The sequence below is a fragment of the Lutjanus erythropterus genome, chromosome 12 (genome assembly GCF_056507025.1).
Source record: "Lutjanus erythropterus isolate fLutEry1 chromosome 12, fLutEry1.hap2, whole genome shotgun sequence".
Lineage (NCBI taxonomy): Eukaryota > Metazoa > Chordata > Actinopteri > Lutjaniformes > Lutjanidae > Lutjanus > Lutjanus erythropterus.
In genome coordinates, this window is record NC_139328.1 from 24,674,849 (window position 1) to 24,814,398 (window position 139,550).

At 38.8% G+C, this 139,550-nt stretch overlaps 1 protein-coding gene across 1 annotated transcript; it reads right to left on the reverse strand.

Annotated features, from left to right (window-relative positions):
• Positions 1-12,794: 12,794 nt before the first annotated feature.
• On the reverse strand, positions 12,795-121,560 carry LOC146318051 (neuropilin-1a-like). Its single transcript, XM_084731449.1, has 18 exons — positions 119,725-121,560; positions 118,691-118,865; positions 87,361-87,542; positions 75,980-76,207; positions 66,327-66,497; positions 59,294-59,460; positions 44,288-44,443; positions 42,858-43,002; positions 33,506-33,681; positions 33,140-33,295; positions 29,029-29,173; positions 24,106-24,288; positions 23,375-23,419; positions 18,908-19,045; positions 16,491-16,792; positions 15,483-15,579; positions 15,312-15,356; positions 12,795-14,017 (listed from the first exon to the last, which is right to left on the reverse strand). Exons 1-18 carry the CDS (start codon positions 119,813-119,815, stop codon positions 13,743-13,745), a joined length of 2,877 nt encoding a protein of 958 aa, XP_084587575.1. The 5' UTR covers positions 119,816-121,560; the 3' UTR covers positions 12,795-13,742.
• Between the last annotated feature and the right edge of the window lie 17,990 nt (positions 121,561-139,550).

Sequence of the window (139,550 nt, forward strand, 5' to 3'; positions counted from 1 at the left end):
AATTCAATGCCACAACATAAAATGGCTCCATATGGCTCGTCTGGTGTAATTCAAGTTTCCTAAAGTCCCAACATGCCGTCTGCACCCAGTTCAGACATTGTGCATGTACACATGAATGTGGCTCCAAGGTAAGGATCTACATTGAGATTTAGGCTAAAAAAAATGATATGTAAATACATTTTTTTTAATGTCAACTTGGCATGCTGGTGCTTCAGGAGACTTGGATTACACTAGATGAGCAGTATGTAGTCATTTTGTGTTTTTATTCTGTTGTTTTACATTTGAAAATGGGTCACCATTCACAGTCAAGCAATATGCATTCAAGCCTATACAGTTTTAACTTTTTTTTTCCTGCCCTCCACATCATGATTTCATCTTTGTCTTCTATAATAACATGAAATATATCAGCTGATATTAAAAACATAAACACACATATTTTGATCCCTCAAAAGTGGTTAACATTTGTGACAAGCAATGGAGGCATTATACTTTACTCTGTTGTCCCAGATTATATCAGGGCAATTAAACCATAACCAGTGTTTTTAATGATTAAAAATAACAAAAATGCAAATAGAACAAAACACATAAACCTGAATTAAGAAATAAGGACTGACTACACACAGAATGCACATAAGGGTTTGAAAATAATGCCAGCCACAATAATTGTGATTATTTTCAGAAATGTCTCATAACACTGTGATCCACAGTATTAAAAATAGCTTACCTGTGACAGGTGCTGAAAAAGAGACGAGGCCTGAAAGATTCTGGAGTGATGAACTGAGCCAGGCCAGTCTGCAGCACAGATCACCTGAAAGAATAGAAAATGTAGGTCAGTAAACTGGAATAATATAAGAAAACATGTCTAAAAAGATGGATGTGGGTAATCACATTTCAAACTGTGGGAAAAACTGTTGAAGGAGGCCGTGTCTATAAAAAGATGTTTAGATCATGGTAGTTTGAGTAGCTGTCATTCAATACTTCCCCTTGTTCAACATGATGCACTATGATCACTATGATCACTATGATGCACTGACTGTCAGCTAAATATTTCATCATTGTTTTTATGGTGCCAGCCACAGTTCATCTGACAATTTCCCGTTTGACATTTTGAAGGTAATTTCCCCACATAGATGCATGAATACACTCTGTCATAAACACACTTTTCACAAAAATGAGCCACCAGAACAACAGCACACAAATAATCAGGCTGGCAATGCAGCGCAAGTGACTTCAGTATAAATCACTGCATTGACAGGACAATGAAGACAATGAAAAAGACTTAATCAGAGTCAAGTCATTTTCAGAAAAGCCCATAAGAAATATTCTCTGAAACTCATAAGAGTTTAACAGAAAAACACCACTTTTCAGGGCTTCAGCAATAAACAGCAAAAAGAACTCAGTTTGTTCAGTTCAGTATCTCAAAATTGGATCTGTGAGAAAGTTTTAGTGGTTCAGTTTAGTTTTAACCCCAAAGAGTAAATCACCACCCCAACAAAGTTAATTAGAGATCTCTGGACCGGTTTCAGTTGTTTGGTTCAGTTTTTTTTCCCCACACAGAGTAAAACCTAAAACATCTAAAATAAATGAATAAGACAATGTCACAGTCAACTCGAGGTGCCAGCAGTGGTGGACAAAGTACTCAACCCCAGTACTTGAGTCCAAGTATAGATACTCCTGGTCAAACATTACTCAACTACAAGTGAAAGTTGCTCAGTCAAAATTTTACTGGAGTTAAAGTGCTAGAGTACTTGGTTTTAAAAATACTTAAGTATTGAAAAGTAAATGTTTTTAAAAATTAAGTATTTAAGTAATTAAGTATTCAAAAGTACAAATTACAAAGTACATTTTCTAATATCAATACATGCTGTATTGTTTTCATGATGCATTTACAGAAGCTTGTAACTTTCTGAAACCACCTAATGATGCACTGATGCTTGTAGAACCACTCTGCTACACAAAGCCTATAGAAACACCTATAAAACATTTAGCATAGAAATACAATCAAAACCAAAAAGGACAGCTGTTGTCATTTTCTGATGTAACTGTATTAAAATCACATCATAAAATTAGATTGAAGATAACTGTAAGGAGTTATCCAAGTCTGTTAAATAACTGAGATTTCTTTCTGTCTTCAGGGGCAGTATATATACATGAATTATGTGGTATTTTTCACCCTGATAAAAACAATCCAACTTTAAAAGCTACTTAGAATAATGAATAATTATAATAACATATTGAGGTTTAATTTTGTCTTTCTCCTGCCGTCACCATTACAGCTTTTTGTTTGAATGACAGAGAGAGAACTTGCTTGTTCTTGTTACAGAGAGCGCCTGAATGATGTATTTCCACTTTTACATCAGTCCCATTTGAGAGGAGCTACTGTGATTGGTTTCCTTTTGTGAGGAACACAGCATGTGACCAATTGCATTTTAGAAAAGAAAAAACACCAACAGCTGACTTCAAAGATCAGTTGAAAAATAACAACAACCTTCCTACAAATGTAGTGGAGTCAAAAGTACAATATCTGTCTTTGAAATGTAGTGGAGTGAAAGTCAGAAGTTTCCAAAAAATAAATAAATAAATAAATAAATACTCAAGTACAGATACTCAAAAAATGTACTTAAGTACAGTACTCAAGTAAATGTACTTCACTACTGTCCACCACTGGGTACCAGGACAAAACAGCTTAATCAAAGCCAATCCCCACAAAGGACAGGCATTCAGGTTTTAATACACAATACCCCTGAGTAATTTTTCACAACAAACTATTTCATTATTATTCATCAGGCAAGAAATAAACACTCTTTAAACAAATCCACACTGTCAAATTTCAAACATTACATTTAAAAGAAAAAAAAAAAAAGATAGGTCAGTCCAGTTCCGTGTAATTCAGTTCAGTTCATTAGGTGAAAGAAAAACTCCACTTCGGGATTTCCCGCTAAGGCAAACAGAAGTCAAAACTCAAAAGTATACCCAATAAGAGAACCCTAGACCCACGAAAGCTCTCGCGAGAGTGGTCATTTTTAACCCAAACCGTGATTTTTTTTCACAGCCATAAGTGAGTGTTTTCTGTCCCTATAAGTACCATATTTATTTAACCATGGCGTTCTCACATTTAAAACAAAGTTGGGTTGTACAAGGTGCACAATGAAGAAACGGACGCCCAAATCTCGCAAGAGTTCCGTTAAATCTAGGGTTCCCTTCTAGACATGACAACAGTTCAGTTCAGATCGCTCTGAAACAGAAAATCAAACCCCGAAGGTTTGTGAAAGGAGAAAATAAATGGCAAAACAGGGAAGAATGAAGCCTGACTTTCGCCAGCTTACCGTGCCATGGAGGACTGAGTTATCTTTTTTCAGCCGCCAGCCTTCAAACACTATTACGTGATTTTTACCTCATTTTAAAGGAAGAAAAGTGAGCCGACCACTCGAAAACCGGTTAAGTGATTGGTTGCCAGGATGGACAGGTGACATGAGGCGTGCAGTTAATTCATTTAAATGAATTCATTCTTGATTTCCAGGGGACAGTGTATATTAATAAACATCACTGTAAATGTTCCAGAATTAGCCAAAGGGCTAGTTTTTATTGGCCAGATGTAAAGTTGGCAACTTAAAATCAGTGTAAAACTTAAGAATTAATTAAATTAATTTAAGAAATCTGCCTGAATTTGACAATCTAGGACAGGCCAATTTGAAGTCTGAACACAATAAGAAGCATTATGAAGAAATGACAAGAAAAGAAAGCTGAATAAGAAAATGTATATAATTCATAGAAATTTCATTAACTTATTAACTGAAAACAAATAAAACATCATAATATTCCTTCATAAAGAATTTAAATAAAGCTAATATCAGATTTCAAATATATTTTTATTAATATTTTATTCTCCTTTATTTCATTATTCTATTTCATTATTTATATTTTATTCTTTGTTATTCTTTTTCATGTGTGAATCTTTTATTTTAATATTTTAGCTGACTACTGACTACTTGCACGGCTTCATGATGAAAAACTACAAAACAATTATTTGCAGCGTTTCTCAATTTGGCAATTTTTTTACTTAACATTCTGTAAACCAGGGACACCCAACTTGTTTTGCCCGAGAGCCACTTTTGCAAAATGACAGGAGGCCAGAGGCCAGTTAATAAACAAGCTTTCATAATAACATTATTTATCAGGTAAAATGAATAAACATTAAAAGGCCCATAACTAGTCCCAAACTAAAAAACCTCTTTAAAGTGTCTTAAATCAAAGTGACTTGCACAGATTTATCTTACATTCGTCATATTTACTCTGTTCTGGATTGCATGATGGAGGATTCGAGCTGCTCCAGGACTTCAAAGAGGCAGGTTTAACTTGTGCTCACTGCTGTTTGTGAGGGAACATGGACTGTTTGGAATATATAAGTGACAGGTGGACAGACTTTTACCGTTCAAGAACCAAAACTGAAACCTAATGTTGGGCCATGAGCCAAAAGCACACACCTAATGTATTGTGTAGTTAAGATGCAAAATGTTACTAAGATCGCAAGTTCCCTTAACTTCCTGCACAAAGAGTTGCTCTACCTGAGTTTTTCAGATTATTTGTGGGGCTTTTCGCTTTATTGGCGAAGACAGGCGAAGGAAAGGTGAGAAAGACAAAGGAAACGACAAACAAAAACAAACAGCATAAATAACTATTTATATGTTTTTTTTTTATGATACAGCTAGAAACATCTGACAGGCCAAATGAAACACTGTGGTGGGCCAACTTTGGTCTGGGTGCCCCACTTTGGGCAGCCCTGATCTAAATAAAGATGAGTCTGTCTTTTACTGTCAGTAACTGAATGGTTTGAGACAATTTGTTTTAGAAGCATTTTTCATTTTCACTAAGGTTTTTTTGAACAAACTCTTCCTGCCTCTGACATTTTCAAGAGTCACTCCAGTCCTGGTGTTTCCTAATCCATTCTGTGTTTTTGTGAGCACCATACTAAATATATATAAATATTGTCAGTCTAACACATAGCATATCTAGGTGGAAACAGGAAAGGAGAAAACTGAAATTCCAAAAGGCACAGTACTGGTCAATTAAAACATCTCAGAAGAAAAACAAAATTCATACAATATATAAAAGGAAATATACTATGCAAAAAAAATAAATAAATTGTGTTTGAAATTTGGCGGAAACCAAAAAAAGATGATCAACAAAGACAGAATGACTGTATACTGTATGATGAGCATGTAGCAGCTGATGCTGCCAGCTGGCCAAATGACACATGAACTTAACAGGACCATCACGCATCTCTACATCACCGCACAACCATCCTGCCACATAACTCTGATAATCCGTTCAGACAGAGTTTACTGAGTGCAGTATCAGTTTCACACAAATTCATGAACAGGGAAAAACCAAACACAGCCAGAGGCCCCCGATGATCACTGCTCCGCTAAAAGGTGGAAATGCTAAGACATGGGACAGTGTTGGCTGTTTTACTTTTCCTCTAAACGTACTCTGCACCAGTCTATACCGTGTGCTTTACATCTAAAACCTAAATAAAAACAGATTTGCAAAGAGTTTTCTACCTATATTCAATTGAATACAGTACAAAAACTTTTGTGTAAAAACACGCTCTTTCTAAATACGATGTCTGCAAACATGTAACCAAAAGAGTTTGGGCAGTTGCACATTTACCACAGTGTTACATCCCCTTCTCTTTTAACAACACTTCTGAGTGTTCGGGAACTGAGGACACTATTTAATGAAGGGTTGAATGAGAAGTTCTTTTCACATTGCACCACACATTTTCAATAGGAGACAGGTCTGGACTGCAGGCAGGCCGATCTCATACCTGAGCTCTTTAACTAAGAAGCCACACAGTTGTAACATGTAGAATTTGTCTTAACATTGTCTTGCTGAAATACTCAGGGACGTCCCCTGTTTGGCAGCTTATGTCACTTTAAAACCTGCATGTACCTCTCAGCATTAATGGGCCTTCACAGACGTGCAGATGTGACACTTATCCATGGTGCCAATGGCAGTAACACTCCCCATGCCATCACAGATGCTTTTGAACTTAGCTTTGTTAACAATCTGGTTGGTCCGTTTCCTCTTCAGCCCAGAGGACACGGCATCCATGATTTCTGAAAACAATCTGAAACGTGGAAACTCGTCAGACCACAGCATGGTTTTCCACTCCGTGTCAGTTCATCTCAGTTGAGCTCGGGTCCACAGACGTCTGCGGTGTTTCTGGATGTTGTTGATATATGGCTTTTGCTTTGCATGGTAGAGTCTCTACTTGCATTTGGAGATGCAGCGACAAACTGTGTTTACTAACGGTTTTCAGAAGTGCTCCTGAGCCCATGTAGGTAAGATCCTTTATACAACTATGTGGGATCAAATGTCACAAGTATTTAATCTTTTAATGATATTATGATATTATGATATTATACGATTTTTAATCTGACTCCACAGATTGAGAAACATGTCTGCTTCAAGACTGTTGTATAACCCAATAAGTCATTACTGCAGTCTAGGATGACTGTGCTAAAATACAAAAATGATGGCAAATTAGTGCAACTTTAGACACTGAAGACATAAGTGTATGGGAAAGTGGTATCATGGCATCAATTTGGGCAGGAAACCTCTTCTCAACCAAAGCCACAGGTCTGAAATTCACATGAGATCAGACTGAGCTGAATGTAGTTCATAAAACACTTTCACGGAGCTGAGGCAGACAGTTTTATGAGAAATGTAATTCAGTGAATTAATGTCTCTGACTCACGGTGCTGTTAAACGTTTCAAGAGGCAATGCTGCCACCCTGTGGTCAAAGCATGATATAGCATGCAGTGACATGTACTTAATGTGAATGGAGATCTACCTTTAAGATTGGTTTCCAAGGTTTTGTTTTGTTGCATATCAGAGGATTTAAACTTTTCCACTTTATCCTATAACTGTGTCTCAGTTCCACACTGTACTGAGTTCACACTGGATAGTCTACTTGAAAAGTCCATATGTGTACTAAAGGCATGTGAAGCTTGAATGTGTTGTTGACCACACTGCAGCGCACAAAAGTAACAGAGGGGCTCCCCATACCTGCAAAATATTAAAGGTATTTGTAAACAGTGGCAAAAGCAGCTCAAGAAAGATTTTAGAAAACTAAAAAAAAAAAAAAAAGTTTTTAAATATTTGCAAAAAAATTATAAATTGTCAACTGATAATACCTGCAGACACAGTGTGGCATGACATACAGTATGCTGGTACACACTGTATACAGTTAATATTATGGCATTGGGACCCAGCATTTGACATAGATTTTATTTATTATAAACTCTAGTTTAACATTTAAGTCTTTAAATGTAATGATAATTATGCACATATGAATGTCGCGTTAGCCTTCTTGATTAGAGTTAGAAGAGAAGATCAAATCCACTCTCATGTCTGGATCGTTTAAAGGGATAGTTCATCCAAAAATGAAAATTCAGTCATTCATTACCTGCTTACCCTCATGCTGATTGACGGTCAGGTTTAGTTTTTTAATCCACAAAACACTGCTGGAGTTGCCCAGGAAAACAGCGCTGCAGAATCTTCCAGATAAAAAAAAGCATAAAATGCCTCCATGCTGCTCGTCTGGTGTCATCAGAGTCTGCTAAAGCCCCAACATGCCGAGCTGATTTGAAAGATGTCATTTACACCATCACGTCACTGTGCTGTAGATCCTCAGCTTGGCGAAAGTGCAAGTGAACGGTATGTTTTTTGGTTTGCTTTTTTCCATTTGAAAACTGGCAACAATTCACTTAAATTGTTTGGGAGATTCTGCAATGCTGTTTTCCTGTGAAATTCCAGCAGTGTTGCAGACTGAAAAACTAAACTCGACCTTCAGTGGAGCAGCTGCACAGCAGACATTTTGACATGTCCTAATGATTCTCAACAACTCTTCAACAAGAAAGTGAATAAGTGTATTGCCAGGCATGTTCCGTTATTCCTGTAATATTAATTTACTTATTCCTAATCATTAAAGGATTGAGTCCACTAAATTACAAAGCAACATTTCCCCATTTGCCTCATATTGGTGTCCAGACATGCAGCACTGAAAAATTACATTTGAAATATTTAACAGCAACATATATTTACAGAAAAAATGTTCTCATTGTTCAGGATCGTCCAAATAATGTGCTATTTTAAATGACAATGTAGACTACGTATATATATGTTTTATACTGCATCTATGGAGGCAACATGCAAAACAGCAGCAACCTTAATTAATATCACTGGCAACACTGTTTACCAAACTATTTCATGTCAAAATGGCTACTGGGAAAAAGGTCTATTTCTTCAATGAAATGTAATTCAAATGAAGACCCTGGGCAAATTAAACTAAAACTGTCTGCATTACAAGATACCAGAAGACATTCAGCCATTCTCTGAAAGACACAGTGGAGAAGCTTTTACTTAAAACATTTATTTGATCCAATTCTTTGGAATGTAATAGTCAATGATCAGAGTCTGAGACAACAGAGACGGATGAGTCTGGGTGCTGACCAGAAAGTCAAAGTACAAACAATACTTTTAGTCACTTAAGGCCTCACTGCTTTTCCATTTTTTTTACTTCCTTATTTCCTTTCTTGTTTTTTTTTCTTCTGGATCTGAGACAGCAAAAATTACAGAAGCAGTATTGAAAATAAAACATTTTTTTCTTGTCATACAAAGAAAACAAAAAAATAAAACAATGGCACGTACATCAGTGACAAAAACACAAGGTGATATTATACCAAGTAAATAAAATTGTTACGTTTCAAAGAGACGCATATAAGCTTTTTCGAGAATGAAAAACATCTCTGTAAATTGTACTTTTCAGAATTATAACATCGTCATCTGAAACTGTGTTAAAAAGAAGCAACAATAACACTGTCCTCTCCCTCCTTCTTTCTCTCTTTTCATAAATCAACATCATAAACGCAGATTTCTTTTTTTTTTTTTAAATATATCAGTGCAACATTTGTTTTCACATCTAGTGCTGCAGCATCCTTTCTTGTTTAAAGGGGAAGGAGCTTCACGGATGTCTGGCTAAAACATTAGAAACACATTCTGTCAGACTGAATTACGTTTTGATACCCAGAATCCTTTGCTGTAAACATGTGTAGTTGAAATTTTGCAGAGAAATCAGAGACGATTGAACCAGTGCAATTTTCAAGAGCTAATAATGAACATCTCAACAGAGCACCTTCAACTGATTGGAAATGTCATTGCTGAAACCAGATTATGAGTTAATTTAGGGCTGCAACTAATTATTTTCATTATTGATTAATGTGCTGATTCCTTTCGAGATTAATCGATTAATCGTTAAAATGAAAAATGTCCAGTTTCTCGAAACCTAGGCTGATGTCTTTAAAGGTCTTGTGTTGTCAGTCCAAAACCCAAAGATATTCAGTTTAACATGATACAAAACAAAGAAGTCTCCATATTTGAGAGGCTAAAAACAGCATTTTTGTATGAAAAATTGCTTAAGGGATAGTTCATGTCTTTGAAGTGGCGTTGCATGAGGTACTTATCCATAGCGAGTGTAATACAGTCTACAGTAGATGGTGGTCAACATGGCTCCAGCTTCAGAGAGGAGTACCTGTGTTGGAAGCTAAGCACAGAGTCAGCAGCAAAGCATCTTTACTTAAATAAGCCACGTATCGCTCTCTCCAAACCAACCAAACGCCATAAAAAAACAGGGAATTTTTCCTCGCATGACACTGGAGTTGTTGGTCTACCACTGCCTCAATCGGTTTGTTTGTTTGTGTTAGTGGGTGACTTTGATCAATTGGGTACAATTACTCATTTTGTCGAAAGAATCTGGTGGCTTTGGAGAGGGTGATATCTGGCGTATATAATGATGGTTTCACATCAAAAAAGGCTGCCTGATGGCAAGGTAACGTGGTGAAAATATTCTAAATATAGTGTACACTTAAACAGAATATGTTTTGCTCCTGACCTGGTCCACAGCAGTACATTGCTTGGCTTCCTACACTGTTACTCCTGTGACGTTCACTGCAGACTGCCATCTACTGTACGTAACACACCGTACAGTATACAGTATAATTACCTCATGCAAGCCAAATTCAAATAATTTGAACTACTCCTTTAATCAATCATCAAAACAGTTCTTGACTATTTTTCTGTCAACTGACTAACCGATTAGTCGACTTATCGTTGCAGCTCCAACTGATTGGGGAGGTGGATTTCTTTTACAACAAAATCCTCTCATTTTAAAGGAAAGAACTGATGCTATATTGACTACTGACAAACAGTCTCACTTCACATTTTGAGCTCACATGATGCCACATAATGCTACATCAATAATGGGCAGATTTAACTTCCACAGTGCAGTGCAACAGGAGCCACAATAGGACAGACGCTGTTCTCCGAATTGCCAGTGGCAACATGTCAAATGATCATACACCCGCTTAATGGCTTTTCAGTAAAATATCTGTCAGTTTCGCCCAAAAATAAAAGAACACATCCTGTTCATTATCACATAAAACATCTGTTGGAGGTTGACAAGGTTCTTCGCTGATGCCAATGGGTTAGTGACCGGTGAAATTTCTGGCTTTCAACACTCAATCTTCCCACCTATACAGTGCTATGAACAAGTGACCAGTATCACAACACATTTAGCTACAAAAGCTAAAACACAACAAAGCAGTATTATTAGTACAGTATTTATAAGGCTCGTCGTTTTCAGTTTTTAACCAATTTTCAGAATCTTACAAGAGGGCACTGATCACTGTAGATTACAGAAATGCAACCCTTTTGCAACGTTGACAGCTGAGAAAATACTCCTGTAAATAGAGTGAAAATGGGGATAAAATGCAAATCGAGCTGCTGCAGAGTCCCACAGAAAAAAAAAAAACCCAACTAAAAACATACAAACATTTTCAATGACCTTTTTTTAAAAATCCAAATTTTGGATTTTAAAAATAACATTAATGAGCCCTCTGGTTTCATGATGCATTTCTGTTGGGTTTCTGCTCTGATTAGCTGGTAAACTCATCATTTATTTGTAAATGTGACTTAATTGTGTGTGTTATTTCTAGGCCACTTTAGCTCCAGGGGTTGGACAGTATTGATCAACTGTGATAAGTCACCCGTTGGGGTTGTTAAATCATAATTTTGCTCCATTAAAGATTTCTCCTCTGATAGTCAACACAGGAAAACCACTGACAGAGAGTACAGCATTGTCATGGCAAACAATAATCATTGTTTTTTTCAATCAAGACAGTCCGTGTTCAGAGCCTCCACGTCCTGTCAGCTCAATAAAAGATGCCGATGGACCCAAAGAGAGACACTTGAAGTCCTTCCATTGGACTGCTGGACACACTTCTGCTTAAACACACAGTCATTTTGCGTGCCAGTCAGTGAGAAGCGTTCACGGTTAGCAGTAATATAAAATATTTCAATCCTGATGATCCATCCTCGACGTGCTGTCGTCATCTTAGTGGTACTGAGGTTGTCCGTTTTACCCTGTACAAAAAACATCACTTCCCATGAGGCATTTCTGAGGCATTTCTCCGTAATCTCAAAGCCGTTTCCATCGTTGTAGAAACATTCGTTTTCCCAGAGCACAAACAGAAACCAAACAACGACAAAACTGACAAAATGGCAACCAGATCACAACAGGTTTGTGTCTCTGTCCATTAAAACTAATATTTTCTGTACATTTTCTGAATTTAGGGCGAGTCTGATTCCAACAGAGAAAGGATACTGCGGCACTGGTGTCTCTTTCTACAGAAAAGGGCGCTCAAATATATTAAAACCTATGTACAATATGTTGGATGTGTCATGTGCCATGAAAACGAGGCATTCAGGGCTCCTACACACATTTCCCCTTCTGAAATTTTGTAGTTTTCCCAAAAGCTTTCCAAAACCTAAATGTTAACTTTAGCTTAACTTGGATTTTAACATGTTAATGCCAGTACACTGTAAAAAAAAAACACAAATTGAGAAAACTCACAAATTCAATTCAACTGTCGTCATTAAATGTTTGAGTTTTGAATCAAACTTAAAAAGGTTTTGCCAGCCTATTATCTTACTTTTCTTCTTAGAAAAACTTGAATCTTAATAATGGTTAATAATTTAATATTTTAACTGCAATCATTTCATTTTCAAGCATCCAAATAATGACAAATATGGTACAAAGCTCAGTGAGTTTCTAACTCCAAGATTCAAGTTTATCTGAAGAAAAGTCAACAAAAGATTACAGGTCTCACTGTAAACCCTAATAAAACAAAGAAAATGAGACCATCAGTTGCCACAATTTTCTTGTGTTCACAAATTCAAAAGTTTCAGCTTATCGGAGCTTAAATATTTGGAGATAGTGTTACATGTACTCTTTGATTACAGGAAAATGAAAATTATTGATTACTCATATTACAATTTTTTCAGTATAATGAGGTCAATTTAATTTACCTGTTTTGTTAACTGAATTGAATGAATTCTAATTTAAAAAATAATTTTCAATAAACTTAAGACAGTAATAAAAAAAACACTAAAAAAATCTTTAAATACATCTTTTTTCATTAATTTAAAATTATGAGTTTAACAAACACAAAAGAAAGAAAATCTACTGGCAGGCAACATTTTTAAGTTAGTAGAACCTCTAAACAAAAAACAAATGTTTTCACTACTTCCTACAAATAACCAATTGGAGCATTTTGTTTTACGGTGTGGCAAAACTTTTTAAAGAATATTTTACAACGTAAGAGTTTGACTTAAAACTCAAAAACTTAGTGAAGTAAAATCATGAGTTTTCTTAACTTTTTTTCCATTTTTTTCTTTTTTTTTTTACAGTGATATGACTGTACTGAAGGCAAGAAGATCTTTAGATCTACATCAACACACGTGATATTTCATAGCACACTACAACAATAAAAATTTGTAGTTGTATCATCACAATCTGGAAAAATACGAAATTAATTTTCCAGACTTTTCTGCATATTTGTGTAGGAACCCTGGACGGAACGCCAGCCGATGAGAAAACAAGGCAACAGAAAAATTGGAGGAAAAAAAAAGGCACTGTCGGAACTAGACACAGGTCACGATGGTACCTGCCTTCATACACACACACACACACACACACAAAGACAGAAAGATGCTTCCACCTCATGTATACACATAAACATGAGTGTAGCACACACATACACACCAACAGCTACACATACACACCTTAAATGCAGATGTATATGAATGTGAAATGTACACATCCACACACACACACACACACACAAACACACACACACACTCACTCACAGGGACTTATGGCCAGCTAAAGAGCCAGATATCAGAATAGCGATTTTCAAATCACTCTGCTCTCTCTGTGAAACTATGACATCTGAAATATAGACAAGAAAAACAACACAAACAAACAAAAAAAAAAAACAAAAACAAAAAACAAATCTTATCTTTCCATAAAAGTACACACGATACTTTCATCTGAATTGGTCTCAACACCAGCATGTGATTACATGAAATCAACAAAGCACACCAAAAAACAAATAGAATCCTTAGTTTTCTTCTTTTTTTTGCTGTACAGATTCTTTATACACAGTGCCCCCTACAGGTCAGTTCCTTCCACTGCCGCTCCTGAGAAAAAAAATTACATTGGCTCACTTTCAGCCCACCCTGCTGTCCCATTGGTGGCCTCAGCCCTGTGTTCCTCCCACTTGATTGGCTGCGTTATGTGTCCACGCGGAGCAGTCGCAGCTCCGTCCCTCTGCTCCCCTCACGCCTCTGAATAGTTAGTCTGTCCGTTCATCTTGTCCTTCTTTAGCTTCACGCCGTCCACCAGCTCAAAGTTATAGTTTTCCAGGGCGGATAAGTTCCTGTCCGTCATGCTGCCTTGCGAGCAGGCGCAGTACAGCACGACGCCGCAGATGGCGCCCAGGAAGACGCCCAGCGCGGACATGGCAATGATGGTAATGAGGATGGGGTCCAGGGTCTTCAGCATGTTGCCGGGGCCGCCGAGCTCGCTGCTGTCCTGTGTGCGGGAGTCCAACGCTGCCAGACAGAGACAATGACGGACAAGAGTTACGTTCCATTCAAATGTCTGTGATTACAGGCTGAAAGGAGCAGACTGGTGGTTTGACATGTTCTGGATCATAAAGTGCAAATGAAAGCCCTCTCTAGAAATGACCAAACTTCTCCTTTCACAACATCTATGTTCATTTTTTGTTTGTATTCTGGGTTTGATTTGACCACATTATAACTTGTGAATGTTTCTGGAAGCAGACTTTTAAATCTTAGATGTCAGCTCTTCTATGAACCAGGGTTCACATGGGTGCTGGAAATCCTTGAAAACACTTTTTGGTTTGAAAAGTGCTTGGATTTTGGATAAAGAAACTGCTTGAAATTGTTGCTTGAAACGACAGGCTTGGACGAGGGGAGATCAACACAAAATCTATGCAACACTATGGAAAATTTGTCAGGAGTGATGTTAAAAGGTTGCTGCCCTTTCTGAAGTGGGGTTGTATGAGGCACTTATCCATCAGTCAGTGTATTACCTACAGTAGATGGAAGTTGGTACACCCCCAGTTTGAAGGAGCAGCTTATTTGCTTGTCTGCCATTGCCTCGATTGTTGAATTTGACTTAAGTCACACAACAACACACAAAAACAAATGGATTGCGGCCAACAACTTCCATATTTTGCAGGTAAAATTAGTGTATTTGCCAAAGGAGTCTGGTTGTTTTGGAGAGAGCGATATTTGCTTATATAGCAGTTTCCTGTTGGAAAAGGTAAAGCGGTGAAAATGTTCTAAATATAGCATACATTTAAACTTTTTTTTTTCTTTTTTTCGGGGGGTGTCCACAGCAGAACATTGCTGTACTCCTGCTGCTTTTCCAAACTGGGGGTGTGTCGACTGCCATCTACTGTAGGCTATGCACTGAATATCAAGTATTGCATGCAACCACACTTCAAAAAGCCCCAACTATCTCTTTAAGTATGTTTTTCATTTCCTAAAACATGAAAATTGACTGATGTGGTATTTAACACATCAAAAAACCCCCCCAACAATTATGTCTGACTCAGATTTTTCAAAGACAGACAGTATAAACTATTTTTCATAGAGAAATAAAATGTTATTTTGTATGAGTTTGATGTTTTTCATTGTCATCTGAAACACTGTTTTGTGTGCACACACCTCAGCTCAGTAGCAATTCAACAGTTCAGATAATTTCACTGTGTAGAGGCAAAGACTGTCTGAGCCATGTCCACTAAAAACAAGAGTGTGTACAACCAAAGTGAACATATTGATACTGTAATGACAGAAATGGAGTCAGCAGTTTACTCACGTAGGATGAAAATCTCAGTTGGCGGAGACGTTGGAGTTTCTGGATCTGCAGGCAAAAAGAAATAACCTTTATTAGATTTAAGTACAGCAACTGTACACACAAACACACACACACACAAGTAGTGAGTATGAATCTGATCTACGAAATGTTTTATAACCATACAAGACACACTTTTGCAGTCCTCAGCATGGAGTCCATCCAGGATCCGGATGTTGTCGACAGCTATGTGACTTGAACTGCGTCTGTCTGTGACGCCCTCCACGACCACCTACAAAATAACAACGCACGGTCAGTCACACACATTCACTGGAACAGGAAATGAAACCAAAAATCTCCTGCTTTTTTTAAAACACACAATTCACTGTTACTTTGTCTGGTAAAATGTAAACACAGGCTTCTTGTATCTGATTTTAAGGAGAAGCTGACCTGGTGTCAGGCATCTAGAATAACTGTGCATCTTCTTGCTGATGGTCTCGTTTGCTTATGTAGCTCATATAGAGGCATCAATATTGAACTGAGACTGTTTCACAACCAGTTATAAACTCTGCAGTGCCTTGTTATGTTTTCTTAGGTGACAGCTGAATGCACCCCTGGTCTCCATTAGAGGTTAATGGGAAGAATAGGGGCATATGATCAGTGTACATAGTCCTGCTCATTTATCTTACTATTATTTATGTTTTAACATGTTAAAGAAGAAAAAATCAACTAAAGCAAGGCAAATTAAAAAAAATGGGTTGGGATTTATATTTCATTTTTCCCTATTAATCAATTTTCTGCATAAGCAAACCCTGTTCAGGGTTGAGGAGGCAGTTAACTTACATACTATCCATGGCAGTCAAAGTGCAACCGGAACCTTTTTTGCTTTTTTTCTTTATTTTGTTTTCCTAGTTTTAGTCTTTTTTTTCTTTAATGCCAGTGGAGGCTTTGCAGATGTTGCTTATACCAATTTTAGGTTAGATAGATATAAGGATCTAAAAATAACAAAGAGCTTTGATGTCTGAAATAAAAAATCTGCAAATGATCACCATCAAGACTCATTTTTATCCTATAAAAGTACCAAAAAAAGAGAACAAATGACTCTTAAATTACAAACAAGATTCAAACCATCTTATGTTTGAGTTACATGATGATCGATCATCTCATTTCAAAGTATCTGACACACCAGGAACACTGTGCTACCTGATATGAGACACTTGAGTGTGGCAGCAGAACTCGTCCCTCCCTCCACCGGCGGCCCTGGTGACCGCTGAGCGTCCACAGGAGCTCACCGCCCTCCGCTTCCTTCCTCTGCTTGATATGGAGCGCTCCCACGTGTTCGCCGAACATGTGGTACCAGAAGGACATGCACATCTCACTGTCCGGCGCGGTGATGGGCGGGCTGGTCAACATCGCCACCCTCTTCTCCTCCTCATCATCCTCGCTGGTTTTACTCGGCGTGTCTGTGTCACTCAGCTGCATGTAAATGAAGTTCCCCGGTCCACCTGCAGGGGGCAGCAAAATACAAGGAAAGAAGCGGCTGCGCATTATATCACTGCTGATATGTTGACTCTTATATATTTAACTTTGCCATCATTTCAAAACAAGAGACTAAAGAAAGTAAGAACATTTTGAGTGAAAACATGCATTAATATAGCTGATACCAAGCTCTTACTTCTTTAGTCTTTTCATAAAATAAATAATTAATCAAATCAGTACAATTGTTCAGTATCAAGCTTTCCAAAGACATCAAGTTCAAGGTTGTTACAGTTTTTTTTTTTTGGTGAACACAAAGGACTCAATATCAGCGTGATCCAGCAGAAGATATAACTTGACATCACAACAGGCTCATTTTTTATATTTGTGATCTGGTTAAGTCAAGAAATCAAGGTGAAACCATTCATTTCAGAGCTGGTGCTGCTGTCTGCCACGAAAACATCCATCACAGGAGGTTTGAATGGAGAGAAGGCCAGAGAGCTGAGACATGCTGATGAATCTGAAGGCTGTGTTCTTTAAAAAGTCAAGTTTTTCAAAGCTGTCCATTCTTTTTTTTTTCTTCAAAATGTTCAAGGGATCAAAGCATCTGTGAGTTCTGCTTTATTCTATTCAGTGGTGACTATAGACAGACATAAGTCAGAGGTCCCCAAACTTTTTCATGTCAAGGGCTCCCACAATAGATCCACAGTAGACCACAGACCCCCAATTTTGCCTTAAAGAATCCCCTCTGAGTAATTTTCTTTTTAGGTTTGAAAATAATAAAGTCTTCATAGTCAATCAATGATTGAACTAGGACCACTATAAATTAAAATCAAAACAAACCACCCTGTTCATTTTTTATGGATTTCGACAGCTTGTGGGTGTTTTAATGTACCATTTAGGTCATTTTTACGATTTATTTGCAACATTTACTCTCAAAAGAGTAAATTTCTCCCAAAAGTTTACCACCATGTTCAAACTAGATTATTCAAGGTAACAGTGTTTTTCCTGCTAGCTGCTAGTTGCTATATCTTCAGAGAAAATTCATCGGATACGTCAGAGTGAGGAAAGCGGCTGACATGACATAACTAAATGTAATGTGAACATTCAAACATTCAATTTACCCATTAAAAAAACAGAAAATAAAAACTGATTAAAAAAAATACATTTTAAAAAACATAAATAAATAAAAAAGAACCATACACACAACAGAATGAACTCAGATTTGAAAGTTCAGTCAAACTTCCTGCAAAAACACTATTTTTGGATCGGATGTATAATTTTTATCTGAGGATATCCTTGATTTTAATCTCATCTCCGTTCTTCTTGTAAAACATGCTCATGTCAAAACGATTCTGGCCCTATTCTGACCCTCTACCTTGCATATTGCAAATATTCTCAAATATTGCACATCCCTTGTCTACTGTTTTGCAAACTCCTGCATACACTTCTTCATTTATCAAAATAACAGTTATACTGAACACACTGTTTCTGCTGCTTTTATGATAATATTTTTGCTTTTCGTATGTTATTGTCAATTTCCTATTTAACCTGTTTTGACATCAACTTTATCGATATTTTTTGTACTATGTTTGTTGTCACGCACGAACATTCTAACTTGGCAACAAAACCGACTCAGATTCGCCTTTATTTACACTGGTAGCTACCTCTGTATGAATAAATGTCACCTGTATGTCTTTGTGTTTTTGCCTGAAGAAATTCCATCAATATGTATCCACTTATAGAATTACCTGCCTCTGTTTTAGTTCTGTCTAAATGAGTATCCTCAGGCTGAGATTAACACCACAACTTTTGTGATAGTTTTCCATGTTCACTAACTGTTTGTCCTTCCGAGTAGGAATAAGGTTACGTGTCCAACGGGAATTTCTTACTACATAGTAAGCATCTTTTCCTCATTTAAAAAAGAGGCAGTGTTGTGAATTCCCAGTAGCACTGACTGTAGCGTGTTATTTAAAGCGTACAGTAGTTAAAAATATTCCATCCTCTAGCAGAAGAGGTTCAGACTGGCTTTCAACAGCTGCATAGTAACATGAAGAGCCACAGAGAGCTCTTCCAAAGCATCTGTCGAGTGCTGCTGGTTAGGAAAAAACCCTCCAACACAAAGGCAGATACGCGTCTCCTACCTGTGTGGTCAAGGGTCGGTCCTCTGTGGACGGCAGGGGCCCCGTTGGTCTGGATGAGCCACTCGGCCCCTGTCCCGGGTTCGCTGGTCCAGCCGCAGAACGATGAGAAATCAAAGTTGCAGGCGAACCAAACGTACGCTGCAACAAAGAGAAAAGAGCAGTCAGAAGTTTCTTGATGAAGGGGTTTTTTCTCTTATGATGTTTTACGGTTGTATAACATGAGTTAAATTTTCAGGATCAAAGCTGTAAGTCTAGTAACAGATGTATTATCAGTTAATATATTTATTATGCTGTCAATTAGAAGACTGTTTGCTGTGTAATCGCTACAAAAAACATACCCTTCGTAAAATGCCAGAGCTCAAAGTTTTTGTCTGAACAACATTTTAAAACCCAGAATGATTCAGCTTCTAATAATATGAGATGAGAAAAGCTACAATTCATCACAAATATAGAAGCTGGAAACTACAAATATTTGTCCCCATTTACTTGTTGTTCGTTTGGTTTCTAACAGTTTTAACCTGGTAAGAGATCAGGGAGGCAACGTGACGCAGCCAGGAGGAGGCTATGATGACAGGCTGTTTGTTTGGAACAGCAGCACTTTTGCCTTTGGACACGGTCAAACAACGCTTACAAACTAGTTCTTTTCAAGCACACCGAACCCTTAATTCTTGTACAACTATCCAGAAAGCCTATCACATGATCTTAGCTGTACTAGCTTCTGGACAACGTTCTTAAAAACTGACGTTCTCTGTTTTACAGGGTAAAAAGTACAACCATGTACACTGTTCACCCACTAAATTGGCTCCAGTTTAGACAGGGAGAGGAGGCAGCCTGAAGAACAAACTGTGAGTCTTGTAACATCAATATTAGAAAGCTATTCCTGCTGTATTGTACACACAGTGTAAATTGTGTAGCTTGTGGAAAACAGGACCAAACAAAAGGCTCGTGCAGATGGAATCGGCGAGAAAGACAGAGAGACAGTTGTAATTGTATATTTGGTAAAGCACTGCAGGGCACTTTCCTCCACAGGAACTAAGACGTCAGCGCTGATAGAAAACAGCGCCAACACGTACACATGTTTGGGATCAGGACCCGAAGAGGGAAAGAGAGACGGAGAGAAGCGGAGGGACCTTCCACAGAGAAAGGCGTGGTGCCACCAACATGCGGATGTGGCCCCCCGACAAAACCCCAAACAGAAAAAAAAAAAAAACCCCGACATATCCCTCCCTCCTGTGTGCCTGTGCCAGCAGTCGACTGGCGGCAGCGGTTCACCACAGCATCCAAGTGAATGCAGGAGTCTCTGAACACTGGACATGTTGTTTCTCAGAGGCTAATGGGATGCAGAGATGACCGTGGAGATGGTAACCCCCCTCCAACCCCAAGCTGTCTTCACGCGATGCTTCGACTCGCCTAATTGAGACCCTAGAGGCCTTTATTCTCTGTCTCCGTCTCTCACCACACCTCGCCCCACTCTTTTTACCTTCACTCTCTTTTTCTCTTTTTGCCTGCACCTCCTTCTTTTTGTCTCTATTCATTCTTCCTGCCGACTCTCCCTCCTCTTCTGTCACTGGTACTATTTTTCCACCTTTCTGCCTTTTCATCCCTCTCCTTCCTCAGTTGGCAGTTTACTTACAAATGAATTGAATTTGGTGTATTCATAAGGGATGACAAACTCTGACACTGCTGAAATGTTTTGCTTGGTGACAAAAACACAGAGCTGCTGCCTGCATTTGGCTTGCAATGTAGAGTCAATGCAGATCAACCAACATTCAATGCAGCAACACCTGAAATTAATCCAAAATGTCATGTGATTCTTCTCCTCTGTGTCTCCTACTTAACTTTTTACAGCTGAACTGATTTCCATATAGTGCAGTCATGAGTCAGGAGTTTGAACCTCAAATGCACTTAACATTTACATTACATTTACTCTCATGACTATAACAGTTGTTTTTTGTGTACTTTTTTGAGAATTATTTACGATCCATAATTTCTCTTTTGCTTTTTATAACAAGTAGCATACTTGACTATATTTAATGATGTATCCATTACAGAATAAATACAAACGTCACTTTAAAAAGTCCTGATAAAGTGAGAACTGAACAAAAGAAAGGTTGTGGAAGACACTGCTGGTTATACTAATGTTGCTGGCTTGACATTAAATTCAATTGGAGACATCACACCCCCACCCTACCCACAATCAACGTACTCACTCAGTACATTATGATTGACTTATCCAAGTACACAAGTACTTTTACTTGTGTATAATACTCTTTTTATTTCTGGTGCCAACTTGTTCCTTGATCACTATGATGCTGTGGTTTTCAAACTTTGAGTTGAAGATAAAGCTGTAAGATGATTAAAGCAGTCCCAGAGGAAAATTTTGTTTCTCACAGTCGTCTTTTCTTAAATGCGATTCTTATTTGGAGCTTACTGAAGTCTCATCTGTTTCTAAACTCCCCTAAGGAGGAAAAATGAGCAAAAGAAAAGAAAGGCAGTGTTTCTCTTTGATGACCATTTGGAGCAACAAGACTTTAATTTGACAACTGAGACTTTTAGATCTTACTGTAATCTCAAGAGCTGATTATTTAAGACAAAATTAAGATCAGTGGAACAAGAAAAGGGGACATTTTAAATTCTTCAGTTGGGCTCAAATTACTCTCAGGCTGAGATGAAACGAAGGCCATTTCTCAGGAGCCCAGTCTAAAAAGTATGAGAAAATGGTCAAAGTCTCATATTTGTATGTTTAGGAGACACAGGTTAGATAAAAATGAAATCTTATTATGAACCTTTCCTTTCTTCTGGGGTATTTCTGTTACATAAATATTGTTTCCTTTTTGGGGATTTTTTTTAATACTCTACAGACAAATTTTACTGCTGCATTTCAAGTCATTGCAATGTTATACAGAAGGTAAATAAAAAAACCATTAGGTCACAAGTAACCATTTGTCTTTTGACAGACTGCCTGAGTTTTATTGCTTTAACTGCAAGAGATTTGTGTTGAGCTGTTTTTTTTTGTTTCTTGCCCTTTTCCTGATTTTTGTTCCAGTCTCTTAATCCAGTCTTTTTTAGTTTCTGTCTTCTCTTTATCTCTCCTTTCTAATTCTCTCCTTTCTGTCTGTTTTTTCAGAGCAAATCTCTCAACATTTCTCTCTGCAGTCCTGTTGTGTCAGGGCTGAACAGTGCTTGTGCTAAAGTCTCATTTGTGAACTGGGCCGATGAAAAAGCCATTTACTCCCATTGAAGTCAGTTTGATTGTTCTTCGTGACTGCGGACAGCACTGTCGGAGACACTGAATGATGGGACCAGTGGCTGAATTAATGCACTGATGTGGAAACCCAGAACTGGCACATTTATTTGTACATCTGCCTGTAAAATGGTTCACCTCCCCTTCAGAGTTTAGAGATGAGAGGGTGTGAGACAGTATGACAGGTAGAGAAAGACAAAAGATTAGAAAATAGAACAGATGACGAAAACGAGTAAATAAAACATGAGAACACAAAACATGGCAGCAGACTGGTGAATGTGGTTATATCTCTTTGCTTGAACCAGAAGTTGTTCAGCCATCTTGCAGGCCATCCAAAGGATCTTAATCCTGCTCTAAAGAGCGACGATCAATGACCAAGACGTGATCTCTGAGGAGCCATGAGAGAGGATACACAAGAGCAGCCTCCATGTTTACCTGCCGACACCGCAAGGTTTACCTTAATGTTTACCTTCCGACAATGCCACATTTACCCCTATGCTTACCTGCCAACAACACCAAAGGGGCAAAAAGGGTTCCCATGAATCTTTGAGCCACATAACCCACAAAATTATCTGTGGCGCTTGTCCATGATGGCAAACTATTTAGTTGCGTATTACTGAAACATATTGGCCAATCGGTTGTATTATTACAGACAAAATAAAATTGTTTTGTAACTTCACAAGCCAGAGACTCTGCCACTGGAGGCTGACGCTAACACACCTAAAATGAACCATGCCTGCATGTTCTTTTTAACTGAGATATAGTTTCCCACTTGCTGGAGTGTGATAATTATTTTAACTGCTATGTAAGGGCTAAATGTGATCCAAAACTAAAGACCAACAGTGGGCTGAAAACAGAGTTCAACATCGATTTTTGGGAACAAACAAGAGAAGACCTGAAGATATTTACTGGAATGCAACGGAAAGAAAAACACTGAAGACCCCTGATTCAGTAAATAATTCCCAAAGTTCAAAGGACGTCATAGTCACATTCTGGATTATTCAGTGACAAAATCACGATCGGAATATCAATAAACACAGCAAATAATGAATACTATAAATGCTGTGGACGTCTCATTTGTCTAAAAACAGATTTCCTTGTTCTCTCTCTTCTTGCGTGAGTTCCTTGCATCCATGAATCCTCAATGGGAGGGACTAAAGGAAAAGACGTGAGTGAGGGAAACGTAAAAGCAAGTAAGAGACTTGGGATGTACCCATCCTCACCTGGCATGAAATCTATGATGGGGCCAACCGCTGTGGTGCCTGCTTCTAGAGACAGATGGGAGAGTCAGATAGGGGGTCAAAGGTCAGGTGGTTTGGTCCCACTCACACAGATACCAACACAATACAATACAATACACAATACCTCAGTTTATAAGAAAAACTAATACCAAGCTTTGCACTTCAGAAGATGTTGCAAATTCAGTGGAGTTTTTGTGTTTGAGCATTAATGTTTTTTAGATAAAATCTTTACTTTCACAGTCCAAGCTCTCACAGAAAATAAGGATGATAGTTTTAATCACATATGACATTAAAAGGGATGAAAAGGAGAATTTTAAATGTGGATGTAGTAGTTTAGTTTTATGTGGCTTCTTTAAGTAGAGCAAAAAGAAAAATAAACACAAGTCAGTCAAAACTTAAGATAAGGGAGAAATTTTTCATGGTCTTAGTTGAATGAGTTTCCCCTCGGTGAAAATCAAGAAGATATACCATCGTAATAGACATGAAAGAGATGAAGAAATGCATGAGAGAGTGTTTAACCTCATATAACTTCAGACTGCAAGAGCAGATACGCAAAATATGTCCTTTTTAAAAATGTTTTTTCGTATTATTGCTTTGACTCCAAAGCACACTTTAACTTAGTTTTGGGAGTGAATCATAAAAAAAAAACAAAAACAAAAACAGACACAGTGGTGTGAACATGGTTAAAGGAACCTTGTTTTTGGTGTTTTTACCTGTCACTGTGTCGAAGTCATCTGGCGCCTCGGTCTCACTGCCACAGTCCTCTTGTCCTTCCTCGCAGTCTGTAGACGGGATCGTGCCGGGGATGGTGATCGGTGCTGTGGTGGTCGCTCCAAACGTGGTCGTGGGAAGCGTGGAGGCTATGGGCGTGGTGGGGGGAGCTGTAGTTGTAATGTCTGAATAGGGAGAGGGATAAAAGACCGTTTCAAAATGTTATGGACAAAATATGACAGAAGGTTCCATATCCATATGCATATCCAACGTTTAGCATACATGAGCCTCTAGAGTGTGTGTGTGTGTGTGTGTGTGTGTGTGCGCGCGCATGTGCATATGGAGTGGGAGCAAAACACACACACACACACAGAGTCACAAGAGACTTACACTTTAATCAGGCTGCTATGAGCACATACGCACAGTCAAACCCATGCAAACCGCATACAGATGCATATATAGACACACACACTTAAAGATATACACACACCCACACACTCAAACATACACATGAGTAATCATGTCCAATTATCCAAATCACAGCCTTCTCATACCTTGATGCTCACTGAGGCAGTTTGTCTCTTCATTAATGTACATAATGTTAAAGCTTTGATTTTAAGTGCTCTGAACAGCTAAACTAGCTGATTTCATACTATTGAATAATCAAAATGTACTGAAGTTGATATTAAAAGACTTTTTAATACAAGGTGTGAAATGTAAAACACTTAACAAGCAGTTCATTTGGATTAATTGAACAACTCCTTTAAGTGTTTCTGTCACATGAATAAGTCTCTTCCTGTTTCCACAAAAACATCAAGACTCCAGCTAAAGCTTAGAAAAACACGAGAGAAACTAACGAGCTCACAAGACGCCTGCAGATCAGTTTCAGCAGTTTAATCAGGGTTTTTTTTCTGTTGTCGCTGCTGATGCTGCTTGAAGCTCTAAGTTAAATCATCTACTTAGATGCACGCTGTTGTGAGAGCAAACCTCCATCCCACTCAAAATGTTGCAAACACGTTTCCTTACAAAGTTTAATTACATGCGCGCCATCTGTGATTTTTACATAGCCTACATATGCTAATTCAAGTTCAATTTGCTTCATTTCCATAAAAACACATCACCAGACATCGGCTGTATGGTCGAATTTAACAAGATACAAGAGTTTCTGTCAGTATTACTTTGCTCCTTGATGAGGAACGAGAGTGCCGGCTCTTCAGAAAAATGGAGACACTTGAGTTTTGCAGAGGTGTCAGTGAGTGTCTGGTATTCAGTCTAATATCTCCTGCATAAATAATGACAAGCTGAAGGTCTTCATAAGCCTCAGACAATGCAGAGGTGCCTCTTTAATATGGCTAAATTTAGCTTTGTTTTTGTACACGTCGTGCTGAAATGAAATGAAGTTAAAGGGATAGTTTGGATTATTTAATGTGGGATCATAGTGGTACTTATCCATAGTCAATATATTACTTACAGTAGATGGGTCTGGACAGGGTCAGCAACAAAAGGTACTTTTTACTTTACAGTCAAACAGACTTTTCTGATAGGACACTGTGATTATATAAGCCTCTCTCCAAAATAAATCTATAATGCACTTAAATGGATATTGATTTTTTTAGGTGGACCTTTTTAAATGGTCAAAATACCTTTTGCTGCTGACCCCGGCCACAGCAGTTCATTGCTCAGCTTCTGTTGTTGTGCTCCTCTTGCCTTCTACAAATTGGGGGCATGCTAACCTCCATCTACTGTAGGTAAATACACTGACTACTGATAAGAACCTCATAAAACTCTACTCTGTAATCCAAAGTATCACTATAAAGGAGACCATGTATCACATATCTCATCTTTCTTCCAAACTGGTCAACTACCGTTTCATTACATCTTTGCCTTTTAGCAAATCTTCAGTATCTTCAAGGAATTATTTCCTAGTTTCAAGATTTAAATGTCTTCAAAGTGCTGCATATTGCCCCAGTTATACCAAAAAGCCCCAGTAACCTTAGGAAAATCCAAAATCTTCACAGTCCTGTTTGCATTTTCACTTCAACTTCTGAGCTGTGAAGTTAAGGTTAACAAGACTGATAATGTACTCAAACACAAAAGCTGTGGTTGTGCATTTTTATTTCTTTGTTTGCTTGTTTGTTTGTTCTGTTTTGTTTTTTTGCAACAAGCCACTTTATTCATTGAAAACCTGTCTCCAAAGTAGCAATGATCTGCTCTGCTTCTTATTTTCAAATAAATCAGGAAATAAAAGGTTCCCTTTGCTCGTTCCTGTTTGCATTTCCACCACAACTTAGGTCCTAATGGAATGAGGGTTGTTTAAGGACTGTTTTTCATGTTTTTTCTTTTGGATACTGGATTAGAGCACTTTTATTTATTCATGGACTTGTTTACTTTTATTGGACTTTAGAGGAGGAGCAGGGTGACATTTATATATATATATATATATATATATATATATATATATATGTACCTTGCATGAAAATTGTCACTGGCAGTGTCTCTGTTCATCCACACCAGCAGCTGTGCAGCACATTAGCTGCATGTTTACTGTCACATTCTCTGTGCTGCTTCTCACCTTTCAACACATCAACTTTCACATAAACTTTACAGTATAAATAAATACAAAAAAAAAAGGCCAGATGCTGACAGCTTTTGAATTTTTGAGACCCCTAAAAACTTCTTAGGAGATAATTAATGGGTCCAAAACCTCATCTACTTGTCTCTCCTGCTCTTACTCCATCTTCTTCTTTACTTCTCTCTCCTCTTCTCTCTGCTCTCTCTAACACACACACACACACACACACACACACACACACACACACACACACACACACACACACACACACACACACACACACACACACCCTTCTCTTCTCTCATCGTCTACTCTGCACTCTCTCCTGCTCTGGCTGATTCTTATCGTTCTCCCTATAGGGCAACCAGATACTCCAGAGAGCCTCCCTCCTCCTTCATCTGTTCCTCTCTCACTGACTGTGTGAGGTCAAGTCCTCCTCACACTCACACACACACACACACACACACACACACACACACACACACACACACACACACACACACACACACACACACACAGTCATCCAGCTCTGACCACTGCAGCAGTAGAGATAGTAGGCTGCCATGGCCTGCGTCAGCCCTTCATGCTCTCGCCGTCTCTCCTCTCATTAAAGTGCAGATAAGCAGCAGCAGGTCTGAAGTGTAAGCAGTTCACTCTTAATGACTGATTGGTTGGCTGACTGAGGTCAAGAACACGCTAATGCAAATGCATCTCACAGTGCAGTTTGCATGTTGACCATCTTTCATTTGCACTGATGTTTCAGAAAGTTTTCCAAAAACTTTGGCATGAAACAGCAAAAAAGTATAAGTATATCGGGAATGAATGTGATAAAAACAGGTGTTCTGGAGCATGAATGTTTCTGGTCTACTGCTGCCTTGATCGTGTATTTGACTGTGTTATTACGTGACTTGTGTGACCTCCAGTGACTCCTGTGTTCTGCCACAGCCTTGACAGTGAGATAAAGAAGAGAAAATATTCTAAATATAGTGGTTAAATATATTTTACTGCTGACCCTGTCCACAGAAGTACATTGCTTAGCATTCTACACCACTACCTCTGCAGTTTCTACAAACTGTGGCTGTGCCGATCACCATCTACTGTAGGTAATATGCTGATTTATGGAGAAATATTTCATACAACCCCACTTCAAGAAGTCTGAACCATCACTTACTTCTTGATTCCACTGGGAACTTTGTGCTGATCTGTCCTTCACACAGCTTCATGCCTCACCAGCTGTGTTTCAGATTTAGATTGTGAGCCTGATTTTAGTGACTTGCTCAGATTTTGTTGATTTGGTCATCTGTCCTTCATTGATGTGCTCCTATCATGGGTACGTAGGCTACATAGTTCAGTTTAGTTTCTTTTTTGTTGGTTTTCATGATCACAAGTCTGCAGAGGGTATTTTATTTTAGAATTTGACATGTAAATTGATTCTCTATGCTGTTTCTGTGTCTGACTTTCCGCCTGCTCGATCTGATCTGCGTAAATTGATGTGGCTTCCATCAGAAAAAGGCTAGAATCACAAGCGTGGTGTAGAGTGGTCACAGTCAGCTCTGGCGGCCACAGTGCAGCCGTGCCCAGTGAAATCAAGCTGTTACTGTTATTCAGCACTATTCCTAACCCAGAACAACTTTGCCAAAACCAGAAACCACAGGAGTATTTTGCTTTAATATCAACCTCCTTGTGATATTGTAATAATAATAATATGATGAGACAAAGTGCCCTGGGGATTCCAGTTTATACTCACTCTTCTTTTTATTGTTGTTGGCAACATTGGCAATAAATAAAGGTCCTAGACACGTAAAGTAGGCCCGTGTCTAAATTTTAAGTTGCTCTTAATGTATTTGATATTATTATTTTATTTGATAAGTTAAAGATGATAAACTGTCAATGCAAACAACACAAATATATTTAAATCTCACCTGCCTATATTTTAAAGATAAATATATATGTTCAGGCAGGGGAGATGAGAGTTGGCTTTATTTTTTTTTATTATAATATTTATTCTTTTTAATCATGTTTTATATTAAAGGCACTCTGTTGAGTTTTTGCTTTGTCCCTCCCTGCTGTTTTTCACCACGAACACCCACTCATCCTCTTTCTGTTCAATGGTTGGAGGCAATGTATCAACAAACATAGTGATGTGTTGACAAAGGCAGCGAAGAGGAAAACTGCTACTAAGTAAACACCATGATTTAATTAAAAAATTAGCTTAGCAAATGTTTTATGATGATGATAAGGCACTCGGGGATAAACCCAATGTGTTTTGGGGAGTAACAATAAATGTAAACGTAACTTTCTTTCTTTATGAAAAACCTCCATGTGGCACCTTTGTGCCGATGCAGACACTCACCGTCAAGTTCGCAGCCCAGCAGCTCCAGTCGGAGGCCGAGGCCCTCGTTGGTGGCTCTCTCTGGGTAGATCCTGACGAAGCGGGTCAGGAGGGGACCCATCAGCCTCACCTCCGGGGTGTCGTGGTTCTGATTCCCAACAAATATCTGAAGCAGAAGACAGAGAGACATGTCACGACAGAGAATAAACCACAAGGCAGACTGATGAGAGGCTGTAAGCTGAAGTTGGAAAACTATCTGTCTGATCCAACATGATGTGATTTCTAGCTGCATATAGTCATTTGTGTTGAATTTATGTAGCTCAGAGTATCAGAAAACAGTGTTTACAGATCAGTGAAGCTCTCCAAGCTATTTTTCATCAAACATTAGGAATTTTGAGGACTTGACATCTTTTTTCCTCAGGAACTGTAGAAAATCTGATTTTCAGAAGTCATCAGGTAAAACATAAATTAGTAAATCAAAAACAAATCTGACTGCTCTTTCTTTCTATTGTTAAAACTCGTCAGCACTCATTGCAATCATTGCATACATGGTGCTGAACAAGGATAAAACAAACAATAACATTTACTGTTCTAGAATCTGTTTCTGATCAAGCACCGCTCGGTTTGATAAGCAGAAAAAAACAAAACGAAAAGGGGAAACGAAAGAAAAAGCCAGGAAATAAGAACCAGAGGACCGTCCTTTCATATGTCCGACATGGAGGCAGCACAGATGAAACTAGTTTCCGTCACACTGGGAGCCAAGTGGTGGGACACCAAACACCAAAAGCACTCCTGCCTGTCTGAACTGCTGAGGTTTCCTTTGGCCTGATTTATTACAGCCTGCAGGGTGGCACTTAGGGTGTTTAGCTCGGATGTAACCGAGTGTGCAAGAGCACAAGTGTCCCTTTTTTAGGATTGGTGTTTATGCTTAGGTAAGGTAACCAACAGACCAGTCTCCCACTCCATATGTGCGCTCATGTGTATGCATGAGTATATACAGTATGTAGCCTCCAGTGCGTAAGTCAATACATGTACGTATGCATGTAGCAGCCAGGGCCTCACTATCCTTCCTGCCTCATCTTTTGAAGAGGTTTTATAAAAAGACACAGGAAACAGAGCAGAGAGGCAGGGCGAAGGGACAGAGGAGCATCAAGATCTCCGTCTGCAGTAAATCAGCAGGAGTCTGATGGCCAACCTCGTCCTCCGCCCTGCCATCTGGAACACATAGAGGAGGATGTCACACCAACGGGGCCAGCCGAGGAAAGGAAGTCGGGTCTTGAAAGCAATGACATGAATTTCCTCTTGAGGATCAGAATCAAAGTCGCTCAAATCGCCAAGAAGGGTTACAGACCAAGACTGAGACCACTGGGATTTAATATTTTTTTTTTATCTCTCTAGTGGTAGCCTGTGACGTCCTCACTTCTGATCTTGTCTCCATCTTTCTTATTAAGCACTTGTTGTGCTGTCGATCATACAGAACAGACTGCAATGTCTCTAAGTTTTCTGGTGAAGGGGCAGGAAACACGATAGGAAGAGGGTTAGGAAGAGCTTTAAGATGAGCTGTTATAAAACTAAAAGAACAAGATTTATCAGTTTAAAAAGTGACATCATTTGGTCACCCTTTCCTGTCTTCTCTCCAAGACCACAAGAAAACCACAAGAGCTACCCAAAAATAAAAAAATACTTACTAAATACTACAAAAATCTTTAAAAAACTGACATTAATGGCTTTAATGACTGTAATGTATTCACAGTTATTTGCAAGAGTATAAATATATATACATATATGTGTGCGTGTATCACAAAATATGTGTCAAAGGCTTTACATAAAATAAAACAATGAACAACAACATCATACAATATAGAAAAATGTAAAAATGAGATGAACTATAACCAGTGGTGGACAGTAGTGAAGTGCATTTATTTGAGTACTGTACTTAAGTACATTTTTTGAGTATTTGTACTTTACTTGAGTATTTGTTTTTTTGGAAACTTCTGACTTTCACTCCACTACATTTCAAAGTCAAATATTGTACTTTTGACTCCACTACATTTGTAGGAAGGTTGTTGTTACTTTTCGACTGAGCTTTGAAGTCAGCTGTTGGTGTTTTTTCTTTTCTAAAATGCAATTGGTCACATGCTGTGTTCCTCACAGAAGGAAACCAATCACAGTAGCTCCTCTCACATGGGATTGATGTAAAAGTGGAAATACATCATCCAGACGTCTGTAACAAGAACAAGCAAGTTCTTGTTACAGACGTTGTGTTACCTTGTGATACAGATGTGATTCTAATACAGTTACATCAGAAAATGACGTGTTTCTAATGTGATGCTGTAAATGCTTTTGATAGATATGATGAACTTGGACCCCAGGAGGACTGGCTGGTGTCATGGACATTAGCTAATGGGGATCCTTTTTAAATAAAAAATAATAAATAAATAAATAAATAAATAAAAGAAATTGTTTTTTTTTAAATCAGCAAATACAGTAGGATGCTAAATAAATGTTAATCCTACTGTGTAGCCTATTTTGTAATCCCACTTCCTAAACCTTATTTTTCAGTTTCTAGTCTGCATTTGTTTGTTGTGCCCCACCTGTAATATTATTTGCTCCTCCAACAACCTGATTTTCCTCTAAAAGCTCTGTCTTTCCGTATGTCGAGGTTTTTGTTGAGCGCATCAGACAAAAGCATCCAACAAACAGCCCAGTCAGAGCTCATATGAATAGTAGCCTATAATTTGGGCGCCAAACGTTTCATTCGAGGAGCGGCACTGCGGCCACTCGAGCGTCTGTCTGATGGCCTCCAAGAATTACAGATTTCAGTAAGAGGAGGTTTTTTTCTTGTCAACAACCTTTTATCTGCCTCCTGTATAATTTACTTTCTGTTAATCTGTGCTGGTCCTCATCATCATTACTGCCACTAAATGAGACAGACAGCAGTGACACAATATAGTAATGAGAGGGAGGATGGGGGGGGGGGGGTTGAAACTTTTCAGAGATGGTTCCTGTGAGATCTTTTACATTCTGCAAGTCTTTTACTGCTTTCTTTATGTGTTATAAAGAAATCTTAATTAATTAATTAATTATATTCGACAACAACTTGCCAAGCTACAAAAAATCCAGTTGCCTTTACAGTAGTTCAACCTTTCTTTAACGAGATACCGATCTAAAAGTGCTTACATGAATGAATCCCATATCACAAGCTAGACAAACATCTGGACATTGGATCAGCGCAGTGTAATGAGTCTTAATTGCATTAACAGCTGGGCTGGCGACCAGTGAGTAGTGTTAGACTAGCCTTAATTTTGTTCATAGATTAGTCTGTTGCAAGTTAGACCATTCCACAAAAATAAAGACTGACTAACTGTAAGTCAAAGAATAAATAACAAAATAATAGCCACCTTACTTCCAGGCTGAGTCAGGCTTAAGACTCATGTTACCATGGTAACAATCAATCACCACTGACTGATCAGTAGCGCCCAACAACAAAACAGAAGGAAACATGGCTCATAATTGCTCACATTGCTATGGAGACAGCAATGATCTTTGATGCTCCTCTCAGCGATGGGATTAACACTGTTTACTGTCATTTTTTTTCCAATATCAGATTTTTTTTCTTTGATAAACTTTCCCAGTAAAATGTCCTTGTAACTATTGACACATATTTCCTGCTAGGGTAAATCGAGCTGAGTGGCTGGATGTGGCCACTTGGTCTGACATTTTTTATTTTTGAAAAACGTCTTAATTTATAAGATAGTAAAGGATTAAACTGCTTTATGCAATGCATGAATTTAGATTTCTATCTGCAGTTTGACTATGTATTATATCTAAGCCATGGATAGATAGATAGGTTTAATTGCTTCTCCCACAGGGTTCAATAGAACTGACACCAAAGTCTGGCCCCAAGCACAAGTTAGTTTATGATGTAATGACCCTCACGTCCATTTTAGTTTCCTTGGAGAAAATGAGGAAGATTCAGAAACAGCTGGAAGAGCTGAAATGACACAGAGGCAAAAGATCTAAAGTCCCTCTGGACAGAGCTGCGGAGGGCAGCCCAGGGCCGAGGGAGATGGAGCTGTGGATGATGTGCTCCATAATGTACGTTATGTATGTGTGCACGAGTTGAACCAACCGTGGTCTTGGTGGTGTTTTCATCCTTGACGATGGTCCAGTCCTCTCCATCCAAGCTGTGTCCCACCCTGAACCTCTTCATGAAGACGTTCCTGTCGCGGTGTTTCCCTCCCTGGATCACAACACCACTCACCAACTTGTCCTGGCCCAGATCCACCTGCCAGGGAGGGCGACAGAGGGGAAAACTGGTCGGTTTGACTTTTGACAGACATTCTGACTCACTAACTGGCTGACTGACTTATTGATAAAAGAATCAACAGTACATTGTTGCTCTTCTTTGATTAAGTTCATTGTTTCTTGCTGCAGAAATAACCCCATTTACCCCACTGAAAATACAAGGTATGAAGGGAATCAATATTAAACCCACCTGTAGCCACTCGTTTTTGAAGGGCTGCTTGGTTTGCTGCCCTGTCCAACCTGACCTCCCCGTCAATAATCGTGCATTCTCAGCCACCCAGCCCCGGTCTGCGTACGATGAGGCGCTGATCTGAGCGTCTGAGATCTGACCTGACACCATCCCCAGCATCCCTGAACACGGGTAGTCTGTACAGAGAGAGGAAAAAGAGGGAAACAGTGGTGGATAAGAAACTTTTGAAAGGCGTACAGTATGATAAGAAAGGCTACTGTCATCCTTATCTTGTCACTGCATTAGTCAGCGGTTTTAGTTGATGCCCTCTGGGCGCTGCTGCAGTGTTTAAACTCAAGAGTAAGAACACTAGAGACTCATTTATCATGTGAGGAGTGAGACTGTTTGAACAGAACATGTAATGACGCAGTTTTTTGTGTGTATAGACCACATTCATACTGCATTATTTTGAGAAAATGATTTTAAAGTTGACAACTTGTGGTCTTAGTTGTAGCTCAGCTGTCACTACCATTAATACTAATATTACCAGCACTGGTGTCAAATTCTCCAAAATGGATGCGGCCATAGACAACAGACATAAGGTGTCTGCATACACTGATTCTATATTATTCTCCTGCTGCTTCTACTGTTACAAAAGCTGATAATAGAACTGCGTCAAAATATGCAGCCTTCTTGGTGTGCGTTCAGAAAAAAAAACCAGACAGTTAAAAGAAATTCAAAGGGCAGCGTTGCTTCAGGTGTTGGTGAGACAATGAAATACGATCCAGCAAGTCTAGCTCGAGTAGCAGATCCATCAGTTTGACGGATTATCAAATGCCAAAAACGCTGCACAGTGGTTCATAATATTCAGAGGAGGGACCTTAAAATTCTGCAAAATTATCACGAGGGAAACAGTAGAAAAACACTGTTAATCTCACAAAGTAATCGACCAGGAATGCGAGCTTGCATAAATTGAATTGGGCAAAGCAGCGCCTTGCTGGATGATAACATATTGCAGTGAAAGTTGAGCCAGGTTCAACTTCTTTGCCAGACTCTGACGGGGCAAAAAAGTTGACCCTGGTTCAACTTTGGTACCCCTGGATGTATTACTCAGACTGGACTTTCAGGATCAAGTCAAGTCAATTATTTATAAACACAAAATCAAAATGGGCTTAACTGTCTGTACAACACACGTCACACTCACATTATTATACATTTAAATGGATTCAAGAACAAATCCTAAGTATAAGGGATTCATTATGACTCCAACTAACAGTTCTTTTCATTATCTGTCCTTCTGCCTATTAATTTAAGATTAATAAATTAATTGTTTAGTCTATAAAATGAAAAAAGCTCATCCAATGTTGCAGAGCCTGAAGTCAAGTCTTCAAAATAGTTTCTTTTATTCAACCAACAGTCCAAAACCAAAAGATTCTTCATCATCATCATAAATGACAAACAGTGGCAGCAAATCTTCACATTTAAGAAGCTGAAACCAGCAAGTGTTTGACATTTTGCTCGAAAGAATAATTAAGCGCTGAGCAGAATAGCTGACAACTTCTTTCAATTAACTAATCAATTAACTGACTTGTTGTTGCAGCTTGAGGATTCACCGACATATTCAATGTGAAGTGTACGAAAGAAACAATGCTCAGCGGTTATCAAGGCAACTGCAACAGTAGTGGTGAATATGGTTTCCTGATGATGTGTCAGTCCCACATATGCCTGAATTTTATAAAGATAAAATTAGTTTTGAAGACAAAAAAAATGTAATATGAGAAAATTAAAAGAGATACCCTCACCTCCAAACTCTTCCTTTTAACACTAAAAAGGAACACATTATTAAAATGATCCCAGAGATTACAGTCAGAAGTAGAAGCGGATACCTCACTCTCCCTTTTTCACTGGAAGTTAAAGAAACTCAGAAACAATGCCATGTTTTATGATTCTGATATTGGAACTTTAGAATATTTGTTCTTTGCTTGAAATTATGTTAGATCTTTCTGGGAACTGTTTCAAAACTGGATATTTGAAAATGACTTTCCACTGCCCAAATTAGACGGTAACGATATCAAATTTAGAGTTATAATGTAATGGAAGATAAAAAAGGGAAATGATGCACAACAGTCTGACTATTTGTCCTCAGATTTAGATCTATTAATGCCAGATCACTGTTGTCCTCATGAATAAGTTAATAAACTTTGAAGAATACACCAAAATGTATTAAGCCCTTGTTATTTATAAAAAAGCATACATATATTGATTTCTGATTAGATCTCTGACCAGTTTATTTACTTGTGATTCTCAGAACATTTTCTTTTCTCCACATTACGGTATCAGAAGAAAGAAAACACAGTGCAGCTTACTGGCTGTTATATCACACTAGAGAAAAAAGGATTAAAACCTCATATTTTATCTTCTGCATCTACAGTCAAGCCTTCACACGAACTCATTTTTATGCAGTGTATTTTTAGTGTGAATGTCTCCTACTATTACAACTGAATGTTCTACTACAACGTGAAATTTGTACTTTTTGCATGTCCATCTGAGAGCACACGTTGTGAGAAGCCAGGAGGCAGCTGGTAGCAGAGTCCTTGGCAAATGTTGGAGGTTCAAAGTCTGGTCTCATGGGCTCTTGACACTGACAGACTTGCCTGTTGAAGGGGAGGCTACATGTGGCCTCGAGGCTATAAGACAATCTGCTGAACAGCCAGGCCAGTCTGCTTTCTCTAGTGTTGTTCATGTATCAGGAAATAAACTGGGATAATTACTGGAAAAATTACAGACTTAAGCTGTGCTTTTAGTTTTCTTGGAATGAGAAAACTTAATGAAACTCTAAAATATGTGGGCACAATGGTCTGGTCACTGCGAGCCAAGTTTAAATCCATTATCCACAACAAGCTAGATCTAATATCCGGGCTTAAACAGTTGCGGTCTCAGAGTGATATTTGTATTTGACAAATGCTTCCAGGGTTATATCTGAAACTTAACAACAGCTCCTGAGGATGTAAATTCCTCCGTAATGTGAATTTATGGCTACTCGTTGTTCTTTATGGAAAGCCCCCACAGTAATGTCTGTGTGTGTTCTTGTGTTTGTGTGCTTATAAGCACCAAATGTCCTCCCAGGGATAGAAAAAATAGGTTACATGAGCAGAAGTCACTTTGCTGTTGATGTATTTTATCACTTCTTTTAATTGCATGTTTTGTATTATAAGTTAAATATAGAAATTGGATTAAATTTGGGTCAAAATGTGGATTTAGTTTATGGTTTCCAGTACTTTCACACACTTTCCCAGTCATGTCGTTATATCTCCTGAATCACCTGTCTAGCACTCCACAGCCTGTTCTCCGATGAGTAAGAACCTAATATCTACTTTATGGAGCTCTCCTACTGAGAGTTGCTTGTAGCACATCAAGGACTAAGGTTTATATAATGTTAGAGGATGAGTAATGAGGCAGCATGATTTTCCTCTGCTCCCCTGTAATGAATAACGGTGTCCTTCTGTGGGAGTTTGCGCTCGCCTTGGAAGCGGTGATTATTTTAAATCAACAGAGAGCAGCAGGAGATTCTCATCCAGCAGCCAAAAAGATGTTAGTTTGATTCATGATGTGCAAAAGTGAGGAAATGTTATTAAGGGGAGAGTGTACGGTCCGAAAAAGGACTGCCAGCGTCCAGAGCCGAGCGCAGGTAAAACTTGTTTCCTCCAGAGTCTTTTTACATGAGGTGTTAATATTACTTTGTCTATTCCCTTGTAGAGATAAATTTAGTGTTTAGTGTAAAAATCCATCACAGGTTTAGGGATGTGCATGTAACATCTGTAAAAGGACATTTTTTCTTTTATTTCTTATATCTTTTTCTTTTTTTTCTTAAAGTTCACTAATTGTTAAACGAGACTAGGACAAAACCTATAACAGGCACGGGGTCTCACACTTCTGGAACAATTGCTAAAAGCAAAATAACATTTATCAAGTCACATATTACTTTTAGACTACATCCATTCAAGTTCAAAACAGTCAAGACAGTCAAAATACATTAGAGCCTGGTGGGAAAAAAAGGTGATTTAAGAGCTATGACAATGATATCACCAACAGGGGAATAAACCACATTAAAACCACGTTCACCTGAAGACAGGATCACTATAAATGATCTCCAGCTACACTGTATATTCTGTGGTACTAGCAATGCATTGATCAACAGAAAAATTATTTCAAAATAGAATATATATAATTTGTTACAGAGGTGGTCCACTGTAGTATCTATAATGCAAATTCCTGGATATTAAAATCCAGTGGTGGACAGTAGTGAAGTACATTTACTTGAGTACTGTACTTAGGTACATTTTTTGAGTATCTGTACTTTACTTGAATATTTTTTTTTTGGAAACTTCTGACTTTCACTCCACTACATTTCAAAGTCAAATATTGTACTTTTGACTCCATTACATTTGTAGGAAGGTTGTTTTTACTTTTCGACTGAGCTTTGAAGTCAGCTGTTGCTGTTTTTTCTTTTCTAAAATGCAGTTGGTCACATGCTGTGTTCCTCACAGAAGGAAACCAATCACAGTAGCTCCTCTCAAATGGGACTGATGTAAAAGTGGAAATACGTCATCCAGGCGCTCTCTGTAACAAGAACAAGCAAGTTCTCCCTCTGTCATTCAAACAAAAAGCGGTAATGGTGATGGCAGGAGAAAGACAAAATTAAACCTCAATATGTTATTATAATTATTCATTATTCCAAGTAGCTTTTAAAGTTGGATTTTTTTTTTTTATCATGGTGAAAAATACCACATAATTCATGTATATACTGCCTCTGAAGACAGAAAGAAATCTCAGTTATTTAACAGACTTGGAGAACTCCTTACAGTTATCTTCAATCTAATGTTATGATGTGATTTTAATACAGTTACATCAGAAAATGACAACAGCTGTCCTTTTTGGTTTTGATTGTATTTCTATTCTAAATGTTTTATAGGTGTTTCTATAGGCTTTGTGTAGCAGAGTGGTTCTACAAGCATCAGTGCATCATTAGATGGTTTCAGAGATGCTTTTGAACTGGTGACATCATCTCTGAGCTCACACAACCTAAAAAATAAATATGAACTGTAACATCATCAGTGTGGTAATACACCAGGCCAACCCTTTTATTTGGTTGGGCGCCTTGTTCTGTATTAGGCACCCTGCAAAAAATAAATAAATAAATAGAAAATAAATAAATAAATAAATAAAAGCGGCCTGTATGGCTGTCTCTGACTGGGTGTAGGATTTACTCCTGGTCTAAGTTTAGAGGAAGGCTTCAACAGTGTTGGTGCAGCAGGTCCCATCCTACCCCAAGTCCCCCCTTTGCAACCCGCCCTTGACTGTCGTCCTGTAAGGCATATGTGTCAAACTTAAGGCCCACGGGCCACATCCGGCCCGCGATTCAATTATATACGGCCCGCAAGATAATTTCATGTGTCTATTATGAATGGCCCGTCGGTAAATAGCGCTACCACCACTCATACTACAAGTCCCACAATGCACTGCGACAGCTGCCGCAACTCGAGAAATAAATCAGCTCGCTGTCGCGAAGACGCGAATTTCTGTCAAACGACAATGTAAACAGGCTCGTCTGTTCAGGCAACTGACTCAGTGCAAAGAAACACAAGTATATGTGGAGGGAGATGAGTGAGTGCTGATGGAGACAATAAGGCTGATCCACAGCAGAGTGAGTGAGAGAGAATGAGTGAGAGAGAGGGAGAGAGAGAGAGAGAGAGAGAGAGAGAGAGAGAGAGAGAGAGAGAGAGAGCGAGAGAGAGAGCAAGCACTGGCTTGAACTTAGTCTATAATCATCTGCTGGACCTATATATACTAACTTCTGCACCTGTGACATCATCTGTGATGTCATCATCTGTGACGTCACAGCACATGCTGATGCTGACACAGCTGATGACATCACAGTGATGTCACAGGTGCAGAAGTTAGTATATATAGGTTGAGCAGATGATTATAGACTAAGTTCAAGCCAACCCGCTCCCTTACAGGATGACTTGGGGGGTGGGTTGCCAACAGGCCCCGTGGCTACGAAGGTTGTACTCGTAGCCTGAGTGTTCCGTGTAGAACACTCATAGGGGCCTGTTGCACCAGGAAGGTCTAAGCCTTCCTCTGGCTGAACGCAACCCGCTCCCTTACAGGATGATGGTCAAGGGCGGGTTGCAAAGGGGGGACTTGTGGTAGGATGGGACCTGCTGCACCAACACTGTTGAAGCCTTCCTCTAAACTTAGACCAGGGATGAATCCTACGCCCAGTCAGAGACAGCCATACAGGCCGCTTTTATTTATTTATTTAATTATTGTATTTTTTTTTTTTTTTTTGCAGGATGCCTAATACAGAACAAGCTGCCCAACCAAATAAAAGGGTTGGCCTGTTTTATTACCTCACTGATGACGTTACAGTTCACATATGTTTTTTTTAGGTTATGTCATCTCAGAGATGATGTCACCAGTTCAAAAGCATCAGCATGTACTGTGACATCATGATGTCATGACAACATGATGATGTCAAGGTTGATGACATCACAGATGATGTCACAGCTGATGACATCACAGTGATGTCACAGGTGCAGAAGTTAGTATATATAGGTTGAGCAGATGATTATAGATTAAGTTCAAGCCAACCCGCTCCCTTACAGGATGACTTGGGGGGCGGGTTGCCAACAGGCCCCGTGGCTACGAAGGTTGTACTCGTAGCCTGAGTGTTCCGTGTAGAACACTCATAGGGGCCTGTTGCACCAGGAAGGTCTAAGCCTTCCTCTGGTTGAATGCAACCCGTTACCTTACAGGATGACAGTCAAGGGCGGGTTGCAAAAGGGTCTTAGGGCAAGATGGGACCTGCTCAGTGGTGGACAGTAGTGAAGTACATTTACTTGAGTACTGTACCTAAGGACATCTTTTGAGTATCTGTACTTTACTTGAGTATTTGTTTTTTTCACTCCACTACATTTCAAAGTCAAATATTGTACTTTTGACTCCACTACATTTGTAGGAATGTTGTTGTTATTTTTCGACTGATCTTTGAAGTCAGCTGTTGGTGTTTTTTCTTTTCTAAAATGCAATTGGTCACATGCTGTGTTCCTCACAGAAAGAAACCAATCACAGTAGCTCCTCTCAAATGGGACTGATGTAGAAGTGGAAATACGTCATCCAGGCGCTCTCTGTAACAAGCACAAGCAAGTTCTCCCTCTGTCATTCAAACAAAAAGCGGTAATGGTGACGGCAGGAGAAAGACAAAATTAAATCTCAAGATGTTATTATAATTATTCATTATTCCAGGTAGCTTTTAAAGTTGGATTGTTTTTATTGGGGTGAAAAATACCACATAATTCATGTATATACTGCCTCTGAAGACAGAAAGAAATCTCAGTTATTTAACAGACTTGGAGAACTCCTTACAGTTATCTTCAATCTAATGTTATGATGTGATTTTAATACAGTTACATCAGAAAATGACGAGAGCTGTCCTTTTTGGTTTTGATTGTATTTCTATGCTAAATGTTTTATAGGTGTTTCTATAGGCTTTGTGTAGCAGAGTGGTTCTACAAGCATCAGTGCATCATTAGATATTTTCAGAGTTACAAGCTTCTGTAAATGCATCATGAAAACAATACAGCATGTATTGATATTAAAAAATGTACTTTGTAATTTGTACTTTTGAATACTTAAGTATCTTTAAAAACATGTACTTCTGAATACTTAAGTATTTTTAAAAGCAAGAACCCTAGTACTTTAACTCAAGTAAAATTTTGACTGAGCAACTTTTACTTGTAGTTGAGTAATATTTAACCAGGAGTATCTATACTTTGACTCAAGTACTGGGGTTGAGTACTTTGTCCACCACTGGACCTGCTGCACCAACACTGTTGAAGCCTTCCTCTAAACTTAGACCAGGGATGAATTCTACGCCCAGTCAGAGACAGCCATACAGGCCGCTTTTATTTATTTATTTAATTATTGTATTTTTTTTTTTTTTTTTGCAGGATGCCTAATACAGAACAAGCTGCCCAACCAAATAAAAGGGTTGGCCTGTTTTATTACCTCACTGATGACGTTACAGTTCACATATTTTTTTTTAGGTTATGTCATCTCAGAGATGATGTCACCAGTTCAAAAGCATCAGCATGTACAGTGACATCATGATGTCATGACAACATGATGATGTCAAGGTTGATGACATCACAGATGATGTCACAGCTGATGACATCACAGTGATGTCACAGGTGCAGAAGTTAGTATATATAGGTCTAGCAGATGATTATAGACTAAGTTCAAGCCAACCCGCTCCCTTACAGGATGACTTGGGGGGCGGGTTGCCAACAGGCCCCGTGGCTACGAAGGTTGTACTCGTAGCCTGAGTGTTCCGTGTAGAACACTCATAGGGGCCTGTTGCACCAGGAAGGTCTAAGCCTTCCTCTGGCTGAACACACACATATATATATATATATATATATATATATATGTATATATATACATATATATATATATATGTATATATATATATATATATATATATACATATATATTTATATACACACATTATACTATACTAAAGCAGCACATCATATGACATTATCAAGCTATATCCAAGTGCAAAAAAGGTTATAAAAGTAGTTGCGAGAACAATACTTTTCAGTCATATCTTGGAATATTTATTTTGACATAAAATATTTTTATTGTCAAAACAGTTTTCATTCTGTAGAGCAGCAGTCAGTGGAGAAAGGGCTGGTCTGCTGATGAAGTTAAAAAATTAAAGGGTAAAGTAAAAGTGCTTAAATAAAGGAAATTTAGTACTTTTCACTTCATCCATTGTTTAAATTTGGATGTTACAAAAAACAGATAAGATAAAAAAAAGTCTAAAAATAATAAGCATTTTCCATGGACAATGGTGGAAACTGGTCTTAGTTATTGTTAAGCCAAAAGGTTAATTTTAGCAAGTGCATGTATTGTGTGTCTCTGTGTGTTTTGCATAGGTAGTTGTGAAAAAAAAGTCCAGTGGCTGTTCTGTACTGTTCTTCTGCACTTCTGCAGTGTTTAAATGCGAGGTAATATATTAGAAATTGGGAAGAGAGAAATCAAATGAGTGTGGGTGTGAGCAGATACCCACGCTGTCTATAGATATGTGTTAGATTACATAAGATTTAGATTACATCAAACTTAAATATTCCCTGTGGTGACAGGGAAAGTTAATTAAGAAAGAAAAAATGCATGAAATATATGAATGAAATATGCAAAAGTGTGGGGAAAAATAAATCCATACATGAAGAGTTCAACTTTGGAGTGAGGCCTAATATCATGTACATCATGTGTGAGTTTGTCTACCGTGTGTGTTTGCTAACATTACCTGATGTTCTGCAGCCATAGATCTCAAAGCGCATACAGATTCCCTGTTCCCAGGATAAGGGCCGGATGCGGATGTAACGAGCCAGAGTCTGTTTGGGGAGGAAGGAGCGCACTTCATCTGTCGGGTTGTGATTCCCCTGAAAGATCTGAAAAAATACAGCAGAAAATATTAAGAATTAGTGCTTTTGTTACTTCTTCTACTGATATTATCAGTGATGCTACTGTTACTGCCATTTTCTATTCATTATCTGGTGCAATACAACTTTTTATTATCTCTCAGTATCACGCCAACTTACTTTTCAATTTAATTGTCAGGACTACTTTTTCTATTTTAGCTCATGTTTGCACTTACTTTATCTAGTCACAGTTAGGCACAGTTTCTTTGCATTTACTCCCTATATACTTTATATTTTCCCTAATATTTGATGCTATGTCGTTGTTTCTTCTTATGTTACTGTAATTTTGGAGCAATCTGGCACAAGAACTTCCTTTGTGATGGACAAAATATCTTATCTCGGTACAGCTGTTTTTCTATGATTGTACTACTGCTACAGAAATGAGTGCTGGTACAGCTGCCACAAGAGGCATTATAACCACTACTACAACACTGTGACCTCTACTGCCACTGGTAACTCTACTACCAGTACTTTGACTGCTGCCATGTCACCTGCTGTGGCTTCTACTGTCTCTTTCTATTACTGCTACTGTTCCTGCCTCAGCTACTGTGTTTGAGATGCTTTTTTGTATTGAGGTCACACATGACTGCAGTGTGTCTAAACACTGCATTCATGCACATAAAAACATCAGCTGCGGCGTTGTTTTGCAGCAGCATGTGGTCAAAAAGACTTTTAATCACTGAGCTTGCAGGCTGTTTTCTGTATCACAGTAGCCTACATTATATTCCTCTGGCCCACATCTACTGTATGTTGTTATTCAAAGTGCCTGAATACTGCACGACATGTGTACAGTAACAATCAGCTGACTGTAAATTTCCTACAGTAAATTCCTGGTATCTTGTGCTCAAAGTAGAATCTAGTCTGACCTATACTGACATAATGAAGCTGTTCAACAGGACATTGGAAGCCAAATTTAGCACCCTAGAACAATTTGTTTGTTCCTAACCTAATGTACTTCTACCACATCTATCAATGTGTTGATTAGTGAGAAACCAGTGTTCTTAAGACAACTTCCAGACCAGTGCTCCACTGAAGAAATGGATTGTGATTTTGATGAGAGAAGTGGGATGTAAAGCAGACTTTCAGCGCACTCATTTTCTGTCAGATTAGTGATGCTGCCAAAGGCTGTCAGCCTTGAAAAACATTGATTCAGCCACCCACACTTCAGTCCCCATTGATTAGAATGCAGAGTCCTTCATTACTCATCAATATTAGATAGCTGTGTGCTGTTACAGCATCAGTGACTCATCATTACCTTCTGCTTCGAGCCCTCCTTCACAGTCACCCAGTCCTCTCCCGTCGAGCTAACGTCCACTTTGTATGAGCGAACAAAGTAGTGCTTCTTGGTCTCTTTGGAGATCGCTCCCTGTGTTCCGATGGCTGTGACGTATCGGAGAAACCCCAAATCCACCTGGAAACACAGTGAAAACAAGCACTAGTTAATGGACAAATTCAGACAGGATTATAGGAAAGGCATTTCTGCAATTGCCTCTGGTACTCTACTGCGAGTAACTATGACAAAACAGAAATTCCAGTTTAATTTACACATACAGTTGTATATCCACATAAGTCAGCTGTGAGCCCTGAACACTGCATGTTATGAATGAGAGTAGAAGGTCCAAAGTAGCCACGGTGTCTGTTTTGATTGTGCTTTTACTACAAGTCAAGAGAAATAGAAAACATGTCGGTTTTAGCTCCAGTTTTTATTTGACTTTATACTGTTTACAATTTTCATTATTAGAAGGTAGATCAGCTCAATTTATGTGATTTATTGACTGTTAAAATACCCTCTGCTCTGGGCATTCTTTGAATCGGCAGACAGTCACACCAAACTCCATTCTAAAATCAGGTGTTTTAAGGTAGGGCTATATTTCTTTTCACAGTAAAAACTTACTTCCTGATTCACTTTGATCTACATTTATAATCGGTACACCATCAACATCATTAACTAATCTGTGATGAAGTGTTTGTCATGAACATACACTGAACATCGACTGGTGCAACACTGCAGTATTTGTTTTCACCAGATGAAAGTGATGTACATGGTTCATACCACGTAGTCTACTTCTATTAAATTATATTTCCAATTACATTAATTATTTAAAAATAATTTCTTGGGGTGTCCCCAGTGGGGGATACATGTTATCCCTGCTGCATAACACAAGTTGTGGATCCTCGAGTGGATCGAACTCTCATATGTGACAGTTGTGATGATGACTGCACTTCACACTTGTAGTAACACAGTTGGAATAAATCCAGTTCAATCAAACCAAACTGTGAAGAACTTGCTATCACTACTGTTCGCTATAGCTTTAGCAATATATCTGCTGAGTCTTGTGGAAGACTCTGGTCATGTGCAATGACTGCATGGGCAGAGTGCGCGCAGGTAAGGAGGTATGTAGACGTGAGTGAAATGATTGGATGGGCTTATTTCAAGCCTGCGACAGCTACAGATACGGGATAATTTTTGTTTTTCTGTCAGTGCATTTGATTCACTGATTGCTGTTGGGATGTAAATAGAATTTCAACAACCATAACTTCTGAAATACATCTATTCTAATTAAAGTTCAGATTTAATTTGAATTAAAACATTTTTTGGAACAGTAGTAGTAATTGAGTTCATCTGACAGGACACATCAGATGGAAGAAGTTACGAACTGCTGGTCTCGTGGCTAAAGAAGGGGATTTGTGATGGAAAATCCAGATGGAGACCGCAAATGAGAAAAGCCCCCCCCCCCTTACAACAAGTACTGTCAAAAAACACTTCAGAAAGAAACTGAAACCTCTGAAGATGCAAAAGTTTTGATTTTTAAAGCCTGATTTATCCCCAGTCTGCTCAAGCGCTAGGTTGTGTTTGTTGATCTTAACGTGTCAAAGTGTGTAAAAGAGAGGCACATTTTCTGCTGAAAAGGAACCTTATCTTGGAGTTTCTTCTCCAAAAAAAATACAATTTGAAGCTAAAATGTATAACCAACTTATACAAAAACAGCCAAAGTATGATCCTACAATTACAACACTGTCCTGTACCATGTTTCACTTGAAGCATATGGGAAAAAAGAGGCTCAGATCTCATTAATTATACTGTGATCCGTCCATAAGTAGACAGTGAAAAATCAGAGCAGGACACTGGAGAGATCGCCAGCCCCCATTTGTTCAGACAGCCGCCTCGCTACCACATAACAAATACCTTCACAGGAACATTATGCATTTGGTATCCTGCACTAGTAAACTGCTGACAAGTATTGTTAAGTCATGATCATTTTCTCTTCAAATAGCCACTTAAACCTGGTGAGATGAGCTGCTGACAGCTTAAAAATCCTCTCGATCATTTTAGGTTCCATTTTGGCCTTGATGAGAAACCCTGAAGTCTTTTTTTTCTTTAAAATTCACTTTAAAAAAAAGAGAAACTATAAAAGATGTTCATGCTTTTCATATGATTCTCTTCATGCTACTTATTGATTTTGATTTAATGCACGGATGTGTTTTCACATTATCAATAAATCCGTCTTTTCCTAGAAAGGGACGGAGCATGACATGTGATTTGGAGTTTAATTTAGGTTTGCTGGACACACTGAGCGCTCCTGATCCACAGGATGTTCTTTTATGAGAAGTGCGTGTGTGTGACATCAAACTCATTTAAAGCATACCAGACATTGTGTATGTGTGAGTGTGTGGGAACCAGCTCAGGATCAATTTAACGGTTGTCCACCCGCATCACTAATGACTAGTGTGTGGCCTGTGGTGTGTGTGTGTGTGTGTGTGTGTGTGTGTGTGTGTGTGTGTGTGTGTGTTTGTAACGCTCTGGGTTGAGAGGTTGTGTAAGACCAACAGCAGATTTTATGAGAAACTGAACAACCGAGGATTAAATATATAACAACTGGACTAAAAAATAGCTACATGGTACATGCAGCACTTGAAAAGAGTCAATTTAATGTCAGCATTTCAGGAAACATGCTTGTTTTACCAAAATTTAAAAGAGCAGATTTGTCATTTTAATCTTAATTTTAATCTTAATCTTTTTTCCTCTCTCTCACCAGGCTCAACACAAAGTGTAATATTTATCTAAAAATCCTGTATGTCAGACACGTTTCTGATGAGTTCATAGAGCATCGTTATCATGAAAAAGGTTTCAGTGTAATCAAAAATGTAATCATGCAAAACCTTGACAATGAAACTGTAATCTAATTACACGCTGCAAAAGTAATGATTATGAGTAACAGCTGATTATAGTTATTTCTTTTTTGTAATTTAATTCTTTGTAATCACTGTTTAAGGACAGTGTGTGTACAAACACACAAAATCAATGAGATTATCTAAAGCACAGTCTTCTCAGGACAGGCTTTAAGATTACTGTCTTAAATATATATATTTTTGTTGGTAATCTGTATTAAAACATTGAATATCTCATTTTCAAATGAAACTCTTCAGTTGCAAACAGTGTAAGAAGCTTCACCCAGCCTCCACCTACAGTTTTGTTTTTTTAACGTCATAAAAACTCCACAGACAATGACAGTTCTCTACTAAAACAAGGCAATTAGCTGTCAGCTTAAAGTAGGCAAAATTTCTCTGATGTCTGAGGGGAATTTCCCAGTTTGATTGTATGACTAGACAGACTAAATGCATTGTCTTGTGTCTGATTGAGTTATACGCAGAATAGTAAACAACCTCACAAACAGAGACCCGAGTCTCAGGACACATTCGCCAGTTATCCTGAAAATATTCCACCTCACACAAGTATTTTAACTTTCAGACAAAGGGGTAACACAGAGTAACTTGATTTTCTTTTTAAATAAACAAGTATGATTGTCCTTATTTCATGAGCTGTTTCACTTGTTCAAAGCAATTCTTTAAATAAGTAACTCCAAGAGAAATTACAGTGACATTATCGCATCTCATGGATATACTTCTTCCAGTTTCCTCATGAAATTATGATCTAGGGGCTAAATAACAGATAAAAAGACTTGTGCAGATGGCCGAGGCATTTTATCTCAGCGCAGCAAAGAAGCGTCCAGAAACAAGGCAGTTCAAAGTGCTTGAAAAGAAAAAAGATAAAAAAGAGATTAATAAAAAAGATAGCTATCATCAAAGAGAGCAGCAGTGATAACATAAAGCCTTACAGTGGTCTTTTTAAATGAGTGATTCTCAGGGGTATACTGTCCACAAGTTAAATCTAAAATTAAAAAATAATTCTCTCAGACTGAATGTAGCTCCATATATACAGTAGTTATCACATCAAGTTCCACTATACTGCATTAAAGCATGAAGTGGATTCATTTTCATAACTGTGTATTAAATGAAGCGATGCTCCATTTGACTTCCATTTCAATCCACTTCAACTTAACAAAATTGTTTGTTTGTTGAGTTTGGAAATTAGCAGTTGCATACCAAAATACACAGCGCTTCAGTATGTGGGCTGCCTGTAATACATGGTGTGTAATTATATTACCATAGAGACGTTGCCGCTGTGATACTGTACATGCATGGGAAGGGACCGAGGGCCATTATTTAACTTCTCCCGCTGTTGCTTTTTAAGGAAAAGAGAAGAAAATAGCTCCTCTGTGTGGGCTCTGAGACTGACAAGGAGACCTCTGGGAAACCGTGTTTCGTGGGACTGCTCGCTGGCGTTTCCCAGCTGCCTTCTGATTTGTATTCTCATGAGATGTGTCCCCCTAACACAACACATATTGTACATGACAGAGACATATATAGTAAGGTTTGTTGTGAAATTAGATTATCGGGCTGTTACGTAGTTTCTGTCGTTCATTATAGCATCAAGAGATGCGTTAAGAAATTAAATTAAGTGGTTTCTAATCATTATAGCTTTTTTAGCTTCCTTAAAATTAAGCAATGTCCTTGTGACTGGTTATGTCCCTGGTGTGGACAGTTCACAGTGAAAAGTCAAGAATTATTTTGTGTAACAGTAATATTTTTCTTTCTTTCTTGTCCTTTGAATCATCTTATGATTCCTCAGATTTACTTTGGCCAAGACCCCAGTCTGGCCAGCAGCAGATTGTAAATATTAGGCACTTTCATTGCACGCAATCCAGGTTAACAGTGTGAGCATTTCAGCACATTTCTAACCTGCTGAAAGTACTCCTGCCACTTTAACAATACTTGTCTGATGTTTCTTTTGTCTTGGCTATAAGTTAAAAATATAAGCTGTCACGTCTTTGTAAGTGGGTGTGTGTGTGCAACCCTCAGAAGTAATCGTTCTGTCTTTTCAGTGATCATACAAGGAGATATATTTCTCTATCGACAGTTGCCTCAAAAGAGTTTAATGCAGCATAGGTGCAGTTGTCAGGGAGAATCTAAGGGATGGGTCCCTCTTGATATTTAAAACATGTGTGTTTGAACATGTTTTGTCAAAGATGAAAGTACCAGAGGACTTTTATTTTGACAAACTAGTTGCCTGAGAGCCAAATTATACTTTGAATTGTGTTTTCCTTTACATAAATAAAGGTATTCCTCCTATAAACTGATGCAGAAAAGGCGCATGGAAAAATCTACAATCACATCAGAAAGTGAATCCTGAAATCCACTGGTGGATGAGTGACAGAAAACTAATCTGTAAGTGCTTTGATAATCCATTGTTTACATCACTTTTAAAGTGAAAATGCTCTTGTGAGGACTTGGTGGTTTGCTTTGTCTTATGTGACAGTAAACTGAATATCTCTGGGTTCTTGAGTGCTGCTAAAAGAATTAATTTGAGAGCATCAGCTTAGACTTAAGAAATTGCATTGGGCATTTTTTCCTTTTAATTGCTTGATGGGCAAAAACAAAACAGACACCAGCCCGATTTTTCTGTCATATAACGATGAACTCCTGTATCTCTGTAACTCATGTATATTTATATAAACAGTATATTAGAGATGAAAAGTGTTCTGAGATAACTTCTGCTATGATTTGGTGCAATATAAATAAAACTGACTTTATTTAAACTGGCTTTTGCCCCTTTACTGCAACAATTGTGCTGATAAAGCTAACAGCATTATGTAATTTAATCAACATATGTATTTCACAGCAATATTTAACTCTGGAACTTCAAAAGACAGACTTGTTTTTTATACTGACACAACTTTAGCTGATAAAACAAATATTCAGGAGTTGTGCAAAGACAACGCTCAAAAATAAAAAATAAAAAGACAACAAAGTTTTCCATAGTTTGAATAAAATCAAGTTGACGATATTGTCCCACTTTTAACGGGAAAAGCCTCAGCAGTCTTACAGTAAGCTGTTGGCCAGCCGTCGCAGTCATTCCATGTTTTCATAGCGGCTGGTCAAAGCTCCATTCTCCAGACTTCCTCCATCAAATGACTAAGGCTAATTGCTCTTCCATCTTCTAATTACTCAACACTTGGCAGTGCCTACATTTATGCCACACAAAATAGTCACACTTAGAGCCTTTTAATGAAGCGAACAAAATGCAGGAAGGGGACATAATTCAGTCAAGTGTGGCTAAATGAGATTGCACAAAAAAACACTGCTACTTCCTGCCAAAACAGGATACTGCTTTAGCAGTGATAGTAAAAGAAAGAGCCTCAATTACTCACTTCTCATCTGAGGTTTCAGTGTTTACTTAAGAAAGTGCTGGACTCTGGGGGTGCGGTGGGAGAGAAAAAGTTTTCACTACATAGTTTTATTTTTCTCCTAATAAAATGCTCTGATGTTAACTAAAGACGTGATGGAAAACCACACAACTGACAATGTTTGTGCATATTTAAAAGATTATCTTGGTCTAATAATTAAAGTGCCATTTCTTGTTTGGAAGGTTGTTATTTTGTAGGTAAAAAGTGTCCCACTGTCATTCCCAACATGACAAACATGGCAGCTTGTGCCCCTGTGGTTCAAACTATGACGTAGTATACACCCCTTTAGTATAATTTCTGGAGCTGCCCTTCTAGTATTTTGTTTTAATGTGCTGTTGATGTCAGGTCATGTAGTATATAGAGTGAGAAACCAAAACCAAGACTCAACGATGACTTCTTCTTTAGATGTTCGGTAAGTTATTTATTTTTCAGAAATATTTTCTTGTTGCAGCCTTGAGGTTTTCATCCAAACAAATTCAACACACTAATTAGACAACCATGTCTACTAAATAATATATGAATACGCAGCTTATGAAAGAGCTAAAATGTGTATGGTGATTTAAATCCTTATGGAAAAATCACTTAATCATGTTTTTGTTTGGAACTTTTACAAAATTATGTATCTGCCGAGTGACTTTTATAACCACCGGGGCCTTAAAATCTCATTACAGAATTTTAAAATGACTCTGTGGCACTGATAAAGAAGAAGGAACGTATTCTGAAATTCTGAAATACTTTGTTTTAGTAGCCTTGAGGTTTCTATCCAAAATGAACATCAGACTAATTAGATCTACTTGGTTTTGGGGCTTTTTACACTCTTTGATGAATGACATAACTCCCATTTCATCACTCCTCTTTCAGTGCTTGAGAAATTAGATTCATGGTTATGACAATGTGAAGACGCTCGACCTCTTTCACCACAACTGCTGATGTGCTTACAGAGAGCTCAGACATGGTCTCACACGTTCGTCTCCATGTTAATAAGCCTGATTTGTGTTGAGGTTTCTCTCGGGTTATTGACATTGCCAGGGGTTGGAAGTTCACTGTGGCATTCCTCCAGAGGTCTGCTCTGGATAACGCTCTCTGGAGGATCTTTTGTCTCTCAGTTTCCCCCCTCCATGTCCCCGGCTTCAACAACACACGTGGTCCAAATGTGTTCTCCAGATGCATGTCTCTGAGCTCTTCCTGGTGGCGTCAAAAGAGATCCTGAAGACAAACGGCAGGGCGTCTATAAATACCTGAAGTCATGAGGGGAAGGAAGCCTTTCCTGGGCTTACATCATGGGATTCGACAACAAGTCAATTTACTACAACTTGTGAAGATGCGCCAACTGACCATATTTGAGCCACATTGGTACAAATGAAGCTTGTTGGGAGTAACAAATTGCTCTTGTTTTTCTACCTGATCAGATTTGTACCTGATCTCCTTTTTTTCTGATCTGACACCGATATCTGAATTTGGACATCTACCGATACTACACCAATACCTGCTGCTCATTATTATTATTATTATTATTATTATTATTATTATTATTATTATTATTATCATTATTGTTATAATTATTATTGGTTACATGAGGTGAAAATTTAGAGGTGAAAAAACTGGTGAGAAAAAACAGTTTTCACCATCTGGAAAGCTTGTTTAGTTTGTTTAATGCAACTTATGTAACAGCATCTTCAACCATTGTGGAGCGCAGTAGAATTGCAGCTTGTGACATTCACATGCAGATAGAGCTGAGAGATAAGGTGCATTCTAGATGATCCAGAATGCAGAATCAGTCACCAGTGATTGTCGCACAATGCAGTGTTAAATTTGTGTCTGATTTGATCCCAAGTTGCTCTGACATCATGCACATGTGAGCAACGATAACCTCACAAGATGAAGGCAGCCGCTGAGCTGTTTGGCTCTGTTTGGCTCTTAATTTTGACAACAACAACACGTGTTGTATAAAATCCTAATTTTTTGTGTAACTGTAATATCGAACACTAGATATATTAGTCTTAAATTGTGCAATTAAGTTTTAATCCGTTAACAAGCCGATATTTTGTGTCTGATAATAATAATAATAAAGGTTATATATGACTCATCGAACGAACTGTTACAACACAGACAACAAAACAGAGGATCAGGGGACAGTAGGACCAACTCTAATATTTCAACTTCCATGAGCGATCAGGAACGCACTTCATTTCCTCAGCTATGAACATGGTCTGCAAACAACAGGTAGCTTACAGGTGATCTAACAGGATATTAGTGTCACTTCCTGTATATACTCTTCAGGCTGCTGAAAACTGAAGATTTTTGTCACTGCCTCTTGATGCAGCTGCCTAATCTTGTCTACTTTCCAGGCAAGGCGTAGTTAATCTCGAACGAGCCTACGGCCTTCATTTATACAGTTTCCCATGATGCATTGCATGTAAGCATGTTTGTGCATGTTGTGCACTAAAATATGTTTCTGAAAACATACAGTAAATACAGTAAATATACAGTAACAGAATACTGAGCCGTTTCTGATCAACACTGCTTAGTTTCACAATTTGATTTGAGTTTAAGAGTCTTGAATTATGAATCATGTTTTAAAATGTATTAACACTTAAGAGACAAAAAACACTTATGACTATGGCTTGGGAAAGACCATAGTTTGGGTTAAAACGATCACTCTCACAAGATCTTTCAAGAGTCTGGTGTTCCTTTCTTGATGCAAAAGCCACAGTGTGGGTCATCTGGTTAAAATCTCTCTCATTTTACAACTAAACAGTCAATAAAATGTGTTTCTGAAAACATTTTAATCTAGGAATAGGTGATGCAATAAAGGAATACTGATCCATATTTGATCGGACCTGGCTAGTTTGACAGTTTGATCAGGGCTGCTTGAATAATGGATTTGTACTTCACTTTGTTGAATACCTACTCAAAAAAAATGCTGCATAAGTAAAATTTTAGTATGCATTTTTTTCCCTTAAGGATACCAGTTAATACCACTGTCAATCATTACTTGCATAAAAACGTTTATTACAGATAATGGAGGCTTTCCATTTTATTGCAAATATCGCGCATTGTGATGAAATGAGTCACTACAGTGCAAAATATGATTACAGATTTATCATAACGCTAGATAATGAGCTCACTGTCTGCCGCCATCCAAATTGCCACCGGGTAACATCACCCCGACAACATTATGAATAGTAACCTGAAAATAGTATCAATAAAATATAAATGCCTTTAAATGAATAATAGAGGTGTTTGCCGTGGAGGAGGCAGGCATGCAAGAATTAACTAAGTCATAATTTTCTTCTCAAGTAAGATGAATGGAAAGCCGTAAGGCAAAACCATGCTGTGCGGAGTTGGCCACGCACCACACTTAATCAAATAAAATGGAAAATTCTTTTCACAAAAACAACCAGTCATAACTCAAACGCCTCACAGAGTCGGGGGGCGGGAAACAGCGGCGGTTCTGAGGCTATAAATCACTGTGGCAGGGGGACGGTCTGCCGTTTCTTCAGGAGGGACTGCCAACAAAGCCTTCACTTGAACAACACGCATACAAAAATCCGTCCACACACTCCAAACTGGACCTTGTAGCCTCGGGCATGAGGAGGGAGCATGTGACTGGTGTACGTCTCATGACTGCCGAGCTGAATGACGAGAGTCATCACCTCCTTCAGTGTCAACAGTCAGTGTGTCCTCATGGAAAACACTGGAGAACGAGCACAGTGCTGCTGAGAAGAAACATCCATGCTCAGCAAACTGTACCAGCTGTTTTACTTCTTCATAGATGATGAGAAATGGGAATTAAATTTTTGTGCTTGCTTTATTCTAACATTGTTTTTTATTTTCTGAATGAACAAAGCATCCTCACAGTCAAACCTGTGCAAAAATCTTTTTAATTAGTGAGCTCTCAGTCAGAGACCTTCAAGGCAGGGACAGGTATCAAGTGAATGCAGTAGTACTAAAGGTTAAAAGACAGAGACCTCACTAGATTAGATTTAGATGTGAGTGTGTAGATGCTTTTTTGCTAAGCCTGACACTGGGTGAGCAGTGTTTTTTCTTCCTCTATTTTTGAGGCCTCAAAACAATAAAATCAAGAGACTTTGAAGTTTGTTTTTTTTACTGTATCGGCTTGGAAGGGCATTTGTTTCACTGGGACAACAGGGACACGAGTAAACTCTCTGTAATGGTATTAAGAAGCATGGCTACATTACCAAGTGGGCAAAGGTGGGAAACTACTCTGAGACTCCAGGCACCAGCGGGGCTCCCAAAGCTGCAGCTACAGTGTGTCATCATTTGATTGATTGCAAATGTTTTCTGGGAATATGCGCAGTGAGCAGACCAGCACCTAAAATTACACTCATGAAAAGTCCTGCGTTTTCTGTGGCTTTTTCTTGCAGAGGGGCCAAAACATAGATGCGTAACAAGCTACGGTTTTAAAGGACCAGTGTGCAGGATTTAATGGCATCTAATAGTGAGCTTGCAGATTGCAGCCACCATGTTTTCAAGCATGTAAAAGAACCTATGGTAGTCTCAAAACTTGTGCAAAATGACATACACCATATTTAGAGTCACTGTTTGGTAATGAAAACACAATAACTCTTGTTTTCAGGTGATTATACACTAATGAAGACATACTTCTGAATATTATGTTCAATTTCTGACAATAAATTAATGTAAATTACACTGGACCTGCAAGAAATGGATTATATTAGCTGATATTGTATTTAAATTGTGTGTCCAGGTACTATTTTTTACAAAATATAATTAAGATGTTACATCAACAGAGAGTGGGAAAAATAAGGGGTCAATAAGGGCTAAGAGTGAACTGTATTTTTGCCTAAGGGCCTCCTAGCAGGTTAAACTGGAAAAAAGAAAGGGTTTATTGCACAATGTGAGAGCTAACTTTAAAATAAAGAAATGCAGAACACTATATCAGGAGGCTAAAAATGGTACTATTTTGCTAATTGTTATGATTTTGTCTGTGTTTATGTTCTTATGTATGTTGTACAGTAAATTTTAAATAAGCTTTTTATGGTTGTGTTATTGTTTCACTATTTGTTTACATTATTTTGCCTGTGCTTACAACATGAGTTTTTGTCTATGCTTTTGTGCTTATTTAATGTATTCTTTAGTGTTTTTACTTGCCATCAATTGGCTTTTGCATGTGCTCACGTGCTTATGTGATTTTTTTGAACGTTATCTTTTAATGTTTTTATAAGCCATCAACCTGCCAGGGGCTGCGGATGAAAATTAGTCTTTATGGATCAATTTACCATGAGTTACTCCTTTTATTGACCTGAACTTAGACACAGTTTATAATAAAATGATGCAAAGAAACAGGATTTTATCAACAAAAAGAAAACCAGCATTGCTGTCTAGTGGCTTCTTGTATGCAGGGCAGATAAACCCCAGAGTGGGGCAAAATTGAGCTGTGGATCCCTATTGATGCCCCGGGTTCTGCCCATTGTCTGTACATTGTGTTTCCATCCTGTTGTGTGTCTGTATCAATCAGGTACAGCACACACTGCACACAACACATAACAGCTTCATGGTATTTTGCCCAGAGGCCCAAAACAAAACAACCAGTGCTCCTCTGCTGGAGTTCTGTCTACTACACTGTTCATCAAACTACCACTAACTAACCCAGGGGTAGTTGCCTTCTTTATCTGTTCAGTAATCCTGCCTTGGTTGTACGATTGCATATTATAGATGAGGTATGTAGGCTCCTACATGAGTGGTTGTCTTTACCTGATTTTACAGTCCTCCTACACGGCGAGCAACAAGGTGAGCAGAGCGCTTTGAATGTGCTCGTCTGCAGCAGAAAACCAAAATGAAAATGTGTTGATTGCAAATGTTGGAAAGGATATTTTAGCTTTCCTAGAAGTTGGCAGGAAAGTATGAAAATGATCCCTCCAAAAAGATCTGTCTATGTCTATGTATACTAATAAAGATGGTTCTGCAAAGCTCATATAGCACAGAAAACATCTGAAGTGTTATTTCTTGTTTAAACTCTAAAATGTTGTCCTTGAATACCAGGGTTGAGGAGGTTCATTTTGTATTCAGGTACAATTACTAGTTAAAAATGTATTCAGTAACCTAGTATCACAATATTAAATAAATATAACTTGAGTACTTTCCGTTACTTTTGGATTATTTAAATACCAAGTATAGTGCAATTGTTTAGCCTGATATAATGTTTTTATTTGTTGTAGGTTTAGTCAGATTTTTTCCAGGTTTTGCTGCCTTTGTTTTACCTAAATGACCTACAGATAGACGTAATTATGCACATTTAAATGTGCTTGTTGTTTTAAGTAAAGCTAGCTTTTCACACTAAAATTAAGTAAAATGATATAAGCTTATTCAGTTCTGAGGCTTGTGTTTTTACCCACACACCATCACCATCTATAGTCCCCAAATATTTTTCAGTAGTACTGCAGTCGTAGTTTTGACGGGTAGAGGTTAAACATATTTCTGTGCAGCTAATGTTAGCCACTGGTCTATGTAGCTAACATTAGCACTTGGTCTGAACTGTAAATCTGTCTTCAGATTAGATATTAAGTTCTTGGTTGATGTATTTCACAGCTGAAGGCAGAACTGTCACTGTACTGTTCCTCTTTTCTGAGTTTACAACAAAATAATGTTGAAAATTCAACCCAGTGAAGCTTTTTTTCCCACTAGAGACCGTGGTAATGAACGGACTGTATGATTAGTGGGTTTCATTGCAACCAGACTGGTGTTTTGAGAGTGGTGAAGTGTTGAACTATGTTGTTCTTTGTTTAGAAAAAAATGAATCAGTAATCTGATTACCTCCTTTTGTGTAGCTGTAATGGAATACAGTTATTTTTTTGCATCCTAAATACACAGTTCTGATATATGTAATCTATATTACTCCCCAAACCTGATACTTACAACATCCTTTATCTCAAGAAACACCTCTTTTTAGAAAAAAATCTGTGCCACAAAGTCAAAAGAAATAATGGAAGATTTTAAAAGACTTAATTTATGCAGAATGAATATTGTATATTTGAGGTTTACTGGACACCCATAATGGTAAATTCAGGCTCTCTCCACATCTGACCCCATTAAGTTACTATCAAATCACTGTCCTTCATATCATTACATCCCAGAGGGCTCAGCTGTGGCCCAGTAGCTAAAAGAAGTCCCAAGACAGACAATAGAGTGCCGTTACTACTAATCCTGCACCGAGGCCGTCTTCCTGTCTTTCCTGTTGTAACCCCCACGGGAAGGAAGTGAGTGTCTGTTCTTACTGCGAGGGGCATTGTGGGTCTTCCTCTATGAGTTCCTGTGCGGGACAATGGGACGATCCTGGACTCAAGCCCAACCTTACAGGTCTATCTGAGGGGGCGATCTAACCTATTTACTTCGGTCCACGCCACATTAGAAAAACATATGTTTGTTGTTTACAAAGATCAATTATAAATGAGTCAGGACTCATAAGTACCAACATTTTTGGTGACCCTGTCAGGTCTGATAATTTGGCACCGAGAGGAATCCAAACAAGTCAGATCGTAGTTCCTGTAATTTTAGGTGAACGTGATGAATTACAGTCTCAAGAGCACAGGAAAAAACAGATGAGCATCAGCCAGACTGTTGTTTGACTTCACACGTTTCAAAGATTTGTCACTGTGTTGTAGACCACGTCTTCCCTCAGTTTGATGCTCATACAAAAGAGTATTTGGTCATATAACTGAGTTAACTTTTTGACATCTGTTTTACCTAAAAATGTATTACTTGCAGAGGGAGAGGAAGCTACAGGACAGCCATAACTAAAGCTAAATGTGTGGGGGTTTTTTTTTAGCCCAAGCTATGTCTCTTTCTCTGACATCCATTTTGATGAACTGACATCTTGGTAATTAAATTTTTTAATAAAACTGAGTGAGGCAGCAGCTAAATCCTGTGATCAAGCTAAATTAGTTTGGCTAAAAGGTAACTCAACAGAGTAGCAGTAAGCTAACTGTTTTCTCAGCATCTGACTTTATGGAATTCATGCAATTAAATGTAATTAATGACGCAACATCACCTACTACATTACTGTAGTATGAAACTACCATGTACAGAGAAAAACAGTGTATGTCTTACAACATATTTGAAAAGGAAACTCTTGTTTAACAGAAGAATGACTATTTGTTATCTATAAAATATTTTAGTTTTTGTTACTGTGTAATTATGTAGTGAAACTCTGCCAGGTATTTCTATCTGGTTTATAAAAGAAATAAGCTACACAAGGCTGTGATGTACTGAATCCTCGAACAGCAAGAGATTTTGAATATGTTTAAATAAAATAAACAGTATGCTGCTCTTTGGCCACATGCAGTGATTGAGGGCTGCTGCTACGTCAGATTTCACAATGAAGACAAGAAATGTCAACTGTGCTGGAGAGGCAGATTTCAATAAATAATGCATGTTGGCATATTTCTTTTTTCCTGCTGTGTCCATGTAACATGCATAGAAGTGGTACAAATGAGTGAACAATATTCAGACCAGATGTGAGCCAGATCTCTGCGGCGCAGCCGAGTTCAAACTGGGGAACACCAGTGAGTGAATGAACATACGTACAGTTTGAGATCAGACTCCGAAATGATTGAATTTCACTTTTTCAAAACTCAATAATACTCCACAAAAACACGATCCCTCGACCTCTAATGTAACCAAACTTCACTGACCTCTATCCACTCCCTGGCGGAGTCATCTGAGGGCGTCCAGCCGTTCTCGTGGTAGTTGAGACGCGAGCGTTCGGGGGACCAGTTGGGGTTATACTGGGAGGAGGCTGTGATCTGCTCTGAGGTGATTTCCCCCGACTCCATGCCCAGTGGCTCCATACAGGTGAAAGCTGCCACAGAAAGAAAAAGTCCATTACCAAAAAAGTGACAACACACCTAAAAATTATTTTTTTAATGACCTTTTACAGACCAATACCCACAAATGTGGTAGTTAAAAACATTGCTTTAAAAGGTATATTTATTTCATTGTATTTATCTTCTTTTAATTAATCATTCTAGGAAATATTACCATTGCGCTAAAATTAAAATGGTGTGGTCTCTGTGTGTCTTGAAATACCAGTGGACATGAAGTTTTTGTTCCTAAGCACGTCCCATGGTGGCATTAAGTTTCCAAATGATCACCAAATGAGAAGATAATTATCAAGTAGCTGGTGTGAATCAAGAGCTGCATCATTCCACTGAATAAGAGGGAATATTTGTTATCAAAACCTTTAATATGCATTTAAAAAAAGTTTATTTCACACATCATTAGATGTATAACCTGAATTGTAGTATTTTGCTCTTTTTGCAAATGGCTGATTTTATATCTAAACTCCGCAGCTGGGTTTGTAAGAGAAACACCTCGAGTTAAAGTCATAAATCTGTGCTGAGAGAAAAGCTCATTTTGTGTCTGAGTCTTGCACAAAACAAGTGAGCATTGTGATGAGAGTGTCACCCAGACATTGTAAAGTGCCTGTCCCTGCTCCCTGCTGGGCAGTCAGTCACAGCAGTAAAAGAGTCATTTCAAACAGCTCCTGTGTTGACACTTCAGAGGCGGCGTGGTGACTGTTGCTTCTGTACAGCAGCCATACATTTACACACTTACTCTACTGTACATGCAGAGATTTGAGTATGAAACCTGTAAAAAAAAAACGCAAAATCTGTCTCTGAATTTCATTTATATTTCAATAACATGCTGTTTTGCTTCAGGGAGGGCCATGATGATATGGCTAATATGATAATATAATAATAATATTGACGTAAACAGCCTCAAACAGCACGTTAATCTCATGGTTGCTGTTTAAAATTTAAGTGGTGAAGAGAAGAGTCAAATATGTCATTGTCCAAGTCACCGTAAATTTGCATTTGGCTAATAATCCTATAGAAGAAGCTAAGGGCTGCTGAATCTCATGTCTATTTAATGGCTTTTATCAAACTACTACACTATTCTGATACTGCAAGTACTGTAGTTATTATCTTCATAATTAATCTATCTTTTGTCATTTTGGCCATGAATTTTTGTCAAAAAGTGTTTGAGAGTGTGAGTTTTTTTAAGTGGGGTTGTATGTGGTACCTATGTATTACTGGCAAATTCCCAGTTTGGAGAAGCACCTGGGGTATCAGTGTAGGAAGCTAATCAATGCTCTGCTGTAGCAGGAAATTATTATTAGTATTTTAAGCCCAACTAAAAATGTCAATACTGGTTTAAGTACACACTATAGTTAGAAATTTTCCATGCTTTACCTTGCTGTCACACAGCCTTTACCAATGGGAAGCTGCAGTTATATAAGCCAGATACTGTTCTTCTCTTGCTCAGACTCCATTGGCTGCTAACAGATCAAGGTGGCTGTAGACCAGCAACCCCTGTATTCTGTGAAAAATCTGTAAAATTACTGATATGCCAATGCAGTCTGGTTGAGCAAGAGGGACCAAAATTTGTCTTAAATAATGGTGGTTCGTTGTAGGAACAAGCTATCTGACAGCAAGATAAAGCAGTCCAAATATTCTAAATATATAGCATACGCCTAAACCGACATTTTATTTAGGTGGCACTTTGTTTAGGGGTAAGTGGCTGCTTCTCCAAACTAGGTGGAGTGTTGACCACCATCTAGGCTACTGTAGCTAATACAATAACTATAAGTATCTCATACAACCCCACTTCAAATTATCCAAATATTTTGTCTGACCAACAGTCGGAAAGCTGAACATAAATCAATTAATAATGATATAAAACAGAAATAAGTAGCACATCTTCTCATTAGAGAAAAAAGAAGAGATCAAAACTGGTCATTTCCTGTTGATCGAGATCATCTGATGCTTTGATTCTTTAGGCCTATGTATATACATGCACTCGAAACACAAAATAAACCATATAAAATACAGACAAACCCACGCAGCACATATTGCTGCAATGTGTAGATTCAGCTCTAAATTAGCTGATTTTCAGTTTTCCACTCTAATTTAAGGATCTGGTCCTCCGTGGGTTACGGAAATTCTGCAATCTTTGGGCTCACAAACTCATTACAAAACATTTTGGACAAACTCGAACTACATGTCTTGTATCTCTGAGATGGCAGTGTCCACTCTGAAACAGCAGGGGACCCTGGGGAAGGAAGAGGGAGGTGGAACAAAAGGAAGCGTGTGTTTGTGTGTGTGTGTGTGTGTGTGTGTGTGGGAGGGCTGTCTGGAGACGCCAGGTCTGCCAGACTGACACAAACACACTTACAACATTCCAAGTTCCACAAATAAATGAGGGAGAAAGTTTGCTTACCACACCACCAAAACACTACAGAAAGCTTGTTTTTTGTGCTCATCATCAATATTTGTTAACTTGACAGTTTTCACGCCCAAATCTTCCAATTCTGAGCTTTTCCTGGAGGACTACTCTTGCCAGAAATGCCCTGAAACTGCAGCGAGACAATGAGAAAGTAAAACACCGCTGGCTATCCGCCAGCTGATAAATCAGTTTATCTCTAAATCCTCTCACTTTTTTGTTTTCCATCTGGCTTAAAAACTTCTCTGTTGCTCTTTTCTCATTTCTATTCATGAGACAACCTCCATGTTTGCCTCACAGCAGGCATGAAACTTCAACCCCATCTCTCTACCTCTCCATCCAAAAAGAAAGAAAGGACATAAAACTAACCCCCTCATGATGGCTCGGCTGATCAAAGACCCCGCTGGAGGCCATGATGATGGCGATGACCGGGACAGAGCGACAGAAAATCGTAAATTCACTACAGGACATCAGAATCTGATTCCTCCCAGGCTGTTAGGAAAGATCCTGCTTTATCCTGCAAAGGTTGTTTATATCAGTGGTTCCAACATATTTTGTCAGATAGGATTTAAACCAACAACAATTTTTAACAAATCAGGATTACCTTGAAGCATGACTTTTACCTAACTGTTTCAGAAGTTTAAGTATTACAACAGTTTAAGTATTAAAACTATTTACCATACATTTTGCAAACTGTTAAATAGTTAGCAAAAAGTCATGTTTAAGACTTTTACATACCTTTAGAACACTTTTTGTAACATTTATCCAGTTAGCATTTAGCGTATTTATTGATTAGCCTACCTTTAGCTAACTATTCCAACTATTTATCCTTTTAGCTAGCATTAAATTTCAACCACTTATCCATTACTTTTAGCTAAATATATATCATAATGGTTTAGCACTAATTTAGCTAGCTGTTTCAACGACGGCTTGTAGCGAACTCTTTAATTCCATTTATTACTTTTCAAAAACTATTTACCATTTATCACATTAGCTGTTTCAGTTAGCCTATTTATTGATAGTGTACTTTTAGCTAACTGTTTAGCATTAACTTAGCTATCTTTTTCAACCATATAGCTATACTATTTCAACTGTTTATCCATTTTAGCTAGTGTTGAATTTTAACCACTTATCCATTACTTCTAGCTAACTATATTTAAACTGTTAGAATGAATTTAGCTAGCTGTTTCAACTATGTTTAAAACATCACACTTCAACAGCTTAATACTTTTATAAAACTGTTCAATTTATCCAATTTGTTGTTTGAATTAGCATATTTATTGATTAGCCACATTTTAGGTAACTATTAGACTGTTTAGCATTAATTAAGCTATATTTTTCAACCATGTATGGTTACTTTTAGCCAACTATCTCAACTGTTAATCCATTTTTATCTCACATTAATCTTTAACTTAACTTCTTGTTTCCTTTTAACTAACAATTTGAACAGCATTAGATATACTGTTGAAATAGCCGAAACTAAGCTAATGGATATAACATATATTCATATCATTTTAGCTATATTGCAACCATTTATCCAATTACTTGTTATTTGAACAAATCATTCCCACGTCTGCCAACTGTTTAGACTTCTCTGCTAGCTTACTAATTATTCACACATTTTCAATCACAAGAAATGGTGTTCAAGTGACTCAATATGTGGATATCTTTTCCTAACCAAAATGCAATTTTTATTTTTTCAAATCTTTCCACGTACCCCCTGGCAACTGCTGAAGTGCTCCATGGGGTACAAGTACCCCTGGCTGGGAATCACTGGTTTCTTGCCATTAGAATGGTTGTAAAATTTGGAGAAAAGACAATGTGATTTGGTTTGGCGAGAGGCCTTAGCGTAATTCAATCTGCTGAGCTTAGACGGGGGTCTGTAGGCACAGTAACTGTGTGTGTGTGTCTGTGTGTGTATGTGTGAGTGAGTGTGAGTGTGTATTATTTAAGCTAATATAATTAGAGCTTTGTCTAACACCAGTGCTCCCAGCCATCCTAGTTAGATGGGACAGATTTATCTCTCATGCACATACTGTAGATATGTTTGAAACATGTAGACAACATGCATATATTATCAGCTTGTCATGAACCTTCACCGTCAACATCAGATAACCCATACACACAACCACAGACACAACCACACACACATACAAACAGCCCAACACCCACATGTTCTGCCCATGGCAAAAACAAACAAGAAAACTGAAAAAAAAACAAGGTAATTACTTTGACCCCTCTGGTGAAATGTCTGTACATACATGTGTAATTCACAAACATTTCCCAGCACAGTGCATGGTGTGGTGATTGAATGCTGTGATATCCAATATGTACACAAATAGCCTCAAAATTTTCAGTGTAAAGGTAAAAAAAAGCTTTACAATATGCTGCTCTGGCCTGTTACAAACTGAAAATAATTTTTTGTCTGTGTTTTTGTTTCTATCTTGCTTGGATGTTTTTTTTTTGTTTTTGGAAATTCAAATACCAAAATGTGCATCTTAACTGGATATCTGAACCTAAACATGGACCAGAAGTCCAGAATTAACCCAAGATCATATCATCTGATATGAGAGAAAGCTCCTGAACATGCATGCAAAGCACATTAACATTGCCTAACATATATATTGTTGTAACTCCATAGATTCTTGGCATACAAACTGTAGAAAAGAAGCAATTTAACATCTTCACTGACTACTGTGTGCTACTGGGACATGTAAATCCTTCAGATAAAGGATAATTCTGACCTAAACACAAAATATACAATGATTTTAACTCTTAAAATATCTATTAACAGTGACGTTTATTCCAAAGTAACCCCGTTAGCCACTGTGGACCTTATGTAAACTCACCTCTGTACCCACACTCACATTCCTTGACAGGGGTGACAGGGGTCGAGGTTACGAGAGTGCAGGAACCATACGGGCCAACATAACTTAAATCTCTACAGACATTCCAAAACAGTCATGCTGATCATCAACTGATGCGGATAGCAGGCTTTTTTATTAAAAACCATGTGCACATGAACAACACATGAAAAACAACTTGATCTACGAGCAAACATGAGAAACTCTTCATCTCATGATCATATCCTGATGTATGAAATCAGCCAAATCCACTGTTCAACAGAAGATAAGAGTTAAAAGTAGGTCAAGCTGATGAATATATTAGCTGTTTTTCTTTTTTTTTAATCAGAAATTCAAAGTTACAGCTATGAGATAAGACTAAATGCAGGGTCCGACATTAATGGTTGCCCGGGGCAACTAAAAATAACTGGCGGGCAAGCAAAACCTGCCCAGACATGCCCCATCTGGCAAGCACCGACTCGGATCATCTCATTTACCATCATTATGTTTTTCCTCTCTCGTTTATGTTATACGGAGCCCCAGAGTGGCCAGTTACAGCGTGCCGCTGCCTCTACAGAGAGTTCACAGCTAAAGCCGATAAAAATGGATCATTTTTCTGTGACGACAGCGTTAAACAGGTGGCTCACCTGTTCAGAGAGGGGACATTGTCGGACCCTGAAATGTATACTGTTGTACAGTCAAATTCAGATCCTGTTCCTGATATTTAAAGTTCAATAAGATTTGAATCAAACAGCAGCTGCACGTTTCCTTCTGTTGGTTTTATCTTGCAGATGGTATCAATTACAGGAAGAATACTGATATAAGATGTATATAATAGAGTAACATACTTTTTCTATATTCAATTTGTATTTTCTTGCATTTGCATTTTTTGCTCTGCTCCATGTAGCAAACCCAGTTGTTCAGAGTCCAGAGTCTCTGTACATTTAACATCTGTGGGTTTTAGTCTGCTGTTTTTGCAATATGCAGCTGTCAACCTTGGGGTCTGGGAAATTATTATTCCCATTTTTCATTATTCATTGGGATTTTTGCGAATAAAAAGCTGCATCAGAACATAATTCATAGCCTAATCGATGAAAGTTATCCTAAATCGCAGTAGAAAAAAACTTTTATCTGTCTTTTTCTTGTTCTTAAGATACAAAGTCAACACAGCTGATTGCATGTACACAATGTGACAATGAAGTGAAAAGGTCACTTTTTTCTCTAGTGCATGCTATTAATCCCTGAAAGAGAAATTGTCTTTCTGCTCACCTTCTGTTCAAACTAGAGGTCAGAGGTCAAAGATCACATACATACCAGCTCCTATACCTCAAGAGATTCAGTGTGTTGCTAGAGGACACTGAGGTTGAAGCTGGGCTGACAGATGAAATACTTATGTACACATTTTTAATACTTCATGTTTACTGTGAAGGGTTATCAACTTTTAAATCTAGAAGTATTTTTTATACTTTACAAGTCAAATGAGACATCCAGAAAATGAACCCTGCTTCTTCCTAACGCCAGATGACATTTCTACCCTCCATGTCATTCCCCCCCCCCCCACCCCCCGTCTCGATTTCTCATCACTGCTCCAGCTGCTCACCCTCATCTTCGTGGCCCGGGGGGAGGCTCCTCTCGCGGATGGTGTAGTTGGCGGAGAATCCCTCTCTGGCGATGGCATTGTCAGTGGTGATGGTCATGGACAGGATGCCGGTGTAGGAGATCACACGGCCCGGGGACGTCTGGCCACAGTACCGGCCAATGTGGGGCCCCACTGTGGGAGGGAACAGGGGGATGGAGAGGACAAAGAAGCAGGAGAAAGAAAAGAAGGAGGAGGAGAAATACGGAAAGAGAATGGGGGAGAAGAAACCAGAGGAGAAAATGGGAAAAAATGGAAGCATAGAAAAGTATCAAAGAGACAAAGGGAGTGAGGGATGGAGCAGGGGAAGTGAAGAAAAAAGGAGAACGTCAGCTTCATCACTCATCAACTGCAGAGTGCTTTTATTATTAACTTTGTCCTTTTCTGCCCTCACCACCCTGGGAAATGATTCGTGACTTTGGGCAAAAACACACAAGCTTGAGACTTGTTTTTTTTTTAATCTATTGTCTTCCGTCAAGACAGAGCTCCAGTCTAAAAGTGTCTAATTTAGATGAAAAAGTCCCCAAAACACAGAAGGATAGTTTGGATAATTTATATAAAGTCAGTGTTTCTCCGACAGTAGATGGTTGGGATGCCCCCAGTTTGGAGAAGCAGCACTAGTCCTGGTGTAGGACATTAAACAATGTACTGCTGAGGACAGGGCGAGCAGAAAAACAGATACCGCTGTTAAACAAACAAAATTTCACTCTCTCTAAACAACTGGCAAAATCTGTAATTTTACCTTGCAGAAGACAGCAGTTGCTGATCTACTGCTGCCTCGGGCAGTTAGTTTGTTCATGTATTTGAGTGACCTCAGTGTTTTTAGTTTAGTTCAGATTCACCAAAGTAACACTAACTATCATACTGTGGTAGTGAAAGACCAGCAAGTCCTGCGTCCTGTGTGGTAAAATTACTGTTTTTCCAAATGCATTCTGGTTTAGTAAGAGAGAGAGCGTGTTTTGGCTTATACGATGGGAACTTCCCCAAAGGAAAAAGCTGTCTGGTGGCAAGATAACATGGTGAAAATATTCTAACTATAGTGTACACTTAAACTGATAATGATTTTTTCAGTTGGCCCTTTTTTTAGTGGCTAAAATCCATTTGTTCTGTTTGTTTGTTGGTGACCCAGCAGGGGGGGTGGATGTGCTGACAATTCTACTGTAGGTAATACACTATCAATAAGTACCTTGTACAGCCCCACTTCAAATAACCCAAACTATCCCTTTATAGTCATTTTGTTCAATCTGCTGTGTTCAGAGTCTTCAGACAAACACAATGAGCAGCTGATATTCCTGTCAGCTCCAATCTCCCACCTCTCATGAGGGATTTGACACCTTTGAGACAGGAATAAAGGTGCGATAGCAGGTAGCAGAAACACTCATTTCCACAACATATTGCATCAACACCTATTATCCTAACCCTATATATAAACTGCGTGTATAAAGTCATACCAGGTAAAACAAAGACTAAACCTCTTAACTCACTAACATTGCATGGTATTATGAGAAATAGGTATGTTTTGTCATCTTGGAAGCTCACACATTCACAACTTTGGGTCCAGGTTGTTAAATTAAAGATTTATTAAGCGCTCACGATTTCTTGTAATGGAATTACTTACATCGTTATTACAACAACGGTATAATATTACTTTCTGAAAATGGAAAGATTAGTTCTGAGATTATTAGACGCAGGAGGAATGAAGTGCTGCAGATGAGGCATGAAAAAACGGATTTTCCCATAATGTGCAGGAGATTCGGTTATATAAATTTAATTTGAGAAGAATAACCCCGTTTTACTTCATATTTGGACACTTCAAACATTTGCTCCAAGTTTTTGCCTCTCTGAGTGATCATCATTACATTCGAGTCACAGAGCCAAGCCTCCATTTTTCAGAGAGATAAATCTCCAGCAGTTAGTTTACAAAACTTACTGCAGTTTTGCTGGTATTTCCAAGAGAATCCTCAACAAAAGTTTCAGCCCATCTGGATGAATTAATAAAGATTTATTTTAGAGGGGTCCATTGTAGGCCTTATTCACAGGCAGCCATTCTGACATGAAAGAATAGGGCAAACACAGGTGTTACCAGTAAAACTCATTAAGATTTAGTGTAGCAGAGACTTTCCAGTGAGCCAACATACACAACAGCAGCCATGAAACCTTAATTACCATTAGTGTGTACCTGACAATTTCATGTCAAAATGGCTGCTGTGAAAAGGTCTTTCTTAATTTCTTAATCCTTTCCTAGGAAATTTCCAGAAAGGACTATGTGATTTGGTACTAATTATATGAAACATATAAGGCATGTCATGATTCTCCAAATCCAATATTAGATTTGACTTTTGATTTTAAGGTTACAAGTCAATTTTTGAGTACACACATATTTTAAAGTAAAAGCTCATTTTAGACCAACATATATATTGATACTCCTGTTCAGAGAGATTTCCACTTGCCCTGGATCTTGTTGAGCCAATCACAACCATTTATTCAATGCAGAATGTTTTACTTTGGTTTTCTGTTTAGATGTAATTTGAGGTAGTTTGTGACCAAGCCATTTTTTTTCCTGCTTGAAAATGGACAACACAACGCCCAAACTCGCAAGTGTCGCTCAGTGCTGTCACGTGTTTTCTCTCTGCTTGGTTGTAGATCCTTTCAATTGCACATAGATGCATTAGACTCTACTGACTGATGACGCCCTTTGGAAATAATGAAAAAAAATGAACTGAGAGATTCCAGAGCAATTGGCATTTGCAAATCTATTTGGGAGCTGTATTTTCAATTTGTTGAATCGTATGCTTGCTTGTAGACAAATTTCACAGTTTTGAATGCAGTGGGCCTACTTGGAATGACTTGCACTTTTCATTGGAGCTGATTAATTGGAAGAGTACCAGTTAAATTAGCTGTCTCTGTTTTCCCTCTGAATACCAGATCATGTAGCTCTTTTCAGGAAAAAAAAAAATCCATCAGCTGCACAGACATTTGAACTTATTTTGTTTTCTATTAAGCAAGATATTTGGAACTTTCTGCATTGTAAATAGTTCTCGGGGTTCACCTTACATAAATATTTGTTTGTGTGAAATTATTTTTTTGGTTTTCTCCTTAATTTAAAGCCTTATAGTTTATTTAATTTTGGAAAATTACAAATATGGACCAAAATAATTGAATTCATTCATTCATTGGTTTACCAACCCTAGAAAGATCTGCTTGCTTAATCTGCATTACAGATGATGGAAACTTGCTATAGAAAAATATAGCTAATATTAATAGTTTTAAATTTTGATTCAAGTCATACAAATTAAGCTACAATTGGGTCGTGTTGCTTAAAAATCTTGTAACTTGTACCGTGGACAGATAATTCTTAAACTGAGATGGACAGATGAGTCTTTCAGGATTCTAAGAACTTCCTCAAATCTGTGGTGTCACCGACCATGTGGGCTTTAAGACGTATTTTTCAGAATAACAGATGCCGAGCTCTGTGACACTAAACGGAATGATAAAACATGAGAGACAACATCTATATCAACACGATTTTCTTATATGCAGCACACAGCGACAGACTGTCTCATGTCTTAACACTGTGAGTGCTGCTGACGTCGCTGCCTGCCCACAGTTTTCTGGCCATTTCATCCTGTTCTTATCTGTGAGAAACAATGCCAGGCTTGTGGTGCCTCCTGTTTTGTACAGATACTGGATATGCAGCTCGGGAGGGAACATTCAGTCCAGAGTGAAGTCATACATGTTACAAAAATTACGCTTTTGCTTCAGCTCGGAGGCAAAACAACCACAAAAATATGCTGGGCATGTTGGAATGCTGATCTTTGGTAATCTGATGGATTATGTTTATCAGTTACAGCTAAAAGCAGGTAGTTGATAATCTGTGACGGATTACAATTTGAATTATTTCAGCCTTATCGGAGGGAGTGTGAAATGGTTTCGCTGCAAGTCTGCCTGCTGTTGATGCAATCAGCTACAAAATGGAAAAACCCTTCAGGCAATATGGCTGCATTTACATTTATTTAAGAAATGATCATATCTGAAATAAACAGCATGCAGAAGAAGATTCCACTGCAGCAATGTAGAGTAAGAAGAGTAAAACAAAGATTTAAAAAGAAGCTCTTTCATTATTATGTCCACATACTTTGCATTTCCAGTGCTTTAAACCTTCATCATCCCTTCATAACTAAGGCCCTGTTTACACCTGCTATTAACATGTGTTCTGAGTGATCTGATCACACGTGCACAGCTCTGAGTTCAGGTGTTAATGCAACCAAGTCTTTGTGAAAAGCTGTATATGACAATTTCTTAATAATTTGAGCCTTCCTGTAATTTCAGCATTAAATGCAATAGATAGACTTTTTCATGCTTTTATTACCTCTTGGTTAGATAACTGAAACTCTCTGTATGGATCAGTTGTCTCTTTATCATCTGCAGTTAGTACAAAATGCAGCTGCTCGTATTTTAACTGGAAAAAAAAGAAAGTGTGATCACATGACACCAGTGTTGGCCTCCCTTGATTTGCTTCCTGTCGGTTCTAGGATTGATTTTAAGATTTATTTGTTGTTTTGATTGATTTTAAATGAGTTGGCGCCACCTTACCTAGCTGAACTTTTGCACCTTCACACTCCAGTTAGATGTTAGTTAGATGTGCTCAGATACAGGCACAAAAATAGACCCAACCAAACTGTTGTGGTGGCTGCCCTCAATCTTTGAAACAGCTTACCTTTTCATGTAGGAGCTGACATCTTGATCTTTTTATTATTACTCTATTGATTTTTATTCTTTTTTTGTTATTAATTGATTATTATTATTATTTTTTTTTTTTTTTTACTTTATTTGCATTTATTCCTATTCAGCACTTTGGTCAACTGTGTTTAAATATGCTACCTAAATAAACTTTGACTGAGTTCACAATTTAGACAACAATTATGACAAAAGACATTTTATTGACTGTAAAGCATGACAGATTTTTCAAATTTTTTAAACAGTAACCAATATAGGCTTCCTCTTTGTTGCCTGAGGAGAAAATCCCCAGACCTCATCAAAAAATTGCCAAATTTTGTGAGTTGTCTAGTGACTATGAAATTTGTGAAACACTGTCTGACAAATTCTTCATTATTCTGACCTTGAAAATTTGACAAATGTTTACATTAAGTGATTTCTTTCTTTGTGTAAAAAACACAGTGTTACTTTGCTGTTTCGGTGGCTAATCGGTGTCTGAAGTGTGCCAGACTGCCAACATTTAGCAACTGCTTAAACACACTGTTTCAACTGATTTCACCATTTACACAAAATTTTTGAAAGACAACTTTATGGATGGTAAATGCATTTGTTGATGCCAGATGTAAACAAGCTATGAGAAAACTATTTGCTCTATAAGGCATGAAATGAGGAAAAAAGACTGAAGATGTTCTGAATTAGTCAAAACTCTCCATTTGGGACTTTTTAAGGCTCATAATTTTCAATTTTAAATATTTTTTTGTGAATATATCTGCAAAAATAAAAAAATAAATGAACACAAAATTAAAAAAAGACAAAAAACACAAAAAAAGGGACCAAATTTTTTGTTTGTCTGATTAAACATCACCAGAAAAAAAAATCTCCTTTTGAAGACCAGAAAAAAGAAAAAAGAAAAAAAAAGAAAACAACAGTGCATGATGGGAATGTTTGGTGTCTGTGTTAACAGTGAGTGTGTTTGAAGGGATGAAAAACTACATCCTGGTCTTCACCCCGCAGCAGAGATGCTTTGTTATCTCCACTGACACACATGTTCATTCAGCAAACACAGGAGTACAGTGCCGTGTAGCATCACACACACACACACACATACACACACACCCATGGTAACAGACACACCTGAGTGCACACACACACACACACACACACACACACACACACACACACACACACACACACACACACACACACACACACACACAGATCATTTGACAGGAGAAGCCCTGGCATGTTATGTATGCTGGCAGGGCTTTAAAGTGTATGTCACTGTCTGTATACCTGTGCCAGTCTTTGTGTCCCTCGTGTTCCCATGCCAGTCTCCTCCCTGGCAGTAATCAGGCAAAGCTTTGGGCACAGCAGTGAGTATTGTGGGCATCCTGGCAGCCTGCTCAGGCCTGTCCAAGGTATGTAGCTCTCACCATTATCTGCACACTGTACGGCTAATTAGACAACAATGGAAGCTGAGGAACGCCGTCCAAACGAGGGGACGGAGTGTGAACAGAGGGGAGAGCAGGATGCGGCGTCTTCGTCATTCGTGTGCAAAGAGAGCTGATTTTCCAAATGTGGTTGGTGAAGGAACAATGAGCAAGCTGTGAAGGAGGCTCTGTCAGTACATCCAGCCTCCATGTGTGCACGGGCGGATGAGTTTCAAGTAAAATACTGATTAACAGCTGACAAATTAATGGTTAGTGTTGCCTCCAAGCTTCTGTATGTTAAAGGAATAGTTTGACCTTTTGGGCTCTTCTTTGTGAAATGTAAAGGTGCCAGCTTGCTCCCCTTGTTTCCAGTCTTTAAGCTAAGCTAACTGCTGGCTGTAGCTTCACATTCACTGTACAGAAAGAGTGATATTGATTTTCTCATTTATCTCTTTGCAAAAAAGTGAATAAGTGTTATTCCCAAAATGTGTAATCAGTGAGCTCTGTGTCCTTAGATTTTTTTTTTACTTGCTGGGGAGCATGAGGTGAAAACAGCTGAAAAATAATTAATCTTCTGGGAGACAGTGTGGATCACTTGTTAATTTGCAACAAGAAACCAATGAGTAGCAAGATATGCTCTTAAATATTTGGTATTTTTTAGTTTGGGCTTCAAGTTTATGAACTTTTAAAGTGACTTTTTTGAGGTTTTCTTTGGTGGAATTAGAGAAAATCTGCATATTTGATAAGACATAATACAGGCTTCATTTTTTGATGTCAAGACAGAAAGCTGAGATAATTATTACCCTCAGACATTTCTATTTATTTTGAAAAACAAGTGCTTTTAAAGTCATTCTTGTATTTTCACAAACCTTTAAAACCCGCTTTATTTGTCAGTCAATCAACAGTTTATTTAAATGTCAAGGACTATATTACTGCCACACCAGGAAAAGATAAACAGGTCAGAATCCTGTTATAATGTGACTGTGATTATTGCTTTAACAAAAAGATTTTCATGTTATGACAAGATATTTTCATGTCTTGTTATAACAATACACCATTTATCTTGTTATAACCGGAACTGTTTCTTGTCACAAAATGAAATTTCACATTATAACATGACACTTTCATATTATAACAAGATAAAGTGTATATTGTTATAACACAAAACATTTCTTCTAATAACATTATAACAATACAAGTTATCACTAAGTTGTTCCCCCACTGGACCTATTAGCATTAATGGAATTTTATTTCTCTATTCTTTTTTAATTTAATTAATTTGTGTTGAACATATGACAAATTTATAACAGAAAATCATATAGTAATATTTTCAAATCTCCAATTACTTTTCAACACTGACTTAACGTAGGGCCATGGAAATCTGTGTTATGATTAAGTCACCACAGAAACTACAGCCTCCTACCTTAATGCTGCTATCAGTCCGTCGCTGGCCCACACTGGGCCGTATCTTATGAGGCAGCTGGATTCATGAAATCATGCAGGAATCCATCTTGCCAGGCTTCAAGCTATCGGTTTGTGTCAGCATCAAAAGCGGTGCAGCCAATCAGTGTCCTAGGAGGGACGACTGGCAGCCAAAGGCATGGGTTTAGGCGTCCATAAAAGCATTGATCTGATTGGTTGAAGGTAGCACATGTTTGATGTGATAGACAGATGGTTCATCCAATCACCTGCCAAGTGTTTTTTGAAAGCGCCAGCTCTTTTCCAAACAGTTTCCAAGGACGACTTCCCAGATGGCATGTCAGGTTATGCCGGGCCTCCATCAAAATATACATGCATACATGCAGGCCAAACAACTTTGTTGGAGGAAACCCTGAAATAGTTTGTTGTTTTAACAAAAAAGGATTTGTATATCGCAATAACATGTAAAGTTAACTTTTCACAAACGTGATACTGATCTGTTTTTCTTTTCCGGGCCTATAACACGCTTTCATACTAGAAGAAACCTATTTTTTTTCTGAGACAGAAGTGACAGAAAATTGTGTTGTCAACCTGAAAGTCCCGTCTATCCCCTTTAAATTGACTTCCAGAGTCAGTGAAGAAGTCAATAAATTAGGGCTAAGGTGGACAGAGTAGATCCTTTTTATATCTAGCCAATCCCACAGAGAGATACAGTATTATCCTCCTGTGCCAAATTCTTGAAACAACCTGTAAATCCTTTTGGAGAAAAAATATGACCATAAAAACAAGAATTCTATAGATGCCAGGCTCTTAATGATGTGATAAAATGTCTTTGAAAGTGTAAAATGTGCCCCGTTGAAGGATTTATCATGTTGTTGCTGATATATGCACAAAAAGTTGTCTCCCATAAACAAAACAAGTGGAAACATCACTCCCCACTCTCCGTACTCCCCTCTTTCAGCCCACACTGTCTCTCTTGTCTTTATCAATCTATTTTTCGCCTCTGCTTTCTCCTTCGCCTCCATTGCTCAATCGGAGCTGGTCCCACCTGCAGGGAAGCCATCCATCCTTTGTTCTCCTCCCTCCTCCTCCTCCTCCTCCTCCTGCATCTCCACATGTCTCTGTCTGTGTCTCTGTCTGTTTTCTGTCAACATCTGCAGGGGGAAGCTGTCCCCAGCACTTCTCATCCTTCTCTCTGCTGCTTCATAGCTCAGCGTATTTATCCTCTGTGTCTACACCCCATCTCCTCTGTTCTTACCCTCCACCTGTGGAGAAGCAATCCTGCCATTTCTTCACCTTCATCTTTTTTTCTTTTCTCTTTTATAGCCCACAGCCCTATATTGGTAGTGCTTCTATCATTATAGCTTATTTTGTATTTTCTTCTTCAGTCGCAAAATGCGTTTCTCAAGCCTCAAAGAAGACTCAATAGTTTATAAAATGCCTCAGAAATTTAAATTTTGTGGGCAAAAATACCACATACTTTTTTATAGTGTGATTTGACCTGGTTTTGTATTGTTTTACCTCAGTTAGATTTTGCTTCTTGGATGGGTTTATGGGCAGAAAAAGAGCCTTGAAAGTTCATGAAATGCTCAGAAAATTATGTTTCATCAGTCAAACAGCTTTAGGATATATAGGATCATCTTACATGTGGATGTTAAACCAGAGCAAAGATAAACAATTTCAAGTAACATCATGATTTGGCACATCATTTGGTGCAAATCCATTCCACTTTTGTTCTTTGTCCTTTAAAAATTCCTTTATTAGTCAGCTTGAGCTAAAAATTAAGCATGTCAAGCAAAGAAGAAAAGGCCGTTCATAAAATGCTTATAAATAAAGTGTAGCTAGTTAGATAAATTTGTTTTCCATAATTATTATCTTAAACATGGATGTTTAAGTAAGTTAAACCAGTGAAAACATGAACTATTTGAAGTTACAGCATCATAGTTTTGCACTTCATTTGGTTCAAGTTGATTCCAGCTTTGTTCTGATTTCATCCAACATTTCCTCCACTAGTCTTATTCACGTCAGCCTGAGCCAAACCCCTCCGCTCACCTGCAGGGAAGCCGTCCCAGATCTCCAGCCAGTCGTATCGGCAGAGGGCGCCCGGCGGCGGCGTGGTGTCGGGCTCCATGTCGAAACTGTCGAACTCCACCACGATCTCAGACATCTTGGGGGCGAAGATCATGAAGGTGCAGTCCAGGTTGTTGGGGTACTTCTCAGGGAAGCCCGGTGTCTTGATGGTGCCTCTGGGAGCCGTAAAGTTCCTGGAACATTCTGGACCTGTAAGAAGAGAAGACATTGATGAGTTTTTAAAGTGTTGAGACGTGTTTGGACAGAGTGACTGATTCTCTCTCAGACAGAGATGTGGACTCTCTGGGGTCAAGAGTCTTAATGTGTTCACAGATTAACATTGTTGATGGGTCTACTTTTAGCTGTAGCAAAGTAAAATAATGTGGTATTACCACATTGTTGGTAGTATTACATTTACAGTGTCAAGGCACACATTATCAGGGGTGTCCACCTCATTCTTTCAAATAAAATGAACTAGTAATATGAAATAAATCATATTTTGAAAGTATCTTTCCCAACACTGCACATTAAATTGACTTTGATTATCATGTCAGTTTTTTTGCACTCTTTGCTTAATACAAAATGAACCATTTAAGGTACTTTGAAAGAGAGAAATCCAGCAAACATTTAGGATAGAGACCTTTCTGAGTGTCTACAAGTTTGGCAGTCTGAAACCATTTTACAACTGTGACTTGACTGGAAAGAAGATTTACTTTAATTGACTCTTTGTGCGTCTAAAACTTGATTTTCCTCCTAATCAATGGAGGAATTCAGGGAAAGGTCTCACAGGGAGACAGGAATTTTCCCTTGTAATGGCTGAAAAAAATCATATGACAGCATCACGAAATGAGGAACACCACATCATAGCATCCAGATAAAGTCACCAAATTGCTAAAAATCGGCTGATTTTTATAGCTAGCAACAGATCCAATAACTGGTCAGGAGTTTATTTCTGTGTTCTGTTGACAGATCCCATGTCATCTCCATCCAATCAGACAGACTGGTCCCCTCCCCGGTCGGAGCCGTCTGTGTCTATGTTGTGACTGGGGTGGGGAGTTATTGACTGTCCCCAGACACTGAGAGGCTGTTTACAGAGACGGACTGTGGTCGACAAACAACAACAACACACACAGACACACTCACAGAGAGACAAATACAACCCTATTAGCTCATCAGACACATCCAAAGCACACACACGCGCTACCCTACATAATCACTCAACCATGACCTCCTAATTTGTATTCAGTGTAAAGTCAAATATCACTGCTGGTTTGTAATTTGTGGATTCACTGTGTGTTACTTTGTCCATCCATCATATTTTAATGATGCTCTCTTGCTCCGATTTGTTCTTGCAGCTCTTTAATTTGGCATATACAGTATTTTTATTTCATTTTTAAAAAAATATTTTTATCTATCATTTGTAACCATAGCTCTATATAAAGGGGTAGAGGACTTTTACTTGCTCACTTACACAAAAGAAACTCCACACCACCGTCTCCTGCTGTTGTTTGACACCCTCTGATGATGATGTTTAATTTCTCACACTTTTCATTCATGCATTTGCACGTAACACCTCCTAGTGATAAAATCGTCAGCTGTGTTGTGTTTACATATCTCCCTTTTTTATATTCATCTCACCATTTTTATGCAGTACTGTGATGTTGTGAACAAGGCATCGTAAATTCCTGTAAAATCCTACATTGAATGAGTAAAGACTTTAATTGTGAAGGGTATATAACAGGGTTTATTTTGACATCCTCTCATTAATGTTGCAGGTTTGTCAGCTTTACTTTTTCTCTTCACTCTGGATATTTCCTTGAGAAGGAACGCATTTTCTTTGCTTAGTTTACTTTCAGTGCAGTTGTGATATTGCTATATGTGACTTGTAAAGAGACTCAACAATAAACTATCTTTCTGGTGTCTTAAGGAACACCTTGGACAGATCTCACAGTTTTTACCTTTAAGAGAAGTCAATATATTTATCTTAACATTTAATTTCTACTTATTTCCATGCATAAATCTGCAGCTTTGTTGAAGCACTGTGCCAAAGGCTGCCATGTGACTTAGCCCATGATCTGCAGGCACATTATACAAAACAGAACCAATAATGTCTTTGTTTTCACCAAAACAGATTACACCTGGCATTAACATGGTTCCTGAGTGATCTGATGACAAGTGGACAGTCTTAAATTAGTTCACACACTTTCAGAGGTAGTCTGGGCTTCATGTGACCATGTTCTTTCAGCACCATGAACACAAATGCGGCCTGGGCCACACTGACAGACCAGCTACTTGAGAAACATTTTGTAAGTCCATCAGTTGTTTCATTTTAATGTAAATTGTGTGTCTGGGCTCTGCAGCCATAAGTAACTCCAGACTCCCTTAAGCAACCGCACTATCTTGAGAGTGGTTGAGTGAGGAGGAACTTTACAACCTTTATGAAATACTGTCTTTGACAAATTCTTAATTATCTGGGTCTTCTTGTATATCCAACCTTATTTAAACGAGGTATTAAATGCAATATATAAACTTGTTTCTTTCCTTGTAAGAACACATCATGTTGCTGTAAAGAGCAACAGGAGAGAAAGTCTGTGGTGCACCAGGATACGTACTTTTACTCTCTTTCCAGCTCTGTCATTTATGGCTTTATTTGTCATATGTGATGTGAAAACATCAGATTTCCAGACAGTCAGAAAAAGTAAAAAATATGCATTGTACTGGTCACAGTTAAGTTATAAAATCCCCACGGACCACGGTGCTTCTCTCCTGCCAGGCTTCTGACAGCTCAGGTAAAAACACGAGGCTCATCATTAGTTGAGTGAGGAGTTTAGTGTGGCGCTGAACTGAAAAATGAACGAATAAATGGCCAAACAGGCAGTAATGGGCATTCAACTGCCAAAACAGCCCTTGTGTTTATTTGCATATGGAGCGGGGAAGTGCAATCTCATCAGAAGTGGTCACTCAGGATGCATCTGGAGACGCATTGTAATGACAGGTGTGAACTCGTGTACTGAGAACTGTCCACTTGTGATCGGATCACAGAGGACGCATATTAATACCATAGAGCCAGAGTAAGAGAAAGCAAAAGTGTGCGTCCTATGCATAAAATCCCAGTGCACCACAGAGAGCCTCTCATGCCTTGCTCTTCACAGTAACACACAAACATTCAGTTTTTATCTTTACAGGAAAGAGAGTCAAAACAAGTAATTTGCTTTACAACCAAATAGAAATCATACAGCATGTCTCATGTCAAGAATGTGGCCATAAGTGGCTCAGACCACATTTAGAGGTGGTCTTGATCGGTTCGGATCTGAAAGGGTCTTGGGTGCCTTCACACCTGTACTTAAGATTGGATCATCCAAGAGGCATGTTTATATCATGTGTAAACAGGGCCTGGGTTACACCCACATCACCGCATAATTCCTCCTAGGCATCACATTCTCCTCTAGATAGCAGGATAAAAAAACACCCTTTTCAAACACAAAGCTCACTAAGCAGTAACAACAGGTGACATAGACGTCTCCTGATAAAAGTACAAACGGAGCAGCGGCGAACACGGCAGCTGTTATGTGACTTGTCGTTTTTTTGAACACAAGCTGTTTTCTCCACAGTCGCATCCACACTGTCGGCACCGCTCATGAAAAATCTCTGCATCAGCTCGCATCAGTCAATTGATGGCTGGCAGTTCACACCTCTTGTCATGAAGCGACACGAAGTTACAAGACGGTGACTGATCTCTGTGGGAGGAAGTCAACACGAGGTGTGGACGTGGGGTCAAACATCCCTCGAAGGCACAACTGGTGTGTGTGTGTGCGCTGGGGGTTCTTATGTCACCAGGCCAGATGTGACCTGCATGTTATCTGAGCATGCCTGTAAACATGAATCCACACACACAGAAACACAGGGAGACACACACTCCAGTGGACCCCTTGCTGTTGACACAGGTGGTGTCATTAAAAGGGCGACATGATGAATGATGTGGAAGGGATGAGGCAGGCTTCGATCCTGCTCAGCTGGCACACTTTCTGGTGTGTGTGCGTGTGTGTGTGAAGTGTACAGATGGGTTTAATACATCTATACTTCATGAGAAATCTGTGCTGCTGTATGTCTGTCAAGGTCAGAAATTAAAGGGACTTTAGGGTGAAAATGTCCTTGAAATCTCATATAATTCCTGGAATTACCAACTAATAATGTTTTTTTTTTAATGTTTTTTTGCTGTAATGTAATAATGTGAGAGCTGAACCTCATGGGCCACTGTAGGCTTTGAGCGAGGGTTGTTCTTATGTACCCAGGGCCCTGTGCCGTCCCAGGGTCGTACCAAGGGTCCTATGCTCCCAGGCTCTATATAACACATAATAGGTAAAGAGGTGGGGTTAGCATAGAATTTAGGACTCTGGGAACATAAGACCTTGGGAACTTAAAGCCCTGGAAACACAGACCCTGGGAACATAGGACCTTGGAAACAAAGGATCCTGGGAACATAGGACACCTGGAACATATGACCTTGCAAACTTGGGATGTTGGGAATTTAGGGCCCTGGGAACATAGGACCCTGAAAAACCTTAGGAACTTAGGATCTTCCAAACTCAGGATTCTGGGAACATAGTACTCTGGAAACATAGGACCCTGGGAACATATGACCTTGGGAACTTGAGACCTTGGGAACTCAGGATCCTTAGAAGACAGGACTCTGAAAAACATAGGACCATAGGAACTTGCAAATTTAAGATTCTGGGAATACAGGACACTGGAAACATAGGTCCTTGGGGACATAGAACCATGGAAAGGACCTTGTGAACTTAGGACCTTGCTAAATTGGGATTGGGGGAACTAGTGTACCTGGAAACATTAGACACTTGGAACATGGGAGCCTGGAAGCAGCTGACCCTGGGAACATAGGAACCTGGAAACAGGAACTTGGGAACTTAGGACCCTGGGAACATACTACAGATGCTTCCATTTGAGGCCATCAGAAACTGATTCTGCTCAGAGAGGAACAGAGCACCTTTTGATCTGAAGACAAGCAAGTAAACATGTAAGAGGTGGAATCATTTGCTGACCTACAAACCACTGCGTCAACAAAGGACAAAACATTGTTGTAAACTAGAAGCATTAAAAGTCTGCACACTTTCAACCAGGCTTCGTTTCACTCAAATAAGTGCATAAAGGCAGGCAAAAAGAAACAAACAAGTTCAAAAATGTTCTGAAATCTTGAATCCGCACCAAAAACAAATCATGTGTCCCTTGCCGGTGGCTGATCTGAACCAAATTTGATTAAATCTGTGAAACAGTTGCAAATGAAGCCAAAAATGTCACACTGTTGGTGGAGAGAAAACATTTTCCCTGTCTAATGCCTCAGAAAGATCGAATTGTCCTTCAAAAGGATCAGTATGTTTGCATATTTGTGAGTGTTTGTTCAAAGATGTTGTGTGTTCAAGCATATCTATTATTATGTTGTGTCAGTAATATCAGCTTGTACTTTCCTCAAACAACATGGTACATTGCTCTCATCTCTCATTGACTTGTTCTCTGTCCATCCATCTTTCTTTCTTCCATTTTTTTTTTTTTTATCAGCGACCCTTCAATCAGCCGTGTCTCCCCTCACAGTCTACTAAACCGCTCAGACATGTGTTTCTGGTTTGAAAACCTGCAATAAAACGAGAGAATTGGGGCAAATATAGTTCCAGGACGCTGAAGAGGGCTCTCTCAGCTATCATTTATAAATGATATGTATTCTGTGGTCAGCAGAGGGTGGAGTTATGGTTATGAGAGAAGGATGTGCCGGAGCTCTACAGCCCAACGCTCATTAGACAGAGATTTACCCACTTTTGCCGAGCACTATCTTTAAGGCCAAACAGAGCTTGTCATCTGAACGAGGGTTACAGCTTTTTGTGGCAGTATTTGAGGTTTTCTCATTGTAATGACAGACGTGGAAACAGAAATGGACAAAAAAAGAGGAGAGGTAAAGGAAGAGGGACAGAATGTGGGATGACACGATTAAGACGTGTAAAATCAAGTAGACTTTTAACTTTAAATTGTCATATCTATTAATTTAAGCCTGCACTCAATACTCAATTGTTTGAATACTTTATCCTTTTATTTTCATTTAAATTTCCTCTAAAATCCGAACAAGCTGTAAAAAAGGACATGAAGTCAGTGTCTTCAGTGGTAGCTATAGGTCTAGCAGTCATGGTTACAACAAATCAACAGTGACAGTAAGAGAAGAAACAGCTGAAGTTTCTGCTCCAGATTCCAGCACTTTGAATGCATAACTGTCCACCCGGACCATCTCCAGACTGAGCAGTACTAAAGGCCTGAATAACTCTATATCTCATAGGTGGAGGACAGTAACACCTGATTTACTCATTTTTACATTTTTAAAACATTGCACAATTCAACTGATTTCTTTTTGTTTCTTCATTGGTTTGAATTAAGAGCAGTAATCATGGTTTGATTTCTCTTTTTTCTACTTATTTTACTTTATATTCGTGACCCTGTAGGCCTGTTTGTGTTATGTCATCATCACAATCACTTTTTTGTATTGTGTATAAAGTGTTTTACCTATATATGTGTGCAAAAATACATATAAAAACATCTGATGTCTAAAACTGAGCAATTTTTGTATTGCTCTGATACTTCGAGGTTTACTATTTGAGGCACTATTAGATGAAAAAGAAATGTTCTGAGATCAAAGAACAAAAACAGAGAGATGTGGTACCACAGAGACAAAGACGGGGGTCTCGATTGAGTGTAAAGCCTGTTTGTAAGCAGAGCAGCAGCTCCATTTAGCAGCGACTTTCAATATGCTGCTCCAACTGTAATGGATTTTAAATGTGGCAAGAAGGAAGGCAGCAACATGGCAGGGGGATTACCTGAGTGAGTATAAGTGCTGTTTTTAACTTGTTAGAGGGTAGAGGACCCATATTGAGGCCAACACACACACGCTCCCCCACACACATGCTGTCCTAGTTTCCAAGCCCCTCGTCTATGCCAGAGCATCCATCTCATCTGCAGGTCACCCCTGTTGCCTCCAAGGACAAACAGCCCATTAGCTAAATGAGCCTGGGGTCCCGTGCACCTGTCTGCTGCACACACACGCATAGGAAACCAGATATACACACTGAATCACAAAGACGGACAGATCGTAACACAAGACAAACAAAAAACATGAAAAACATTCATGATGATTAAAAAAATGGTTGATCAAGCCACACACACACACATACACAGAAAGTTTCCCAGCTTGGTCTGAAGCATCCATCCATCCTGCAGCTGAACAGTAGCCGGTAGTGAGGAGACAGCAGCCAGACAGGCTCAACAACAACAGGAAAACAGTATCGCTCTGTTTCTCTGACAAACAAAAGGAGGGACAGCAGCAGCAGCAGCAGCGTGCAGAGACACACAGACGGGACATCTACGCCTCATTCACACCCTGCAGGTTCACAGAGGCACACCTGACAACATGACGAAATCAAACTGGCTGGCTTCATTCAACCGCTGACTGCATTAATACAACAAAGTCAGAGAAGATCTGAATCTGTGGTAGGACTGAGACTAACAACTCACTGTTGAATAATCTGAGTATTTTAATCCTTCTTGATCCATAAAATATCTAAAATGTAAATGCCAAAACATCATCCTCAGAAATTTAAGAAATCACTCTTTTTTCTTTAAAAAATATTCAAACCAATTAAATGCTTATCAAAATAGCTGGCAACTAATTTAATAAATGATTAATAATCGACTATTTCATTGATCATTGCAGCTCTAATCTCTGGTCAAACCACAAGACCAGTGTAGTAGTTGTTATGGAGCTTTTGATCATATAACATGATCCTGATCATTAGATTTTATCACTTGGGTGTTTCTTTGCAGATTTTTTTTTTGTTTGTTTTATTTGTTCAGGGACTCATTACAGAAACTTTGTAAGTCTGAAATCCTACATTTTGGATTTTTGACATCACAGAAACATGTTTCCTAACAACATTTCTGAAAAAAATCGTATCTATTTTCTAAAGTAGGATGGGTGTCCTAAATTCAACATAACTGAGCAACAAGAACAACAAAATATTATGACAGGAAAGCTAAAACAGTATGACGATGCTTCCTATCTTTATACTGGCCTGATAATGGTTAAAAAAACATCCACAAAAGATTATCTTTCCTCCCCTCCACCAGCATTATTAATGCTTATAACTCATCCAAAATTGAACGTCTGTCTTTTCATGTCCATTATAACAAGGTAGCTAGCCAGTGGCAAGAGAAGTGAGACAGCCGTTACATGTACATTGTTCATGTTCTAAACACAGAGACAGACATGACAAGACAGGTGCCGACTAAAGATTGAGTTTACAGTTCTAGTTAAGATTTCTTACGATAAGATATGAGGTCTGAGATAAGATAGGACACAGCCATGAGTTTAGGAACTTCTTCAGTAGAAAGAGGACAAAATGTTGCATCCTTGAAACTTAAGACAGAACAAGCAGTTGAAAATGAAATTGTTTCCATAATAAGGCTCCCGTTTAGACACATTTTGGCTAAATACCACTAGTGGAACTGGAATTAGAAGAACAGACCCTTTAAATTCCATTTACCTATTTAAATTGATGATTTATCCCTGCTCTATTACACTCCAAAAACTTCCACCATCATCACTGGTGTCTATTTCATAAAAACATGAAATCACGGTGAGATCATGGGGACTCAGACTGTACTACGAATCTACTATTAATCCCAGTTTGATCATTACATTAGAAATCAAAACTCCACAGATCTATGTGGAAACTATCTTTATAAAATCCCACCAGAAAACTGTTCAAGGCTAACATTCCTTCTGAGCTGATACTCCGCTGACCCACTTTTAAAGATTTATTACAGTGACTTTCTAATAACATCCTGTCATTCATCAGTCACGGCTCCATTTGCACCCTGAAATTAAAGTCGATACAAGCAGATTTGAAAAGTGTATCAGAAGTAGGGCCACACTTTGTAGTTTCAAGAGAGCTCCAGTCTGGATTCAGCCCCCTACCCCTGTTCATATTACTGCCTTACTCCTCATTTAAGTACAAAAAAACCCACTTGCCTATCCATCTTTCATAATACAATACAGTACTTTTCAACATAAGTCCTCCTGGGGATTGTTATTTCTGGATCCTGTGATTCCGTGAATGGTTATTGCTCTCAAGGGTGAAAACAAAAAAAAAAAAAGACGAGGAATCTCACGTAAACGCATGTTCCCTTTTTATCTGATTTATCTCCAGTCCTCATTGGTGGAAACTGAAGTGGTCACAGGAGACTCGCCATTTGGCAGCCGCTCAAGTGGACCCAAGAGGGACGAGCAAATACAAATGTAGGACACGAGAGCAAGGTTCCTTCCTCGGCAAGCAGTGTTTATGTAGGTCTAGCCTGCTAGCATCCTGCCTCAGCCGGGACTTGCTGTTCCTCCAATGGAATTCTGGGTTTTTGAGTTTATTTAACTTTCAGCTTAAAGGTCAGTGTACCAGAGGTTCAGCTCAGGCTGTTTAGACAACCTTGGAACAACAGTGTGGAAACATTTTTTTTACTCTGAAAGGTTATTCTTGGATGCTGGTTATTGATTTGATTAAGCATGTAAGAAAACAGATGTTTTTGTTGCATGAAAAATATATGTAACATGAATAGTTATTCAGATTTTCTTTCCAAATTTGGTCTTATTGTCTGAGTTTTGTTGACAAAAGTTGTGCAATGAAGTATTAGTAGTAATCCCTAAAGTATTGTCATGGTCAAAGGTTATCATTTGCTATTTTCAATTATCAATCTCAAGAGGGTGGGTTTTACCTGATTTGAGCTGGCCTGAAGGCAGACGGCAGAAGAAAGAGAAAGTGAGAGTGGATGCTTGAGAGTGGTGCGCTGCTGATGAATGCCACTTTTTATCACCGTTTATTTTTTATTATCGTTTGTTTGTTTGTCAGCAGGACTACGGAAAAACTACTGGACAGATTTCCATGACGCTCAGTGGAAGGGTATCACATTGGCCAAGGAAGAACGAACTGGAGAGCACTGAGAGCTTTTCCTGATGGAAAGGATGCTTTCATCTTTTCCCAACTGGCTTTGTCAAATGGTTTGTTGATCTGATTGGTTGAAGTTAGACCATGTTAGACGTGATAAACAGATGGTTCACTGAATCACAAGCCAAGTGTTTTTTTGAAAGTACCCACCCTTTTCCAGGCAGTTTCCAAGGACGACTTCTCAAATGGTTCTGAGTAACAAACCATCTGGCGTTTGAGGTTATTTATACTGCACCATTATGCTGACTTTTAAAATGTTTTTTGGTGGTTATTGCTGTTTGTGATGTCATGGCTTTGGGTTTTTGCTTGGTCATTTCCTCTTTTATTATGTAAGGTATTTTCTTATGTGTCTTTGTTGACTTTACTTCCCGTCTTTGTCCTTTTCCCGCCTGATTTCTGTGTTACCTGTGTGTCATTAGTTAATTAGTCCTTTGTGTATTGCATCTGTGTTTCAGTTATCAAGTCGTCTGCATCTGTTCCCCAGTTTCTCTGTTTCTAACCATCTTCCTGCCTTGTTCCTGGTTACTTTTCGGATATTCTTTGTTGTTTACTGAATATTCTCATTTGGATTTATTCTTTGTTGGACTAAGCTCATTTTTACCTGGTCTCCTCAGCTGCCTTGTGTTATTTTGTGTTGCCTTGCCCTTTTCTGTTTACATCTCCAGTAAGTAATTAAAGTTTCCTTTGGTTTCTTCACTTTGTCCTGAGTTTGCATCTGGGTCCAAATTGGAACTGAACTTTAACACTAGTACTGAAAACATTCTCACAGGTATGGGAGCAATTCTGCAATTAGCCTTCATTTTCTCCTTTAAAGAAGTCTGGCTAACCTGGAGGTTTGTTTACAACCTGTATGATTATATGACCACTCATGTTACTTTCCTCACCAGACAGCTTTTTAGTGATATTGCTCTGTTCCCAGATCAAAGTTAACCTGGCGTGCACAAAGCCAAAACTCTGCAAATAAAAACCAGGTTGTATGACACCAGATTTCCCTTTAATCACAGAGGACAGGAATTATCAAAACTTTGATTTGTTATCACCCCCTGCTGCCACCGGACAGCCTGCCAGCCTCCTAAAGTATGATCCAAAAACTACAGAACAAACCTGTGGAAACCTGGCAGAACTACAATTGAATTTAAATTGGCTGTTTTCCATGAGGCGATTCATCACAGTCAGTGGAGTGCGGAGAAAACAGCACGGCAACTGGGGCTCTGCTTCTGATCTAGTTTAGGCTTTTTAGCTGATGCTGCTGTCCAACACAAGCAGCTACAACAGCATTTCATCAGTCATATTATGAAACCACAGAGCACCACACACCTGTCTTGAAGACCTCATAGCGAACAGAGAATCCCGCCCCGTGAGTCTCGTAGTCGGAGACGAACTTGATGAGGAGCTGGGTGCCGCTGGAGATGATCGGAGACGGGGCGATCTTCCCGCAAAACTTTCCCAACATGGGTGAAAGCTCGTTCCCGCCATTGTAAACCTCCACGTAGTCATACCTGCAGGAGGAGAGAGGAGACGAAAGGTTTAGATTTACGATGTTGCAAAATCACAGATCCTATAGATGAGCTCATAATTGATTTTTACATGAACCTGTCCCTGCAGATTATTGAGCTCTGGTGTTTCTTCCTTCTGCAGTGTTTTATTGTGCTTTGCTTGAATGCACACAGCTGCTGCACATATGCATGAATAATTGTTGTGTCTGAGCCTAATTTACCTGTCCAAAAACTCTTCTAGGCAATCAGAAAGTTAATTAGTTATTCTGTGATTAGTGGTAGTGCATTTTAAAGAGGCATTTCACTGATTTTACATGAGAAAGTCGATCTACTACAGATGTTTAACAAAAAGCTGGAGGCATGGAGGGACAACATTATCAAGTTGCATTACGGGAAGAGGATCAAACATTTTGGAGCTTCAGCAACACTAGACAATAAATGTTGGGTTATTTTAGCTGCTGCATTAATATTGGGCATTCTTTTCTTGCATGCCCCTCAACTTTATTCATTTTCAATATGTACTGTGAACACTTAGGCTTTAAAGGGTAACTGCAACAGTATTTTTTATAAAGGACTGTATTTTCGTATGTATTTCTGTCTAAGTGACTAATTGGGACAACAACTTTTGTAATTGGTCCAGTATTGAGGCAGAGAACTGCAGCGGGCAGAAGAAAGACTAAGCTACAACGTAATCCCTCTGGGAAACCGCCAAATTAAGTCCAGTAAAAGTGCATGTTTTTGCCACCAAAAGGCTCAGGCTGTTATTCACAGTGTCTGACAACATTATGAAAAGATATCACTACATATCTTTTTTTAAAGAGCCTGAAATGTTTTGTTAAACCAGAAAAAGTTGTTATTGCTCTCGCCAAATTTAGCAAACTCCAAAACAAGACCAAACACTGCCCAGGTTGAAAAATACAGACGTTAAACTTAATTACAAACTGCTAGTGAAGCTAAAAAGATGCACACACTGTGAAACCACAACAACAAATGTAGTATCTGTTTTTCTCAAACATGTCTTGCTGACCCAGAGTGCTTCCTGATTTTGACTAAATTGAGGCGTTCCCCTAAATACCGGTCTGGTCAGCCAATCTGATTTGTTTGCAATGTTTTGTACTGTTGTCCTGAGAGTTCATATTGCTGCCCTAAGCCGTCTGAAGCGAATGAGGGAGATTTCAAGCAAAGCCGAGCATTTCATAGTGAGGAAATTTCTCAGATACAGTAGCTGAACAGTGAATTATTCAGTGTTAGTTGGGGGAGTGGCAACATCTGCTTCTTCCTTCCTTTGCATGGTGAAAAGGTCAATATCTATATTTAAATTACCTCAACAGACTACAGTAAGTCACAAATAGATTGTGAGGCAATATGACGTAACTGTAAGGTACATTTAATCTCAAAGAACACGATATCTAAGAACATGTGATCTGTTTCCAGATCATGTGCACATTCAGAGAAAAACATGTTTCTATTTCCACAAGTAAGACATGGAAACATATATTTAGTTCCATATATCCAGTGGTCTACATGTGAAGTGATAAATGACCTTGTTTGCATGTTCTTTTGCTTTTCATGCTGATAAGATTCCAGATACCAGCTCTGTCTCGAGCATGTGCGGGGAAAAAATAGATCAGATTCAGGAAAGTGAAGTTCAGTCGGTGAGAGTGGACAGGGGCTGCTGTCTGCAGGAGTGAGAAAGGGACAGGCGGAGAGAAAGAAATATGAACACACGGCAGTGTGAGGCACTGGGAGGCTCTGAGGATCCTGCTGAGCGCTCAGAGAGACTTCATCAGTCTCCGCTGTCCGCTGTGGACCTCCCACCACCGCTGCAGCACCTCATCCTTTACCAGCCAACACCCCTCTGTCCGCCCACTGTCCGCTTCACAACAGCTCAAGTATGTACACTCTGAAGGTGCATGCTGTTTGTTTGTGACTTCTGTAAAACATGAAGTGCAGCATCTGCAGGCACACTTAATGTGTTTGTGATATGCAGGCAGTGTGTATATGTTCTGCAAAGTATTCACATTTATCTAAGTGCAATTAACTCTAAAGTGTGTGCGTGTGTGTGTGTATCAGTTTATATGTGAGTGTGTGCGTGTGTCTGTGTGTGCCTTAATAGACACCTCCTCCTCCTCCTCCTCCACCACCACTCTGTGCTGCACTGTAGCTGATTGAATCACGGAGCCTGCAGAGGATTCACATCTTATATGTGCGTGAGAAAACATGCTGAGATTGAAGGTGAGTTCACGGCTAAATGGCTGATCGCACAGAGTCCAGACTGCAGTTAAAAACACGGCCTGGCCTCAGAAAACAGAAGAGGATCAAGTCTGACAAACTGTCGGGTTGCAGATTCTCTCTCAGGTCTAAATTTTATTCTAGATCAGTGGTTTCAAACTTTTTCGGCTCATGACCTGTTATAGCCTTGCAGTCAGTGAGCAGTTCAACAGAAGAGCAATGTTCCTTTCTTCAAATGGTTTGATTTAAATAGTTTTTAGAAAGAAACTGCAGGTGAAAGACTAACATGACACTGCTATATTATGCTAACACTATTATTGTTCCTTGATTTCTTTTTCTCTACCAAGTGCCTTTGAGTACATTTTAAAGTGCTACAAAAAATAAAATGTATGATTATTATTATTTATTATTATTAAGCATGACTTAAGCTACACAAGATGCTGCACAGGAGAACATTAAAATATAAATTAAAAAGTAAAAAATACAAACAGAAACATAAGGTACAATAGAGTTGTTGACATGACAACAGATTAAGATAAGTGGACCAAAAAGCCCAGTGAATATAAATGTGTCTTCAACCTAGATTTAAAAACAGATGTAGGGGACACATCTAATGTCTGACATCAGCTGGTTCCACAGTCTTTCACACGTTTCAGTTTTAGTTGTGACCGTGGGGCATATAGGAGAGATCTGTTGTCAGATCTAAGAGACCTATTGTAGGAGCTGAGTGCCAGTGAACAAGGTCTGTGATATTAGATGGGGTTTTACTATTAGGAGCCTGAAGAGTAATCAGCAAGGCCTTAAATTGAATTTTAAAATGAACAGTGAGACAAGGACTGGGGTGATGAGTTCAGTCAACCTATTTCTAGTTTCGAGTTTGATAAAAAAAAAAAAATAAATAAATAAAATTAGTCCTGTTGTGTATCTTTATGCCCAACAATTATTAAAGGATAAATTAATTTGAGAAACAGAGGCCAATTTTTGCTTTGAGAGCCGACAAAAATAGACCAAAACACAATGCAGCCCCTGTTCCAATATTTCCAATATTATGCAATCAATCCGCACGTACCCACAGACTTTTCCTGTAACTCTTCTGCAATTCCAATTGCATGCTGACTACACTAATCAAAGTATCACACCCACTTCTCTGTAAGCCCTTGTTAGTCATCTGTTTTCTCTACATACCACAGTGCTTGTTCAGGACTTTACACACCAGGTCACACATATCAGAAATATTTGACACAGTTAATATTAGCCTGCAAAGATTCCTAACAGATAATCTGTGTTGACCATCAGACCTGACCCAGACTCAGATTTCCCCTCTGACTGTCAGGACGGGAAAACCCAGTGGAAAACAACCAGATGCTGTCTATAATTCTATCATATGTGGAAAATGTAAATTTGCAGCATATTGCTATTTTTACAGTCCTCACGTAGCTGGTTTAAGATCTGACGCACTTCTTGTTTAGACATTTGTATCTTATTATTGCCGTACTGGCTGAAAGCTGTGAGATTATTTTTGATAGGTGTTATACAAATAAAGCATATTATACAGAACTTGTTATACGATATAACAAGCTTCTTCCTCTTGCAGCCAGCTGTGGAAACAACTCTGCCTGGTCAGTATCTAAACAGACAGAGATCGAGGACCAGAATGCCCACATCAGCTGTGGTGTCCTTGAGCGAGACAGATAATCCATACCAGCTTTGGGGTCTCTGTGTTGAAGCCGAGGCTGACCCCTGACCTCTCTGACAAGAGAACAGAGTTTTCCTAAGGAAGCTTAGCAGAATACCAAAATATTCCTTCAGCATGGCGGCTCGCTGATCAGCAGTAAGATCTCTCAGGTAAGAATGTGTGTCTAACAAGAGCCTTCATGCAGACAGAAAAATAAGCATGCTGGGCTTAACAGTTTTGCTACAGCCGAACCAGAAAAGTCCCTATAGTGTTCTGACATGGTGAAAAACTTCATCAGCAGGTTTGGACTGATGCTCAGACTGTCAACTTATCTCAGACTGGAAGAATTCAGCTTTTGACTGCATGGCTAACAAGATTAACATGCAGACAGACAGCTTGTTGGCTGGTGGTTTGCATCATTTGAGTCTCTTCATGAGCCCAATGTGGGAAATTGTTTTTTCTGCCTCAAATCTCCTACAGACATCTTGATCTAAAGATTCTGGTCTCTCTACAGTGTGTGAATGATGGACACATAGAAAGCAGATAGATAGAGTACTGCTGTCTTCAGATAGAGACGAGAAGACTTCATATGAATGACCCCCTCTTGTGGTATTCATGACCTCTGAAGCAGATATGTTTATTGATTAATTATTAATTGTTTAATTGTGCCCCATTTGACATTATTTTGAGCCATTTGCTGAATAAGAACAGGTGGACAAGACATTTCCAAAAATATTTGACAAGATTTAATCTACACAATTCCAATTTCTAAATGTGATTTTTGTTTTTTGTTTTTTTAAGAAAAGATCATTTCTTTCTTTTGACTTTGTTTCAATGAAATGAAATGTGCTGCAAAAATTCCCCGGCCTCGATCGAACTGGAGACACATGGTGTTAATCTTGGACCACTTCAGGCCACCAAGACATCCCTCAATATGCACAGTTTTAAACATTTGAAGATGTTTTCAACATTCACCAGAAACCCACAAAAAAGATGTTTCCTTTAGAGCAGTGGTGCCCAACACTGGTCCTCAGGGACCCCTGTCCTGCATGTTTTAGATGTTTCCCTGCTCCAACACACCTGATTCAAATGATCAGGTTGCTGTCAGGCTTCTGCAGAGGCTTGATGATGAGCTGATCATTTGAATCAGGTGTGTTGGAGCAGGGAAACATCTAAAACATGCAGGACAGGGGTCCCTGAGGAACAGGGTTGGGCACCCCTGCTTTAGAGAGTGACCTGATCAATACATCAAAACACACAACAATTAAATCCTGGTGTAAACTAACATACTGCAACCTTCACTTACTGCTGCAGCTACATCCTCTGAAAACATGAATATCAAATCAGTTTATACATAAACAACTACAAAAACATTTGTTAGATTTCCACAGTCAAACTGTGAGGAAAGTCTGTGAACACACATTATGTATCAGCAGCTCTGACAGCTGAAGGCATAAACAATGTTCTCCATGTTTAAATTGAGGTATTTGAGCTGGAGGTGTACAAATCTGTTCTTTCTCTCTCTGTCTCTGACTTTATGTTCCTCTCTGTCTCTCAGTCTTATTCTCCATGTGTTCACAGAAAGCTTTACATGCCCGGTGAGAAATGGTATTAAGTGCTCACTTGTAAAAGTCTTAGTGCCGACGGTGATGTTTAGGTGGTGGTGTTTTTATTCATAGCGTCAAACTTCCACTTCACTCCCTCCTCCTTTCTCTGCCATGTCTTACAGAGACTCATAAAATCAGAGCCATAGGGAGTGAGAGATGGAGAGAAAGCATATGAGTGCGTGTCTGTCTGCGTGCAGATGGCTACACTCACTCACTCCGTCACCGCAGCCAGTCCTGCAGGCAGTCGGTGTTTACCGAGACAGGCCGTTTAATGAAGTGGGTCTGTCTCTTCACACTCTAGTTAAGGAGAGTCTCTCAGTCTGCAGCCCTGCAGCCTCCTCTCCATCCCCTCACATCGCTCATTAACCACACCGGCTACTCATGCCCTCCAAATGCAGCTGTCCGTAGCAAATGCCTTGCTCAGGGGCAAAACAAGCGCCACTCCATCTGTGGGTCCAACAGCAGATGTTTAAATTAACATTTTATGCTATTAACTGGCTCTCTTAGCCACAGTGATGTACAGAACAGTGAGTGCAAATAGACTAAATGTCAAGCTTAATAAGCAACCAGCAGCAGGAAGTGCAAGGGGAGGTCAGGAGCAGTACACATTTACTGCTGCCTGCTGAAGAAATGTTGGTTAAAATACAAATCTACAATACGATTATGTGGGTTGACAACTCTATACCAGTAAAAACACCAAATAAATCCATTTATTCCACATAAGGTTTTAAATGAGCTATTTTCTTTACTGAAATCCTTGTAAATATACATTTTCCCTGGGTTTTGCCTCTCAGGCTCTCTGCCATAATCATCTCAGTGGAGGGACTTCAGCCTGACAGAATCTCTGCATACACCAGCTCAGGGCTGAAAAACTGACCACCTCTTCATATTTTTTAAATTTACAAGTGACAATCTATTATTGTAATATTCCTCCCAACTGAATGCTACAAATGAAAAATTGTACTGAAACTGAAAAAGTTCTATATCAATTTCAATCCCCCAGAGTTGGAGCTAGGGATGGAAAATGAGAACAGGTTCTGTAGCTTGGAGTTTGTTGTTGTTTCCCCGAGGACGGGTACTTTGAAAAAGGGAATAGCAGGCATGGTGTCTTTCCCCTGAAACTACATCTACATCTGTTGAGTTAGACTAGCTCTCAGGCTACAGCCAACTCAGGAATCAATAAGGGAATCAATAAAGAATTGTGCCAATACGCAGAGTTGATAATGACATTGGTATCAATAAAAATGTATCAGTTCCCATTAGATCACTAGTTAGAGCATTAAAAACACAGAAAATTCCACTTCTGTTAAATTATTTTTAAGAAAGCTCAATAAGAAATTTTACGATGAATGGGACAAAAGAGACTGCTTTGTTGACAGCATTTACATTATACATAAACCGCAGTTTCAGTTTTCCCCCACTTCTTAAAACCAAATCTACCTCCTCTACTTAACCCCTAAAACAGCAGAAATAATGTTTTATTCAAAATGATAAAGAGTGAGTGGTTTCCATAATGGCTGATCAGAAAAAAAAGTAACACCTACGGAAACACGCAGATAAAAATAAATCCAATTAATTAGAGAGAAAATCCAATAAAAACTCATCTAATTATTAAGATGTCTCATTACCGCCCACACGGTGTGATAAGTGACCCACTAAGATAAGTGTTACAGTAAGTACAGACCGACCACATGCAGTGACCGCTGAGCACCAACAGTGTTGCCAAATTTAAAACAAATGATTATGTGGCAGATAACCTTTTTGAATAAATTGGAACCAGATGGAGAAGGGGAATTTTCACACAGCCCCGCATTCCTTCCCGCCTTCTTCCCAAGCTACTGAAGTACGGAGCTATAAGCTGCTCTGCTCGTACACTACAGCTCATTAACATGCTGGCGGTGTTGTGTTGTGTTGTGTTGCGTTCCCCCTGCGGCCAACTTCTTAACACACATCTGGAAGGTATCACGGGACCATTTATGGGGCGAAGTTTGAGCTGTTGTTACGTTCACCTCCTGCAAAGCAAAAGCTGAAGCCGAGAATGACTCAGTGTTTCTGCAGAGCAGCAGCGTCACGCCCCTCTCTCGCCTCCGTCGTTCACTTATTCCATCCACTTCTCTTTCCCTTCATCAGGATCTGTCTGTACAAACACTGTCTGCTCTCCACCTTCCTCTCCAGACATTAAAAGATTCTTCCCTATAAACCATGTGGCTTTTTAAGGAAACATTCCACTTTTGATACACCCAAACCAAACTTCCAGGAGTTAAAGTTTGATCAAGTATCGTAATAAACTTCTTGACATCCCCACTTTTCCCCAACAGGCCTCGTCCACTTCTGCTTCATGTAGTAATTTCCTTCATTACCCAGAATGGCTTTCAACAACCTCGGGAAAATGGTGTGAACTTGTTGCACTCGGCTGCTGACAGAGAGAGCGATTGTGCCAATATCATCCACAGAGTGTTTTGTTCCAGTTGAGAAGAAGGGAAGCATGTTACTCTCTCAAAATGCAAAAAAATACTTCAAGCTAGTGTGGGTGTAGATGCTTCTACCTGAATAATTGTTGAATGTCAGCGCAAACTTGAGAAAGAAACTGTTCACATGGATGGAGTACTGAACAGGCCTCAGGTGTCAAAAGGTTGCAGGGCCAGAGCATTTACTTGAAGTGACTGTTAACACTTCTTTATGAAATTCAATCATATGAGTACAGACGCTTAATAACCACAAAGACATCACAAAGAGACAAAACGACCACAAAGTGACACAAAATGAGCAAAAAGAAAAACAAAATACCCCAAAGAGACAAAAAATGACCACAAAGAGACACATAACGCCCACAGAAGTAAGAAAACTACCACAAAGAGACATTAAAGTACTAAAGAGACAGGAAACTCCCACAAAGAAGCATGAAACGACTGCAATGACACACAACTACTAACTGAAATTTCCTGCTAGCTGTCTTTGGATTTTACGAACGTGAAGGGACTTTGTCTTTCAGTCATGGAAAGAAGAAACTGCACTAAAGAAAAGAAAAAAGCATTGCCAACAATAGTCCTAACTCAACCACATCTTCTGTTACTTCCTGCTTCCTGTTTATGATGCTACCCAACGGAGTTTTCACACCTCAAGTAACACATACTGTACACACGGTAGATGCTAAACTGCACTTCATCAGACATTTACTATAGTGATAGTGAGTGAGGAATCATTTGCACACAAATCAGCTAAATCATAAAGGACAGGTGCCATAAGCTTCATTTAAAATCAAGTAACGTGACCTAACACAACCTGGTGTCCATATTATCTCAGGTTTTAAGTATGCAGGGATTAAAGGGCAGAATATTTTGGGGTCAAAGAAGAATTTAGTTGATCTTTGAGCTGAACATCATCCAGGATGTGGAAGTTCAAAAGCTATTGAGAGCTTATCCACACTGTGCATTCAAAACAATGGCCTTACTTGGAAACATGCTGTGCTTAGATTTATCCTCTTTGGAACAAGCACAGCCTCACACACACACACACACACACACACACGCATGCACACACACACACACACACACACACCCTTTTGGGTCACATGAGGACATAACCTTGACTTACATTAATAGCCTGGAGACACGCAGTAACTTTTACCACAAAAACCACACATCTAACCCCAACCATAATCAAAAGACTTAATGCTAAAATTGAATGGTTTACTTGTCAGGATGTTAAACTTTTTGTCTCACTTGTTCTTGAGAATTAGGAAAAACAGTATTTTGAGGGGATTACAGATTTTAATCTTTAATTACACCATGAAAATATATTTTAACAGATCAAACTCTTGGCTATTAAGCCTCCTAGTGATTAGATTTTTATTAAATGTACAAATTTGCTCTATAAGAGTCAGAGTTGACAAAATGTTACCTTTTTTTGTGTCACAGTAGAGTCGCAGCCCATAGCTATTTTTTTTTTTAAGTTTTTAAAGTTTAAGAGTTCTCTTAAAGCTAATCAAGATTCATATTTTTAAACCATAATTCTTATTTGGCTTTGATTTGGAAGGGATAAAGAGTTGACACCTTTGGAGGTGAAACAGGAGTCCTTTGGGTATAGCTAACCCTTTTTTTTATGCCCGATTAAATCATGTTGATGAAAATCTGGGACACAACTTTAAAGCGCCAACATTTTCACTCAAAAAATCAATTTAAAAACAAATATGACTATAATTGCACATTTCTATACCGATGCTAACAGTAGGTATTGTTAGTTTTAGATTTTGAAAGCTTTTAACACATTTTTAAATTGTTTGAAGTTGTGTGTTCTTCTCTGGGACAAGGGTGTTTTCTCTCACAGGGAAAGTTTATTAGTTAAAAGAATTACAGCAAACCAAAACATTTCATAAATTACATGTATCTCTCATATAGAAATCCTTAAAGAATAAAGCATTAACCAAAAAACTGGAATTAGAGTGTTGGTATAAATAATTTTTACAGTTTTTTTTGGTGAGACATGATTCGGACCAATTCTCAAGAATGGGTGGTCTCCAATTGGAAGGTGAATCCCACAAATGTGACTGTGTGAGCAGATTTATATCCCCACAATGTGAGTAATACAAGTCCACACACACAGACACACACACGCACACACAGGAAAAGCTGCTGGCTACAATGTTCAGATTTTGTAACACATGAGCGGTCTCTGTGTTTTTAGTGCCGATAAACTCAGTCTGACCAGTCATTCTGAGCTCTGCTGGGAGGCTACAGATGGCACATGTGTGTGTCTGTGTGTGTGTGTTGTATCCGAATGTACGAGCAGAAAACACACCACCTGCCATCACACACACACACCAGTTCATCCCTCCCCGTTTCTCACCTCCCCCGTGTTCACCAAAAAATCTACATCATCTCCCTCTCACTGTCTTACTCACTCACTCACACACACACACACACACAGAGACACAGAGACACAGACACACACACACACACACACACACACACACTTCAGTGCTCCCTTCAGCTAACGTCGTATCCTCACAAATAATACTCTTAGTCAGTTTCCTGCTCACACACTCATATTTGCAGAAATACTCACTTTTATTCATAGCACACCCACATGTGCACAGGTTCATACTTCTATGTTTGTGAGGAGCCACATTTTTAAAGTGTTATTCAGTTTCTATGGGATGCAAGTCAGCTGCTTCTCAAGGCATTATGGGACAGCAGGCAGTGTGGGATTGAGCTCAGACACAAAAAGATGGAGAGGTCAATGGTTAACAAAATGTTAATTTATGCAAATGAGGGTGAAATTTACCTGGAAGTTGAGTAGAGAATTGCTAAAAATGTTACTGTTTTATGTGACGCCTGCCTCCATGAAAACACACAAACTAATGCAAATGTGCTGCTTGGCACAAAGTTATGGAAATGGTTGGGGAAATGTTGCTTAAGAACATTTAAACAAGCAATACCTGCTAGGCTTCTGCAACCCAGTTTCCTCAAAATTAGGTTTATCTAATTTATCTAAATCTTTATCTCATTTGCTTTTTGTTGTGATTGCTTCATAAATTGCTGCCTGGATTATGTTCAAAGGCAACTGAGAAATATGCTACATTTTTGGATGTGAACAATGGAGAAAGGAGTTAACTTCCTGTCTCCTGTCCATGGTTACAAAGCATTCCTCTTTTTCCTTTTATTGACAATCACTAGCATTTCTTTCACCATACTCAACCGAAGTAAAAATCCAAAAGACGTTCTCATGTTAAATAACAACAGTGTGCACAATCAGAATTCAATAGGAAAAAAAGGGGGAGAGAGAGGAAAAAAAAAACCCAGAAGGCCCCACCTCAGGATCCAGGTCATCATCCTCAACAGGTGATCATCTCAAAAGTTTCTTGAGGTTTGCATAAAGCAACTGCCACATCTCCATCTTTTCCTCCTTCGCCCCGTGTATTCAGGCTGTGGACAACTTCCAGTTTGTAGCAATCAATTGTTTTTTTCATGGCTAATAGTGCTCCCTTTTGCTTTAATTCACTTTAAAGTTGACTTTTGCAACATTTAATTACAAACACCATCTTTTCTAGTGCTGCAAGTGCTTTAATTGCTACAAGCAGCTTTTGTATTGCAAGAGCAAACAGTAGGAAAACAAATGAAGTACAGTGTCAGTATCAACATTTTGTGAAATTGTATTTACATTTAAATGTATTTCATTTTGCAATTTAATTTCAAAGAGACAGGGTTTCAGGTGTTGTTTCTTCCACTAGAAGGTCCTGAAAATAGTGGACTTCCAGCATAGAGACTCGGTACTTTTAAGGGTACTAACATCACTCCCAGAGAGACATTAAACCTACAGCTTGGTTAAGTCACACACAGCAATAGTGAGCCGAATGCAGAATGGTTACTTAAAAAAAAAAAACTCTACACAAACACTAGCTGCAATATTTGTAATGTGAAATGCAAAACTGACCAGACAAACACATCTAACCAAACATCTAAAAGTTTTTCATAGCCTGAATTTTAATTTCCCGCAGCAGCTGCAGCGAACATTAGCTCACCTTCAGCTGGCGTCTAAACCACAACTTCACCCTCAATAAACAGCAAAACTTAAAGCTCCTCATAAAGAAGACACACTCATTAATGTTGGTACAGCTACACATCAGAGCTATGAGCAATCATTAGATGACACTTCCCCTCACACACATAAAGTACACACACTCACAACACACACTCATACTCAGAAATACTCACTCGTGCCACCCATCTACCCACGCACATTTAATTTTATGACCATGACTGTAATAAAAGCAACAGACATTTAAAAACAAACAAAACATTGATTAGACAACATGTTATTTAGTCAGTCAGTGTCTACAGTACAGTATGGTCATGAACACTTCCAAGAATCGAAGAAATGTATTCAAGAAAATCCTAGTGAGATCATACACACGCAGACACACAAACTGCCCAAAAAATAAATTGGGCCAAGCAGCACAAGTATGAATATCCTCATCCTTCACCTCGGCCGTGCAGATACAAAGCCACGGCAGCACAATCCTGCTGGGAAATTAAAACGGAGGCGAGGAGGAGGTGGAATTTGTTCTCATTTAGGAAGCCTTAATCTGACAGAGGAGGGAAGGAGAACGGCGTTTCTTTCCCCCCTCTCTCTTAGACAGACTGTTTAGGGACCCTGAAGGATGAAATGAGATTTGGTGCAAACTCAGTGGGGTTTAATGTGAAAAAGTTGAAAAGAATGAAAGTCAAAGTCGATGTTTTCGGGGAGGAAGAGAAGTTACTCTCAGGGTCGAAGTGTTGCAACTCGTGTGCGCTGTACAGAAAACAAAGTGAGCGAGTTACTACAACCCCAATTCCCAAGAAGCTGGGAAGGCAAATTGCATTCTGTTTTTATGCACGTTTTACACAACATCGCAACTTTTTTAGAATTGCGGTTGTACATCCAGAGTCTGTCGGGGTAACTTTAGACTTAAACAAACACAGAAGGCCATTTCTGAGTCTGACTTCAGAGAAATGCCTCCATCTATACCTGAGAGATTTTGGGGGAAAAAGGCCTTTTGTCAGCTGACACTCAATCCACACCTCTGTAAAGTCAGTTAGGTGCAAAGCAATAAACACTGTGTCACTTCCACTGCACTTTGACATGCGTTAACCCTCGACAAGTTCATCAGCATTCACGGTGAGGCCTGGCTGACTACACGTCCACTTCTCTTGTTCCCAAAAGCATGTGACATTAATTAGCTAGCTGTATTCAGACACGTATAGAAACCTCAGCGGGGACTGCTTCAGTTTGGCAATGAAAGAGTCTAGTTGACAGACAGATGGGGAGGCAGATAGACAGATAAAGAGCAAACATTTGGATGTTGTGAACTAGCTTTCATTTCAAAGAATGACTTTATTAAAGCAGAGATGCCTGCTGGTGTTGTGATTTAACGATCTGAGAAATAAACGAAGTTAAAAGTGGGTAAACATATTTGCCAAATTACAGTAGCTTTTCAGGTGCGCAAACGCAAACAACAAAATGACTCTTCTGTTCTTTGTGGATCACTGCTTCTGGAGCTCCAGGCTAACGCTTTAGCATCAAGAGCGATAGAAGGAAGGTAGCATCATCACCTCAATATTGCAACAGAATGTGAAACGTTTTTCAGTGTCTTGTTAAAGACCTGGAGAAAAATCGTCGATTGCTGAGTCTCATTCTCAGGTCATCAAATACTCGGGGAAAGAAACTCAACTATCTTACCCGTCTGTAACTGGCAAAAGTCTTCTGTCACAAGCTAGATTTTCTGATGTCTGAAAACAGAGTCAAGAGGAGGAGAAGTTGAGTTTTCACTGTAATCAAATTACAATATGCTTAAAGGTTACTATGGAACTTTTGCCCAATGACACCATAAATAAAACTTCCATACCCCAGTTAAGTTCAAATTAAATATACAAAGATTCTAACCTGTTTTTAAATTTAAAGATGTGTAAACTAGCACACTTAAAGGATGAAGTTACTCACTTGAAACATTGTCCAAAAACTAGGATAAAGCTGGCATGTCCAATATATTAAACTAATATTGCACTAGGACCAGTGTATAGGATTTAGTGGCATCTAATGAGTGAGCTTGCAGATTCCCAAATCTGTAGGAAAACCTACAGTGGTGGCGAAACTGCCAAACATCATGTAACGTAGTTGGGCATGACCTCAAAAGGACCAGCTGAAACATACAGATTGTTGCATCATAGCGTGGTCCAAAAGATTTATCGATACATATCAATTCTGAATATTTGAAAAGCTTTCTGTTCTAATTTTCTGAAGTATTGATACACCTCTACCAGTTGTGCACAAGCCGACAATTTGCATTTGAGGCAAATGAACAAATGCAAAGGATAAAAGCTTATATGCAAGTGATGCTGCAGAGCAGTGCTAACAAAAGGTGCTACCACAATACATTCAACAAAGCACCTGCAACTTAATGACAGCTCCCATTTCAACATCACTCAGGCATTAAACAAGATGGCCTAATCTAAATATGTAAAAAGATAAAAATTGCTAAAAAGGTATCATGTTATATGTATCTTTTAATTGACTTTTTTTAAAAATTGATGTCAATTTCCCCTGTGATATGGAAAATTATATTTAATATTAATTATTTTCAAGGTATTGTATCATAGCTTGACATTGCAGTATTGTGGGAACACTAATGCATAAATCATTTAATAGGATTAAGGGACCATTTCTTATGAGAAAGACCTCTACTTTTAAAACCTAATACTTTTAATAAAGACCTACAGTACAGGACTCTTGTCACTACAACACTACTACTGCTACTGGTTAAAGGATACTTGTCTGAAATCACTCATCATAATGTGCAGTATCAGCTGACATATAATACCAGAACAAATCATGTTCTGGTGACACACGGATGATTTTGCTCTCAACACTTTGCCAACACACCCATTTCCTTAGAACCTGCTGTGTTTCCATCAGTCAGCAGTCTGATTCAAAATAACTCAGAGCTCATGACACAGATGAACACTGACTCACTGACTACTCACAGTACCTAAGAGTTCATATAATGAAGATTCAGAGACAAAAACAAAATCATGGGCAAAAAAAAACAAAACAAAACTACAGACTCTAATATTTTTAGAGTGTCAAAATAAAAGCCCCAGGTTTTGTTTAGCAAAGAGTTGACCTGAAAGATCTGGGTCATCAGACTGAATATATTCATGTCTGTTACATCCATGTATGTCTTAGCTTCATTTTTGTTGTGTATGCATGTGTGTGCCTCCCACGCACTTTAATCTGTTTATCATCTGCCCACAACATGTGTGAGTGTGTGTGCGTATCTTCCACCAACATGTCTCAATGGGAGGTCACCCCGGGGCGTTTCTGCACAGACAGATACAACACATTCCTCTACAAGCTGTGAAAGAAAAAGACTTTATTGTCCACACTGCTGGTGAACAGCAATTTAGGCTCTGATGGAGGCGGGGTTTCCCGTCATGCGTATTTAGAAGGACAAAGCCTCCAAGGGTGCTCATCTTCCTCGGAGAAAGTGAAAACACAGTTTGACCCACTGACTGACCTCTGACCCCCGTATATCCAGACGCTGACCGGTCCCAAGTGTGACATTGATTTTTCACAGGCCTTTTAAGTACTCAAGCATGCAGATTTATGAATCAGATGCATGAAATAAAGTCATTTATATTTGTTGGATACAATTTTTAACAGTGTCTTGTGACTTTTGGGCCATTCAGGCACATGTAGGTTAGTTTCATTTTTTCTGAATTTCACAAAGAAAGAAGAAAGAATCTATCTAGCTTAAAAACTAACAAGGCAAAGACATGTTGAATTCCTATAATACAGTCAATTTTTAGATATTTTACTCACTTTGAAGTTCACATAAGGCCATTTTCACATTTTTGGGCCAGTTGGACAGGTTTTTCTGGACCTGATGCTGTTTTCACTGAGAGCTTTGCTTCGCTGAGGTGTGAAAGCTGCTGTAGCTGGACTGAAATCCAGAAAAACAGTCAAAAGTAGATTCCCATGGAGTCCACACCAAATGTGAAAGCCAAGAGCTTCACAAACTTGAAGTTGGAAAACATCATTGGTGTCATTTTTGTATAATTTGTCATCAACTACACAAAAAACACAAGCACAAGCAAAGCAAGAACAGAAAATATTTTCAATATATTCAAATATAAATTAATGTGCAATATGGGAGATGACCATATTCTCATATTTGAGTTTTCAGTGTTTCAGAAAAGAATAAATAATCCTTGTCTATGTAATATTACGACATTATCAGCTTGTAAGTAACACAATAAATCATCTGATCATGTTTGTTACTGTTATCATGGCTTTCAGTTCCACAGCTTCACACCGTATTTGGGAGACCTCCAGCTTTATGCTATTTTAACTGTCTTTAGCGTGACTAGTAGTTATGCTGTGGGTGTCCTAACCTAAAACCATCCCTGCTGTGAAAATACTCCACTACAACTAAAGGTTCTGCTTTCTAAAACTTAATAAAGTAAAATTATGTAAGGCATCATTTGCTCAAAGAAGAAATTTGTAATATATTCACTGTAATAAATCATAAAATCAGCATGATATGCCATCAGAGATCAAGGAAACATGTTAGGTTGAAATACTCGCTTCACTTGACTTTGAACCAGAATAACTGTTTTGTATTTTTATGTCTCATTAATCAGATTCCAAATTAATGACGAATTTTCTCCAAATGAGTAAGTGTCTGTTTATGAGTCATAAGAAATCATTAATAATCTTGTAGAAGGTGTAGATGTGCATAATTGTTAAATTGAGCACAATGTTAATGGAGGTTTACAGGCAGCGAGACAGATAGCCGCTTAACTCATTGCCTAGAGTGTGTATTTTCAGAGCAGTGGGCTTTTGTTTTCGGGATAACAGGCCTAACTTTACATTTAAAGTAAATTGACGTTTATAAAGAGCTAATCTACTTACAGTGTAGGACTCATCGTGGCTTGTTATTGTCAAATTACGAGGTTATGTGCATCCTGCATTCCTGCAGCCTGCCTGTCTCTGCCATGTCTGGTGAGGAAGGGCTGAGGGGTAACAAATCATTTCAACCATAGATCGTATGTTAAATAGGATTATAACCTATTTAATAGTTGTCATTTAGACTGCTCTACTCATTTCTGTCAGCACAATAGCTACATTGCTCCTTTACAGTAGTCACTATGTGGTAAAATTGTCTGTTTCATTGTTTTACTATTTTATCTGATGTTTTTGGGTTAATATTACTGCTGCATTAATGTGAATGTTGCATTTTACTTCTTTAAATGTTTAAGATTGAGCTCAATTTAACTGCTTTAGTTTTACAGTAGTTACTTCGGAGAAAATGTGCATGTCAAGATATATATCATTTATCGCAGAATAGCCTACAAATGTCTATGTATTCATAAGCCATATTGCCCAGCCCTAGTATTATCCTAAGAACAAGCTTCAGTCTGAAAATACACATCTGGTGAATGCCTGCTTTGTTACAAACTTCTCCTTTGAAGGTGCCGCTGCAATATGACATGCCATGAACCAACGCATGACTCATTTTCTTGCTTTTATGTGGTATCACGACCAAAGTAACAGTTAAATCTAAAAAAAAAAAGAAAATTGTGCATTTTTCACATTTTTTGGGGATGTGATGATGTCTGTGATCCATGTCTCTGAAGGGGGAAAAAATAAGACTTACAGTACGGTTGAAGTCTGAGCCTGAAAACTGCCTAAGACTTGAGAATTTAAAAGTAGCCATGTCCAACCATCGTCACATTAAATATCCTCCCAAATGCCTCTTTGGATAAATCCCCCAAACTTATTCAACCAGCCAATCCAGCAATCCACCGATCCCTTCACTTCCTGACATCGCTGTCATTTTTATGCTTACTGTACATCCAGTGTTAACTAAAGCAATAAGCCCCAAGAGGCCATGGCAACAGCCAATCATAATCGAGGACTGGAACTCTCCGGTTTATAGAGTGGATTAAAAAATGGTGAGCTTTAACACAAGATAACAGCCAATAGAAGTGCAGAAAGAGTTCAAAACAAGCTTTATCGTCACTGTTAAATCCAGCTGTTTACTTTGATAGATGCCCTTCTATCTTGCATGCAAGAGTGTGTATTTTGCTTTTGGAACATCTGGAGTGTATCAGCGAGTGTATCTTGTAAATCCTGAGATTACAGCTGTGTGCTTGTGTGCACGCCTGTGTGTTTGTGCGTGTGTGTGTGTGACTTTGCTAACTGGGCCCCCCCCCCCACCGCCCCACCAAACTCTCTCCTCGTTAATCTGCTCGTTAAGGATCTAATCTGACATGTGTTTTCATTTGTGTGCGAAAGTGTGAGTGTGTGTGTGCGTGTATTTGTGTGCGACTAACTGATGAGCAGGGAATCCACCACAATAGGTCTGATTGCGTTTAGTTAATTTGTTAGTTTTATCGTGTGTGCGTGTGTGTATGTGTGTTCCTGTGTATGAGTTATTTATGTTTGAGCTGATTCATAGGTGACGCAGAGTTTTGTGTCTATAATTGTTTAGAAAAGCAAATCCAAACAATCCAGAGTTGCATAACAGAAACAATAGCAGGAATCAAAGTTCACCCTTCCTTCCATTAGACAAATATTTGCTGCTGAGAGACAAGAGTCAGCTGCTGAAAGTCAGCCAATGTTCAGTAAACTATTCTTACTCTGATCTATAAATGGTGGAAAAAAAACAGGAATTGTATTTATTGATAGATAAATTCTGAACTTTGTAACACTGATTTCTGGCACCAAACAGCTTAAACTGCTTACATGATATTTGATCATTGGTAAGGCATCATAAAATGTTTGCTTTGCTATGCTTGAACATGCAGTCTATCACTTATTAGTAATATTTTTCCGTTTTGGGTATCTTAAAAAAACAACAAAACAAAACTCATTTTGACTATAACTTTATGAAATTACTTAAAAGGATAAATTCAAGCCTGAGGTCTGTCCTGATGCTCTTGGACTTTTTTCATGGCTTTCCTTAGCTTTACATAAAATACCAGCTGTATCTGATCTTATAGTAGGGTTGGGCGAATATATCATCTATTGAGGATGGGCTGGATCCATCGCTGATTGCTTTTTTGGTCGATTTTTAGGGCAATATTTGTCATTTTATTCTACTAATGTAATAGTCTGCAGTGTGACAGCCTCCGCTCTGCACTGCGCTTTCATCCAGCGGCGCAGTCCACACCCACTCAGCCGACCACGAATGCGCTGAGCTGGGTGACGAGTGAGAGGAAAACAGCCTGCAGAGTCAGACTCTTTTCACTATTTTCACGCAGTGAATTAAGGATTTATTTTGACAATTAAGCCAATTAAGGTCGTCTTAGTTCAGTAAAAGGGAGAAACTTGAATTCAGAAGGTGTATGGCTGTATTTCTCTGTTTAAAATGGAAAATAAGTGTGACAACATGTAATTTCTAGACACTTTGCGTCTGTTGGACGTAGTGAATCTACGCAAAATGTGTAACATACTGAATTCACTGCATGCACACATCTCCCATCTGAGACCTGAGAGGATGGGAGGAGGTGGGAGGAGGACAAAAATATTGTCAATCGCCGATGGATGGGCTGATGAGGATCATTTTAAAATTTTAACGAATTAAGAGCAGATACTGGACTTTGATTCAACAGAAGTTGCCATGAATGTTGCTCGCATCCATTGCTGGATGTGAAATAGGCAATCATTTGCTATTAGCATCTTTATCTACCCTTCTTATCTAGTTGATCCTTACCCCAACAAAGGTGCGAATGGCTTTTGCTGATAATGTGGTCTGTGGTGGCCTGAAAATGGCAGCTGTGGGAACAATTTGCTCAGTCATCATTTAGTGTTTAGTTTTTATTTTACAGCCAGGAGTTCAAGTTGTACACAGTGAAAAGTTCCCCATCATTTTTCCATATCGAGGAGAAGGAGACAAAGAGCATATGGCGAACAGGGGAAAAAATGTGCTGAAAACATGACGAGTGCACATGGAGTTCAGAGAGTGAGAAGAGACAGGGAGAAAGTGATGGTGCAGGGCACGACAGAACAGCCTGAGGGTGGAGGAGGAGAGACAGTGAGAGGTCTGTCACTGAGGTCAGGATCAGACTGACCATGCCAACCAGCCTCAAGCCCTCTGTCTCTCTCTGAGTCTGTCTGTACTCTTTCTCCCTTTCCCCTTTGTTTAGTCGTCATCTCAGAGATCACAGTATCTTTTTTACACAGAAGATTTCCAACCCCATCTTCGTTTTAATTACTATTTCTACTTTTTTATTTTCTCATTCCTTTAATATTTCAAGTTCTGTGAGGATCACGATAAATGACCAGAAACAACAATTTAATGATTAAACAAATGTCCTTTGCTTGAGTTCTATAAGGAGTCCTAGAGTCCCAGAGTAAGACCCCACTGCTTTGTGGGAACGAGAGTAATTTTGAAAAGCAAAGATGGCATGGCAAAAGAGAGGTATTCTGATCTGTATATTTGTTGTTCTATACTATTAAAACCATGAGTATTTAAAACTATTTTGTTCAAACTGGTAATACCACTAATAAAACAAACTAAACAAAGCTGAGAGGACAAAATGAGACATTTCAGTCCCAATTAAAGCCTAAAACTGTCATATTTTCTGTTTTAACAAATGCACATTAGAAATAACACGTGTGAGTGCAATGCAGAAGACAAATCATACTACATAAGACAGGAAAATTGCTCATTTAGACTACAAACAGGAAAACAAAACAAATATCCATCTTTCACTGACCTAATTCTCACGGCTCTCTTTTGTACTTCAAAGTAACAAATAGTAGGAACACATCCCTACAAAACACACAACAAACACCCAAATAATTTCTGGAGGCTTACGCCTCAAATTTCCTTGGAAGCGAGCCACAAGCTAACCATTCTGTGACAGAGGCACATTTAGTTTTCCTGTTTTGTGTGGCTGTTGTGGAACTGAAAAATACAACCATCTGGAGGGGACACTTTTATTTTCCTTAAAACTGGCAAAGTCAGACTGAAAGCTGAGCACAGGACCGCTGGAGAAACAACGCCTCGGTCTACAGCCACATAAAAAAGGAGGAGATTCAACAGAATATTTGTGATGTGGCGCATTTTTGTGCTGTGGCACAAACACGAGACTAGACAACTGACGCTGTTGTTTTCCACTTTCACAAGGAGGTCATCAAAAATGTGCTGGGGACTTCAGTTTATCCAACTGAATATCCGTCCATGCAGCAATCCACCCCTCCATCCCACAATCCATCCAGAAATCTGATGATTCATACATCTGTCAGGCAATTCTTCTGTCATTCAGTGATACATACAATTCTTCCATCCATTCACCCATCGATCTCTTTAAGCCGGTTTTTTGTCCTGGCAGCCATGAGATTTTTTTAAGGAAAACTTTTAGTTATGGACTAGATCCATAACTGTACATATGTCTGAAATGGCTTTACTCATTCTTGGGAACCGGGGAAATAAACATTTTGAGGGTATTTTATTTTTCCTCTTCACTTATGCTGGGAAAATATATTTTAAAAGATCAAACTGTTAAACCTTGTAATAGACCAGTCTCCTAGTGATTAAGATTTTTATTAAATGTAGATGTCAACTGCAGCAGATGGAAAATCTACAGGACTTGCCATCTTACGTTAACTTTTTTTTTTTTTCCCATTTCACAGCATAGTTGTAGTGAGTAGAGAGTAATTTTATTTTTTAAAGTTACTAAGAGTTCTTGTAATGTTAATCAAAATACACATTTTAAACCATATTTTTTTATTTAGCTTATTATTATTATTAATGAATTTGTCAAAAATATAAAGTTTACAAGTGCTTGAGCAGTATTTTCACCTATTTTTAAACCAGGAAGTGAAACAGGAATCCTTTAAAGATCCAACATTTTCTTTAATTAAAAAAAAAAAAAAAAAAAAAAAAAATTATACCTATGTTGTCAGTAGGTATTGTTAGTTTTAGATTTTGAAGTTTTTTTTATGCGTTTTTTAATTGTTTGAAGTTGTGGAATCTTGTCTGGGACGAGGATACTGTCTGTTACAGAGCAAGTTTAGAATTTAAAAACTTTAAAGCAAACCAAAAATATCAGAAATGATGTATATTTCATATAGATAAATCCTATTAATTCATTTTCACCCAAATATTGGCATTAATAGGTATTAATATAGATTACAGTGTAGTCAATGTAGTCTATATTGTATGCTGCCTGTATGAGTTGATTTGATGGTAAATGAGTTTCTCATTTTGGGATTAATAAAGTTTTCTAATCTAATCTAATCTAATCTAATCTAAATGTTCAGAGTAATTGATTCATTGTTCATCTAGCGTTCTACCCTCCATCCATCCACGCTACATTCCTTCAACCATCTGTTGATTCATTTACAGTCAGCCTGTCTGCCAGCTCCATCCTTCCATCCATCATCCATCTTGAGATTCATCCATCCATCATCTTTCCATTTATCATCAGGAAATTCATTCATCCATTGTCCAGCAATTCAATCCACCAATCGATACATCCATTCACCCCCAAATCCTTCCATCTGCAGTCCAACAATTGACTTCATCCCTAATCCAGCAATTAATCCAATCACCCATACATCTATCTGATCGTGGTTCCGCCGGTTGATCCATCCATCCGTCCCTCCAGCCATCTGTTGTTTCATTCATCTGTCCTGCCATTCTTCCATTATCATCCAACGATACATCCTTCCTTTGATACATCGACCTAGCTTTTGATTTATCCATCTATTCTATCCATCCATCCATCATCGTTCCATTTATCATCCAGAAATTCATTCATCCATTGTCCAGCAATTCAATCTACCAATCAATACATCCATTCACCCCCAAATCCTTCCAGCCATGGTCTAAGAATTAATTTCATCCTTCATCCTTCATCCAACATCCAGTCCAATCATCAGTCCTCCTATCCCGTCATCATTCCATCAGCTGATCCATCCATCCATCCGTCCCTCCAGCTACCTGTTGATTCATTCACCTGTCCTGCAGTTCTTCCATCTATCACCCAACGATACACCCTTCCTTCAATATTTTGACCTATACTCTTAGAAATAGAGGTGCTAACTGGAACCATAAAGCGTTCTTCAGCTTGTCCCAATAGGAGAACATGTTATGGTTCTGTTAGAACCTTTTGTGAAGGTCCTACTTGGAACCCTTCCAGAGAGTTCTACCTTCTAACAGAAGAATATGCCTCGAACAATTTCTGAAAGGGTCCACCCAGCATCCCCTGTAAGAGTGTGTAGAGGGAACTCTTCTATGTTGTAATGGTTCCACCTAGAACCCTCTCTAGAGATTCTACTCAGAAACATTCCACTTTCTAAGGCTGGCAGCAAGAACACAAGGGTTTATATTCCAATCTTTTTTTCTTCTAAAGAGAGTTCTTTGGATGAAAAGGGTTAGTCGTACAAAGACCATTTATCCATTGTCCAGCAATCCATACAAATTCATGCACCCATCATTTATCCATCAGTGCAGACTGATGTCCTTCCGTCCATCCACTTAGCAATCAATCTATTGATCTACCAGTCTCTACATTACCATCCAAACATCTATTTATCCTTTATCCACTCATCTTTCTCACATCTTAAACTGAAATGTTGTATATTTCAAATCCTTCAAGACGACTTGATTTGTTCTTCACAGTCATCACGATCAGCCAAGTTTGAAAACATGGAGTGACTGAAAAACAAAATCCATGGCTGACTTTATGAATACCACAGCCACCCAGCCCCCACACATACACACATTGACACACACAAACGCCATCAAAATGTGTGTTTCCGTTCATGTGACAGCTCCAGGCGGTGAGTCCTGTGACTGTGTCTCTGCTTTTCTTGACTAATCACGGAGCACTTTGCCTCGGGACACAAGGAACAACTGGTCCTTCCATCACACTGTAGAGGAATTTATAGGATCTCCCTCTATTTCCTTCTCTCTCCTGTTATTTCTTTCACTCCACAAGCTGTTATTTATCGTCACGGTATGGTATTACAATTATTCTGTGATCATGTGCTGTAATTCATTTCTTTACTATTCCTGTACCAACTTTTCCTCAGCATGCCCAGACTACCTTTGCTTCAGTGGAGTGGTCTGCACTCGTGTTACTGCAAATTAAAGGTTTGCTTAAACTAATGCAAACACAGCAGCCCTGCAATAATCCCCATCTTCATGAAGGATATGATGTTTGTAACATGTTGTCTACCCCATTTATTGACACTGAAGTTTAATCAGCATCTCAACAAAACATTTTAAACTAAAAGTTAGCATGGTGACCTTTATGAAAGTAGGATTTATTGTAGGTTGTGTTTTTAGGCTGCAGTCATTTTAGCTAGGTGGATCTAATAAGTAAAAAATAAAACTGTATGTAGTGAATGGTTCAAACTTTCGGACCATTTCATTTGTCACACATTTCATTCATTTAGTCTCAAATTTCACGCCCGTCTACTAGGCAATTGATTAATTGCAAGTATGGGGAGACACAACTCATGTAGGTGATGACAATACAGGCAGTTTGTTATGTAAAGTTCACTCACAGAATTGCAATGTGGAAGCCAAAACTAAGCGGATCACATGTATACAGTGCAACAAAAACACGGACCTTGGTTCGGACCTTCTAGTGTGAGAGAACCCTTAGTAAGGTTTAGGTAAACCAGCTTCAGTGCTCCTTAATATAGATTCTACACGTGTGAGGGATCCAACTGGAGGGATGAAGACCCTTTCAAAAGATATTCACTCATTTGGTGTGTTGGTGGAGTTCCTCTCTCCCAAATCTCCCATCGCTGTTCAGATCAGTTGAGATCTGGTGACTGCGAAGGCCAGAACATAAAATTCAAATAATTTTCATACTCATCAAAGCATTCAGTGACCCCTCATGAACAGTCTGAGCCCATAAATCCAAGATGTGACATTAAAAACAGGTACTTACAGTGGATTTTCCTTTTAAAGGAGCAATATGAAGCAATTGTGCATGCAAACATTTGTCAAAATAGCAAGTTGGAGCCATTGACGGTATATTAAATAAACTGAAATCCTATGTAATATATCCTCTTCCTCCTCCCCGGACTCAGGGAAGCTCTGTAGGCTGAGCTCCCCAGGAGCGCAGGGCGAGCACAACTTCATAAACTGACAATAACAAGCAAATTCTGGTCCTATACTGTAAGCTGATCAGCTGTTTATAACTGTTAATTGTCTGTCAATTTAAAAGCTAAGCCTGTTATCCTGAAAACAAAAGCCCACTGCTCTGAAAATACAGACACTGGACTGCCTGTCTCGCTGCCAGCCAGACTCAATTAACATACTGCTCAATTAAACCGTTATAAACATCTACTCCTTCTAAAAGATTATTAATGATTTCTTACGACTCATAAACAGAGACTTGCTCATTCAGCGAGCATTCTGCATTAATTTAAACTCCAATTAATATGACATGGGCAAACAAAAACAGTTATTCTGGCCCGGAAAATAGAAATTCCAAAGGAGGATGCCATGGCTGCAGCACTGATGTCAGAGAAGTGAGTATTTCAACTTAACAGGTTTCCTTGATCTCTGATGACATACGATGCTCATTTTATGATTTATTAAAGTAAATATACTACATATTTCTCCTCTTAAGTTACTCTGTGTGTGTCAGTGTTACAAAACTGTACAAGAATGTGTGTTAGAGGCTTTGTGGGGCATGAACACTGGAGCTGTTTGCACCACAGAGCGCACATGAAGCATACTGTAAGTGACAGAAAGTTTGGTTGCCTGTGTGCGTGTGTGTGTTATGTGTGTGTGAGTATTGTGTGTCTGTGTGAGGAGTGGACTGTGCCAGCTACAGCCTCATGTAGGAGGAAACAAGTTCAGCCAACTCTTAAAAAGATGTCCCAAATTATCCCGCCACCGACGCATGTTCCTTATCCATGCCTCTGCTCTATTTTACCGCGCTCCGCAGGGATTCACTTTGTCGGCCACGCTATTTCAGACATGGACGTGAGACAAGACTTGTCCTGGTGCCGCTCCAGATTGGCTACGGAGGCAGAGCCGAGCGTGTTTGAACAAAAGTGTTACTGGTTCTCGTCTACACCAACGTCTGTTCACTGAGCGCAGACTGTGTCACTTGAGAGTTTGTCGAAGTAAAAGGTTATTATCACCCAGACTGACTGTTTTACAGAAGCTTATAACGGCCTTATGAACCGCAAATTAATCCATTTAACCTCAAAGCTCATCATGAAAGATGCTACAGTATATTTTATTTGGAATCCCAGCAAATTTCTGATGTATATTTCTGTTATTACATAAACGTGCACTCTATCCTTTAAATATAATTGTTTTCTTGATTAGTCATCATTTTTTCCTAACTATCCAATTTTAGTGCAAAACTCCCTGAAAGTTTATGTCTCCTCCTTCATGAATCACACTGGCAAAAAGCATTTCCTGGTTGACAAATATGTATTTTTAAAAACACTGTAATTAGGAATCATAATTACAAACCCAGGATCATGATGGTGCACGGGGAAGATGTGTTGCGGCACAGATGTCGGAAATGCAGCCTGCGTTCGCTTGAGGACGCCAGTGCGAAGGCTTCTTTGTTTGGCTAGTTTAACTGCAGACATGTTTCACAGCACTGGAACATGTTTGTTCCATTTTGGTCCAGTAATTTAATTATGGGACTGGGAGAAATGGGCAGGCAGCGACAGGCTATCTGATGAGGGAGGAGGGGAGGTGTCATTACAACAATAAATTTAAATCAGGAGGAGAGTATATTTGAATTATTTATAACTGTGGGATAGGGGAGCGTTATTGAAACTGTCCTGTAACCTAAATGCCACTGGCTTGATTTCCCTACAGAACATTAAAAGTCCATCTGGGAAATTCCCTGAACTCCAACAAATCTCTGTTACTATAAGGGTCACCGGTTAAGAGCAAGGCTAAATACAAAAGACAATTTTGTGTGCCTTGGACTTTAACAAGTATTGTTTTGTTTTTAGTATTGTATCAAATTTAAATTTCTCTAAAATGCACACTGTTATTCAGAATTCTGTTTCATCTAGAGGTGGTCTAGTGGTAGCTCTACCATTGATCATGCTGATTACTTTTCTCAATTATCTGATTACATTTCTGGCTTATGTCAAATGAAATATCAGAAAACAGTAAAAAAAAAAAAGCCCTTTAAATTATATAAATTTAAAAGTGATATCTTCTTGTTTTGTCCAACCAACAATTCAAAACCCAACCTCACATTTGAAAAGCTGCAACCAGAGAATATTTGACATTCTGGCTTAAAAACCAAAAATGAACTGACTGTTAAGATTGTTACAGATTATTTTTTGTTGATTGACAAACTGATTAATCAAGTTGTTTCAGCTCTACCACATATTTGCTTTTGATTCCTGAGAAACAAAGGCCCAGTTTTATCACTCCTCTCTGCAGAGACATCAGAGATCAAGGGTCAGATCTGGAACTGATAGAGATTCAGTATCGTCCTCATGGACACTTGCTGATGGACAGATGCTTGCTGTCCCACATGTTTCTGGATTACAAGCCAGTTTAAAGCACAACCTTTAAGACTTCAAATTCATGGTAAAACATTAGATCCTTTTGTTGTTTCCAATCACTGACTGGAGTATCACATTTTGAAGCTGACACTGAGCTCAGTGGCATCAGACAGTGAAATAAAACTCTTAAATATCATCTCAGGAAATTTTTAAGTGGGACCGCAGTCTCGCCAAAAGGCTTAAAGCCCGGCTCAATGGGCATATTTCGAACATTTGACTCGGTCCCAAAAACAACACGGCTCCTGCCAAGTCAGAGAGCTACGAGCTACACCCCGTCATCATCCAACATAAACTCACACAACAAATAATGAAAGCAATCGAGCAAAACGGAGGGCCCCTAACAAAACAGCCAAATGACATGTTGAGGTGGCTGCAGGGTGGCCTGGCTGCAGAACGGTCACAGGTTTGAATCCTGTAGCAGTAAATGCGTGTCAATCTTAATGTCGAAATGTGTGCAGGCTTACCAAGACGTGTGAGTGGCCAAAGTCAACAGTCCCATCACAGAGAGAAAGAGCCTGGACACTAACAGAGAACTAGAAGAGCCTCTTCACATACAGAAAAAGATCAACTTGGAAATCTTTTGAAACCTCTTCTTACATTTTTCATACTTTTTCACTTATTGGACATCAAATAACTTGTTTTTTTGTACCTGTAGACCCTCATCTGGTTGTTTGTCAGATTTAAGAAGCCTATCTGCTTCTCATTGGATAAAAATACATTACTTACATGTTTAGCAAATGTTAAAAGGGTTATTTCAGGAGGTGTTACTTATTGATAGCATGCCCCCAGTTTTGAGGAACAAAAAAGGGCACTTAACAAAAAGATCGATATGAGTTTAAGTGTACACTATATTTATAATATTTTCACAACTATACCTTGCTGTCAGATAGCGTTTTCTAGCATGAAAATGCCAATATACAAGCCAAATATCTCTCTCCCCAAACCAACCAAACTTCTTTGGTGACATGGGAGTTGCTAGTCTCATGTTATGGAAGGTAAAATTACTGATTTCACCAATGGAGTTTGGTTGTTTTCAAGCCGAGGTGCAACAATGAATTGAATACTTGACTAGTTGTCAACTAACTATACTATTAATCGTTTTGAGTAATTTTTTTCAGGAGGATTTCAGCTTCTCCGATGTGAACATTTTTTGGTTTATTTACTCATCTCTGACAGCAAACTGAATATGTTTGAGTTATTGACAAAACAAGACTTTTGAGGACATCACCCTCAGCTTTGATCAACATTTTTCACTATTTTCAGACATTTTATGGGGCAGACAAGTAATCGATAAAGCAAGAAAATGATAGATTTCTTTATAATGGAAATAATTGTTAGCTGCAGCCCTAGTTTGGAGAAAGACTTGCTTGTGTAGTTTCAGACAGAAAAGGCTGTCTGGCGCCAAAGTAAAGGAATGAAAATACGACTAATAAATAAAGAGTAAAGTTGTTTTAGATGGACCCTTTTTAATTGTTAAAATGTGACTTAGTGACCTCACCTCGCCAAACTGGGGGCGTGCAAACCACCACCTACTGTACTGTTATACACTGATTGTTGATAAGTACAACTCCACATAAAATAATCTAAACTATCACTTTAAACCTTGATTAAATCGTAATGTTTAACTTTACAGCTGTCTTATTCCAGCACATTAACCTATGGAAAAGTAATTTAAACAGACAATAATACTCTGTTGGTGGTACGCCACATTGCCAGCCACTGTCTAAAATTTTATCACCAAGATTTACTACATTTCATTAAGTACTTAAACAGCATTATTGCATACTTATACTGCTCCCTGGGTTATCACACAAAATAAGGTCACTGCAGAATGAGATTTTCCAGATAAAAGCTTTCCTAAATGCTAACAACACTGAGGAAGGTGTGCGATCCACTGAAAGACACACAATACCCACTATCTGTCCACAACGCTAATGCTTTATTAGTCCCTTGGTGGTGAAACATGATCCAATAGTATTGGAGGACCCCATCTGTGAGACAGCGCCGGACAGCCAGCCGTGATTTAAACAGGAGCCATTTATGGAGCTTTTAAAAAAGACAGAGGAGCCGACATAAAAACAGTCTTATTTATGGAACAGAGCAACACATGGGCTGTTGTGTGGATGCACACAATCGAGTGTGTGTCTCTGGGTCAAGGAAAGGGGGGTGTAGGGGTTGTGTGTGTATTAGTGTTTGTTCTTGTTTACAGGTTTTGTAGGGCAATGCTCAGGAAGGCACCGTCAGACACTCGCAGGAATGACTTCTGATGCATGTCTGAGTGTCCGTGTGGAAAGTACATATTGTTTTCAAGTGTTTTTAAAGGTTTACTTTGCAGGATTTTCCTACAGCACAACATCATATAAAAATAAACTTTGTATGACCAACTAGATGTGTGCTGGTATCTGTATTTGTACAGACTAACTCTCAGCCTGTATTTATCACATTTTCTCATTATTTTGCTGCATTTGGGATGCTTTATTAACCCAAAACGTTGGTATTTGATGACCTGTGAATGAGAATCAACAATCAACTGTCTTTCAGGCACGGTTACAAACAGCAGCTGACAAATGTTCCTGCATATTCTATCTTTAACCAAAACTACTGCGTGTCTGGTCAGCGTAGAGCCACATAGGACAGTGATGGTGACAGAAAATTGGTCTTCATTAACATTTATTTTCATTACTGATTAATCTGACACCTATTGTCTCAATCAACCAGCTTTTCTTAAAAAAAAAAAGCCTGAGTTGATATAATCAAATCACTTGTATTGTACAGCCAACAGCCCCAAAACCAAAGTTAGTAAGTTTACTATCCTGGATGACAAAGACAAGCAGGAAATATTCAAATTTGACAAGTTGGAGCAAAACCACAATTGCAGCATTCAAAAAATAAATATTTAAAGTCTTCAAAAAAAGAATTTAAGACTATTTAATACTTTTTAAGTCCTTTTATTAGTAAATGTGAATTGAAATAATTTTAAGACTTTTAAAGGACCTGTAGCCACCCTAAAGAAAAGAACTGCAGACCAAAAAAGCCTCAGACGAAACTATCAGCGTATGTTTTGTGTCTTTTTCAACATCCTCAAACTTACATAAACCTGACAGCAGCGCTTTCAACTATTTATAAAATAAGATTAGATCCTCAAGGTTCTATTTCTGCAAACAACAAGAGTCAGACAAACTCTATTACTGCTCCAAATACAAACAGGTAAACTGCCTCCAAATGAAAAGCAAACACCATTTCTTGATTCGTGTAGCGAGCAAACTCCATCAATAAAAAGATGGTTCACTCTCCTCTCCTCTAAATTCCTGCAAAAAAAACCCCACAAGACAGCCTCCCTTCTTAAGTATGAATTACAAAACCCATCAAACCCCATTTCCTCTGAAGCAACAGCCTCAGTGCCATCATATCTCACCCTTGTACCTCCAGCAGCTGCCTGGGAGCAGAGGAGAGCTCCTTGACCAATAGGTGGCAGAGTTTCACACTGTATCCAGGCAGGATTGAGGAGGAGGAGGAGGGTGGGAGAAAGGAGAAGGGGTGAGAGAGAGAGCGATTGAGGAGTGAACTCTTACTTGCAGTCTCTGTCCTCCAGATCAAAATGCGGATTGAAGTTGATGAGGATCTTCTGGCCGGGCTCCGGGGCTGTGATCACCCACACGCACTGCTGGGAGGGCGGGTAGGCGGTGGGATAGCCCGGGGAGGTCAGGTAGTCCGCGGTGTGGATCTCTATATTCCCCCCGCATTTATCTGCGCCGCAAGAGAAGCAAGAAAGTTGATCAGTTAGAGAAGACTTTTTAGCCACTTAACTGCACTTATGTTGTCTGACTGTACATTTTAGGGTTAAAGATTAAAGTGCGTCAGTAAGATCTCCATCTGGAGAAATCAAAAATATCTACCAGCAGAATAAGAAATATGTTGAGAGAAAGGCGCCAAATTCTGCGCCAAGCTCCCATCCACACATTGTCACTATAAATTCACATCCTGTATGATTCTTCCAGCTTCAAAAAAGGTGATAAACCACCCCGATGACACTGTTTTAGAAAAGGTGCGGGTGCCTTCGCATCCCTGCCATAAGGTGTGATTACGCCCATGAAGGTGAGGTGCGCTGGCTGCTGCTGCTTCTCCTGCAAACGGGCAGGATGGCTAAATTTAATTTTCTCAATGAATGATTTATTAAATTGCTTCTAAGCTTCAGTGGCAACGCACGAAAAAGACCCAGAATGCGTCTATGAATGGCTGAAGCTCCACGAAAAATGCGTAATATTCTTATTATAATGAAGAAATATTCACATAAGGACTTCTTGTGCGTCTTTGATTATAAATTGTCAGTTTTTACTTATTCTAAGACAGTTTGCGCATCTTTAAACATATGTAAATATCAGGTTTTGCGGTATTTTGTATAATATCTTTGATTCTTTTAATTTATTATAGTAAAAACAGTATTTCCATGGTCTAACTTGAAGCCCTGCAGACGTGCTCGGGAAAGCCGAGGCGATAACAGGTGAGAGGCAACAATGGTGCAAAATGATGCAAAACGTATCAATGTTCAGAAGCCAGACTGCCTGTTGTCAAGCCACTTGTTTTCAGACGACCAGTCAACACCTACCAGTTTGAGTCAACGAAGCAACCGAGATGACTTGGGTGAAAAGGAACAATAGCAATCCACTACGCATCCTTAGATTGTCCAACACAGACATTCTGGAAAAAAGAAAATAAAGACAAACGCAAGAGGAGAAAACGTCCAGGGGGAAGAGGGTCACACGTCCAAAAGAGAGAAGAAAAAAAATAACAGAAAATTTGTCTCAAAGTGAAAGATGTGGTTGTTGTAGGGTCCCCAGCATCCTGCGAGCTTCAGCAGCAGATCCCCGTGTCTGTCAGGGAGCAACTTGCCATCATCTCCTGGAAGAAAAAATAATCCAAATACAAGAAAATAAGACGAAGAATTAAAAAAAAGAGAAAAATCCAGCAGCTGCCAGCAGCCTTCGATTCTTTCTCAACCCTCAAAAGCGGTGGACGTACTTCCAAGAGGATTTTTTTGTATTTTTTTTTAAGAGAAATCAGCAGTTAAACCGGCGTTCAGTGAAAACCAGCCGCGCTTCTCTCCAGATCTTTACTCCTTCTCTCAGTTCTCTCTCCGCCTCTCTTCCTCCGACTGACCGCCACAGCACAGAAACGTCAGAAATACGAGGCGAGCCGTGAAAGTAACAGCGGAATTTCCACTCCCCAAAATTCCTGCTGCTCAGACGCCACTGCGCGCAACACAGTCAGCAGCCAGCGACCGACCGACCGCTACAAGAGGCTGGAGCAAACTGACACCGGCGCTGCGCCCTCTGTGCGCTCCCGACGCATGCGAGCAAGAAAACTGCGCACGCAAACTCCGGCTGGCATGTGAGTGAATGTGTTACAAGGTGTGGGCAGTGTCCAGCGAGCAGGCAGCCGCGACTCCACATCTGATCTTTGTTAAACCGAGAGGAGAAGGATTCAAAAAGGATGTGTTTGCGGCTTCTCTGGTGACCTACATCTGAAAGCTTTGTCCCACTGACCGAGTACGTTCAACAGTCGGATCATACGTTGGTTTTGGTGGTGAGAAACATTCAGGTTTTTACGTTCAAGTATGAAATTGATTTTCTTAAATTGGTTTCATTTAATCACTAAACCAATTTGTCAAAAAATCAGCGATGTTCTGTTAGAATTTAAATGTTATAATATAATTCCTGAAAGTGATTAATTCCAAAATGGAAATGATGAATCCTGAAAATCGGTGATGGAAAGTAAGTGAGTAGGGGAAACCAGGGCAATTTGTTACGCTTTTTGCTTTCACTTTTCACAAATTTCTCGGTCTCAGTACATTACGGTCACTCATTTTCCATGTTAAATGAAATAATAAATTCATATGCACTAATATAACATTCTAGATTTTTACTTCTCACTTGTAAGAAGAATTCTGTATGTTTTCTGTAATATATCATAAAATGACCATGATGTGTCATCAGAAATTAAGGAAACATGTTAAGTTGACGAGACAAACTCTCTACAGCTGCTGTGTCCTTTGAAATTTCTATTCCAGGTTGGAATTGCTGTTTTAGTTTGCCTGTTTCACATTAATCAGAGTTTAACTTAATGCCCAATGTTCCTCAAATGAGTTTATGTTAAGAATAAGTCTTAAGAAATCATAAATAATCTTTCAGAATGAGTAATAATAATTGAGTAATATGTTAATGGGGTCTGGCAGGCAGTGAGACAGGCAGTCACTGAACTCCAACTCCGGAGTGTGTATTTTCAGAGCTGAGGACTTTTGTTTGCAGGATAAAGGACTTAACTTTACATTGACAGATAATTAACTTTAACAGCTGATCAATTGGATCACTGGAGGACTCCTCATTGCTTTTTATTGTCAATTTACAATGTTGCACTCGTTTTGCGCTCCTCCTTGAGCTTCTTTGAGCCTGAAGAGGAGGGGGTAGAGGGGTGGGGGAAGGGGGAGGAGCTGGACAACTCTACTCCACCATAGATTGTATATTAAATAGGATTTCCATCCATTAAATGGGATTTTGTCAGTATATTAAAAAGGATTTCAACTTATTTAATATAATGTCTAATGCTCCAACTCACTATTAAGTCTGCAATGCTCATTTTGTTCCTTTGACAGAGAGTATGGGCTTGCCATATTCATTTTTGCAGTTAACAGTGTGATTAATTTAGACAGATGTTTCTAATATTACATATATTTTGCAACTTTAACTGACTCACTGCCCTTAGCATTATGTCAGCTAGTGTGCTGCCATTTTTGATCTTTTGTTATAATTCAAACCATTTTAAAAGGCTTCCAACTGTCCTTCCTTCATTTTTTAATTAAGGTTACATATTCCTACAAAAAGATCATTTATCATCTATGGTTTTTTTTTTTCATATTAAAGGCTTATTATGCACCCTTGTCTGTCGACTATTTTGTGGCCACATCATTTATAACAATTTAATTACTACTACTAATACTGCGTCAAGCAGCATGTCAATACGCTGTTATTTGCATGTTGCATAGCAACCACCAACTTTAGCAGCTAGCAGCAGCAGTGATGACTCGGAGGCTGCCTGAGGGACGGGGTGAAAACAATGAAAAGGGCACCACCAATACCCAATGGGGCACCAGCATGGCAAAAAAATGTTATTCATAATAAAAACACACAGGTAAGTATTTAATTATTTAAAGGCACATAGAGGCCAAATAATTTTCTAGGGTAGTCTATATGGCACTGCATTGCATTTTCTCCACTAGAGGGACACTTGAGAGGGGGATTAACCACATTTTGTCCACTGGCAGAGGGCACCTTTCCTTTTTTCTCCACATTAGAGGACATTTTATCAGATTTTATCTACTTTGGAGGCATCCACGAGGGCAGTTTTGCCTTGTCTTGTCCTTCCTTGAGTCCACCAGTCTTCTGCAGGGCTATAGCTGCATAATGCATACTGTGCCACTTTGTCACATGGCAAACATACATAACATAGCGTAGTTATTGTACCATCAAGACATGGTCTGATCATAAACCTAACTGCCAAAGAAGTTCTAAGTAACCAAACTGGGTTGCATTTCACAGTGTAAATCATGTGTCAAAAATAGTTTTTGGCTACATCTAATACAGCCACTTAAGGGTTCCTTGTGCTTCAGTATTAGACACTGAGGGTCAGTGACAAAACATCTGTATGTGACGAGACTGGGCTGGGATGAAAAGACGTTGAGGTTACAGGAACTCGTGTTTAGCTCGAGGCCAGTAAGTTTTTGGAAATTTTGAATTTGTACATTTTAATTGTAAAATAATTATGTAAGTCTTAAAGGTTGATTTCTTTCTTTCTTTGTTTTATTTATTTATTTATTTTTTTACATTTTCATAGTTTAGGTAAGAATTAAAACATGATGTAGAAATTTTGTCTTTCTCCATTGGAACTGTAGGGGAGGCTCTGAAATAGCATTTTGGAAAATACAGCTGAAAGGTTGAATTAATGAATAAAATGAGGAAAGACTTCAATAAACTGACATTTTCAGGCTTTTTGGTGGCTTGTGAAAAAATGTCCAAAGCAAGTTACACTGGTAGAATTGGGACTCATGACCTAGTATTTCCTGTTTGTGGTAAACAACAGAAGACTGCATCTCCCAGATGTAACTGTATGTAATTAATTAGAGCTCGCTTGTTCAGCAGACCTTTTACTGGCAAAATAAAGATAAAAATGTGATTATCAGACCCTTTTAAGAGCTACTAATGGCTCACCACACTGTGATAATAATAATGCAGTATAATTCATTGTAGCTGGAAGCTTAAAGAAAACTGTTGTTGTGTTTTTGCTCTCAGCAAACAGGAGCTGTTTAGTTTCCCTGAACGTCAGTGAGTGTTTGCATCCTCGCTGAGGATCTGCTGTCTGTCTGCAGTTTAATCACTTCAGCAGTTGTTCAGATTAAAGCCGCTGTCTCAGGAGGAGATTTAAACAAGAAATAACAATAGTGGAAAAAATGTATTTCAAATTAGGCCAAATGCAGGTTGAACATATGAAAAAATCTTGGCAGAAATATACATTGCATCGCCATCCAGTGAATATCATGTATCTCCAAATATCAATCTTGGTGATTTTAAGTTTTTGAAATTAACTCCATAAAAATGTTCATGACTCGGCTGAGAAAACCGAATTCTATTACTTCTTAAAACAAGCCATTAAAATGCTATTGGATTATCTTAAATGCATTATCCAAAAGCTGCAACAGACCTGTTTTTATTAACACACAAAAAGCTGATGTTTTGTTCGTCCAGGGACAATAGCTGAGAGCAGAGAAACAAAAAACACCCACTACTCACACTACTTTATATACACACTGAGAGCACAAAGCATAAATGGACCAAGAATTCAAGTTTTTCATGACATTTATACTCACAAAAGAAATTGCATGAACAAGCCAAAGTAGTTTCATTATAATGATCGTCAGGATAAATTCATCTGGGTGATTTACGGACATGAGTGAGTGTGTTTAAGTTCAATGTCAGCAGTGTAGCGAAGATGTAGTGAGCAGACAGATTGGTGCTCTTGCATGTAAGACGCAAGCATCCAGCCTGCCAAGTGCATGAGATACTCAGTAGTAAACATCATAATCTGTCCTCAGCACATTGCCATGACTTGCAAAAAAACAGAAAAAGATAGCAATTTCTGTGCCACTCCAAAATTAGTAGCACAGCCTGGCCACCCTATGAAAACTGTCTAGCCCCACTACTGTATACAATGGCCTAAAATGCAAATGAACAAATCCTTTGCCCCCCCTGTCCCTTCCTTAAAGGACCCCAGGGAGCCATGGCATACACTAGAAACCTCTGGTCACGAAAAGGAGCTTTTTGTTGTTTTCAGAATGTCTGAACAGAACTTACATTTGATTTTAAACCATCTTATAGTCTGTCTAAACAGTAGAGAAGTCTAGTAAAGAATTAGTGAAATCCAAATCAAACAAGGTCATGTAGTGAAATGATACATTTGACCTTTTCAGGGATACACTGGGCACTGAACTGACATTTCAACTAGCTGGCAAAACGTTTAAAAAGCAACATGTTAAGAAGAAATGCAAAACAAAAGAAGAATTAATGAAAGCAGCAGCAACAGGAGCAGTTACTAACTGACAGGCCAGCAGCTGGTCCATAAAAGTTAATACCACTGGAATTTCAGACAGACATCAACAAGAACCTACTGAAACTCCTACAATACATGGAGATACTATCTTACTCCGCTGTTAAGATTTTTTAGCCTCTATATGTTCTCCTCTAAATAAAGGAATGAAATCTTAATATGGTTCCTGCAGTTACTAAAGGTGAACGTTTGAACTAGATTCATCTTTTGAACATAATCACATGAAGAAAAGGGTGGAAAGTCTGCGATGCTTCAGCGAAAGACAAATGCGGCGTGTGTGAGAATATGAACGTAAACAGTGAGGATGATGGAGGGAGCGAGAGAAAGCGAGGGGTGAGCAGAGGGGGTGATTGAGTGACATGAAAACAGAGTAAGAGATCAGCAGACGAGCAGCTGAGCGGGTCTGGAAGAGACACGACTCACTTCTCAGAAACAGTTTGCATTACCATCCAAAGATCACAACTAATGTTTCCAGTCGGAGTTAAAATATGATTCCCTTTCAGACTCTTGATTTAGTCTTCAGAAATGTTTACTGCACTTGTATGTGTCTGAGCGGAGACAATAAAAAACTCTTTGGCAGCACGGCACACTCCACTCATAACACTGCCAGCATGACTGAAATAGCATCGGTGGCAGAGTACATGTTAGTGACGCAAATTCTAAAGCGAGAACAGAACTCTGTGTGTGTTTGTGTTGTGATGATAATAGATCCCAGCTTTTGGAGTCGGATGGGAACAGTTCTCCTTTGTATTAGCTGATAGCTGATACTCTGTAAATATTCAACATCTTGATATTTTTCCATTTTTATGCAAAGTGCTTCCAAGTTTTCAGAGCCATTAATCAGGATTTAATAAAAGTCCAATAACAGCCCAATAAATCACTTTAATGCCAGTTCGTGTTCATTAATTACGGGGAGTGTGTTTGTGTTGAGGCGAACTTTAGCATGTGAGCGAGTGTGAGAGGACAGGGAGTGAGATATGGAGTGTGTGGTATGTGTTGAGTGGGCTTTAAAAACTGCAGCCATATGTTTGTGTGGCAATAGGAATGAATGTTTATCAAAATATATTTTTGTATGTTCTTAAAGGGACACATTTTATGAGGATGTCCAGTCAGTGTTGATGGTTACAGTATTATGTGCCTGAATCTCTCAGGAAAAGCACAAATAATGTGATAGAAACATATTTCCCCATACTAAGTTGCTTTTTATAATTCAGGAGAAAAACTTCCAAAATGTAACATATAATACTATAAATACAGTTTTACACAAGGATGTAATTTGAATATTATAATATTATGATAATATATTATATTAATATATATGTGTAATATTCTAAGACTGTTAACTGTAGTAAGATTAATACATCAAGAACCATAAACACAGCATCATTGCAATTTAACATTATTCCCTTCAACTGGTGGATATTTTTTATATGTTCACTGTAAAGAGTTTCTATTTCCAATGTGAAACATAATCTTTCACACTATAAAACATTTTTTTCAGTTCTTATTGTTCCCCACTTAATGGGTGGTGGTAGTGGGATTCAGCTCATAAAATTTAGTTTAGTTAAGAAATTAATGAAAAAGAGAGCAAGAGATGAAAAGTACAAATATATAAATTCATAAATAATTATCTGCCAACAATTAATTGCATTGCCAGTGAATATTAGGTTAGAAAAAAAACCACATTTGCCCAAGTTAACGTATGTAAAACACACCCACATCTGGCCTTTTATCCAAATGCAGACACAGATAATTTTGTTGGTTTAAACACACAAAGCTACAGATAATTATGTTTCCGTGCTCCTGTACAATGTTGTCAACTGAAGCAATTCTTCAGTGTGTGAGTGCAAGAAAGATGATTTCCACTGTTCCCTAACTGGAAGTGATGCACACGGACAAACAAATCAGAATCAGGTTGTTTAGCTTTTTCCCACTGAGGATGTCCTAACCTGCTCTGTGAGTCAGTGAACTGTCAGAGCAACATGTTGTTTGTTTGAGTTGAGTTTGAGTTCTCCTGCTGCAAAATCTGTTGTTCTTCCTGCACCAGTGCTGAGACAGTGATGCTGCTGGTGTTAAGAAGGAACTACAGGCTGTTTCAGCTTGGATTTATAGTCTCTGCCTCTGGTAGACGACTTTTTCTTTGTCAAATTAACGCTAAGTTTTGGCCAATAAAATAACAGCTATAGGCTCGAGTAGTGACACAGTGCGACGTGAGTGTGGCTGTCAGAAGACTGCACATAATGCATCCTGGTTCATGTCGGCACTGACGGCAAGGCTCCTGACATACTGTGAGTGAGTTAACTGAAGTGGATGGAGAGCAAAACCTAGTAATTAATAACCTAGTTTTCATTTATTCATTAGTCACAGAAAAACAACAACAACAAAAAACACCCAAACCAGCACGGGTCTCTTGTCACACTGAAGTCATTGGAACATTGCTACTAACTGTGCTTTAGCTGCTGTTAGCCAGTTGGCTCAGTTAGTGGTCCTATTAGACTGAGACACAGCCTCAGAGGAAGTCGGTTTGATGACTGGGAATACAGCACTGATGTGACTGAACATTACAGCAGCTCGGAGAGGACTGCGACCGGGAATGTTGGCGATACGGTGGGTTCAGTCAGTGACAGTTCCTAACTTACTTAGTCTGTTTGCAAGTATGTATCATCCATTGTGTTAATAAGTCTGCAAGTATTTCTTTTTGTGAAACTGGAAGTCTGAACAAAGACATTATTCTGTGTCGAAATAATTTAGCCGAATGTTCTCCTTGCTGGTTGTTCCGACACATTCTGAGTCATTACCGCTTCTGTTGTTACCATGGCAAAAACAGGCGGCTTGCTTTGTAACCCAGAAATGTATATTTAAATCATGAAATTCAATTATCATAAAAATGCAACAGTTAGTCAATTATTGGAAAATCTTTAGTGCTAAATGTATCTGTTTATAACTAATGTAATTTTCTTCAGTCAGTCTTGTTTCTGTACATTACCCACTTGACAACAACCTCCTGTTTTTCTTCCAAACCTTGTCTTTTTGGAGGATATCCCATACAAAAGGTGGATCATATACACTGTGTGCCACTTCTCAACCTTCGCCTTTTGTTGTCTGTGTTGACTGGAAGGAAAACAGAAATGTCAGTGTTGATTTTGACAAATGAAAATAGGTTGTCGGTGAACAAAGTGTGCAAAACTTCACAAAAATAGAACCAGAACCAGTGTTTTTTCCAACATGTTGCTTAGACTGTTCACTGACACACAGAGCAGGTAAAGACATCTTCATTGGGAAAAAATTGACATTTACCATCAACACTGATTGGGCTTCCCAGACAACACACATTTTCTCTTTATCAAGATTTCCATATGCAATTAATTTCCTTCATTTTGATCTTTTTCATATGTGAAGCATGAAGTGGAAGGAGTTATTTCACATGTCAGGGGTTTCAGAAATAGAAGTCCTGCTCATTTTCTCGCAGACAATATTTGGTGACCATCAGTTGGATTTCTTCCAAAGCTTGGCTGAATCATCAGTACAAAAGGTGAAGAACAGTGTCAGAAAATATCTCAGTCTTTGAAAAACACTCCAAGATAAAAGCCTGTGTGCAAGGAGAGATGTCAACGGTGGTGACAAATGAGCGTTCCAGTAAGAAATATCACTTCAATTAGCTTAAAATCCTAAAATCCAATTAGCATTTGCCACTAGCATTGAGTACAACATACAATTTGTAGAAACTAAATAAATCATTCATCTGTTTAAATGAGTTCATTTTGGATGAATTCAACAAACTATGGTGTGATTCAGCTGTGACTGTGTATGACTGTACGTACATTGAACATTAGAAGATACTTTGAACCTCAAACACTATATAAATACATCTACTTGTTATCAGTGGTGGACAGTAGTGAAGTACATTTACTTGAGTGCTGTACTTAAGTACATTTTTGAGTATCTGTACTTTACTTGATTATTCTTTTTTTTTGGAAACGTCTGACTTTCACTCCACTACATTTCAAAGACAAATATTGTACTTTTGACTCCACTACATTTGTAGGAAGGTTGTTACTTTTCGACTGAGCTTTGAAGTCAGCTGTTGGTGTTTTTTCTTTTCTAAAATGCAACTGGTCACATGCTGTGTTCCTCACAGAAGGAAACCAATCACAGTAGCTCCTCTCAAATGGGACTGATGTAAAAGCAGAAATACGTCATCCAGGCGCTCTGTGTAACAAGAACAAGCAAGTTCTCCCTCTGTCATTCAAACAAAAAGCGGTAATGGTGACGGCAGGAGAAAGACAAAATTAAATCTCAAGATGTTATTATAATTATTCATTATTCCAGGTAGCTTTTAAAGTTGGATTGTTTTTAATGGGGTGAAAAATACCACATAATTCATGTATATACTGTATATACATATTACAGAATGAAATTGTAATGCACATTTTAAATTCTTTGTAGGCTCTCACGGGGCACATAAAATGATGTGGCAGGCCAGATTTGGCCCGCAGGCCGAATGTTTGACACTAGGGATGGAGAGGACGAAACCTCAAGATCGGGCATCAAGTCAGGGACTGTAGAGTGGCTTGCAACTTTTAACAAAAATATAACCTTTGTGTTGCTGTACTGAGCTCAACTACTTTCAATGAACAGTAGCTTGTAGCTTCTATTGTGGCTTTTTAGGCCATTTCTCCCTTTACTTTTGTCCTCTCGAGCTCTGCCCAACCCCTGATTGCTCAGTGAGGTGCACCAGGCCTGAGAGAAGTGCCTCAAAACTCCTGTGCAGCGTCAGAAGAGGGAGGCTTCTGGCACAGGGACTTGTTACCTCTCAGCCTGGGATTTTGTTAGTCTTCTTTCTTGACGTTGTGCCTTTTTGTTAGTCTTGGTGTTTATATATCTCAGTTATTTGAATGTTATGTTAATAAATCCCATGTATTAGGTTATTTTAAAGGAGTCTATCTGTCAGTAATTTTAGTCAGTCAGTTACTTAATTGAATATGTCTTTGATAGATGTGGACCCCACTTCTGACACACATAAACACAACATTTTTAAAGGTTTAACTATGTGTCCTGCTCAGGGTTATGAACCACATATATCTCTTTCCTGTCATGGGGTGGGTAAACACTTCACATCACAGCTTTGTTAATGATTTTACTGTGTAAATGACGTGTGCCGACTGTGTCTGTAGATTGATGTGAATCAGAAAAGAGTGATGGTGTTACAAAATGTTTTACTATGAAAAAATATGGCTGTACCATAAAACACCTGCTTTTAGAATAGACTTTGGTTTAATAACCTGTCCCGAGACTATTTTAATGTTAAGAATTCACATTAAGTGAGCTGACCTACCTTCTAATAATGAACCTTGTAGACAGAATAAAGTAATGTAGGAAGTGGAGCTAAAACCAGCCTGTTTTCTGCTTTTCTCAGCCCATAGTAAAAGGTCACATAATGAGCACAAAAGAAAAAGAGCAGAGAGGAGCTGGTCATCAGAGCAGAAGGATTAAGGTTTAGCAATATAGTTGTCTAGTGGCAGTAAATGTACAATTTGCCCACAAAAGCACTGTTGAAAAAGCCCACAAATTTCCCATGTCTCGTTTACGTATTGCGAGCCAGGGTGTAAGTTGTAATGAGATCTGCGCCCTTGGCTGCTCGACCTGCCTAAGGCAGGGGCGTAACACTTCACCAGGTATAATTCCAAGGTAGCTTTAGCAGATTTACAACATGGTCAGAAAACTCCTCAAATGCCTTTCAGAAAGACTGATAAATCATATTAAACCTTTTGAGAAAACCTGTTGAGGTACAGAAGCTAGTGGACCAGATGCTAGGACTGGATGCTTTCACAACTTAGTGTGCAGCTTCAACAAGGTTGAATGTGTTGACAATAACTGGCTTTATATTGTACCGCCTGGTAAAAACATGCGCAGATACACATAAATACTTACAGTTTAATGGACATCCTCAAGCAGAAGCACCCACACACATGCATACACATGCACATAATGGCTGTGGAATGATGGAGGAGGGGTGGTATTTCTATAATGACACAGTCATACCTCAGTAATTACAGGAGACACTGACAGTGATCCATTAGCCTGCTGTGGTGGGCCAGAGACCAACAGCAGCTACACGCTGCCTAACTCTGGACCTCTGCTACACACAAAGCTACAAAGTGCTGTGTTTATATGTATCCTATTATTATGCACTTAAACATGTACATGCACTGAAACATGCGATCTTTACATGTTTAAAGTTGCACACAGGCTACATACAGCAGTGTTAGTGGCCGTCAGACTGTGTTACTGAACCATGTACAGTAATATGATGCCAGACGACACTGGCTGTGTTTATTAAGGGTGTCACTAAAACTGATCTAATCATGCGATACCTAGTCAATGGCAAAATTCTGAGAGCATAATGGTACTTGAAAATACTGAGGATGCAATCCTTCCACAACAATTCCAGACCGGAAGCATTCCAGTCTACCGTTAAATGTCAAAGCAAGAAAAATGCCTACCAACCCAATTCTGCCACTGATGGATTAGTGGTTACTGCCTTCATTGGTTGGTTGGGCTAGGGTTAGGTATTAGGAGTGATATGGGTTAAGGTTAGGGTAAGAATATCAGGATAAGCTAATCAGAAGAAGACTAGGGCCGGTCATGACTTTACTTTCCTGAGCAAAAGAAAAAAAAAAGGTATCTGTAGCCCGATTTGTAATACCCCTAGTTCTGTGCCTAATAAATGTCTTATTGAAGATCACACTGCAGATTTTAGAGTGGGCTTTTATTATAACCATTCCAGGCACATCCATGCAATAATCATGCTGCTTTAACAGCATCTCTGTATGCCAAACCATTCAGGTGGATGAATTATCTTGGCAAAGCAGAAGAGCACACGAACATGGATTTTAATTCATATTTGTGATTAACATTTGAGAGAAATAAACCTTTTGTATCCAAAGAAGAAGTGAAAACCACTACGCAAACAGTACCATCAAACCTCTTAACACGAAAAGGAGGAAACACTTCCAATTTAGCAAAGCACCTCGAAGACAGACATCCAGATGTACTTTAACAAATTAAACAAAAGTTAGTGTCACTTCACTTTAAACTTACATGTGACATGTATCCAAAGTGATCTCCTTGTTATCCTCAGGCTAACATGAAACATCACCATTGATTGACCACCATTGATTCTTTTTACTGTGATATAGAATTCAATATTGAAAGTCATGCAATTTCACTGGTATTGGTACCAACTACTAAATTTCTGGTGCTGCATATATACAGGCATGTGTATACTGCACTTGTTGTTCGTTTGCACATTCACTGTGTTCCATTATCATGACATTAATGCCTGATATGTGAACATTGTCTGAATTTGTGTAGTTTTAGTTAAATTATACATATGATGATTATGCTATAAACAACTTCTTTGATAAAGCAGTCATAGTATTCCTGGCTTATTGTTCATAATAACTGGCACATGCATCACATTGTCATCTGTACCTCTGTTTCTTCAACACACACACACATATATATATATATACATATATATATATATATATATATTTTTTTTTTTTCTTAGAAAACACATGCCTATAGGAGCACCCACATACAACATAAACAAAAGACCAATATGTATACAAAGAGATACAAACATGCTGTGAAACGTGTAGGTGTATATATGCATATGTGAATGTATACAAGATCATAAAAGATCATGTGATCACAAAAAAATGTGCATTAATGTACATAAATACATATCACTGTTGCACACACTCCTCAGCTCTTCTCCACTCAGCTTTTTCAAGAGATCCCCTCCATAAAATAAACCACCAAAACAGAAACACTCTCAGAGCTCTAAACCACATTTGTCAAACCCCAAACCCCCCTTATTGCACACACACACACGCACACGCACACACGCACACGCGCACACACACACACACACACACACACACACACACACACACACACACACACGTGTAGATGCATGCAGAAATACACACAGACGAAACACACACATACTGAAAAGATATTTCAACACAACACGAGGTCATGGCACCGGTGATAAGATCTCACCACCTGGCACGATTCCAGACAGCCTTCTCTGGTTCACACTCTGGGACCCAGACCAAGGCTTTGTGCTCTCTCTCTCGTGTACACACACGCACACATCAACACACACTCATAGAGCCTGGCTCTGCAGTGGCTTTGCCAGTTACACCTCCCAAAGGACCTAATGATGAGGCTCTGGATTGGGGAGTGAAATGGACGATGCTGGCCAAAAACGCCTTGTTTGAGGACTCGGATTGTGATAATTACTGTCATTACCACAGAGGCGATTTGAAAAAGGACGATGTAACCATCGTCCAGCTGTAGTGGTAAATAAAAGAGTGCTAGCTCAGCTCAGCTACTCCATCATGGACTTGGCCAACAGCTTTTCAGATGCCTGGAAATAACAATAAGCAAGATCATGAGTATTCTTGCAAAACCACAAGTTGCCAAATACACAGGAGAGCTGCTTCCTGTTATACACACACAAGTGATTTTCTTAGAATTTACTCCAAAAGATTTACTAACAGATATCTATTTATTAGTGGTCTTAATTTGTGACAATTTTTGTGTTGAACCAAACATGTAAGTTTGCCACAGAGCTTATTTTCTGCATCAATCCAATGGAAAGATCCCATTGGCATTTTGTAGAGGGAACCAGAGTGAAAATGTAAAAAAAAAAAAAAAAAAAAAGAACACAAAAAATAATGCCATACTGCTTGTGTGGTGAAATCCAAGTGTCCGTAAGCTGCGACATTAAAAATTGACCCAAATTACATTAAATTTGATGCTATTTACACCATATTTTTTTTGCCTAAATGTCAACTGTAGCCTCTCAGACCGGAGCTGCGTGCACATGCCTGAAGTGATACACAAGCTCTCACCCAAGTGGCGCGACACGTGATATACAAGAACTCCCGATACCTTCACACCAGTGTTTACATGCTACCTGGAAGCGACTCAGACAACAGAGAGAGATCTGCTCAGAAACTGACTTGTTATGTGCACAACTGACTTCACAAACTTTAAACAAAGAAGAAAATGTCCAAGGACTTCGACATAGAAGAGGAACATCATTTCTTTGCTGCAGCTGCGGATTACAGAGCGAGAACAACGGAAACCTGGTGGTTTGTGCTTCAGGCTTGTGCACGTGGCTCCGGTCTGAGAGGCTACAGTTGACATTTAGGCTAAAAACATGCTGTAAATGGCGTCTTTTTGGGTCAAATTTTAATGTTGCGGCTTACGGACACTTGGATTACACCACACGAGCAGTATGGAGACATTTTGTGTGTGTTGTGTTCTTTTTTTTTTACATTTTACTGGTCACCGTTCACTTCAATTGTACTGGATTTGGCTGCAATGCTGTTTTCTGCTGAAGCTCCGTGTTTTGTGAACTGGAAATCTTCACCCATTCTCACATCAGCACAGGGGTGAGTAGATACTGAGTGAAATTCATTTTTGGGTGAAATATCACTTTAAGTATGTATTGACACTGATACTTTTCAGTAAGATTTTGAATGCAGGACTTTTTTTTGTTCTGTAGTATTGCTACTTTTACTTAAGGAGAAGATCTGAGTACATCTTCCACCACTGCATGAGGACAGAAAACATTAAGAAATTATGAAAATTGATGGGTATTTTACAGGGTAGTACAACTGTTTGCATCTAAAATGCAGTATGGACAGCAGTGGCCTGTAGTAATCATTAGCAGGATTTGCACTGGTCTTTCACCTGTTTCCTTGGCTGAAATCTGTTCTGTCAGGGAGTGAACACCTCACAAACTCTGAAACTATACGCTCTTCTCAATGTTACAAAACTCAGACAAGTTCAGGACTTGCCATCACTTTTCCAATCGCAGAACAAATCAGAGATTTTCAAGGCTGTGTTCTGAAAATCTGATTTCCATCAATTTGTTCCTTATCTAAAGAGCCATGGCATTAGATGCTGAGTCATATCTGAGTCCCAGACAGCTGAAAGTCATACCTGTTCTGCCTGTCAGTAGGATTTTAGCTCCATTACTCAGCAGGGCCACCGTGCCACACGTACAAGGTTTCCATCCAACAACAGCAATACCACCGTGAATCAGTATTTATCAGATGAAGACATGCCAAATGCATTAAGCAACATTTTCAGCTAATGGTTCACTGCAAAGTTCTTTAACAGTCAACTAAAGGCAAATAAACATTTGTTAAAAGGAGCTGAAACACGTTTTAACCTTAAGTTAATGTTAATGTAAACTTTTCATCCACCTCATTTATACCATGTTTGTTGAAATAATAAGGTAATCCACTTTTCCTGCACTTTACAGGGATGGTTCTGATTATTTGAAGTGGGTCTGTATGACAAGAAAAAAATATATTAGAGCCAGTTAAAAAAGGTCCAAAGATCTATAGCAGTTCACCTTTTTCAAATTAAATTAATGGTTAACTAAAGGTTAAAAATATGTGGAAAAAGTCATGGATATTGGTGAGAGTCTTAAAATATATATGAAATTCCAGCCTCAACAGAGAAACAGAGAAAATGTATTAAGTAAAATACAGAGTTATCACTTAACAATGTGTGCTCCTGGTGTATACACTTTAAAGTGTGTTTTAATCTGTACATTACAGCAGTGATACAGTACCTCCATCCAAGCAGCTGTTTTAAAATTGACATTCTTTGGGTGATACTATTGTTTTTATTTTAAAAAAGATGTTATATTTTAAGTCTAATCGTCACGTGAAATATAACCCCTTTCAACACTGGGATGCAAAGTTGTCACTTAAGTAGCTCTCGGCTGAGATTTTGATCCTCTAACAGCATCCAGATCAGGTTTTTGAGTAAAAAATAACACCACGTGTGTCTTCCTCAAACATTTCTCTGCAGAATGATGTTTGCCCCTCTTATTTTAAGGGACAGCTGTTTGAAATTTCCCCTTTCATTCTCTCTCTTGGCACAGTCATCATCGATTTAGCCTAAGCCCTTGCTTGGCACTGAGCAGCTACGAGGGAAGGCTTAAGTGCCAAAATCTGACACTTCTAGAAACGCTGATACTTTGTCAAGACATAGGAAGAGCTGCTTGTCAAGAAAGACACACTGTCCTGCATCTCTGTCAGTGTGTGTGTGTGTGTGTGTGTGTGTGTGAGAGAGAGAGGCAGGATGGCAAAGTTTGTGTACAAACACCTTAGAAAACATTTTATGGTACATTGTGCAACTAGGTTTTTATGACAGTTTTAACAGGGACCGAACACATGTAATAAAATCATCATCAAAACTAGATGATGAAAGTGTGGATTACCAGAAAAGCTACATAAAAACTGCAAAAATAAAAAACAAACAGATAAAGTGGGCAACAAGTCTGAAGTTCCAGGAATGTCTTTTTCACTGAAAGAAGTGTTCATAGTAAATCTTTTTCGATACTTTTGTTCTCATTTCATAACGTTCTGGACTACATCACAAAATGCAATTCACAGACAGAATTTTGATGGAAGTCAGCTGGAAAAATATGATGTCATGAACCAGAGGACATCAAACAGACTTGAGCAATGGATGACTCAAAATGACATGTGGGGTTCTTTGCTAATTTTTTCAGAACATTTAGTCAAATCTGATCCAAACACACCCACACATTTCTGATGAAGCACATTATAGTAACAGGGAGAGTTTTTCATTGCTAAACTCAAATATATAACTAAGGATAGAGGATTTTTTGCTTATTTAGTCATGAATGTTTAACATTGCAGAGAAATACAAGTTTAGCATTGGCTTTAGGATTAGTTTGGTTCAGTTTTAGTGATTGTTCAGACAGTAAAAAGCCAAATCCAGTCAAGTCAATACCCAACTGTTTTTTTTCTGTTTTTAACAGAAATCCAACAATTCCCACAAAGAGCAAGTACTAAGGCAACCAGGAAAGGAAGGATAAACTAATAACCAATGGCAATGCATGAACAAACACTTATGAATGCTATTTTAGCTTGCTTAATACTACAACTACTTAGCGTAACCTTAAGCTCTCTTTGCAAAATTGGCATCCCACATTGGCCTCTGTTCCCTCACCAGGAACAGGTCCATTTTCCTCCTCCTCCACCTTTTTTTTTAATATACATAAATATCTCATTCTCGCATAATAACTCGTTTATTGGCTTCATTGCCTACCACTACAGCGATGCTGGTGGATGAAATGAAATTTTCTCGTAATCTATATTGACTTGCATTGCAGCGTATCATCCAGTATGTGTGATCATCATACAGTCTACATACATCAAACCTGATGTTTCACAGTGTGGCTGCAATAAACTTATAAGAATGCTGAGATCTCACGGCCTGTAGGCGCCGTAAGAGAGACAGCAGAACCAAAAAACAAACACAACAAACATTAAAATATCAGCACACACAAGAGGAGAAAATGAACTAAAAAATAATCAAAAACTGCAGAACAAAATTAATTGTGTCATTTGGGGGAAGTCCACTAATTTGTCCTTTTCCTGGCGATTCCTAGCATTACAATATCTTGTCTCAGCTGCTGTGGAGACGTGCCAGCAGCTCCACTGCCATTGTTCACTTCTGCCAATAAGATTCACTTTCCCTGCTTAGAATGAAGCAAATTTCCATCATACAGTATTTACTGTCATGGTCTTATTTTCCATAAATAAGCTATGGAAGACTGTGAATAGTAATTCTGATTGAATTTTAGCACTGTATACCTGGTTTCTCATATCCAACAGCTGGGCAGGGATTCAAATCATCACCCAGGGTTGATAACAGAAAAAGGGAATTAAAGGGGAATCGAAATTGATTTAAGGTAGCAAATGAAAGCAAAGGGAAAGTGAGAGTATCATGGCCCAAAGGTCACAGAGAGTGTGATCAGTGACCCGGAGCTGCGGTCAGGATGCTGTCACTGGGGAGGGAAGTGTGTGTGTGTGTGTGTGTGATTACATTAGAGAGACGCTAAGATAAGAGTGGTGGTAAATCCTGTGGGGAGTTTGTGCACGGTATGTTTGCAAAGGGGAATGAGGGAAAGAGGGTGATGCGTGAGAATCAAAAGGTGTTTGTTTGGAGAGAAAGTGTGAGAGACAGACCTGTTTGTGTGTCAGACAGATAAGCCATGATCCTCGTCAAACATGCTCCAACCAGCCTGAGAAGTCGACATGACAATTACAGCACAGCGGCTATCAGGGGTCAGGGGCCGACTCAGAGCTGTGAGGTCACCGTGGTTGACTTCTGACGACCTGAGAAGTTAATAAGTGAGGAAAGAGCGAGTGTTGCGGCCACTGGCTGTTGTTTTATTAGACATTCCAGCAGAGCGTTTACTCCTGCAATGCAGAGGTTAATGTTTGACACTTACACGCGAGAAAACTACGCCAACATAACAGCACACACACAATTTTCTGTTCAAAAGGTGGGTTTCCACATACTGCTAAAACTTACACCCTCATCAAGGATATTATTTTTTTTTTGTTTGCTAGCAATATGTTTTAATTACCTTTAGCTTAAAGTTGTACCATCCTGGAATGAATTCTTTTCATTTTTTCCCCTGCCCCTAAAAGAAGACTGATGCAGCAGATTTTTACAAAACGCATGCCCCTTTCCTTTAAAACATTGCTTAAAAAACAAGAATTCTTCTTATGAAGTCCGGTTTGGTGTAGCTGGGTGGAACAGTAGACCTTTAGAGTAGTAGAGGGCTGATATATGTTGCACAGTGTTAGAAACAGGTTGCGATAGTGAAAAGCAAAAAATGTGTGAAAAATTGTCAGTAACCAGGAGAAGTGCAGGGGAACTGTGGTCCTGGGAGGAAATGGGGAGCGTGCCATGAAAAATGTCTCCAGGGAAAATCAGGAGGGTTACAGTAAGCTTATGGCCCCTTCTGGATGGTTATGAGGAGCGAGGAGTCAGCAGTCGGTAAAGGTTACATAAAACACACACAAAAAAAAATAAGGTTGATGGGTCCAATAGTATGCAAGACTAGTTGCGGACAAGCTCCACCCCTGTTGGTAACGCAGGCACAACTCATCTCATGAGCTCCTTGCAGAACAAAAAATAAATTTACCCAGTTGGTGTGCACTTTATAAAAATAAATCTTTCAGTCTCATCTATTAAACTCATTGTAAGTGATAAAGTACCTTTATAAAAGAGTGGGAAAGACTTAGACCAGTTAATTCTTAAGGAGGAGGCTTTTGGGATTTCTGGGCATGTACTGTATGGTAAAGTAGATTAAATGAGGAACTGGACGTGAAACCCCTTGTTACCAGAACTTTTGAACTGTTGAAGCAGACTGTAGATAATTATGGTTATCCATGAGTATTAACAGTTGGTAGAGATTTGAATGTACTATTAGTTTGAAAAATTAAGCTTGTGATGAGATTTAAGTTTGATAGACTTGCGTGAGCTGGTTTGCACCTGGCTGTGTATTCTCAAAATGAGAAATTGAACATGCGATTAAATGATCTTGAAAAGTCTGGATAGAAAGAAAAAAAAATCTTTACAAACTTGTCCTTTCAGGCAGGGCATTAAATAATATAGTGAGATTCACTGTTAAAAATCAAGAATTTTAGAGAAATGTGGCAGTATTTTGAAAAGAGATAGCAATTATTTCACATCTGTTTGCTCACATGCAGTCCCCTTTTGTGTTTCTTGTATCAGGGAACAGGCTTTTGAACGCTCATTTGTTTTCTCCTGTTAAACCAGGCCGACGACACAAAACACAGATAAAAGATTGCGTGTAAGCCGCTCGCGCTTCCAGCCATCGTATTAAGATAA

Excerpts from the sequence above, each read along its gene's own strand:
- LOC146318051 (XM_084731449.1), bottom strand. The coding sequence starts at position 119,815 with ATGTCTGTGTTGGACAATCTAAGGATGCGTAGTGGATTGCTATTGTTC. Across the intron at positions 87,543-118,690 it reads CTGGAGGACAGAGACTGCAA|GTATGACTACGTGGAGGTTT; the intron begins GTAAGAGTTCAC and ends CTCCTCCTGCAG. Across the intron at positions 29,174-33,139 it reads AAAACACCACCAAGACCACG|ATATTTGTTGGGAATCAGAA; the intron begins GTTGGTTCAACT and ends CTTCTGCTTCAG.